Below are 134,324 nucleotides of genomic sequence, written 5' to 3' on the forward strand. Positions count from 1 at the left end.
AAAAAAAAAAGATGAAGATAACGAACAGTAATGGATTTCAAAAAATCCACAAACAATACAATTCTGTGAACAGGATACAAAAACGGACCCCCAAAAATACCTGAGGTGGGATCAGGTGCCTAGGAGGTGTAGGCATCCCCTGTTGACCGATCACAACAGAGCCCTATGTATTGATCAAGTTAGACGGAAGATTAATAAGTCAAATTTAGTATTAAACAAAGGCCTAACAATTGGTATGAAACAAGTCAGCCAAAATACTACCCAGTGATAGGTTATATTTGCTGACAAGGTTAATATAATGACAACAGGATTTACGAAATGCTGACTTTGAACGAGGTTGTTGAAATCCTTGTTACATCAACTTATATGTGAGTAGTCTGCCTCGCTTAAAAAATTGATGGTTCTCAGCGCATGCTCTTGAATATCGAATAAGTTAACTTTGGGAGACATAAGATTCGCATTCATTTTGGCAAGATCTGTAATATTTCCCTATTATTCTAGAAACAAATCTGCTGTTAGGTAGAACATTTAATTGATCTTATTCCATCATTGAATAAAATCATCTTAGATCTTGTCCTTGTAAACCATACCTTTTTATGAATTTGATATTATTATATCTCCTTAGGTGTTCTCTTAGTTCTTAATTGTTTTGTTTCCTTGTTCTTTTATCATTTATTGTGTCTAAATCCTTTTTGACACACTGAATGACCTATATCCAAACAAGAGGCCAATGGGCAACAACACTCAGCTAAGTCACTATGGCTCTTCTGTTCTGCATCAGTAGATTTTCCCCCTATAAGTTCCTATGTAAAATTGCCATCACATATTATGGCCTCATCCTATCCCTTTCCCTCCCCAAGGGGTCATCAAGATTTGAACAAATTTAAATCTACATTACTTGGGTATGCGTCCATATTAATAGGACTAATCATGCCTCTGCTGTTCTTAAGAAGAAGATTTTTAAAGATATTCCTATGTAAAATTTGATCGCCCATGTGGTCCTACCTAACACCATCTGGGTAGATTTGAAGAAAATTCTATCTTTACTACCTGAGGATGCTTCCAAAAACATGACTAATCATGACTTTGCTTTTCGTGAAAAGAATTTGAATTTTTCTTTTTAAAAAAATATTCCTTTATATCCTTATGTAAACTTTGATCGCTTATTTTGAAATAAAAATTTGATCGCCCATAGTGGCCTTACCCAATTAACCATTTTGAATCTAAACTACCGGAGGATGCTTCCATATAAATATGACTGATAATGACTTTGCTGCTCTTAGGAAGAACTATTATATAAATTTTTTCCCTATATATTCCCATCTAAAACTTTGATTGGCCAAGGTGACCCCACCCTACCCTGGGAGTCATGATTTAAACAAACTGAAATCTACACCACAAGAGGATGCTTCCAAATCAATATGGCTAATCATGACTTTGCTGTTCTTAAGAAGAATTTTTAAGAATTTTCCTTTGTATTCCCATGTCAAAATGTGATCATCATAGTGGCCCCGCCCTTTAATCAGAGGTCATGATTTGAACAAACTAGAATATACCCTTTATCAGGAAGTTTATCTTCACATGAAAATTTTACTCCCTATTGAACTTCAATCCTATCAGTATGGGTCAATTTTTTTTAAATTTATTTTACAAATTTAAACCCGAATCACTTGAGGATGTTTGCATGTGAAGATGACTAAATATACCATTTATGTACTTGAAATTTTTGATTATTATTTTTTATTTATTTATATGTACATATGAATACCTGATCCCTTACTGTGACACTACGTTCCTGAAGACACTGATTAAAACAAACTTAAATTTGCAGTGAGGATTTTAAAAATGAATGCTATTGACCATTGCCCTGCTGGTCTGAAAGGATTTAAAATAAATGCCAAATTTTGATCCCCTTTATTGGCACCATCCTAACTAGCTGGCGGTAACAGTTTGAACAGACTTGAATCTGCTATACTTCGAGGATGCTTGCAAACAAATAAGTCTAAACATGGTCCAACTGCTTGATACAAATATAAAAAACTTTCGATTTAAACTATAATCGCATGTTTTGCCCGGGAGCCAATGATTTGCACACGTTTGAGTCTACACTCATTAAGGAGGCTTGCAAATATCATTTTCTTGCCCTGGAATTCTTGAAAAGGCTATTTTAATAGCATCTTCCTATTTTTTGCCTGTGTTTATATCCTCCATTGAATCTGTTTATCTAAGGATGTTCTATGTCAAGTGGGTGCAGTATTAATTGCACTAGTAGATTTGAAGAGGAAAATGAAAATGTGAAAAAAAAAATGTGACAACGACTTACTTGTTTTTTTGTTTGTATGTTGTTTAACGTCCCTCTCGAGAATTTTTCACTCATATGGAGACGCCACCACTTACCGGTGGAGAGCTGCAAATTTTGTCCTATACTCGGCACTTACGGCCATTGAGCATTGAGGGATCTTTTTCGTGCCAGCACCTACTGTGACACGGGACCTCGGTTTATACGGTCTAATCCGAAGGACCGGTCTCCACGTCCCACAGGGGGATTCGAACACGCGATGTAAGGATCAACTCCTTTCATCGCGACTCTAGAGCAGAAGCTCTAACCGCTGCGCCACGCGGGCGAAAACGACTTACATGCCAACAGATAAGGGGACACAATCAGAGAAAAGATCACTTTAGCATTTGGCTCAGGTGAGTTAATGATAAACACTTCCTGATACTAAATTTCCGTGCCTTGAACGTCATGCAATTTTAAAACCACCCGATCAGGTTTAATATCGTGTCATAGCTTTGCTGTTGCATTATCAGAATATCACATTTACAGTTATTGGAGCATGCACACATGAAAAATCCCGGGAAGATTGTTCTATTAGTTAGATGGTTTATGCAATAAACCAAAAATGAAAGTTCTCTATTACTATTTGAAATGTTTTTGCATTGTTGGATATGTTAATGCTGTTTGCCAGACTAATAGAATTGAGATAGATGGAAATGGTTATAAGGGAATTACTGTAGCAGTGTCCAGTAAGCTGGACTCATCTGAAATCCAAATACAAAGATTAAAGGTGAGATATTATATTCATGTTAATTGCTCCAAATATAAGTCAGTGACAAGAGGGCCCAGAAATAATCTCCCTCGAAAAAAAAAATATAGAGATAATGATACACGAAGAGCTAATTTGTTTCAAACTTTGTTTCCTTTATATTTATTGTGAACCATGCAACATTTTGTGGAATCAATGTAAGCTTTCCTGTAAACCGAGCCGCGTTATCATAATCCTCGAAAACTGTTTCGTGGAGAACGTAAATAGAGTTCAATATAAAATAAAATATTATGAAACTAAAAAAAGTAATATAACATATATCTACGAGGGTTGTTCGTAAAGTTCGTGGACTACCCTCATAACTTTTTTACTGAACGTCATATTATATCCAAATTTGGAAGAATTATTTCAAGAGTAAATTCAAATGACGTGTATCAAAAGTTTTTAAAATATCGTGGTTTATTTCAAACTTATTTAGACTTTAAAAAATGCATAAATCGGATCGCGGAACAGGTCAAAATTTTGTAATTTACAATCAAGACACTAAATAATGTTTGAAGTCATACCTTCTGTAAAATTTCACAAAAACGGAAAAAATTCTATACGCTCAAATTAAGAACTGTTTCGTCGTTTCTGTTTCCAAATTATGACTTAATATTTTGCTTCGTTGAAAGGAAATCTGTTTCAGAAGATAGGTAATCTCATTGAAAAAGCCAAAAAGATGAACGACACGGAGCAGCAGTTAATCATACAATTTTGTGTTGTACTCTGGAAAACTCCAGAAAAAAACTCTGAAAATGCCGGAGAAAATAGTAAACATGTTAAAATCGAGCCATGCATTTGTGTGTACATAGTACACGCGGTATTTGAATGATAGACTACTCTGCTTAGACGATGGTGATCTGTGAAAAAACAGATTATCTGTAAAAATATTATCAAAAACATTGAAAAGTTAGTAACGTCATGATAAGACTTTGGCGCTTCACAGATGCTGATCTTGTGAAAGCAAACTTATGCAGTGAATAAAATATAGCATTGACATACAAAATAATGCTAATGGATCAATTGTTAGCAAATGGATTTCAAGTGATAATGAAACTTTTTTAATGAGTGCACTGGTATTGGCAATACTGTGTGAAATGCATAGTGATAGTATTTTTGAGAACCTCATGTTGGTATGTTTTTGACGTTACAGTGTAGTTGAGTTTGCTCCTTGGTTACAAAACGTATTGATTTTAAAATTAAATAACATGAATTCTGTTAAATCAGATGGATGAAAGTTCACACTTAAACAAAATAAATATTTTTACATATGATAATGTGCTCATTTTAAATTCCTTGAAGATAGTATAACGAAGATTGGCATATTCCACAAACTTTCCGAACAACCCTCGTAACTAGCTGTCTTCTTCGTATTACGCAAGCGCATGTTTTAAAAAAGCATTTTCCCCAATTTCAATGCTTCTATAAACATACTAAATATGCTGAGGGACTCTATACATTCAACTACATGTTGATGTAAGAAGATTGGATCTTTGAGAGTTTTTATACACTGGGACTGCCCGATTGATATTTTATATATTCTATCATCCAATAAAATGAATACATGTACTATGCTGAACATAATGGAAAAAACCCTAGAAGCTTTGAAATGGCAGGTTTAAAATTGTTTCCTTGTCTGAAATACCACACTCAACAGATAGTATTCCATGTTTTTGACAAAACAGGCTATCGCATTTCTTGACCTTAAATAACCACCCATAAAGAATTTTAAAGAGAAGATTGAATGCGGTCAATGTAATCCTTTAGCTATTGATCGCCCAAAGCGTTACTATGTTTTCTATTTCATATGGTAAAAAGATACTGGCAGCAAGTATTTTTTGTCAGTTAGCATTCTTTCCGCATTACATTCAAATCCTTGTAATAACTTTTTTGTTTCTCATTGCATTTTCGAAGGCTTTGGCGTAATGAAGGTCACAATATTATTATCATCAGTTATTTTAAGTTCAGGTCATTTCTCAAAATCTTTAGATAGATTTTTTTTAAAGTACTTGCAATTATTTCCATATTTTAAATCATCTGAAATCCAAATGTTAAAAGTTTAAAGATTCATATTTGGAAATAGTTCAGTGAATAAAAAATATATTTGTTTCTTCCAGGACCTGTTTACGGCCGCTTCTGCTCGACTGTATAGAGCAACAAAACATCATGTATTCTTTAAAGATATCACAATAGTAGTACCAAAGTCATTGCCGATAGACACCGATGGTTATATAAACGGACCCCAAATCGATTCTGCCCACGTAATTGTTGATAAAGCCAACCCACTCGCGAATAATAAGCCCTATGTCTCTGGCATGACCGGATGTGGAAAGCCTGGGAGACACATACATTTAGAACCGTATACGCTGGAATATCTCCCCGCTGTTGGAAATGCAGGTATATGAATGTTGTAAAGCATACAATATATATGTATCTTTAAGCAACATAAACATTGAATACATGTGAGATTCTTGCAAAAGGTTGGAAATTAAAGCTTCCACTTTTGATGACTTTAACGGTTTCCTTAATTAACTACCTTTCCACATTATAGACAGGTTATTCGTTCACCATTGGGGCCATTTTAGATGGGGTTTATTCGACGAACATGGTGATACAGAGTCTCCAGTCCAGGGATCAAATACAAATACCTGGTTTTATTCATCTGGAGGAACCTACAAACCAAATATGTAGAAATATACTTCCAATAGTCACTTGATGGTTCTGTACAAAAAAATAATGAACTCACATTCGTATTTATACTTCAAAACGATAAATCCTATCATAATGTACGTCATTTTAATTCAGGTGCCTTTGTTTTCTTTTGGATTCCTCTGTTTTATTATCTTATTCTAAGATTTTGCAATGAAAATATATGTACTCGATTTTATGTCTCAAGTACTTAAATTTCCCTTACAGCTGCGTTAAAAATACAAAAGGTAAAAGTGAACTGAATTATTGTGGGAGTAATATGAAGTGCTCTGTGGATGAAAATGGTCTACCTGAAAAGAACTGTAAATTTTGTGGAGACGAGACTGGAAACACTGTTAATGGATCAATAATGGGGAACATAGAAATATCCAGTGTAAGTGTTTATAATTTTGACAAAAAAGAGAACGATGCAAAACAAATCTCTTTAGTATATTACATCTGGTCACATTTAAAACGTATGTAGATTTTTTTTTATATGATATAGGTCTAGTGGTGTCGAACATATCTATAGAAAGCTTTATACCCAAACGAAATCTTTCGTACTTTCATATAATGGACATACAAACGTTAAATATGACATTTTTGCTGATTTTGCATATATTAAGAGGAATTTAAAAGATTGTGCTATACATATTTTGCATAATTTGGATCTGAGATTGATGAATTTCTAGTGCTACATCTTGGTAATCACGAGGTACTGACGTTCTATGCTAAACAAATTGGAAAACTCTCTAAAAACATTTCAGAATGAAAGATAAAACGATTTTTATTATTTTTAAAACTAATAATCGCAGATTCATTGCAATATTTCAAAAGGTGGAGGAGTTTTGTGATGAAGAAAATAGCACTGTTCCACACAACGAAGAAGCTGAAACACCGCAGAACAAAATATGTCAAGGAAAAAGTGCCTGGGAAATAATGAGACTTCATTCTGATTTTAAAGGTTTCTACTTCTGTACATATTTATAATTTATACTTACTTTCTAACCATAGGAAAATGAATGAACAGAAGCTCTTTTTTTCTTTTAAATTATCATCAAGTCCATCTTAAAAAAAATGTTTGGTTGCCTTCTCCCAACCGACTGGCTGAAAATGGCCCGACTCAAAACTTTTTTTAACCTCCAGGAAACAATTATTTTTTCATGCATTAAAGAATTTTTATTTGAAAATTGAGCATTAATATCGATATTTTTCTGGGGAAAAAAAATTCCTCCTATCTACGACCTAATTTTTTCATCCTGAGTCGGGAGAGGGCAAAGAACATTATTTTAAAGTTGGCCCAAACTACTAAGGAGGTACGAACATATTTTACTTATGTAAACTGGATAAGAGGGGCTCGTGAACCTCCTTGTCCTTTTCTAAAATTGGATGAAGAGGTTAACGTTTAAGCTAATAATCAGATAATGCGTGTGCTTGCAACTGGCATTGTTCTAGAATGTTGTCTATTTATTAACATTTACTTTATAATCTGGAAGTTTTATAATTAATAACAATATTTTTTTTAAAGAGCTTATAATGTAAGAAACAATTCATATTATATTTAATACATGTTTTCATGTTTCCTGGTAATACGTACATGTAACTGATATCTCAGATACGAAATACATGCAAACTTTATTTAATAACATATCTGAAATGAAACTTTGGAATAACGATAATATTCAACTTCAATAATATCACAATTATGTCTCTAAAACTTTTAAAACTGTATATACGTGTAGAACACATTTTGGAAAAGTTCATTAATTTTGTTTGTGTTTGTAGATACAACACCAGGTGCTCCATCACAAAACACAACACCAACATTTCGAATTGTGAAACAGAGGTCGGGTCAAAATTTTGTCTTGGTCTTAGACAAGTCCGGAAGTATGACCGGTGCAGTAAGTTTAAATTCAGTCCATTTCTCAAATTTTCCTGCATTGAAAATGTTTTTGGATTGTTTGATCGGCAATAGAAAAATACTGTAATATTAGGTATTATGTTAAATGAAAAGGGTAAAGATAAGGAACAGTGATCGATTTAAAAAAAATTTAAACAATGCAAATTTGTAAACAGGTATTAAAAACGGACCCCTGGGAAATCTAGAGGTGGGATAAGGTGCCTAGGAGTAGTAAACATCCCCTGTTGACCGGTCACACCCGCCGTGAGCCATATGTATCGATCAGGTAAATGGAATATTCTGTAGTTAAATTTAGTGTAAAATCAAAGGCTTAACATTAAGTATTAGATATGTCAGTCAAAACACGAACCAACGATAGGTAATATTTCCTAACAAGGTCATTGTAACAACCGCAGAGTTTACGAAATCCTGACTTTAAACCAGGTTGTTGAATTAACTGTAACATCAAATTGTATGTCAGTAGCCTGTCTCCTTTTAAAAATTAACCGCACTGGGAGCATGCTCTTGGGTATCGAATAAGTTGGGAGACATTAACACCATAGGCGGGATATTACTACAAAAATAAGGAAAATTGACGATGGAAAAGCTGAGGTCAAATTGTTTGTCATATAGTTTAGTTGTTAGTTAATTAGCCCTTATAGTCCATAGTCATCAAAATGACATCCTATATACTCCCTAAGTCAATAAAGAATGTGAGAAATAATCGGAAGATGATCTTTTATATAAAGATATGTTTCGAAGAGTATTGAGTGATTATACCTACAGGCTTTCTGACTGAATTTTATTGAATTCAGTTCTATAGGGTAGAAAAACAAATACCAATCAACCTAAGTGCCTTAACGGATAATTCAACAATAAACTTTAACTACTTATTTATTACATTAGATTTATAAAAGGCATAAATATATATTTCTGCTTAGCGTGGTACAACAATCTAAAGACAATCCGTATCAGTTGCTTTTGTTGGTATTGGCTTGAAAAACACCCAATATCTAAAGAGGTGTGTAAAATAAACAAAGATATATCCCAATTAACACTGGATCTTTGGAAGGGAGATCAATCTTTCATCAAACTTGGCCTTGATGAAGTTTTCTTCACCTGATCAACTGAAGCCGGTTCTTTACACTTTTTTGTTCGCACTACAATGATGTATGAAAGACTACTGATATCAGCGTTGAAAGATTCATCTACCAATCCTGCGGCAGACAAAAAATATACATTTACAAGCATGGCCTTTAAGAAAATGAATTTCTCTATAGTCTGAAAGCTGCTGTGGCATCTAGGCAGGTCTAGTCCTCGGCTGTACCCATGGCCAATGCGTTTATTCCACTATAGTCAGAGTTCTTCCATTTTCAATGCAGACACATGAAAATATCAACTAATAATACTCAAAATAAATGTTCTAGAATTTGTAAAAGTTTGAAAAATTTGCTAAATGTTAAAATTTTGTAATTTATGATATTCCCTTTCCGTTCCTGCTACCCAAAGCTTTATTTGCAAAAATGAATGTCTGAAAAATGAGCGATTGTGCTACCCGGTACATTTTGCAAAACTTAAAGAGGCATCTTAATTTTTACATGTATTAAATCAAGGATGTATCAAATCTGAATTATATAATTAAATAGCTGATTTTGGAAAACTTTAAGAGTAAGCAGAGGACAATTACAGTGATCTAGGTAGTCCATCTTAATTAAGCTTCCACTAGAATTTAAAAAAGATTTTAAATACTGTAAAGATTTAAAAATCATATCTGGCTATTGTATACTTTGTGCTTCTGAAGTTTGAAGTTTTGATTTGAAGTACGAATGCTTTTATATTTAATTTGTAAAAGATAGAAAAAAAAAACACAAAAAAATTTACGACACGTAATGATATTTCATGAAATACCAGTACATTTGTGTACTTAAATGTACGCTTAGGAAACGCAATATTGCTTTGTACGTTTTGCAAAATATTTCAAATGCAAAAAAAAAAAAGTCAAAGAGAAGTGAAAAAAACTTTGACTTTGCAGAAAATGAAGGAGTTGAAAGAGGTATCATCCATTTTTATCACAAATTGGTTAACGAATGGTAGTTCAGTAGGAGTGGTGGCTTTTGATACTACTGCACGTATTGTCTCCTCGCTCAAGCTTGTGACGTCAGATGAGGTGCGAAAAAGTTTGGTAAAATTGTTAGATCGTATTGGAGCAGGTGGAAGCACATCTATTGGGACTGGTCTAAGGAAAGGAATAGAGGTATAAAAGCCATAAGTTTTGCCAAAGAATTAATATTTTATCTTTGAAATAAACGCCATCAATACATATATTCTGAAATGTTCCTATTAGTTTCTGTTTAAAGTTTATCAAATTTTGACAACTCTCTGACTGAATGACAATGACACTGAATAAAATTTGTTATGCATAAGTGTTAACTATTTAAGAATGTACAAGGAAGTGATAACAAGGCCTCTTATCAGACTATGAGTCTGTTTACATCCGAAGAAGAATGGTTTGTATGATATAATAAACTTTAAAAAAAAACTGATTGTCTTGAATGATTTTTTGAATTAATCCATACTATTAATTCAATAACCGGAAAAGCTTTTATGTTATTACAGTACTAAGAAGTTAAGATATACTTTGGTGTATTTTGAGTAGCTTCCGTTTTTTTTTTTTAAATCAGGTTCTTAAAACAAGCGGTGAAAGTATAGAAGGAAACGAGATAATTCTAGTGTCGGATGGAGAAAATACTAATACACCAGGAATCAAAGATGTCAAAAATGAAATTTTAGCCGAGCACGTTTCTGTCACGACGGTTGCCATAGGTAAAGAGGCAGACAAAGATATGGAAAATCTAGCCAAGGAGAGTGGAGGCTCAAGTCATTTTTATTCCGGAAAAAATAATTCCACAGCTCTTATTGATAGTTTCATTAAGATTGCTGAATGTGCTTCTGATGACGATAATAAAATGTACCAGGTAAGTATAAACATAATTTTACAGGGCCCACCTCCCGCACAAGATGTGAGTTTCCCTTAGTTATCACCATCTTTATATCGCTCCGTCCGTCATTAGCTTTGTGTGAGACAATAACTTGAGTACCTTTTAACATGAAGTCTTCTTCTTCACTACATTGGTACGAGAGAAAACCTCTTTTATACTTACAACATACATTGGTTGTATGTGGAAGCTGGTAAGACGATTACAACTACTGGGTTTTTTATTCGGGGGGGGGGGGGGATCCATGCAGGTCTAAGGTATAGATTACTGACATGACCATTGTGATGCTTACAGATTTTATGTGTAATGAAAATGTGGAGAATAGTTAAAGAGAGATATAGAGGAATTTTCTGTTTATTACATTTTTTCTTCCCTTCGCATGTTAGTTAAAGCTAGGTATAGGCGTTTTTAAGCAAATGAGCTAATACAAACGCATAAGAGGTATATTTATTATTCAGAGAAAGTTTTGATTTATATTCTTATGCATACTTAGTACCTACGATATGTTATAGCCAGTACACATTATGACGTCATATTATGACGTCCTTGTTCTTACCTACTGGAGGTAATAAAACACAACAACAAAACAGCTTCGGCGCAAGGGATTACCCTATTTAATTTCACATAAAAATTGTATAATGCTAAGAAGAATATTCTATAGATTAATAAAACTACTGCAAAAATCCTAGGCATTTTCTCATTTGATCGGAAATTGAGGAAGCTTTTACCGGACTGTACATTTTTACCCTGATTCAACTTAAAACTTTACAAATAGAAAGTATACAAATGAGCTGTTGATATTTGTGCAGCAACACCAGCAATCTTTGGAATATTTTGCTTCTAAATATACCTTGTTTCAGTTAAATAAAATAGAGCATGCCCTTGCGCCGAAGCATTTTTGTTGATGACTATTATAATCTTGTGTAGTAAAAAAACAATGACGTCATAAAATGACGTCATAATGTGTACTGGCTACCTCATGTCGTGGGTACCAAGTATGAATTAGACAATACGTTTTAACTTTCTCTGTATAATAGATATAGTCCTTAGGCATTTTAATTAGTTTATTTGCATAGAACTGCCCTTACCTAGCCTTAACTCGCCTGCGTTTGCCTCTGTCTTTCTAATAACAGTGTCATAGGATGTGACGTCATAGCTAAGCAATTGTGAGATTGATAACTGTTACATTAGTTTTAGCAACGTATTTTGGAAGAAATTGGCTTTTCTTAGACTCTATCAAGATGGTTTAGTTACTATCTCTATCTTGTGACAGACCAGAAATTATATTTACTTACTTTGATATCAATTCACACTCTCACTGAATATCACTCTGGTATCCTTTCACACTGTGACAGAATACCACTTTTACTACATAAATAAATCACAGTATTTCACTGATTTCACTGTTGAAAATATAATAAATGTACCTATATATATATATATATATATATATATATATATATATATATATATATATATATATATATATATATATATATATATATATATATATATATATATATATATATATATATAGAGACAATTGTGATGTAATGAAGTTAGCAAGTTTAAGTAGCTTTGTTTTGGATGCTGGTTGAATTTAAGACCTCTCTTGAATAAACATCAAGGCTAAAATGTCAAGACTTGAATTTTGGTGATGCATAACAGTAACCCCGATACTCTGCAACGTAGAAAAGTCCTAAATACATGTAAATCAAAAGCATAAGCATATTGCAAGACTCCGTGTAACGTTTTCTGTTTACTAGTTAACCACTGTCTTCTGGTTATGGATTAAGATTAAAGTGTTAAATACTGACTTCGATATTTTCTCTTACAGATAGAGAGCAAAAGCTTAAGTGTTCTAAAAGGTCAGAACTACAGTACCGTTGTTTATGTTGACTCCACATTAGGACTCGATACAGTTTTATTGTTGCAAGGCCCTGATGTGAGCTATATTTCAGCTTCACTCATAGGACCCGGAAATAGGACTTGGACATCTGATACATGTACAGATTCATGCCGTATACAAATTAGTGGTCTAGCAGAGGTACATTTCTGATAATATTCATTGCATTCCATCTCAACTTTTTACAGTTTAGTTTACTAAAACATTGGTTAGATGCATGTCGCCTCCACTTGTCTTTTTGTCTGTAAGAGGGCTATTCTGAAATTATTGACGCATTGTGGTTATTCTTCTTTCTAATGAACCCTTTTGTTGAAAATTGGAATATGAACGTTTGACAAACACTAAGAATCAATAAAAGCAAATCATTGGTATCAATGGTATCAATGGTAATGGATACCCGGCGCAATCACTAAATCAGATATTTTAAAATAGGTAACACCTACGTTATAACTCCCGTGGATCCATAGTAAGACCGAAAATAAATCAAATTATTTATATATTTTTTTCGTTTTTATTTTGACTTTATTGTGTGTAAGTTTGTTAGATTTTCAAACAGAAATAAGGAGATCATAAAAAATTTAAGCATGGTATAGAAATTTGATTACGAAAACAAAATGGATTTTGACGTCAAGGCCTCGCAGCGAGCATACATAAAATTTAGTGTAGCGCTGTGGAGAACCCTTGTCCAGACTAAGCAGTAACAATGCGACAAGACATGTCTAAGGGTTTGTTTTTTCATTGGTATATTTTTTCTTACAAATCATTCATTTCGGTAGAAATTTTGCACGAGCGTTGCAAACCGATATGGTTGTTTTCTGTTTTTTTCTTCTTATCTGAAAATTATCAATTTTTCCAATTTCGGGTTTGTTGACTTAAAGTGAAAGTGCTGATATCCTTGTTTCATCATCTTGTTTGTCAATAGCTTACCTCATTCTATAAATTATTTAACATATATGCTTCTGCGTATCAAATCATGTTAGAAATATACTCCATATTCAGGTGTTGAGTATATTATAAAGAATGCATATGTCATTGACTATTAACAATTTTCATGAAAATTCATTCCAGTAGATTAAAGTTATGTATGTTAATAATAAGTAGAAACATTTATAACTACAAGCGCATGCTTATCTGTTTAACTTCTTTTCAACTTAATTTATACCATTTAGTGAGTAACACCTGATAAACATATGCTGACCACGTATTAAGTCAGTAACACTCAATAAATCTTAATAAACCCCTTCCGATGAAAATGGATTCTCACTTTGCAAACTTTTAACTTATCTCATTTCGTAAAATTATCCCTCTCAACTAAAGAAAAATATTCGTTTGAAAGTTTACTTTTTGCACATTTCGAATTTTGATAAGTGCAGTCAACCTCTCGCCAGAAAAGCAAGCTGTACACTATTTCAGCTTATTATTCATACAATATACAAATCTAAAGTAAGAATAATTTGATACTGATTATATGTATATGGAAATAAACTTTCAGGAAGCATGTAAGATTAAAACTGGAATGAGAATATAATACATTCTGTTGAGAACAATGTAAATGTTTAGAAATTTGACTAGTATTGGATGAGATTCGTATGATATACAATGAGTTGTTTTATGTAGTAATAAGCAACAACAACAATAAATAAATAAACAAATAAAAAAGATATCATATTATTCATACATCCGATATATCTATTCGGGAATATAAATTTCTCAAACTTGTCCTTTTTCATGAATATTGAAGGTGGGTACTTACACCGTGCAGATTTCTTCAATCGCCGATATGGACATGATTTTAACATTAATAGTGCACTCATTTCCAAGAGATCCCTCGGAGGAAGTATTCACTGCGACTGCGTGGATATCTACAGAATCGTTTGATTTTTCGCCCTCTACCCCTATTGTCCTCTATGCTTTAGTTATGAAAGGATCGTCTCCAGTGCTGGATGCTCACGTTTCAATGAACATCGAAGATTCTGAAGGCGAAATAATACCAGTGAATCTTTTAGATAATGGTCTAGGTAAGTATTTGTGTTCTTCAATAAGAACCCCATTGACGCATTCAAAACGAGAGAAAAACCCTGATATGGCAATGGCATTGATAAACATTATTCTAGAAGCATAATAGATGTTTAAAATGCATTATATATCTCTTGAAATGCTTTTTTCCCCCTCGCTTTTACATAATTTACTTTACAATAATTTTAATTATGGCTCATCTCTGTCAATCTCTTAGTGTCTGTTTTGCAGAAATCAATAGCGTGAAATTTACTATCATTCACATCCACTAAGTTTTTCAAAATAAAAGTAAAAATTAAAAAAAAACAAAAAAACACCAGAATATTAATCATTATTCACATTGTAGCAATAACAATATGAAAAATGATTAAGTTTTGGTAAATTCTGTTATCACACATCGAAAGAACTACCATATAGGAATTATTACTACTTATGGACAGAATTCACGTCTTTGTTGTATAAGACAAGCATGTTGCTACGGGTCATTTGATGTGAACGTCTAGAGGAGAGGGGACAGGGTTTTGTTCTGTTTCTGTATTTAAGCGCTCTTAATTTTTCATTTAAGTAATGCTGCAATGGCCTAAGTATACAAAAGTAAGGAGCTATACAGGTGAAGGAAAGGGATCCTTTTTCATACAAGAGCTTATATTTTCTCATCGTTTTCTTTAAACATAGATGCAAATAAAATAAAAATGACAAATATCTGTTTATAAAATTAAATCTAAAATCTGATATTTGCTGAAATATAATTTCCTTTAGGTGAAGATATAATTAAAGGAGATGGACTCTACACAGGCGTGATGTTACCATCTCAAATAAAAGTAGGCGGCAGACACAGTCTTAAGCTCATAGTAACAGGAAAAAGTGGCGAAACAAAAATTCTTGTACCAAAAGTTAAAAGACGAAAAAGAGAAACACAGACTGAAGACAGTAAGGGGAATACTAATTTTGTTCTGTACATCTTATATTCATATATTTTATTCAAATTTTCTTTGCGGTGCTGGGATTTTTGGTAAATCTTTGAAGTTTGATAAATGGTTGTTCATAATCATGTAGGTATAACCACTTTAAAGGTTGTATTCAATAGAAGAAATCAGACAGTTCAGTACTTACCAATAGAAATATCAATTTGATGTAACTTACATGTACGTTTTCAGCAGCCATAAATTTGGAAACAAAAACAGTAGATGAATTTCAACGTGTAGAATCCAGTGGCTCATTCACTGTATATAATTATAGCCAAGTGAATATTACTAATGACATCATATCACCGGCGCGCATAACAACACTCCAAGTGATGAACAGAAATGACATCTCTTTTAATGTAAGCTGGAATGCTGTCGGAGATGACGTCATCTATGGCAAAGGTACAGAAACTTTAGTGTTTCATGTCTAACAAGTACATCATTTTTCTTTCAAATTTTGTAATATTTGTTACAATACATATATTGGAGGGGGAAATTAAATCACCTCCAAAACATCTAATCAGTATGTTTGTAATGTATTTTTATTTATTTTTTTGTAACAGCTTTGCTTTATAACATTTTATTGTCAAAGAACCTTTCAACTTTACGGAACTCTCCAGAAACGGTTGATCCATTAACCGAAAACATACCCACACCCTCTGATCCAGGGAGCTTGGAAGTATTTTCTTTGGAGATACCGGAAGTTAATGCAAACTACTATTTAGCAGTCCGTGCCGTCGATGAAGCAGGAAACAAAGGCGCTATTTCGAACATTCTTTCTTTGTCCGTGATTACTGACAGCACTTGGGAAAGCGAGATACATGTACATGTACTACAATCATCATCTTCATCCAGCAATATTCTGATAATCGCTATATGCGCGGCAGCATTACTTTTGATAATCATACTTGTGGTTGGATGCATTATTTATAACAAAAGAAAGTTGCCTGGAAAAGGCGCAGGCGTCGTCTAGTAGCCGAGAAAATGCATTTTCTGATAGGGCGTAATTGTAGATGGAACTCTTGTTGATAATTGACAACACCAAATTAGCTCAAGTGAACCTAATAACCTGATGTAATACATATACATTTAAACAATATGTGCTCATTGATACAAAAATTGCAATGACAATGTTTTGAAAAATGTTAGTACAAAAACAGATGGTAGTGAATAAGTCCAATTTAAGTGACAGTATAAATAGTTGTATAATAATCATGTTTAATTATGTACAAAAAACCTCTTGTTAATGAAAAGAAAAGACTAACAAATGAGATTTGTGGTCTCTGTAAAGAGTAAGTATATGTATTCCCTAAAACAATAAGAGGCGACATAGATAAAACTAATTAACAGTCATCTTTATAAAATAGTGCATTATTCATGGGAGCACATGTTTTATTGATTGTGAATAGCATTTTTATATTCTGTGCATATTTTCACTCGTTATAAACACCGATTAATTAACATTACTTTCAATTGTAGGAAAAGCAATGTTGACTGAATACATTCCTGCTGGCTAATATCCGAGTTTCAATTATTTTTCATTCTGACAATTTCGAATTTTAATTTTTTTTTTATTTGGAAACCAAAGAGAAGACACCCGAGCTATTTTACCCAGTATCTTTGTTTGACATTTAATTTTCTTCTTTTCTGTCGGTTATTTCTTCAAATTTTCCAGTATGTTGGCTATAGAGCAAAAAAAAAAAAAAAAAAAAAAAAAAAAAACTCTCTGTGGTTAACATTGCTGACAAATTTCTTCTATTCTAAATTCTTTTTTAGCTCTTTTTATCTGGTAACGAGGTAAGCGAGACAGATCGTCTTGCCAAGTTACCAGAGCAAAATTACTTCATGACTTTTGGAACTTTCGATCACCCAAAAAACTCCCATTCCTATATAGGAATGGAATTTACGTTTTCCGTCAAAAAAAAAAAAAACAACTGTAAATTGTAATTATTACACCCATTTAGAGACATTTGAAAGCTCCGTTGTCTTCTCTTTTCAAAATTATGTAAGCATTTTGTGGAAACGTTGAATCTTTAAATCACTAAATTGCATTGCAAAAATTGAGCATTTGTTATTATTTATTTTTTACTTTCGCAAACTCGGAAGTTTTTAATGGGTCCGTGATGAGGAGAAGAGAGAGTCATCAGGTGTTATGGTAGATTCACGTTGTCTGTTGTCTGATTGTAGACATTACTTGACTGGATGTTAGATCGAAATCTATTCAATAAATTCAGAGTCCTATTAATTCTAACGGGATAGGCAACTCTTGAAAGTCTCTTGATATCTCGCAAGAGTCTGAATTTCATGTATGTCAATTTTAATTAAATAAATCATATATTAAATATAATTTAATGTTATTAAATATTATAAACAAAACCTTTATCAATAAAAGAAAATTCAATATATATATGTCATTTTCAAAAACAACACATGCCCCTCCGTATTTCCGAGATTTTGCCTAATTTTGGTTGCGTTTTACATATAGCGAGCGGCTCGAAACTTAAAACAGCATTTTGGAGAAGAGAAAGTATTGATCCAAGATAAATTTTATACCCTGTCCGTCCGTTTGTCTGTCTAGCTATCTGTTTGTTTGCAAAAACTTTAACATTGTCCATACCTTTTGATTGGTTGGAGTTATGGCTCTTTTATTCCACCTGTGTGATCCTTGTGACAAGGCTTGAATACAAACATATTTGACCTCTTGACCTTGGAATTTGACCCAATTTTGCAAGAATTTACCCAACTTTAACCTTAGCAATAACTTTTAAACAGTTGGTGCTACATGTAGGACTTTCATACTTTACAAATGTATTCAATGTGATAAGACCTGTCCATGGCTATAATATTTTTTATACCTTTAAACCTTGGCCTTTGAGTTTGACCCACTTTTAAAAACTTTAACAGTGGACATAACTTTTGAGCAGTTAGCACTAGGGCCTTCATATTTCACAAGTGTATTTGTGACAGGGGTCTTGTATAGATCTGGTAGTTGTAGATAGAAATAATAATCAAGACAGCTGCGGGTTCGTAGTTTGTAATTAATTGGTATACGAGGGGTGATCAAAAAGTTCTCAAACTATCTCTATATTTACAAAACCACTATTCAGATCAGAATGAAATTTGGCACACAAATAGTAATAAACATGTTCTATAAATAGCAGATGTTTACATAATGTTTGCCACATGTTTGTGACGTCACAATGTGAAAATGACGTCAATATGTTGGTGACTTGTAATAAAAATGGCTGACTCAATCGCACTCGAGGAACGAAAGGCTATAAAGTTTAACGTATATCTTGAAAATTCTTTTGTAGTAGCATATAATAAATTGTACAAGGTTTATGAAGACAAAAGACTTGCAGAAGTTCAATCATTAATTAGATTGATTGTTTTAGTGAAGGAAGGAAGATGGTTAAAAATGATGTTTGGTCTGGTGCCCAGTGAAGGTAAGCTGGGGAAGAGATGTGTCCTTAGTTGTGCATTTTGTTACGAAAGATCGGCAAGTTACAGTTTGAAATATAGTTGAGTATTTTAAGAATATTACAGTCATTAAATTCCACAAGTACCGTTTAATTTAGACTTTAAACATATCAGAAGTGATAAAAAGAAGGCACCCATACTTTATCCACAATGGAAAAACGACGAATCCAAGACAGAGATGTCGGGTTGTGATGGTCACCATGCTCATTCTGGGAAAAGATATCCTTACCATTCCATTCTATTGCCCAGATTTGGCCATTTATGATAAATGGACAATTCATGTTTTAAAAAATTACATGCATGGTAAGAAATATAAGACTCGGAAAAATCATTTAGCTTCTGTGAACAGAGCGCTAAGGAGCATGTTACGTGACCGCCTGGATCACGTGATTCGTGCATGGGCAGAACGGTGGCAGATGTGCATTAAAATTGGAGAGGACTACTTTAAAAAATAATAAACACCTAAATCTAATTTTATTTCTTTTATGGAAGTTATTCAATTAGTTCGCGAACTTTTTTATAACCCCTCGTATAATATAAATATCTGAAATTTAATCACTCTGTAAATATACATATAAATGGTACAATTTAATAAAAAAAAAAAGGATGACAATTCTTTAAACATACAATACAATATACTACAAAATCACAATACATTGATTTCTTACTATGCATAATTTGGAAGAGTTATTCCCTTTTTCGCAACGGAAAGAAAAATTTGATGTCAAATTTTTCACTAAGCAGACTGAGGTACATATATAACTCAAACATAGGAAGCAGTATTCTTTATTTAATACATGTAGTTTATATATATATTAAAGTTATTGAACAAATTCATGAAACTTGCAATCGTCAATAAAATACACACGAATTAGATTCGCATCCTAATTATCTATCATAATGCCTCCATCCAAATCTAAAGGGGAGTTTTGATAAGGCCGCTTAGCGGCCCACTTTTTTCCTAAAAATAAATTTCAATTAATTTTTTCATAATTAGTTTAGAATTCAAGATAAATGTGTTATCTTTTGTTACTTATATTTCAAAAGATAATATGAGATAAATTCACACCCTAGCTGATGCATACTAAGATGTTACCCTCACATGAGTTAACATTAGGCCTATAGGAAAATATAAGAGGGTGGCATTTATAAATCAATCTTTAAAATATGAAGTGTATGAAGGACACTCACCTAATGCTCAGTAATTAGATAAACCTGTCCACTAATATCTTGAAATGTGATGAGTGTCGCGTGTGCACTTCATATCCAAAAATTGAGAATTGCATAAAATTTGCATACCTAAAATTAGACATTCCTGGTTTCTTGATATGACTCTGTGTTAAAATACTAAGCCAAAAGTAGCATTAATTTGTAACTTAGAGATGATTCTCAAAAAGAAATTTCTATTTCTATTTCAAAATAGAAATCATTATCGTTTCCTATCTTCATTTCGATACTTTTTTCCGATTTAACGTTAACGTCACATTTTTAGCTCACCTCCGCGAAGTTTGGAGAGCTTTTGTAAATACCGTCGACATCGGTGTTCCAAGTAAAAGTTTTTTTAATTATAGCAGATTTTTTTTCAAGTATTTCTATGCCCTATATTAATCAGAGTCACGTGATCTAGTGCGTTTCCTTGTCACCAGACAGGTTTCAGATGCTGCATATTCAGCCAAAGAATGTCCAGGTAAATGTTTTAAAAGCAGGTTTATGTTTTTGGAGCAGAGCAGCTACAAACACTTGTCGATCAGACTTGCTTCCTGATGAATCTTCGGATGCACACTACCAGACTTACATCAGATGCTGGATCTGACCTACATTTTCTTAATAAGTGAGCGGGTATAAGATCTTGAAGCTGGCCTCTTTCTTATGTAACTATAAGCCCTATTGTGACCAAACTTGCACTGATGATGCATCTACGATTGCACACTAACGATTAACGTTATTTATCATGCATAGTTATTTTAGACTTTCTTGTAAATATAAATCCACGCTCCAACATGCTAGAGAAGCGCCCATATACATGTATCTCCGTGTGGTTGATGTAGGAAACGTGGATATGTTGAGGCGCAAATTTGTGTAGGATTAAGAATTAAACGTAGCTTTGGTGTTTACACATGTATTTTGAACTGCTGCTCTTGTTTAGCAAATCAATTAAAATGAATTCTGAAAGTCTCTAAATGAGAAGTGACTATGACTAGAGTTGGAGAAGCAACTAAAGTATCTATGGAGAGGTGGGAAGCGAGAGGAATAAGTCCTGGAAGGGATTCTCTCAGTTATGCTGAAAACAAAACGCAGATCTATGTGGAAAAACACTTTTCTTTCACAATGAAAAGGAAACACTCAATGTATTTTAGGTTTTCCATCATTTGGCTATTTACATAATTACGTATAATGAAAAAAAAAATATTTTGAGTGCAATTAATATCATTGATATTATCGAATACATTGCAATATACGGAAGCCGGTAGGTGCTAGTTAAAAAGAAATTATTATCTAGCGGCCAACAGATAAGTTTCTAGCGCCTGCCATTTAAATATCTGGCGGCCGCCAGATAAAATTGTAGTGATTTTTCTTTACAGTGTAACGACATCTACAACTTCTGTTTGTAGTTAGATCTGGGAGTTTCATGCCTTATTAGCAATGATCAAATCTACACTTTATACAAAAAATTCTCTTTTAAGATTATGTCCCTTTAAATTCATGTTTTATTAGATTACATGTCTATACTGCCAGAATCTTATTTGGCGGCTTCTAGTTATTTATGTCGCGACCGCCAGAAAATTATATATGGCAGCCGCCGCCAGTTATTTATGTGGTGGTCGTAGGAAAAGTATTTGGCAGCCGCCAGGTATATATTATTTTTCTAGCAGCCGCAGAATAATTATGTGGCGGTCGCCAAATAAAATATTTGTCTTACCTACCGCCTTCCGTAGCAAAATAATGCTTTTTAAAATAAATCGTATCGATTTTTATTCTTTTTATTTCAAAACATTTTTAAATTCAATTTGATGATATTAAGGTATATTTTTTTTTATAAGAAATGTAGTTGTATAACCTCATTGATGAAAATATATTGCATATACCTGTATAGGAACGTTTTGACGTACATATTTTTAGAAAGATAAGGAGTTTTCCTACAAAATATCAAAATTTCATAATATTTCGTGAGGGATTGAAAAACGGCCTTATCGAATGTCCCCCTTTACGAAAATTATTATGCAAGTGAAATCTAAATATGGTTTACGGACATCATCTCATACCTAATTTAATATTAGAGGAGCATGTATGAACTCTGGAGCAGGCCTTTCGGAGTTTATTTGCAAAATTTATTAATTTATAAGTATATAGAAAATTACCGTTTTGAGTGTGTATTATATCTATACATACACAAGTAAGCTACAAGTAACACATGATAATTTCTGAAAAATATGAATTATTTAAAAAAAAAAACAGTTATGTAAACAATGAAATTACAAAATTACCATCAAGTGTGTACTTAATTTCATCTACACATCTACATGTACACATATACGTGTAACAATTTCTGAAGTATAGATAAATTTGTTCAAAGTAGGGATGTCATGATATTTATTTTCCGTAGTCGATTACTTTATTGCATTATTCGAACGACAGTCTAAAAACATTTTTTTTATTTTTTTTTTCAAACTTCACTGGTATATGACGTATTTATAAGTCAAAAACCCTTTTACTTAAAGCTATTTAAAAAGTAACATCAAAACTACCCGGTAATGCAACGTAACATGTGGATAGCATGATATACATGTATGAAAAAAAATTTTGAAACCTAATTCTCCAAAATGTATGATTTCTCCGTCAATTCGAATTCATCAATCGGTCTGTACATGCAGTCATTTTTTATTTAGTAAGCATTAAAAAATGACAGCCGGTATTTTTAAAAGCTTTTTATGAAATAACTGTGGAAGGGGGGGGGGTGAGTGGGTGGGTTGGTAATGGCAATCTATCCACACGTCAGGTGCCTATGAAATTGTTTAAACAGTTAAAGATACTGCTTATTCAAATATTGATTGCTCTTGCTATCAAAATATCCTTAAACAGTTTAAAATGTAAGGGAATTGTTTTAATAATTATCGAAGTGTCAAAACAAGTCACGGCTATAGTGTGTTCCTTGCATCCTTGCATCTGAGCAATCTTAAAATAACAAAATATAATTGGTACATGGTATAGGATGTAAATCATATACGGTACCAATTTTGATGCACCAGATGCGCATTTCGACAAATTATGTCTCTTCAGTGATGCTCAAGCCGAAACGTTGGAAATCCAAAATATTTCAATAATAAAAAAAGATTTGAAAGAGCAGAAAAAGATGCCAAAAAATGGAGCCAAATACCTCGAAGGATCAGAGCTATGCATGAGGGAGATAATCCTTATTTTTGAAATAAATTTCTAAATATTACCACAGGATTTAAATATATATCCGTATTTTTAAGCTAGTACCGAAGTACTAGGTTACTGGGCTGTAGAGACCCTCGGGGACTAACAGTCCACCAGCAGAGGCCTCGACCCAGGGGTCATAATGTAAATCATATACGGTACCAATTTTGATGCACCAGATGCGCATTTCGACAAATTAAACTAGGGATGACTATTCAACTATCAGTCGAATGGACCGAAGATCGAATGATGAAACGATATTCGAATATTATACATATAATTAATAAATGCAATAAAAGAGTGATAACGAGATGGAATTCTCATCACAAAATTAAGAAACCGCATTTCCTCAAAGACGGTCGATAATTTAATTATCCTCAACAAAAAAAACAAAAAAAAACAAAAACAAAAAACAAAAACAAAAAAAACAAAAACAAAAACACAAAGAAGAAAACGGCTGACTTTCCATGTACGTATAAAAATTACAGAAATTTCAAGTGCTTCACTACTGCGAGAATTATCTGTCAGTAACTGCCTATGTTGTTTTTGTAATATATTACCCACCAATATACTGGGCTTTGTTTACAAGTAAAATTATTAATTATTTTATCCTTATAAAGATGGTATTTATATACCTATTTTTCCATGTGTTTTACCATGTAACAGACCATGCACTTGTACGTACAAGGTCGTAAATTAAAGTTTAAGGTGATATTTGTTCTAGTACATATTTCGTAATTCAAACATTTTAATGTATCTCTGTTAAGTTTTTAGAGAAAACTGAATGAACTCTGTAGATCAACTATACTTTGTCTCAGCCATTTTACCAACAAAATAAAACACTCTACACCAGAGCAAATATTCCTTTAAGATGTATTTATCAACAGAATATAATGAAACTCTTTTGACATGATCAGATTTGATATTTAGTTTCTGCTTTCCAGTGAAATAAACAGGGAAGCATTAATACAAATATGCATTGTTTTCCCCACAAAGCGCAGTTAAGGTAAAGATGATGCACTTTAAAACTTATACAGATTATCAATTATGTTGGGTGAAATATTGTTTTGGATCCGCCTATGTCTGTCCGCTGGAGTACTTGCAGATGACCTCCTCAAGCTAAATAAAACTTTATATTAATGATACTCACAAAGTGTAGTGATGTTAGTATCATTGAAAGTTTTCGAAATGGCTTCCTTTGGCATGGAAACAAAATAGGCTTTTCCATAGGAACCTAAAACACTATATAATTATAATTTCATAAAGAACCATTCCGTTTTACGAAATGTTGAAATCCTGTTTTGGAAGTTTTAAACCCCAGGGACCCTTTTTACGTAAGAAATTATGACTATTGTAAACAATTTTAGCTATTTCTAACACCCTGCATACCCAATATTTTAGATAAATATACATGTTTCAATGGCGACAGTGAAAAGGTTTGTCTAACTGATTCCATCCTTACTGCAGATATCACTTTGAATTGATGTAAGAAATAATCCTTTAATGCTTCAAAATAATTGCCTGAGCAGTTGCTTAGAAGAAAAGATATTAAAAGTTTTCATCTAATCCTTTTTAGACTGGAAATGTTTTAATGCTGCATACACAATTTAACTTTATTAATATTGAGAAGTTAAATTAAGATTGTCAAAAAAAAGGCGATAACGCTTGCTATAATTTGCAATTAGGGGAGATACTCAATGTTTTGTAACCTCTGCAATTCTGAATTGTCCCCTGGCGTTGAAATTAAATTATACATGTGTTATATGAAGTATTATGAACTCAGCCTTCAGCTTTTTTTTTTTTTTTTTTTTTTTTTTTTTTTTTTTGGTTACATTTTTATATACACATATAATTATATTACAAGATTTCTATAATTTGTTAGTATAGCTTTGCAAGTATTGTTGAAACTAATACCTACGAAAAAGATGAAACAGTTTTCTGTTCCGAGGCAACAAACATATACTGTGCAAAAATTATAAATATGTTAAGCTAAAGTTACAAAACATGTAGGGAAAAAAGATAGATAATGTATAAAGTGCACCTGTGTCAAATGTCCGTGTAATTTAATACTAAATCATCCAAGTTTTGCATCTTAAATTGCGCTAATAGGAGCATAAATTTTCCGACTTTTCATTCACACCAGTCGCGTTGATTGTATGAGTATTATGTGTTGTAACCTTGCAGCGACGTTGAAATACAAGATCTAGCTATATAGACAGTCAACAGTTGCACTTCTGAATATAAAATATTTTGGGCTTTATTCTGCACGACAACTTGATGCTTTTATTTTTTATTCCATAGGGTATGTTGTGTTACCTTACAGATTCAAGTATCATTCTTGCCATTGTATATGAAGAATTAATACGAAGCGGAGAAATGCGAACTATTCACAGGTATGTCTCACAAACTAGTATTCTAATGACAATAATGACAAAATTACAGCAGAATTACCAAACATCTAGGTACATAACTTAGAATCACTGTTTGCTTATTTGGTGTCCATATCTCTGGTGAGATTGCTGGAGTCTTTCTAAATTCCGCATCAAACAGTATCGGGACATTATTGAGAAAAGCAGTAATGTAACTTTGATTCACATTAAAGACCTTTCGATTATTGGTTGCCTTTTTGTTTGTAATTTATCTTCGATAACTTAATTTTTATTAACAATAAATAATGTTCTTCTCAAAGAAGTACAACAAAGAAAACAAACATGATATTGATTTTACACATGCAACAGAAGCATGTGATTGATTAATTGTTCAAAACTATTAGAATATAATGAAGCTCCCCTCCCCGCAATTAAAAGAAATATTTCGAATATATTAACACTGGTTAAAAAATAGGACATGTCCAAAAGTGAAAGAACATGGAGCTTTTTCTGCTAGAAAAATACTGATTTATATGTAAGGTACAAACCTTTAAGACTATTAAGGATTAATTGCTTTATACACGTATAATGAACATGACTCAGAGATAACAATTTACACAGATTTTAAAGACCGGATGAGGAAGTCAATTTATTGATATTATTGTTTGTTAAAACATACAATTGCATATTAAGTAAGCATTCTCTTTATAAGGAATACATAAATACATTAATAATACTGTTAATTAATAATTATATCTTATTTGAATTCCTTTTTTTTTGTTAATACTGACCTTGTGAATTCAAGTTTTTTTTTTATGGGGATGAGAGATCAGTTTTGTAATTTAATGGTATTGAAAAGATGTAATACGATATTTTCATTTTTAAATAGCTTTAAAAATGTATTTGCTCAAGGTAAATGTCAATATTTGTTTCGACATTAATGTCAACTAATGCTAGTATTTACGTTAAAAGCGAAAAATGGTTTCTCAAATATACTCATCGGTCATTCACAACTATTTGCTGATATATTTTCAAAGGTCCTAAATCTGTATTGCTTACCTGGAAATTAAAATTTATTATGAAATGAAAACGTTTCAAAAGGTACCTTTTCCCTGGACTTCTTTGGAGAGATCTACATCTAGAAAATCTCGGTTTTCTGATACAATTTTCATTTGCACGTATAAATTGCCTGCTGGAGTTTGAAAGAAATTTTTCTGTTTAATAGACAAAAAGAAAACCAAAAAAGAATTCCATGAATTTAGTGATAGTGATAAAAAAAAATCCCACTTTTGATTATAATGTCGATATTTACAATTCTTAGCAAAGTCTTTCAAAATACATTTAATTCTATACATATATAACTAAGTATCATTTTTCGAAGCCTCGCGATATAAATCTTAACTGACGAATCAAATTTACTATAAAAATATATCATTATTTATACAATGACGAGAATTTCAAATCAAAGATCAGAAAAGCACGTAGTATGGGAGGGGGGGGGGGGGGCTGTTCCCCCACTTTTACCACAAACAAAACCTTTTATTATTGAAAATGTTCATTGAAAGGCTGGTCCCCACTCCTTTTTCAGCGGCAACTTATTTTTCCGAGATAGGTTTTTGGTATTTATAAGCGATACATTTTTTTTGTGAATACTAGTTATTGTAAATAATCTAAACTAATAAAAAATACGCGAGAATGAAATAGAGGGAAACTTACCACAACCATCACATTGTTATTTTCTTTGTCTGATAGTGTAAGTTTACTATCTTTAAGTCATTCTAAATATAATTGTTTTTAAGATAAGGTTAATCATTTATTCCTATATAGAATAGCTCTGTATTAGAGTATCCTTACAATTCATCTATTGTTTAATAAATCTTAAATATATAGATTTGATCTTTTATTGATGAAGAAAAATAACATTTAATCAGATTTCTTTTTATTTTATCATAAGAAAAATCCCATCTCAAGATCAAACTTCAAATACAGATAGACCTTTGTTCATTTTAGAGATTTCCGAAAAGGTTTGCAATTTTTGTAAGAATTTTTTTTCAAATCAAGACAAAACACTATTGCGTACGAAGAAGAAAAAGAAACACTCCACAACGATTTTTGAGTGCATATGCAGCAGCAGAAACTGGAACAGTGAGCATGACGTAAAAGCAATTATTAAGGACCTTCATGATCTGGATATGTTAACCGGAAAAGAAAGACTTAGTGAAATAAGCAAGGAATATTTGTCAAAATTTAGTTCATTCAATTTACTGTTTAGCAACATACATGTATTTAGTGATTGCAACATTCATTTTAGGACAATAGATTGTTGCCTGAGATCATTGCAGATTCTAAAATGTGGCGGGAACGTCTTCTGCCAAATGCTGCTAAACCACCTAGACATCAGTACAATCACTCAATCCTTTATATATTTATTCACTTAAAAAAAATAGCAAAGTTTCCTGTTGTCCTACTGCAACCTTCATGAACTGCATCCTCAGAATTAGTCAAAATGTAAACCAAAAATGCCTACTGCACTAAAATTTCGTTTTATCTTCACTATGCTAAGCGGTTTTTAAAGCACCTGTTTCGCAGTGAAAATCATAGGGGAATAAAAAATAGATTGGCTAAAAAGTTTCTTATTCATTTTGGTAGATTTGTAATATTTCCCTCATATTCCAGAAGCATATCCTCTGCTGTCAGCTATAGGCTGAACATTTAATTTGATGGATCACTAAGCTTATTTCATTATTGAATAAAATCACCTTTGATCGTTGTCTAGATATTATTGTCTCTGTAAACACATATCTTTTATGAATTTGTTATCGTTAAATCTGTTTCGGTGCTCTTTTCGTTCTTGTTTTGATTCCTCGTTGTTTTATTATTTATTGTGTCTAAATCCTATTTAACACATTGTAAGGCCTACATCCAAACAATAGGCCCATTTGCCACAACACTCACATGAATCACTATGGCCCTTCTGTTCTTCATTAGCAGAAATTTTCCCTATGTATTCCAATGTAAAATTACCATCACATATTGCGGCCCCATCCTACCCTTCTCCCCCAGAGGTCATCAAGATCTGACCAAATGTAAATCTACATTACCTGGGGATGCCTCCATATTAATATGACTAATCATGGCTTTGCGGTCCTTGAGAAGATGATTGTTAAAGATATTTCCTATTTATTCCTGTATAAAACTGATCGCCCATGTGGCCCCAGCCTACCTCGGGGGTCACTATTTGAAGAAACTTTAATCTAAACTAACTGAGGATACTTCCATATAAATATGGCTAATCATGCCTTTACTTTTCTTGAAAAGATTTAAAAAAAAAAAACTTCCTATATATTCTTATGTAAAAGTTTGATCGACCATTGTGGTCTCACCCTACCCTTGGGGGGGGGGGGGGTCATGATTTTAACAAACTTGATTTTATAATACCTGAGGATGGTTCCATATAAATTTGACTAATCATTGTTATGCCATTCTTGAAAAAAAAATTAAGATCTTGTCTATACTTTTCTATGTAAAACTCTGATCGCTCATGTTTGCCCCAACTTATCCCAGGGGTCATGATTTGAACAAATTTGAATCTACTCTAACTGATGGTGCTTCCATATTTTATGACCAATGGCTTTGTTGTTCTTAAGATTTTCGAAAGATTTACCCTATATATTCCCAAATAAAAATTTGATCGTTCATACTGACCTCGCCCAACCCCACGGGGTCATTTGAACAATATTGAATCTAGACTACCCGAGGATGCTTCCATATAAATATGACTGATCATTGATTTGCTGTTCTTGGAAAGAACTATTTTAAAAAAAATTCCCTATATATATATATATATTCCCATGTAAAAGTTGATCGTTCATAGTTACCACACCCTACCCCGGGGGTCATGATTTAAACAAATTTGAATCTACAGAGGATGCTTCCACAAGAATATGACTAAGAATATGACTAAATATAGCTTGCTATTCGTAAAAAAAAAGCATTTTAAAGAATTTTCCTATGTATTCCCACGTTAAACTTTGATCACTCATAGTGGCCCCGCCCTATAACTAGGGGTCATGATTTTAGCAAATTCGAATCACAGGATGAAAAGCCAGGTTTCCCAAATTTGGAAACCCGATGGAAACATATGGGAATCGTGACATCAGTAGTTTCCATATAGTTTCCATTTTATGGAAACCACATAGTGGTTTCCACGTAGATTCCCAATATGGAAACAATCAACCTGTGGTTTCCCGTAAGTTTCCCAATATGGGAAACCGTGGAAACATGCAGTAGTGGTTTCCACGTAGATTCCCGATATAGAAACAATCAACCTGTGGTTTCCCGTAAGTTTCCCAATATGGGAAACCGCGGAAACATGCAGTAGTGGTTTCCACGTATATTCTCGATATGGAAGCAAACAACCTGTAGTTTCCTGCATGTTTTCCAGATATGGAAAACACGTATGCTGTGGTTTACACCTATTTTCCCGATAATAGACATTTTGGAAACGTGTATCAAAAGAATAATAAAAAAAAACTGTTTGTGTAATTCTGTGTAATAAAATTGAACATTCTGTGACAAATAAAAATTTTTTTTAACATTTTAGTCTCGGTAAAACTCATAAAGACACGTGAATTGGAATTAGTAGTAAGAGAAGATTTAATACAACTTTTAACTTTAGAAAAGTCAGTGTAAACTATTCAGATAAAATTCAATCATTGCGCTAACCCTTGTAATCGCGGGCATCTGTTCTCACGTGCCACAGGTGGAGACACGTGTCGCGAAGACACCTGTGTATTTTTTGTATATTCTATGTGATTTGAGAGGGTTTTCTACCTAAAGGGAACAATGGGCTGTGGTCAAGCATGTACATACACATAGTCTCCACAAACTCAGTTTAAATTTAGGTGATAATAGCCGGCCATTGATTTGATTTAAAAAAAAATAATTTAAATTATCAATAAGACCACAGAATATTGATAAGATAAGCTACATTAATTTTAAGATGTTCAATGAGAGAAGAAAAAAAAAGAATTGATTTTAATTTTTCATTACTGATTAAAAAACAAAATTTCCTAACCGTTTAAAAATTATATATACTTTTCTATCGGTCTAGAATAAATCTAAATTCTCTTTATGTGTTAAATCATAATTCTTTTTCAAACAAATTTGTAAGTGCATAGATAAATGAAATAAAATTTCTTAATCGGTAAATAACGAATCGTCCTTGTTTGACATCAATGTAAACTTTGAATATTGAAAACATAGAAAGAATTATTAATTATCAACTTTGTTGCCTGCTTAATTCGCAAATTGTTTATGAGAAAGAATGCAGATGGATCTATTATACAACATAAGAACTAAATTACTAATGTTTTGTGTGAAATTCGTATATAGTCCTCTACAAAGACATTGATAAAATTAAATACAGCAGAATAATATTCATATACAAAATTAATGAATGTTAACTAAATAACATTTTTTTTTATTTATATCTGTACACAGACCCTGATGTAGTAAATGTCTTCATTTTTCGCAGGGACTTACAATAATGTTGGTCTTAAATGCATACATGCACGTATAGTTAATTTAGCCATTTTGTACACAAAGACCAATGCTGGCTCTAAATAAAGAAAAGTCTATGATATTTATATAACATGATTTTCTTTTCCTTAAGAACAACATCTTCTGAAGAACTGCGTGCTAAGGCAATTCATTGAAGAAAAAAAAACAATAATTTATTAATTGTTTTACACGTAGATGCTTAGCGAAAACTTAATATTTTTAAATCGTGTATTATGTTAAACAGAAGGTTACCCCTTTCAAATTTAAGCCCCCTCCCCTCCTTCAAAAAATGGAGAGAAATGGAAAAGTTTCTTTCGATATTTATGTATAATATACTGATGTGGTGATTGTCAATACTTCTACATGTACAAACATTTCTTTATATATATGCCGTCCATTTCTTGATTTTTATACCCCTACATGCACCATTACTTATTTGAAAAAAAAAAAAAAACTGCACTTAAAACTGTCTACTCAAACCACAGGCCTGTATAATTTCAGTTTGGGGCACAAACTTTACCAGAAAGTTCTTAACTAGCAAACCTTATCAGAAATTACCAGAAAAAAGTTATATATGAAAGATACAGGGCGGTACTGGCTGATTGGTTATAGCCACGTATATATATACAGCCCTACACATCAACGAGTATACACCGGGCATTATTTTCCAACAAATCAGATGATCAAATATTGACAAATTGTTACCAGTCACGACTAAAATTCTGAACGCAATGGACATGATTGTAGGTTACCTACAATAATTCTGAGCTTATTTTAATTATGTGTTTCAGGTCAGTAGCAACAGTTTCAAAAGTGGGGGGGGGAGGGCTTCCACATAAAAATCTGACAAGCCAAAAAAAAAAAAAAAAAAAAAAAAAAAAAGAGAAGAGCATAACCATTTACTTTCACCCCCTACCCCCCCCCCCCCCCCCCCGCATTCTACGGGCCGGTGTTTTCCAAATTAAAATACTGTTTTCCCTACCTTTGCTCAGTCTGACTAAAGCCAGCCTCTACTATTTCACTTCGTTCGTACGAAGTGAAATAGTAGGGGCTGGCTTTAGTCAGACTGTACCTTTGCTTAGATATTGGTTCGTTTTTTTCACTTTGTGTTTACTCTCCTTTTTTTATAAATCAATTTTCAGATTTAATGTGAAAAATTCTGATACATTATAACAGTGAGAATTATCTTAACTAAAGGCAAAGATGTTTGAAGTAAAATATAACAAATAGAAAAAAGTCCAGCAAATTTCGTCCACTGATTATTATTGATATCATGCTAAAATCGAAACCAAAAAAGGAGGGGGTTCAAAAAAGTATCTAAAGCCGAACAAGAGAAAAAAATCATCAAATCTTTATTATTTTTGAACCGTCCTTGCTGGTAATTAAATTATTTTGTCTTGATTTTCACAAGTGTATACTAGTCTAACATACCCTGATTCCTTCTACTAACTAGCAATTTTTGACACCGAACTTTTCCATCATCACTAAAAATAAAATACTGTTCTGTATACATGTCATGTAGTTCATTTGCATGCCAAATGCAGATCGAAATTTACGGCAGACTTCAAAGGACAACAGTCTTATCACAAAATAATAAACAGCTGATAAAGAGTCATCAAACGTTTATTTTGAGGGGCGCAACAGGAAAATAAACTTTGTTTTCTATACTGCAAAAAATATGTTTAGGGACGTATGGCATGTCCACTATGCCCCCCCCCCCTCCCTATTTCCTACGGTCCTCAACTAATATTCATTTTCTGACGCTTCAAATTTTAATACATGTATACATGCATAAAGGTTTAACATCTTTCGTTGTGACATTATACATTAATCAGAATAATGAATAATTTAATGAAAAAGTAGTGGGGGGGATAACCGGACATTTTCTGTTTGGATCGGCACTACGTACCAAGCCCCCCACCCCCACCCCCCACCCCCCAAGTCAAATAATTTGAGGGGTCATGAAATGTCTCTGGTCACCCTCAGAAAACCGCTTTGTTTTCTATAGTATACTAATTATCAGCAAATTTATTGAGGAACACCCCCTTTCTATGACTAGTGAAGAACTTCACTAAGGATATGAACTCATAATCACCGTAATAAGGAAATTATATTATATATAAAAACTTTTATTACCCTCTAACATAATTAACGTAAACAGGTTCCGTTTCCCATAATGCATCGCTCTGCAGAGGCTTTAATTTCATTGGTCAATTTTCACGAGGCGCCATATTTTTGGAGTTGAGCAAGACGGAGATGGACTCGGGTGTAAGGTGCAAATGTGAAAAGTTAACGATGTTTTCGCTACCCAGTGTCTTTAAAACTAAGACAAATGCAATGATCAACAACCAAGGATTAGTGTACGTATATTTTATACACTTTTTACGGTAAATTATACTAATATTGGGCAGAACAAATCTTTCCCATCGATGACCACATTCGTTTTGACGCCATTTTGAAAAGTTTGATATCAAAGTTTTAAATATGTTAGTTTACACATTGAAAAAACGGAAAGAGAAACTTGAATTATACTATATTTAGTGTTTTACGTTCAATCATTGATGTATAGATAGTAGACTTTGTATAGTTAGGCCCTATGGCACCACATTTGTCTTTTTCCATGCTGTATGTTGTATGTTAACGTTTCGCCTTTGTAGATTTTTTTTTAATGAAAATGAATGCTTAATTACTATAATAGTTCTCTCTCTCTATAAATAAGTGAAAAGTGTATAAAATTTTTTTTCGTTGTTAAATCGGATAATAGTGTTTGTACCGAATATGGTTTCTTTGTTAATACAGAGAAACTTATATCCGGTTTGAATATGTTCTCGGAATGCAACTTGTTGTACTTTTGGACTTCTGGAACTTTTTATGACGTAACGACAAGGTAAAAAAGAATTATTTCTCCTACTTAATTACGATTAAGTCATCAATATTTAAACAAAAAGTGTCCGCAATCTCAACTTATCAGATTATTCACGAAGGACATCATCGATGGAAACTACCGGTATATCTGTATATTTAATTTTAAAAAATATAAATGTATATGAAATTCTTTTAAAACGTTCCTACAGTTTTGGTCGAATTTTGGTACATTTGGTACTTTTGTAAAGTAAGATACATAATTCTTTTTATTGTTTTATTTTATTTCTTTCATTTTTATTTTCTTTTTTTTTGGGGGGGGGGATTTCAATTTTTTTGTTTTGCAATGATAGTTTTGTGAAATCAATTATTGATTAATGAAGCTTAGAGAGCCTAATAAGTGTTCATGTTTTCAATCACATTTCGCTTTTGCGCAGCTTCCTCCATGGTTAAATTTTCAAATGTGGAGAACCCTGTAATGATGTAATCCTCCTGTTATTTCGATATTCATCCTAAACTCCCCAGTAAGGGAGGAACCCCAGTTCCCCTTCTACATTTTAAATGTCCCCTTCTATTTCAATTCTTAGGGACAACCCTGTGTACTTCGACCCAAATTTTGTAAAATGGGTAAGTAGGTAGGTAGATTTTTTTTTTGGCAGTGTCTAACAAATTGATTTTTTGTCATACAAAAACACACAATTAGAAATTTATTGATGTTTCATTACACACTGGACAGCTAGACAGGTTTAATATTTATTGCTCTCGTTAAAACAAGTGTCTTGGAGAAATTATAAACCTCAACTTTATAATGAAACAAACTTTATTTCCCTGAAACCAAAAAAAAAAAGTAAAATTAAAATACTTAAAAAAATGAATGATTGGGTAGGGGTGATTTTGATGGATCTTTTGGAGTACATCAAACAAATCATTCATAGCTCACCTGAGCCAATGGCCCAAAAGAGCTTTTCTGATCAAAATTTGTCTGTCGCTGTCATTGTCTTTAACTTTTCACATTTGAATCTTCTTCTCAAGAACCACAGGGCCAATTTCAATCAAACTTGCTACAAAGTATCCTTGGGTAAAGGGGATTCAACTTTATTTAAATGAAGGACCATATCTTCTTCTAAGGGGAGATAATTACAAATAAATGAAAAATTAATGGCATCATTTAAAATGTTCTTTTCTGGAACCACTGGGCCAGGAAAAATTAAACTTATTTGGAAGCATCCTCAGGAAGTGTAGATTCAAATTTGTTTAAATCATGACCCCCGGGTGTAGGGTGGGGCCACAATTGATGATCAAGTTTTACGTAGGAATACATAGGATAAAATCTTTGAAAATCTTCTTCACTAGAACCACTGTATCAGGAAAGATGAAACTTATGTTGAAACATCCTCGGCTAGTGTAAATTCAAGTTTGTTCAAATCATGACCCCTGGGGTAGGACGGGTCTACAATGAAGGATCAAAGTACATAGGAAAAATCTTAGAAATTTCTTCTATACAAGAACAGCAAAGCCATGATTTGTCATAATTATATGGAAGCATCTTCAGGTAGTGTAGATGCAAATTTGTTCAAATCATGACCCCCAGGGTTAGGATGGGGCCACAATGGGCGATCAACATTTTACTAACAATACTGATACATAGGAAAGATCTTTAAAATTCTTCTCAAGACCAATATAGTCAAAATTGGACATAATAATATAAAAGCCTCCTGAAGTAATGTAGATTCAATTTATTCAAATCAGGACACTTCCCCCTCCCTCCCCAGGAGAATAAAGGGGCCATAACAGGGGATCATAGTTATACAGTAAAACTCGTTTAGTACGAACACGGTCGGATATTGTGAATTCATGGATATAGCGAAGTTTTCTTGGATCCCCAGCTAAATAAATTTTACTAATTCCTTATATGGATATAACAAATTAAGGATATAGCGAAGTAATTTCACAGGTCCCAGTGACTTTGTTATAACCGAGTTTTACTGTAAAAAGGAAGAAAAGGAATATATCAATAAAAATTTTCTTCTTAAGAACAGCAATGCTAGTATGTATCATATTAATTCAAAAGCATCCTTCGAAGGTGTAGAATTCATACCCTCCCCCCCTTCCCTCTGAACCACTTTTATATATAAACTTTTAAATACTGAACTGATTTACGCTTTTTCCTACCCAAAGTGCTCAGGTGAGCAATGTGGCCCCTAGGACTCTTGTTTATTGTTGGTCTTATAAGTGAAATCAGAATGCAATACAGTGTAGTAACTGTACATAATATATTCTTTGATAGTTTCAGAGAGAAGAAAATTGACATTAAAGGAGAACCAGTAACTAAAGATGTATGATGAATCAAGATGTGATCATGTGGTAAGTAGTAATTAGTTCAATCATAAATAGGCATGTATGACAATTGCATTAAAAGAAAAGAACTTGATTCCAATTTTAATCGGAATGTTGAACTACCAGCTGCAAACTACAACAGGTTAGGCATAATAAAAAAAAAATGTTTGTTTACGCCCCCCCCCCCCCCCCCCAACCCAATATCTAATAGCCAACCCAAATTTTTTTTCATTGTAAAAATCCATAAGTCACTCATTCGTCAGTTTAACTTTTACATGCATCTTAATCGGTCAAACGTTTGAATCGAAAGTACTAGAAATAGTTAGTGCAACATGGAGTTATTAAGCCCAAACAGAAGTAAAGCACCACACAATGGTAAAACTGTTTTGTATTTCAACCAATTCATGTGAATTTGTGTATAAAAAAATTCAATAAAATAAAAAAAAATCCTACCTACCAACCCTATTTTATTTCAGCATGTAACAGTAAACAAACATATTTTTTTGTCTGGCCTTATGATATTGTATGGCTTGGGGTCTTTTTCACTTCTCTTAAAAATTTTGTCTGGATGATATCTAGCATAATATACACCATGCAGTGAGGATTTTAGTTCACCCGAGCTAAAAACTCGAGTGAACTTTTCTGATCACCTTTTGTTTTGTCTTTTGTCCATCAAACTGTCGATCCATCAGTGAACTTTTCACATTTTCAACTTCTTCTCAAGAACCACTAATTTTAACCAAGGTTGACACAAAGTAAGGATATTTTAAATTGTACAGAGGAAGCCCCCTCCTCTCCCCCCCCCCCCTTTCACCCCAAGAGGAAATGATCAACTCTTTCAGATATTATTGATATGATCATTGTTGAGCAACTTATAATTTTGTATCCTGTAGACTTTATTTTAAGAATAATGAATATTTGTTTAAGAGTCCTTTTGTCAAGGTTCAAAGTTCAATTAAAATTATTTTGTGATACATGTATTTGAGGATTCGAGATATCAGGAGTAAAATATTTAAAGAATACATCCAAATTACTTCGACATATCTATGGTATTAGAGATGCCAAAGTTCAACTGTATGGCTATGCTAAAGTAGTAAATATTATAACTTACTAAAACTTTCTAACATTGAAATATGTTAAATGAAACAAGACAAAAATGAAAAATAAAAATTTACTGGTTTCTGGCTGGTCAGTATTTTGATGACTGTAATTTCTAAAATATTCAATGAAACACTTTGAAGCTTTAACTGTAGATATATGTTAACTAAATATACTATAAGATAATATTTATAAATGAGAAGTTTTGAACAAACATTACAACATGCATGTATGTAAATTGGGGGTAAAAATTTGTTACCGGTAATGGCTATCACCTTAATTTTCAATGACATAAAACAAGATTTAGAATGTAGGTAAATAATACTAATATGTGTCTGTACATATGATATAGCATATACATGTAGAACTTGTACTGAATGTTGATTAGCTAAATCTTGAATGGCTGATATGTTGGTCGTTTTTGATGAAATTTAGATTATTTGTATGTAAACTGAGTGTACATGCAACATGAAATTATTCATAAGGTATTAAACATGATTTAAACATGTGTATGCAATGCAACATATGATGAATTCATATTGACTTGTATAGATATAGCTTAACATGTATGTGCATTGTTTTTTAGGGTCCTGTTCTGCAGATGCCATGAGATGATCTGTCTGTCCATCTGATATCACTTGTCCTGAGTATATTTTTTCTCCTCTTAGCCCAATCTCACTCAAATTTAACTCAGAGAGTGCCTGTGGATGGAGGGTAAAAAGTGACCTTAGACCAATTATCAAGGTAAAAGGTCAGTATCAAAACACACTATATATCTTTATTTAAAGTCCTTGTCCAGAGCATAATTTTTCTCCCTTGGTATGATCTGGCTTGTGTGCCATGGGATGAAGGGTTTTTAGTGATCTTTAACAAAATTTCTAGGTCAAATGTCAATAAGAAAAAAAAAAGATTTGTAATATCCTTGTCCAGAGCACATTTCTCCAATTCACTCAACTAAAAGCAGTGTTCTACATGTACGAGATGGTCACATTCTCAATCATACCTGCTTTAATATTAATCTGGCTTAAAACCTTACTATGTAATGTTCATTATTCGGATTTCATGTCATTAAATTTAAAGACTGAAACTAATTTTAATAATCACTGATATTGGTACATGAAAGGACATTGAGTGATCTTGTAAGATTTCTAAATAATATTCAAGCATACAATTCTTACATCAAATAATAATTTTATATGAAAATATATTGCAGATCGCAGATGATGTGAAGAAAATACAAAGGAACCTGATGTTGAAAGAAGTATAGAGTATTTAATGAAGTTTTTATGAATGGACTTAGATGTGAAAGACTACTTTATTGTGTACCAAGATATATGATTTTATTTGTTTTGATATCATTTTCAAATAATGTTTTTGCACATCAAATGAATTATTAAACATATGATTTGATAATGCTTTTTCCTTTTTATACATTTTCTTGATAGATTTTGAAAAGAAAACACAGTTTACCAAGGAAATTAATAATATATATTTTGATTTAAACCTGCTGTTCTCTTTTCACATTCTAGACAAGAAAGATTTACCATGGAAAATACAGGGATCCTTGAGCTTCCAGTTGCTTGTCAATCATTTTTCGAAATTGAAATGCTCAACCTACCCTGTAGTTTCCATGGTATGGAAACTATTACACCACAATTACACATTGCTTCCCGTCTCAGAAAAATAAGGGAATCTTGAAGTTTCCCAGTAATTTCCTTTTATGAGACACCAGATAATTCCACCAAGTTTCCATCACACGGAAACCACTACGCTCCAATTCCATATAGTTTCCTGAGACATGGAAACTTGAGGAATCACGAGGTTTCCTCTAGTTTCCGTTCATGGGAAATCTGAGGATTCCATCGAGTTTCCATTCCATGGAAACCACTACGCTCCGATTCCACATAGTTTCCTAATTATGGAAACCAGTGGAATCTTCAGGTTTCCCATTATGGGAAACTACATGGAGACTCAGGAAACTTCACGTTTCCTGAGGTTTCCGTGGTTCGGGACACCTTATGGAATCGGAGCGTAGTAGTTTCCGTGGTACGGAAACTTGACGGAATAACCTGGCATCCGCTGCGGAAACCACTAGGAAACATGTTGTAAACATGAGGTTTCCATGTGGTTTCCATACAGTTTCCCATGACGGGAAACTGCTTATTTCACCCAGTGAATATACAATATATCAGGAAGCTTTCACAGTTTCATCTTTTATAGTCAGTGGTTCTGGAGAAGATTTTTGAATGACCCCACCTTATTTTTTACTTTTTCTTAATATTCTCCCCTTGCAAGAGGTTATGGCCCTTCATTTGTATAAATTTTAATCCCCTTTACCCAAGGATACTATGTGCCAAGTTTGGTTAAAATTGGCCTCATATGGTGTTGCCATTATTTGTTCACTGAATTATCTACGAATTTTTCTGTTTACCCGATGATGACGAGGACCACACGTTTGGTAAGACAGCATAACAGGGAATGCTTACTCCTCCCAGGCATCTGATCCCTTTCTATTTTCAGATGTCCGTGTCAGATCTGCTCACAATTTGTATTGTTTTGGACTTTTGATCATGATCATATGGGAAGTCTACATCATAGAGTCAAACAGAGGCTAATGCACCTTGGAACGGCTTTTCTTAAAATAACATCTTTAAAGATTGTTTTCTCTTTTTGTTCCCACAAGACCCATATTGAGCCTCTACCATAGCCTTCACACATTTTGACTAAACCTATAACCGACAATAAATACTGAATTTTAATATGATTACAATATGTAATGTTACCTTACTCTTCTGGGAAAGCTTTTCCCCCCTATATACGTGTATTATGTAAAACTTGCCCACCGATAATACTCCCTTCTAAACTCCAACATCCATTGCACACTTTTTATTGCAGCCTTGCTGTTTTTAAGAAAAGAATGATTTTTAAATATTTAAATTAATATTCCATGTACTAGTATATATATTAAAGCTATCTTTTAAAGTAGTCCCAACCTATCGCCATGATTTAAATCTTTTTTATGTACTATCAATGGACGTTTGCCCAATAACTTAAATTGTGCCCCTGTTGTTCTTGACATGAGGATTTTTAAAGTTTTATCTCATTTTTTAAATCTGTATCACCTGAGGATGTTTGCATATTAATATGACTAAATATGCCATTGTTGTACTTGCGATTTTTGATTTTTTTCTTATTTTATATTTCCATATGAATATTTGATCCCTTGTAGTCGCCCTGCCCTACGTTCCTGAGGACAATGATTGAAACAAAGTTGAATTTGCAATGAGGCTTTTTCAAAATGAATGCTACTGACCATTACCCTGCTGTTCTGAAAGAATTTTAAAAAAAAATACCAAATTTTGATCCCCTATATTATCCCCATTTTGACTATCTGGCGGTAGCGATTGGAACAGGCTTCAATCTGCTCTACTCCGAGGATACTTACAAATACGCAAAACTAAACACGGTTCAACTGTTTTTAAAAGAATATTAAAAAAATCCTATACTTCCGATGTTAACTTTGATCCCATATTGTTCCTTCTTCCTACCCGGACGGCGAATGATTTACACAAGTTTGAGTATACACTCATTAAGGAGGCTTGCAAAAATCATTTTCTTGCCCTGGGATTCTTGAAAGAATATCTTTGCCCAGTCCTATTTTTGCCTTTCTTTGTTATCTCCCATTGAATCCTATTTATCTAAGGATGTTCTATGACAAGTGCTCTATAACTTGCACCAGTAGATTTTGAGTGGAAAATGAAAATGTGAAAAGTTTACGACGACAACGACTACCATGCCAACAGTTAAGGGACACAATCAAAGAAGAGACGCTTACTTGAGCATTTTGCTCAGGTGAGCTAAAACACCTCCAAATACTCAGGTCCAGTGCAATGAACTTCATGCAATTATAAAATCATCCGATCAGGTTAAATGTCGTGTCATAGCAACAACGATTTAGTTTGCTGTTGCATAATCAGAATACCACACATACAGTAATTGGAGCACGTATGCACAGAAGAAAAATCCCGGGAAAATAGTTGGATGTAGTTAGAAGGTTTATGTTATGAATCAAAAATGAAGGTTCTCTATTATTATTTGAAATTTTTCTGCATAGTTGGATATGTTAATGCTGTTTGCCAGACTAATCGAATTGAGATAGATGGAAATGGCTATAAGGGAATTACTGTAGCAGTGTCCAGTAAGCTGGAACCATCTGAAATCCAAATACAAAGATTAAAGGTGAGATATTATATTCATGATTATTGCTCCAAATATAAGTCATTGACAAGAGGACCAACAAATACTCCCCCCCCCCTCTTCATATAGAGATAATGATACACGAAGAGCTTATTTGTATTCTAACGCTTTGTCCTTTATATTTCCTGTGAACTATGCAACATTTTGTGGAAACAATGTAGAGTTTCCTGCAAACCAAGCCGCGTTAACATAAGCCCAGAAACATTAAGTTTAAGCCAAAAACTGTTTCGCAGAGAATGTAAATAGAGTTCAATATAAAACAAAATATCATGAAACTATTAAAAAAAAAAAAAAAAAAAAAAAAAAAAAAAAAAAAAAAAGGAGGATACTATAATACATGTAATGAGCTCTCTTCTTTAAAAAACATTAACTTCTAATTCAATGCTTTAACAAACATACTAAATCTGCTAAGGACACTATACATTCAACTATATGCTGATGTAAGAAGACTGGATCTTTGAAATTATACATTGAGATTGAGCGATTGATATTTTATATATTCTAAAATAAATACATGCACATATGTTGTACATAATGGAGAAAAAAACCCCAGACGCTACTGAGTTGACAGGTTTAAAATTATTTGCTTTGTCTGAAATACCGCACTCCACGAATAGTATTCTATTTTTTGTCAAAACAAGCTATAGCATTTTCTGACCTAAAATCACAAACCATAAAGGATTTTTAAAGAGAAGATTGAATGCGGTTCTTGTAGGCCACTAACCATTGATCCTCAGAAGCGTTTCTTTGGTTCTCTTCTTCACATAGTAAAAAGATACTGCTTAAAGTTTTTTGTCAGCATTTTTTCCTTTTTCAATTCAAATTCCTTGTATCAATTTCCTTGGTTTGCATTGTTTTGGCGTTATGAAGGTCACAATATTATTATTTTATCTTCAGGTCATTTCTCAAAATCTGTACATAGTGTTCTTTTAAGTATTTTCAATTACTTCCTTATTTAAAATCGTTTTAAATGCAGCTGTTTAAAGTGTAACGTGAACCAGTGTATTCTAGGGGTAAAAATAAGGCAAACCTTTCCTAAAGTACAGGTTCTAACCCTTCTTGTATTTATTTAATTCACTATAGATATTAAGTACTTGGGATTGGAAAGTCTTATTAAACTATTGAAGATATAAACCACACTGGTTGAAATGTATACCCAGGTTCTTTAGTGATTCCTAGATTATGATCAACACCTTGTTTAGAAATGACAAGATTTGTAAAGTTTTATAATTTATTGTAACAAAGGTGAATATGAATTTAGACTAGTTGATAACAAAAAGTAATTATATGTTTCCAAAATATAACAGCTGAATTTAACCAAATAAATAAATAATAAGATATATGAAAAATATCGGGGGAGAACGTGACAAACTTAAAAAAAATGTATTTATTGCACTAAAGAGCTTCCATAAACCCAAGAATGTAGGCTAATATTAACAACAGGGATGGCCTATATATATATATATATATATATATATATATATATATATATATATATATATATATATATATATATATATATATATATATAAATGAAATAAGGTAAGGGATATCTAAATCTACCCTGAACCACGGTATGACTCTACTATGGGTAACTACATTCCTAACAGTTTGCTACCGAACTTGAAGTTCTTAAGGCACGAACCTAGCCGTTCTTGACCCCTAGCAGAGTGAAGTTAACGCGTTGAGTAGCTCTATTTATAAGTAAAGGAAGCCAATGAAATACTAAAAATAAATGCCTTATATGATTGGCCAGAACTAAGTCTTTTAGCCAATGAAAATACAGAATATATATTACGTTTGGGATGACTAACAATATGGCGGGTACAATGAATTACCTACATGATTGAAAGGTAAACATCTGTAATATCAAAATACTGGCTTTGCAGGATTTTAAAATGACTTCTGAAGTAAATAAATGTATAGTAGACATAATATTTAAACTTTACAGTTGGAAATCTGATATCATAAAGTCTGTAAACATCAAAATTGTCACAAAAGTATAATGGATCATATTTGGAAATATTTCAGTAAGTAAGAATATTTGTCAAGTACAGTATTTATTTATCCATCTTTCACTGCATTTGAATCTAGAACTTGAAAATGCATGTAAATATCAGATCAAATACGAAATGGAAACTATCTTTAAAGAATTTCAAAACACTTGACAATTAAAGTCGCCTCATACCTTTTAACAAATATAATCTCAAAGGAATTTGACCTGAAACCTGAAACCATTCGAGTTTATTTTAATGTAAAGGTTGATCAATCTCACAAATTCAGTAAAGAATTTCAATCGTGAATAGGGCAAAACACGGATCTCTGGAAATACCAGGCTGGGATCAGGTGCCTAGGAGGAGTAAGCATCACCCTTTGACACCCTATGTTGCAATCAGGTAGACGGAATTGTCCGTAGCCAAATCTAGTATAAAAACAAAGGCCAAACAATTGGTATGGAATATGTCAGATAAAATACTTCCCGACGATAGTGGTATATGCAAAGTCATTATAACGACCTTAAATTTTGCGAAAAGCTGACTCTAAACGAGATTTGTAAAATTACTGTTGCATCAACTTACTTGTCCGAAACCTGCCTCAGTTTATTAAAATTGACTCAGAACATGCTTTTGCGAATCGGATCATTTGGGAAACATAAACACCATATATATATATAACTACATAAAATAAGGGAAGGTAACGATGGAAGAGCTGAAGCAATCCCATTTGTCATACACTTATTTATTAGTTTGCCATTATCGTTTGTGGTCAGAAAAAACATCCAAATATGAAACGGATGTAGCAGATTCTGTAGGGTTTTTCATATCAAGTTGACTGGGATATATCAACTTATAATTTGAATGAAAGTAACTATTGTTTGTTGATAGAACGTCGATACATTTAAATATTGAGTCGAAAGCCACAGCTACTTTTTTCTTCTTCTCGTGTAAACTTTTTGAATAAATTATGCTTCAAAAGAATATAAAGACGCCGTCTTATAAAGGAGCACAATTTTAGCCCATCAGTATTCCAACAGATAAGTGGAAGACCTGGTCTCGAAAGACTACATAATGTTGTCAACGAAGAATTTCAGCATGTTTTAATATTAACTTCAGAATACCTGTGTGTAGAATAAGAATGATTTTATCAGTAACTTTGTAGTTGACCTATCAGAAGATATGAGAATTTACGACTTCAGTCTCCCTTGATACCAAATGAGTATATCACGTTTTTGAACACTTTTTGTTCTACAACTATGTAGATAGCTTTTTTTCATTTTCGAAATATACAGAAATTGTCTTTGAGGGTAAATTAAAAAAAAAACGGAGACATATTTATCAATCTTCTTTAAAAATACAGGCAATGGGAATGAATTTCTATGGCTCAGCATATGTCTTGATCTATGACATAAATAATGTTTTATATTCGCAGCTCTGTTAAGGCTGCATAAAGGGGGCGGGGCCTAATTTATACGGGAAAAGTTTACTGTGACATTACACAAATATAGCAATTCCTCACAATAACAGAAAATGAAATAATTTGCGAATCTAAACTGCATAAGAGTAATGAACTACATCAAAACTTACCACTGCATTCATTTTTGTCGCTAGTTAAATCCCACGACAGCAAGATATAAACAAGTCACTGATCGCAATGCACTTGTCGACATGACGTCATCATGGTAAAGTTTGACGCATTTTATGTGCAGTGAGAGGCGGATCAAGTAATTTTTTCACAGTGAAAAATGCATTTTATTATTAAACAGAATATTATTTGCAAATCTTAGGTAGACCATTAATACAAATCTGAAACGTTTGTTTAGTGCCATTATTTAAAAAATATCGAGAAAATGTATTGAATTAATTCTACCGTGGTTTTGTCTACAGGGTGTGCATGTTTCACGCCGAGGTGCCTCATTAAATCGCCTTTTCGCAAGGGCATACACTTAATAGATCTTGACCATTTTTTGAATACACATAACGGACGTATTCCTTAACTTGAAAAGTGCTGCTGCTTTCCTGAAATCGATAGCATGATTTGATAAATACATAAAATACTTGGTAAAGGTCATACATATTTCAACATTAGCCAGATAACTTGAAATTTAAACTAATAAAATGCGAATTCTATTTAAAGCAGCAGCACTTTCCATAAACTACAAGTTATGTAGAAAACAATCTATTACTTTAATTTTTAATTTTAACTAGGGTATGCCTTTGCGATATTGAAATTTGTTTGTGACCTACATACAGTACACATTACATGCATTTATCACGTGACTATCAAATAACGTGACCAAACCAAATTTAGTACAGAGCGGGGTATACAATGTTATTCAAAGAATGTTAAAGTCATAAGATAATATAGTACCTTTACAAAAATAAATTCAGTTTAAAAAGGTATGTATTTATGCACGTTTATATTCTGTTGATTTCTTTAAAGTACGCCTTAACAGTGCTGCGTTGGAAATAAAGATTTTTCTGATCAAATTCAATATATTGAGCTTTAAATCTAAACTATAGTAATTTTGTTTGTCCATGTTACGGTCATGGCTGATGCTGAAAAATATGTTATACCATGTCAGGAGTGCAACAGAAAAAATACAAAGTTGCCAAAGGTCTATGATTTTAAAAATCTGTTTGACAATTATGTCAAAAATAAAAAATTCTCAAAGTGTAAAAAATATAACTGATTTACTATTAAAACTTAAAAAAGTTATCTGAATCACAAGTACCATTAATGAGTATCAAGTATCTGTGCATACCCATTTATGTCAAGAGTGCAACATTCGACTTTATGCTCCCTAGCATGGATAAACTTTTATCAGTAAATGATTCTTTGCTTTCTATTTTGGAAAATGAAGATAAAAAAAACATTTTTACAGAAAAATCTATCAATTATAGGATCTCTCTGTGTTTCAGATCCATATTTCTAGGGAGTGCAAAACATTTCTTCAAAGATCCACGTTCAATGATGAAAAGACTTCTATTAATATACATGTATACTAATAAGTATTAATACTAATAAGTATTATTTGATCAATAAGAATCTATTTGAATAATTAAGTATTAAATCATCCATTTGACAGTTTCATTACTGAAATCTGTCTGTTTTTTTTTTTCAATTTCATCAATGCATATGTATTTTTTCTTGTTTTCATTTTTTGATAGAAATTTAAAAAATCTCACTGAAAAATTGTTATAAAATTCAAATAATTCCACTATAACTATAAAAAAAAAAAAAAAAAAAAAAAAAAAAAAAACACATTCTGGTGTAATTTATGCTGCACACGTCTACTTTGGTCAGGAGTGCAACAAAAATGTTAAAATTATCAATGATCAAATTTGAATACATGAAACGCACTTATTGATGAGTTGGATGTTTCTGGTTGACCTCAGTTGCTAAAAGTATTTGTCACATAAAGTAAAATGTCCTTTAAATATAACTTTTATCTTCTAAACATATTTAAGCTAGTTTTGACATTAAAAGATAATAATTCCAGGTATTAAGCGAAGTTTAAACAATGATATATATTTTAACCTTGAAGCAATGAAACTATAAATATTGCACAATTTTACTACAACTTGATGTTGCCATAATTTTATGAATTTTTGTGTTTTATTGTTTTAATTTCAAATTTTACTGCAGTTAGGAGTGCAACAAAACTAGTTTATAATTATAAATGAACTTAATCTATCTTTACTAAAAACAAATTGCAGAATATGTTTGATATTAATTGTAGTTGAAATCATTATGTCTATCAACAAATTTCAGACATTTTTGGACATTTTACAGTCAATTCAGAGAATAATTTTCATCACTAAACATACATTTTTAAATATATAAGCATTAACAATTAAATATATAATCTTTATTAAATACATATTAAGCAAATAATCTTTCTTATAAGTCAAGAAAATATGAAAAACTTGCCTTAAATGATAAAAAATATCAAAACAACAAACTGCCTTACAAAATTTGAATGAATTATTGTGTGTTATAATTTTTAAAACAATGTTTAAAAAAATATCAGATGTCAGGAGTGCAACAAAATAAGGTAAATTAAGATAACTTCAAAATCTAGTCTTTTTTGTAAGAAAACCTATTTATCAAAATGCTTATTTGGCAAAGATTTAAAATAAAAAATGACTAAATGGCCAAAACGATATTTTTTGTAGAATTAATTGTATTATATGCCTTTCATATTAAAACATTCAAACCAGAACAGAGACAAATAATGTAAAATAACGTATAATATTATATTAATACTTGGCTAAAGAATAAAACCTTTGTAAAAAGGATAAAATCTTTCTTTAAATACATTCATTATACAACGAAATTTTGAGACACTAAATATTGGTACATATTTATATATTTCTTTTCATAAGTTGAAGCAAAATCACATAGTTTTATATTATATTGCGTTACAATCCCTAAAATTAATTGATCATATACATGTAAATACTATCAGGAAAGCATTCTGATAATAAAAGTAACTGTTTATATCATATTTGATAAATTACATTTGTACAACAATTGATAATGCATTTTTGTTTTTTCCAGGACCTGTTTACTGCCGCTTCTGCTCGACTGTATAAGGCAACAAAACATCATGTATTCTTCAAAGATATCACAATAGTAATACCAAAGTCATGGCCGAGCGATATCACTGATAGTTATATAACCGGACCCCAAATAGATTCTGCCCATGTGATTGTTGATAAACCCAACCGACTCGCAAAAAATAAGCCCTACGTCTCTGGCATGACCGGATGTGGAAATCCTGGGAAACACATACATTTAGAACCGTATACGGTGCAATTTCTCCCCGCTGATGGAGATGCAGGTATATAAATGTTGAAAAGCTTACAAAATATGTATCTTTATGCAACATAAACATTGACTACATGAAATATATGGAGATGGCGAACAGTATTCAAGCTCGAAAGTCCATTTAAACAATACAAATCAGGAACAAAGCAAACACGGACCTCTAAAACATCAGAGGTGGGATCAGGTACCATGGAGGAGTGAGCATCCCCTGCCGACCGGTCACACCCGCCGTGTGCTCATTGTCATGAACGGGAAATAACGGAAAAATCCTTAGACAATTCAGCGTGTAAATAATGGCCTAACAATTAGTATGAAAAACGTTAATCAGCATTTGACTTAATGATAGATTGTTCTTGCTGACAAGGTCATTGTATGGACCATAGAACTTACGAAATGCTGATTTTAAACGAGGCTGTTGATATTCTTGTTTCATCAACTTGTTTGTCAATAACTTACCTCGTTTTAGAAATTGTTCATACGTAGAGCATGCTCTTGCGTATCGAATCTACTGAGAAATTTTAACCCCGTATGCAAGAGTTAATGGTATATTGCTGCATAAAGTAAGGGAAGTTGACGATTGAAAAGTTAAAGTCATCACGTTTATCATAAAGATTAGTTTTAGGTTACAATTAATGTCTTTTTCTAGTAAAATATCCAGATATGAAACAGAAGTGTCAGACTCTGTGATATATTTTATTTCAAGCTCACTGAGATATATGTATATCGAGTCGACATATGAATGGACATTGCTATTGTTAATTGATAATGCGTCGTCGAAATATCTAAACGTCGAGTTAAAGGCCACAGCAAGTGTTTTCTTCTTCTCTTGTATAAAATTTTGAATAAATTCTGCTTCATATGAATACAAAAATAGGTCTGCTAAGAAGGGATCGCAATTGATACCCACTGGAATTCCAACAGATTGTTGGAAGACTTGGTCTCCAAAAACTACACATACAGATATTGTCAATCAAAAAGTCAAGCATCTTTTTAATATCAACTTCAGAGTACTTGTGTGTACAATCAGAATGTTTTTAACAAAATAATTTTGCAAATGACCAATGACAAGGTAAATAAATTTACGAGTTCCATTTTTATTGAAAAAATAGCTGTCAATGATGTCAAAAAACATGGACTTTAATTTATCAATTGGAATGGTTGTGTATAGAGTTGGGAAGTCGTAAGTTTTTTTGCTATTGATTTTGGTAAAATTTTGTGATTTCAAATTTTCCAAAAGTTCCAAGGATTTTTTAGGAATCCACATCTGATTTACACCACTTCTCGAATATATAATTGCACAGTACTCTTGAAGTTTCTCCTTCACTGCTGTTAATATTTTAGTGAGGAGTAAAGAAAGAGGCTTGGTAGAACATTTACTGGAACCCGCTAAGTATCTTTGTTTGTTCGGATTTTAAAATTTTATGATTGGTTGTTGGGAATATTTAAATCTGACACATGAATTTGAAGAATTTTCTCCTTAGAAAGGGAGCTATGGGTATAAGTTGGATTACCAGTTGTAGAATTAAATCCCAGTTCCTTCTAAAATACAATTCAAATACATATGATATTCTTAATAATGTTATGAAATCAAAACTTCCAATTTTGATAACTTTAACGCTTTGTGTAAATAATTTCCTTTTTCACATTATAGACAGATTATTCGTTCACCATTGGGGCCATTTTAGATGGGGATTATTCGACGAACATGGAGATACCGAGTCCCCAGTCCAGGAGCCAAATACAAATACGTGGTTTTATTCATCTGGAGGAACCTACAAACCAAATATGTAGAAACATACTTTAAATAGTCACTTGATGATTCTTTACAAAAAATAATGAAATTACATTCGTAATTATCCTTCAAAACGATAAATCCTAACATAATATACACTATTATAATTCATGTGCTTTTATTTTATTTTGGTTTCCCTTTTTTATCTTCTTCCATGTTTATTGCAATGAAAATACTTGATTTTACCTTTGCAGTTGCGTTAAAAATACATTAGGTAAAAGTGAACTGAATTATTGTGGGAGTAATATGAAGTGCTCTGTGGATGAAAATGGTTTACCTGAAAAGGATTGTAAATTTTGTGCAGACGAAACTGGAAACACTGTTAATGGATCAATAATGGGGAACATAGAAATATCCAGTGTAAGTGTTTATAAAGTTGAAATAAAAGAGTTACTATGCAAAACAATCCTCATTTGTATATTTCATCCGTTTATATATAAAACGTTATACGTAGAATTTTTTATATGATAGCTAGAGTTGTCGAACATGTCGTGGAAAGCTTTATACACAAAAAGAATTCTTTCGTACTTTCGTAAAATTGACATACAAAACGTTTAATTTGAAATAAACATAGGAATTTTTTTGTTGATTTTGCATATATGTTGAATGTATAGGACTGTGCTGTACATATTGTGTATATTTTGATCTGAGATTGATAAAAATCTAGTGCTATATCTTGGTAATCACGTGGTACACTGACGTCCTTTACTCGACGAATTGGAAAATGAAAGATGAAACGATTTTTATTACTTTTAAAACGAATAATTCCAGTTTCATTGCGATATTTGAAAAGGTGGAAGAGTTTTGTGATGAAGAAGATAGCACTGTTCCACACAACGAAGAAGCAGAAACACCGCAGAACAAAATATGTCAAGGAAAAAGTGCCTGGGAAATAATGAGACTTCATTCTGATTTTAAAGGTTTCTATTTCTGTACATATTTATAATTTATGCTTTCTTTCCAACCATGAGAAAATGAATGAACAAAAGCTCTTGTTTATCATCAAACTACTCACGACGTACACGTTTCTAATTACATAAACTGGATAACGAGGGCTCATGAACCCTTCTTTTCGTCTTCTAAAATTGTATCAAGAGGTTAATTTTTAAGCTAATAATCAGATAATAGGAACAGGCAATGTTCTATAACGTTGTCTCTTTTTATTAACATTTACTTGTAATCTGCAAGTTCGATTAATAATATTTTTTTTTTTTCAAAGAGCTGATAATATAAACAAGAGGCCCATGGGCCATATCGATCACCTGAATAACTTTTGCCATGCTGTTCTTTACCAGATTTCCCCCCTTGTAACACCTATTGTGGCCACGTCCTACCCCCGGGGGTCCTGATTTGAACAATTTAGAATCTACACTACCCCAGGATGCTTAGACATAAGTTTCAGCTTTTCTGGCCCGGTGGTTCTTGAGAAGAAGACTTTTTTAATGACCCCTCCTATTTTTTTTCTTTTCTTGATTATCTCCCCTTGTAAGTGGACTTGGCCCTTTAATTCCCCTTTACCCGAGGGATGCTTTGTACCAAGTTTGGCTAAAATTGGCCCAGTGGTTCTTGAGAAGAAGTTGAAAATGTGAAAAGTTTAAAGACGATCGGACGGACAGACGGACGGACAGACGGACGGACGACGGACAACGGGTGATCAGAAAAGCTCACTTGAGCTTTCAGCTCAGGTGAGCTAAAAACAATTCATATTGTATACGAGGGTTGTCACAAAATTCCGTAGACAAGCGCCGTTTTGTAGTAACCAGGGCCGGGTTTCACTAAACTATCGTAAGATTTGTCCTAAGATAGACCTTACGATCATCTTAAGATCTGACTTATGACAATCATAAGATTTGTCACTGTTGTTTTACAAAACTATCTTAAGTATAAGAAATCTTAAGACAAGTCTTAAGACAAATTCCATTCTTCAAAATTACAGGGAATTTTTTTTATAATATGTTTGCACGAAGTTTAGCGTCTTTCTTTAATTTTCTTTGAAATATTGAAATAATAGTGTGTCTCATTTAGTTTCTTACATGTATGCAGATATACCCTCAAAAAAAAAAAAAAATTGTTGCATCAACTTTAATGTACTTTGTGTGTGTGTGTTGTTGGGGGGGGGGGGTCATAAAAAAACCAAATTTGAATTAATTTCATCACAAAAATTATTGAAAAAAAATTTGCTTAAACGTCTTTTTGCTCAGTATGTGATGCTACTTTTAATTAAATCTACTAGTGTATCTGAACCTTTGCAAATAATGAATGATTTTAGCAATTAATCTTTTTGAAACACCAATTCGTGTTCAAAGTTCGTTCATAAAATTCGATGAAGGTGTCTCTGGAACGCTTCAACTACTGCAACAAAATAACAATGCTAACAGACGAAGAAGAGAAACGAAAGAACAATTTCTAATTAAAATTTTACAGTTTCAACAGGTATCAAGAAAGCATGTACATGCAGCATAAAATGTTACAGCAGTTATTATATTAAATTTCCATACACATTCCGGGGAATTAAAGAGGGATACCCTAAGAATTAAAACTATTTGATTTTCATCTAATTTTGTAAGACTGAAAAAAAATGTTTACTTTCAAATTTCTAAAAAAAAAAGAAAAAAGAAAGAAAGAAAGAATTCACCACAATGTAACAAAATAAAGTATAAACGTGTTAAAAATGCAGGGTAGCAACACAGAAGTTCGAATTTTTTTTTTTTACTTTCATGGGCGGGACTTATCCAATCCGTAAAAATGCATATATTTCGTATTTTTATTTATTCAAAATATATTTACTTTACATATCAATAAATAAACTACATGTATCTCGAATTACGTTAGCCATTTTAAAAATTGCGTAAGTTAGCAATGCTTGGTCATAGAAATTGTGATGTTCTTGAGGGGTATTGAATTCAAAATTAAACAATTAAGAAATAAATAACAAGTTTAAAAACTTCAATGGGAATTGAAGTGGGTCGGTCACGTGATCAAATCCTGTGAAGGCCGAAGGCCTTCTCAGAAGATTTGATCACGTACCGACCCACTTCAATTCCCATTGAAGTTTTTAAACTTGTTATTTATTACTTATATATACATTTGAGACGGACAATCGAATGTAATCGAATATAAATATTGCACTAACTGTACGTCGTAGATTTTGACAAATTACGCTAGGTGTAAATCGGCTTGAGAAGCGGTTACGCTTCAAATTCATCTGGCAAAGGATTCTGTTTTGAAGGGAATATTCTGTGAAAGGCTACTTGTGATCAATTATAGTGAGCATATAGGTGTCTTGGAATTTTTGTATTCATGAGATCCCATATTCGATGTTAAAAAAACACAAGAAACACGTCCGATGTTTGATAATAAAAAGTTGGAGGAATTTCGGTCGGAAAGGGATGGATGGAGACACTTGTCCGGACCAGATAACTTGAAATCAAGTACAAAATTTGATCAAAAACATAAAATCTACGATTTCAGTAAGGCATATTCATTAATTTATGATGTTGACATGGAGACACTGGCGACAGCTTACATTGTTAAGACAACGTCACAACAATCTCGATGATGGAGGTGTGCCTACCGAACTTCCAAAGTGCAGTGTTTGTCAGCTGTTTGTGGCGTGATTGCATTGATATTTTTCAACAGATTTTCAAATTTATTGTGAGTAAAGTTTAATGAAAAAAAATTATTGCATTCAGAGGTCTGCGAGAAAAGTAAGGGTAAACGTCGCATTGAGACTATGCAGCTCAGACATGAAACTTATAACACGTAGTTGTCTATTCTCTATGTAAAATCGATCAAGAACTGTATTAAATACTCGTTTACATTGTAAATAAAATGATTATTATTTTACTTGCGTATTTTGTACATTTTTATGCATGAAAAACATGCTATATTGCTAAGTGGAGTAAGTCTTTTTATGTAGATATTACTGCGCTTTGTGATTAGGTCGCGTAATGACCTATGACCTTCAAAAAACTTCATACAGGTATGAAGATATTTGCTCTCTGCATGTTTATATAATAGAGAGATACCACAAATGTATATATTTTTGAATAAAGTTATATATGATACATACATGTACATATATACATTGTACATGGCCTTAAGAAGCAATTTTTGGGGGGGGGGGTTGCAATTTCAGTTAGGAGGGGGTACAACCAAAGAAACATGCCTTGAAATGAATAAAGTGGCACAAACATAAAGTAGGTACATTTTATGTTTTCTGTTGTATACTTATTGGCAAATTATTTGTGTGTGTGTGTGTAGGGGGAGGGGGGGTGTCATTGTTCCGACTGGCCTGATATAGTCCAAAGGATTGTATCTCTAAAAACCTTTTTCTTTAAATATCCTTCGGTTTTTAGCCAAAAGATATGCTATCGCCAGTTTCACTTTAGACTTAAGACATGTATCTAGTTGTCTTAAGATTAAGATAGATCTTAAGATTATCATTAGATATTAGAGTTTTGTGAAACGGCTATGGTGCAATCTTAAGACAATTTTCGGTCTTAAGACAGATCTTGGTCATAAGATAGTTTTGTGAAACGAGCCCCTGGTGTCATAAATTAATGAAACTTTCAAAATAACTAAAACTACTAACAACTAATATTTTTAGTGTAAAACATTGCGTAATTACACAGATTTATCCTATTTAAATGAAATAATTCAATGTCTGATGTAAAGAGGCGGCGCAATCTCAAAATTTGCTATTAAAAATCGGTATATAAAATGTAAAATCTCGCAAAAAAGGAAATTCTTGTCAAAATTTCGTGGGATAAAAATGATAGTTTCTCAAATTACATAAAAAAAACTATCTTTATTCCAATTTTAACTCATATGCCTTCAGTTATAAGAATGTTATAACGTTTATTTGCACTGGTTAGACGCTTGACTGTTTCAAAAAAATACGTCGCACTGACACAGGCGGCGTAATGGAAATGATAAAATGTAGATCGGAACTTTAATAGAGGTGTATTAGAAGAGACAAATGTTTGGAACACATAGATATATTCAAGTATGTATTATTTGAATGACATAAGAAGTTTTTCAAGGTATATATGGAAAACGAAGCAAATAATTTAAAAGAGACCAGCCGAAATAAACAGACAAAGAAATCGTCGTCAAAGCTACACAGTGCAACTCCATTCGGAAAGACGAACAAAATTAAAGTCCCTCGGAGATAAGGAGATTTTTATGAATTATTAATAGATGCATGCAATTTAAACTTTTTTGGCGTATATTTTAATGTTAAGTAAATCATAACAATTATTTCTGCAATAGATATGAGCTCAGTTTACGGGATATTGGGATAACCCTCGTATAATACGTGTTTTCACGTTTCTTAGTAATGCTTAACAGATATCTCAGGTACGAAATGCAAGCATAATTATTTATTTAATAACATTTCTGAAATAAAATTTATGTAATAGAGATTACATTTAATTTGAATACATCTCACTAACTTTCAATCGTTTAAAATTGTATTTAGCACACACTTTGATTCATTATATTTGTGTTTGTAGATACAACGCCTGGGTCTCCATCACAAAACACAACACCAACATTTCGAATTGTAAAACAGAGGACGGGTCAAAATTTTGTCTTAGTCTTAGACAAGTCCGGAAGTATGCGTGGTGCGGTAAGTTTAAGTCCAGGCCAGTTTTCCAAATTTTCTGGAAAGAAAGTGTTTTGGATTTTTGACAGTGATTAGGAAAAAAATACTGCAATATAAGTTAAGATAATATTATTTTCATACATTATAATGTGTATTAACGTTGGTTTATTTGATATCACGTGTCAAAGTAGATGTACATAGAAATGCGGATAGATCGGGTCTTTCTAAATATAAACATAAAAAAATCGGATAGACCTGTACTTTCTCATAATAAATTAGGGAAGTTTCTTACGTGTAAAGATGAACGTGATTCGCTGGAATATGTCGTTAAAACTAATAAAAATTCTTTTCCAGTTCATGTTTTTAACCAGCGAATACTCGGATTGACTGGTGTTGTATAGTAGGATTTCCCCCATAGGCAGCTTTCCCCCGGAATCTGTACTCTAAATTAGGACTCCCCCCCCCCCCCCCAGAAAGGGAAATCTCACAATATAGTCAAATTTCTGCTCCTTCTTTCTGAGAGTAGGATTTCCCCTCTTTTATTACTACTTAAATCATATCAAAAATATTTTTGCAAAAAGTTTATATGAAAGTCAACTGATTTTTTTTTTAATGGAAATATGAGTGTTTCTACTCAAGAATTGTCAAATTTAGTATAAAATCTTAAATCATTGAGTCTCAACTAAGAATTTTCTCGTAGGAATATTAAATGATAAAATTAGTCGCTCAAATATCGTAAGACTCGATGTCGATCTTAACAACCTCCCTCGGCGCTTTTTGTTCACGAATGAGGCCACCTTTAGTGATTTGTAAATATTTTTGTCCTCTAAAAGGTCCATTATTTTATCAATGGTTCGATCCTTTTTACAAAGAGTGTGTGTGAAAATTCTAAAATTTATGTTATTGAAGGTTCCACATACTATTTTGTGAGTATTTTAATATAATCGAGTTCTTCAAAGGGAAAAAAGAAAAAAAGCCAAAACTAAAAACTACCAATACAAGAAACATTGCTTTTTCAAGTCGAAGCATTATAGTATGTCTCCTGGATCCCAGCGGTTTTATACTGGATTTGAAAGCAGATAGCAAATGCTGTCTTAAAGCTTGGCAAAATTTCAAATTTTTAGAAATAAACGACTCATTATTAGTTCCATGGCAGCTGCAGTTATTTTGGATACTTAAACACCAGAAACTTAGAGAGACACGTACATCTCAATAATATGTAACTGTTAAATCAATTTACAGTAAAATTCCTTTTTGTTCCATGGATACAGAAAAAAAGTTGTTTATCCAATTTCATTGTACCATTTTTTACAGAATCAGTCTGACCAGATGAAAAGAATAACATTTTAATGCTTCAAAAGAATTGGTTGGACAGTTACTGAGAAAAATGAGATGAATTTTAATTTTTTATACAGTAATACTTCGTATGTTTCAATGAAACTGGTCGCCATTTGAAGAAGAGATACTTGAAACAATGTGTCGACCCCTCCCCCCCCCCCCTCATACATCAGTACAGCCATGATATTTTATTGGGAAGGGGGGCTAGCTCTGGGGAAAATCGCACTCTATAAGTATAACGCAGAGTAGGATTACCGCCCCCCCCCCACGAAAAATTGAATTTGATGTGGGGTTTTTCGTTGGGGAAATCCTACTCTAGAGTCATTTTTCCACGGGGGAAATCCTACGTTAGTGCCAGTTTTCCGGGAGGAAATCCTACCCTAGAGTCAGTTTTCCGGGGGAAAGATTTTCGGGGAAAGTCTACTTCCTAATAAAAGATTTTTTCTTCTTTATATTTTGACAATCTTCCTTTTAAATCATATGCATTGTAAGGAATTTAGCTTTGTAGAAAATAATATAACAAATGTAGGCCTTTCATGTGGTCAATTCATAGATATATCGACTGGACAGAAAAGATATCGATCGAGCACGAAGTGCAAGTTCTGTTTGCTTTTCTGGTAAGGCGTATTGTAGTGATTTTCTATATTCTCATTCTGACCAGTACCCCTAAAAATGGATGGAAATATGTAGTCGCAGTGTAAGATTATCATTCCAGGTTGCACAGGCTGTACTACATTTAATAACAAGGAAACATACCACATATTTTTAACTGATTGATAAGCGAGTGCTAATATATCATTTTGAAAAGTTTGAAAATCTTGTGACAAAGACTTTTCCGACATAGGTTCAAAAAGGACAGAGTGTTTAAACCTACAGTAGTTCTGATTAATATTGAATGTACATGTAATAAAATATACTTAACGGAAATTACAACCTACAAAATTATGGAAACCATAGTAGCTACTTATTTATCATATCATAACTATTATAGTAAGTAGATTTAAATTAAAGTACTGGAGTATTTATTTACTGTTTGTTGGAATGGGCAGGAAATTTGCTAATAAAAGTATACCCCGATTATAAACGGATATTTGGCAGAGAGATCCATCTTTGACACAGTCTTCTTACTCAGACAAATATTATGATAGAAAGGCGAGAGACCATAAAATGTTTTTTTTTTACTTGACCCTGATCAGCTTTTTTTTCCCATGTAATCCTCGGTTGCGTACAGTACTGTTATTCCAATAAAACGAGAGTCCATCCATTGTAAGAGCATAGGAACCTAAACAATAATACTGAAAATTAACATTCTATAACTTGCTGAAATTCAAATCAATTGCCAAAATATACCCCTTTATGATATTACCTAACTCTCCCCCACTTTCCAAGGCTTTATTTCTATATTAACGTCGGAAAAATCACAGGCACTTGGGGTATGGACCCCCCCTTCCATTTTTTTTTCTTTTTAAATCTGGGTCGAGTCACCTTTTTCCTATTTTTGTATTCTAATATACACTGTATGTTTTCAATAATGTAACTCTTTTGTCTCTATAAGCTGTTTTTAAATATATCGTTTTCCACTGATACATAAAAAGAGAGAAGGCTTGCAACTCTTTTCTCATCGTCGGCCTCACCTCGCTTAAACTTCGCCTGATTATTTATCGAAAGAATAAGAAAACATGGAATATGCGTACATCAATAAATTCGTTATACATTCTTCTTTCTTCTCATATTTCACCTGATCTAGGGGAAATTTTGTTGATGTGCACCAGCTGGGACGGAAGTGCCCGGTATTTTCGGGTATCATCATTACGTGTAATGTCATTCGGAACATTAAATGAGAAGGAAAAAATCCCGAATTTTCTCTTCATATTACATGTAACGGTAAGTTCTGTGAATAACAAGATAACTTTAACTTGCAAATTTTAATGGATGAAGATTATACTTTAAATAGACGACCTAGACAACCAAATTTCACAATATTGTCATTACAAAGCCTGGAATTTTTTTTAATGCAGAACATTTATAAAGTTAGAGTTAATGTTACCGTTATTGCACTTCCGTCCCAGCTGGTGCACATCAACAAAAACTCATAGTATTAAATATCTTCTAAATATTTTTTTCTCGAATATCCCGTAATAGTTTGCGATTTTGCTCGATGTCCTATATAATATATATCGCTTTTTTTTTCAGAGTTAAATTTCAATCTTACGCAGCTATGTTAAGGCTTCCCGAGGCTTTAAATTGAACTCAAAACATAATATTACATTGCGAGGTCAATTTTGGTTTTAATTTATAAGTATTTTACTTTAGTACTTCCAATTTATATAGAAGGTTCCCTCGGCTATATATTACCATATTTGTTATGATATCACATGACTTTGTTGATCACGTGACGGTCATTTATAATTTTTTGAAGTGTTTCACATAAGTCGCTTCGGCGCAGCTGATTAATACAATAATTATTAACATTTTGTTATATAAATAAACTCACCCGAAATGTGCTTGGGAAAAGTCAGAGTATTCCTTGGGTATAAAATATTTTGTGAGAAATTCAACTTACCTACAAATTTGAGGGTATTTTCCACACAATATCGTAATCTGTATTATAACAAAGCCATCACACATTTTTCCCAAGCAAGATTCAGTCAGAGAACAACCTCTTCTTACAGATTTCCACAAAAAATCTCAGATTAATCCTCATTAATCACCTGCGCCAGACTCTTTTATACATAAAAATAAATTCTTCCTCCAACCACGGGAATAACATAGAGCACATTTCAAAAGTATAGTTTTCGTAAGTATTTTGAACATGCTAAATTTAAATCAAGGGTAAGTAAGCAATGTATTTTTAAAATATTCGGACATATAAGACTTAAAAAACCTTTAACGACCCGTGAATTTTGCAATAGCCATCTAGCATGTTACATGCAGTTTCAAAGAAAGTGTAATGTTCATGACACTCTCCCCGTCATGACACCTCAAGTTGGCAGTGACTTGACGTCATTTTCCATTATGGCGTCATATTTTGGAAGTTCAGAGAAGTGAAAGCACAGAGTGCACTGTGATATATTCTATGGGAAGCCTTAACCTACCTGCGTATGTGGTTTAGCATATTTGTTCTCCCACCCGTATATGTTAATTCCATTTCAAATATTTTACACCTTAAAAATAAAGCCTTTTTTTTTTTTAAATATTTTGATGCATATGGCAGCGCCCTCTTTAATCTTGTACTACGAACTAGCACAGATTTGTGTGAAGTCATTATATAATTAACTGAAGCCTTCAAAACCTTCAAAACTTGTATACCTCTTGACAGTGAAAGCCACCAATTAGATAAACTGTGAAATACTTATTAAAACAAATATCGTACTTGTAAAACGCTATGTCAAGTCTATCGTTCAAAAAAAGGTAAATAAAGTAAGTACTTGTATATCCAAGTAACCAAGTAGCAGTTTTACAAACTGATAATCGCGTCGTTCGGCGGTTAACCGGTTAATCGGATACTCGTTGACAACACTAAAAAATGCAAAAAGAGAAAGTAAATCGAAATAAAAACCGTAACATTTTAATTTGTAGAAAATAAAGGAGTTAAAAGAGATATCATCTATTTTTATCACAAACTGGGTATCGAATGGTAGTTCAGTGGGAGTGGTGACTTTTGATGGCACTGCAAAAATTGTCTCTTCGCTAAAGCTTGTGACGTCAGATGAGGTGCGAAAAAGTTTGGTGACTTTAATAAACGGTATTGGTGCAATTGGAGGAACATCCATTGGGGCAGGCTTACTTAAAGGGATAGAGGTATTAAATCTATAAATCTTGATGAAGAGAACATTTTGTATTCTTTTTTTTAATTGTATGATGTAATGAAATTATCAAACTGTCATCAATCCATTTTTGAAGATACGTGCAATGTACTCATATATATAGTTTTGATATGCATGGGTTAATTTTTAATAGCTTTTGAAAATTTTTTTTCAACTTAAGGTTCTTAACACAAGTGGTGATAGCATTAAAGGAAGCGAGATAATTCTAGTCTCAGATGGACAAAATACAAATAAACCAGGAATCGAAGATGTCATAAATCAAATCTTAGCCAAAAATGTTATTGTTACGACGATTGCCATTAGTCAAGCGGCAGATAAAGATATGGAAAACCTTGCGAAAGAGAGTGGAGGCTCAAGCCATTTTTATTCTGGAATTGATAATTCTACAGCTCTTATTGATAGTTTCGCTAAAATTGCCGAATGTGCCTCTGATGACGATAATAAAATGTACCAGGTTAGTATGAATACACTTTTGGGGCTCCGTACAAAGGTGATATTTATGTTTTATAGTAATGGATTGCTTCGTGAGCCCAGCTGTCTGTCTGTCCTTCAACACATTTATGTGACGCAATAACTTGAGTATCTTTTAACTTACAGACTTAAAATTAATGACATCGGCTGAAAAAAATTATAGGAAAAAAAGTAGTTTTCTGTCTCAATTAGTCAAAGGTCAAAATAGCTTTCATTGTGTGAACTGATAATATCTAGTTTCCATCTTACAGATTTCCTACATATTAGATACATTTTAGGTAGAAGTTCTAAGAGAAAGTCATACATGTAATTGAAAGTCAAAGTTAAAGGTTAAGATTACAAACGAGACCTTTGTCATTCAATATCTTAGTCGTTTTGTTACCCTCACAAATTGTTTTATGCAGTGAATAGGTAGAGAATGGCAAAAGGAATATTTCTTCGATTTAAGGGTTTATTTTGTTTACTTGTAAGGATTTATTTTATTAAAGGTATAGACAACTTATTTGACTATTGTGATGTAACAACGTGGGCATTCTTAACATACGAACTCATATGTATTATTTAAGTGGGAAATGTTTTTTGAAAACACACACACACACACATACACCCTCACACACACCCTTACACACACACACACACACCCTCACACACACACACACACACACACATATATATATATATATAGATAGATAGATAGATAGATAGATAGATAGATAGATAGATAGATAGATAGATAGATAGATAGATAGATAGATAGATACATGTATTTGGTTAACTAGGTCAAAATTATTGTAAAATGTAAAGAATGTTTAAATGACTATTGTGCTGATGTAATTTAGATACCAAAGATGTACCTTTCTCCACCTGATACTTATTAACGATCACAAATGTTTATGCGGAAATTTCTCCTTGCATATATGAAGTATATCTAAAGCATGTAGTGGTTATCTAAAAAATCCACGTTATTTCATACACGCAGATTAAACAGAAATTGTGATTCCGCGGAATAAAACTACATGTACAAATGATAAAAAAAACTTGATTTCTTCATGAAGCTATTGGTTCCTTACGGAAGCGTATTGCTACCAATTGAAAATATTTTTTTCTAAGTCGTATGTACGAGATAATAATATGTCGTACGTATGAAATAATATGTCGTACGTACAATATAATATCTCGTACGTACGAGATACTAAGTCGTACGTACGAGATAATAATATGTCTTACGAACGAGATATTATGTCGTATGTACGAGATATTATGTCGTACGTAAGAGATACTATGTCGTACGTACGAGATACTTAAGTCGTACGTACGAGATAATATGTCGTACGTACAACATAATATCTTGTATGTACGAAATACTAAGTCGTACGTACGAGACAATAATAAGTCGTACGTACGAGATAATTTGTCGTACATACGAGATATAAAGTCGTACGTATGAGATGCTATGTCGTACGTACGAGATACCAAGTCGAATCTTCAAATTTTTCCACATTCAAATTCCAATCTAGCTAAAACTGAAATCCTAAACGTATCCACTATGCAATACAATTCATCTGGAATTTTAAACAACTCCCGGTTTGTAAACTGTAAAATTACTATCAGTATGAATGCGTGCAAGGAATACTCTTCCGCGACAGAAAAAAGGTCGGACTTGTTTGTTTGAAACCAAACCAAGACAAAGAAAAAATATCTGTTTCTTTTAATGCCATTGTTTTTATTTTCAATAGATTTTCAAATTTGTGTTTTATGAACCAGAACTTAAATATGTGTCAACTGACGTAGGTACTAGAGAGAGAGAGAGAGAGAGAGAGAGAGAGAGAGAGAGAGAGAGAAGTAGGCTGGTCGTAGAACACGTGAATATACGGAATCAGGTAGAGAAGATAATGTAGATATAAGGAATAACTGTCTTTTTTTTTTTCTTTTTTTTTTTTTTTTTTTTTTTTTTGGCTTCATGATGATGATCAAGCTATTGGCTTGCCTGATAATTTTATGCATAAATATCTTCGGTGTTTATGCGAATTATGACGCAAGCCAATCGCTTGATCTCATCGTGAAACAAAAAACAAAAACAAAAGAAAACCAAAAAAAAAAAAAAAAAAAAAAAAAGTTATTCCTTAATTATACCTAATGGATGGAGTCTGATTTATAGAATCTATTGAGTATAGGAAAAAGAAAAGTGTAGACTTTTCATATTGTCATTACTTATTTAAGCAATGCAGAATAGTAAATCTGGTAATTTTTTTATTTTTTAAAAAAGATCCCAGCATAGGAGCTGGTAAGAGTAAGCATATATTTAGCTTGGGATTATACCTTCAAAGGTGAAGGTCAAATAGATTAATTTTTCACACGAGTGCACTTTTAGGGACATCAGGCATATTTATCACCAGGGTGGGACCGATTGAAAAAAAACAACAACAAACAAACAAACCCATTAAAAAAGTAAAATTAAAAAAAGTCTTGGTCCCATACCTTTAAGGATGCAAAAAGTATATATTCCATCATCATTTTGTGTGAAGAGATCCAATATAAGAAAACCTTAATTAGTGCATGTCGGCCATGTAGAGGATTTGCGTAGATGACTTCCACTTGAAGGGTACAAAATCCATTCACTTTAAGAAATATTGTTTTTTTTCTATATAGAACTATATGTTTTGGACTTTTAAATGTGATTTTGGATTAGATGCAACCTGTAAATAATGTATTAAAATTGATTTAAATGAACACTATGAGTCATAATTTGTTTTAATTTGCAGGAATATCAAAGCACTTTGAGCACTTTGGTACAAACCTTGAAAATTTAATCCAATTTATTACATATATTTACATATAGAAATAAGAGTTTTTAACATATTGATTTAGAAAAAAGAGAGTTTCTGATATAATAAGACATGAATTTTCATAGAAAGCATCAATCATCATGTTAGGGTCATCGATAATGATGTGTTCTCTTAATTGAACATTCTTATTTTTACATTTCAATAAAGAGTGGCATTTTTTTTTTAAATCTAAAATGAAATACTGTAAAAAGGATTGAATTTTTCACAGAAAGGGTACATCGTAATGTTAAGGCCAGTCAGTCGATATCGATGTGTTCTCTTATCATTGAAATTACTTTTTTTTTTCAATGAAATGTGGTTAATTTGGTATTGTTTTTCTTGTAATAGCATGTTTATAATTATACTTTCAAACTCTAAAATGTATTATTCTCCAGACAATTTGGAAAAACTTAATTGAGACAAGACAGTTTTGCACTCTATGTATATCATTATGACTAAAAAGTGTTCTCCCACTTGTAAAGGAAAAGTGCTTGTCCCAGCTAATGAATGCCCCCAAAAGTACCTGTCCCATCATACTTTGCACCGGTCACACCTTGGTAATAAATATTTCATCGTCCCTTATCGTCCCTTATGGTCTACCGAAGCTATCAAGCGTAAATTACCTGCCTGATGAAAAAGACACCTCTATCGAGGTAAAGGTCAAAATACCTGAATAAGGCCGAAGGAACTGAAGAAGGCACGGGGGGCACGCCCCCCCCCCCCCCCCAATAATTTTGCCGATATATAGAATACTATATAAAACATAGCTACTACTAGTATATGCGTATGTCCCTCAATAATAACGTCTTTTTTTTTGCTTGTCAAGTTTTCAAGGAATTTTTGGTACGTAGTTGATAGTGCCCCCCTCCCCCCAACTGAAATTGCTTCCTACGATCCTGCGTAAGACTTTGTTTTCTAGCTTACATGTACCAACCGCACTCTCTTCTGTGTTATACAGTAAGATTACAATGTGAAATGATGACTTGGATATTTTCTCCCCCAGATAGAGAGTAAAAGCTTAAGTGTGATGAAAGGTCAGAACTACACCACTGTTGTTTATGTTGACTCCACACTGGGACTCGACACAATTTTATTGCTGCAAGGCCCTGATGTAAGCGATATTTCAGCTTCACTCATAGGACCTGGAAATAAGACTTGGACGTCTGATCCATGTACAGATTCATGTCGAATAAAGATAAGTGGATTAGCAGAGGTATGTATGCTTAATATATTTATTGGATTCCATTTTAACTTTTACATTTTTTTTTATTTTTAATATCTATCAGAACGCAGAAAATCTTGCATCTATGCATTGGTAAGCCTATATATTTATCTGACCTCTCCCATCTGACATCTGTCTGTTTGTATGTCAGAAGTTTTGCTCAAAATTGCGTTCCTCCAACAGGATTGAAATAAGGAGAGCACACCAATACATAGACGAGTCTTTATTTTGGTTTGATTTCCACAAACTACATTGCAATTTATCCTAATATTGTAATTTTTGTGAAACTCGATCTTAAAACTATTGCATAAGTACTTCTTTCCGCATGGTATTAATTTAAGCCATGTGCACGGTCACAAATTTTACACAGAAATTTGTCCCAGTGAACTTAAAGTAAAGTTAAGGTATATTGAGGCAATCTAAGAAATCAGCGTAAGATTGAACAGAAATTGTGATCCCGCGGAATTATGACCCCATGGAAAGAGTACGTTTCCAGTATTCTTCTTGATCAATTTTTCTGCAATAACTGTTTGAAAAATGTTGAATAAAATGTTTGAAAAAAAAAACAACAACAACAAAGAAACAGCTACGCTAAACAAATTCAATGTATTCAAACATATGTATTTCGTAACAATATATTCATAGAGAGAAAATACGCAGTAATATGTTTCCGCTTTTCTTTCAGTAAGAAAATAAACGTTACAGTTGTTAAATTACGAGTAATCGTAAGCGTACTAAACTGTAAAACAAGTAATACATGTAGTTGACAGGGGATTAATAAGTTAAAAAATGTTAAGAACGTTTTCTTGACTTAAGTCATATCTAGTCCGTAGCGTAGTTAAAACATTTAGAAAAAAATCTATCGACCCTGGAACGACTGCGCTAATGAATGAGTAATAGTATGAATAATTTATATGGAATATATAGTGAAATTTAAAAGAAAATAATACCCATTTTCACACTGTGGATATAAAGATGGGGGTTTTACTATCCGTTTTATAACGTTACGGTGGTCCTCTAGAAAATCACCTTGGCTATATGAACTTCACATCCGTTTTATTATACTGTAAAACGAGAAAATTTGGTGCCTATGTATTTATTCTGAAATTAATAACAAATTGTAATCGTGTCCTTTTTAATAAACATTTTAAGGTTGGAACTTACTACGTACAGATTTCATCAATCGCCGACATGGACATAATTTTAACCTTGACAGTGCATTCACATCCCAGAGATCCTTCTGAGGACGTATTCACTGCGACTGCTTGGATATCTTCAGACTCGTTTGCGTTTTCCCCCTCCACTCCTCTTGTCATCTATGCTTTAGTTATGAAAGGATCGTCACCAGTCCTGGATGCTTTTGTTTCAATGAACATCGAGGATTCTAAAGGAGAAGTGTTAACAGTTGTTCTAACAGATAATGGTCAAGGTAAATGTAACGAATTTGAATAGACAATGAGCCACTTTGACCAATAACAAAGAAATTAGTCCTGAAAAGTTTTCTGATACTTTTTTCTTATAAGAAAACTAATGACACATTTAGAACAAGAAGAGAAAAAACGCGTATTCAACTAGAATATTCTACATTTAGTAGCGTAGCGGCTACCGATAAATCATGATTATTTAAAATGCATAGATTTACCCACAACATATCTTGAAATGAATTCTTTTTCATCGCTTTTTATGACCCATCTCAAGCTCATGAATATCACCATCAGATCCATTCGCTCAGTATTTCAGTATAACACTGAAATTCACAAACACAAAGAAATTAATTGCAGGGTAGCCATGGCCATAAGTAACATTTTAACAATAACAATATTATCAGCTACATGTATAGAACTGGCTATGGCTTATGATCAGATTTCCCATATTGTATACGACAAGCACGTAGCTAGAGATCTTTCGATGTGAACTTGTAGTTCAAGTGATTCCGGATTTTGCTCTGTTTCTCCAGAGGCTACCTTATATTTTCTCATCATTGTCGTTCCTCTACGGAAGCCCGTTGAGGCCAGTTCAGAGAAAGAAATATTTTTCATTGCGTTTAAATGCAATAATTATTGCGTTTAAACCAAAACATTGCGATTAATCGCAATAATTATTGCGTTTAAACACAAAAGATTGCGATTAATCGCAATGTATATTGCGTTTAAACGCAAAGTGTTTTGCGTTTAAACGCAAAAGATTGCGATTAAACGCAATCTTTTGCGTTTAAACGCAATGATTATTGCGATTAAACGCAATGTTTTGCGATTAAACGCAATATTTATTGCGTTTAAACGCAATAAAAATATTTCTTTCTCTGAATTGGCCTCAACGGGCTTCCGTATTCCTCACATATGCAAATAAAATTAAAATGACAATTTTTGTAATGAAATTGACTTTACGTCAATATTTGTAGTATTTGCAGAAACATTTGTAATTTCTTCAGGTGAAGATATAATTAAGGGAGATGGACTCTACACAGGAGTGTTGTTACCTTCTCAAATAAAAGAAGGTGGCAGACATAGCCTCAAGCTCATAGTAACAGGAAAAAGTGGTGAAACTAAAATTCTTGTTCCAAAGGTTAGAAGACGGAAAAGAGAAACACAGAATGAAGACAGTAAGGGGAATACTAATAATTATGTTCTATCTATTGACTGTATATATTTTATGCAAATTTGCTTTGCGTAGCTGGGGTTTTCGGTAAATCATTAAAGTTTGATAAGCTGTTGTTCATTTAGGTAAAATCATCTTAAAGTGTCTATATCATAGAAGAAATGACTGTTCAGTATTTAGCAATAATATTAATGTTTGTGTTTGCAGCAGCCATAAATTTGGAAACAAAGACTGTAGATGGTTTTAAACGAGTAGCATCCAGTGGCTCATTCACTGTATATAATTATAGCCAAGTGAATATTACTAATGACATCATATCACCGGCGCGCATAATAACACTCCAAGTGATCAACAGAAAAGACAACTCTTTTAATGTAAGCTGGAATGCTGTTGGAGATGACGTCACATATGGCAAAGGTACAGAAAGTTTTTTTTTTTGTTTCATGTCTTACAAGTGAAAAATTTTTTTCTTTAAATTTTTGTTATAGTTGTTACAATACATATATTTGGAAAGGAAACTAAATCACCTCCAAAGCTTCAAATCAATATGTACCTTAAATATCTTTATTATTATTATTTTTTTTTTGTAACAGCTTTGCTTTATAACATTTTATTGTCAAAGAACCTTTCAACTTTACGGAACTCTCCAGAAACGGTTGAACCATTGACCAGAAACATACCCACCCCCTCTGATCCAGGGAGCTTGGAACTATTTTCTTTGGCGTTACCGGAAGTTAATGCGAACTACTATTTAGCAGTCCGTGCTGTCGATGAAGCAGGAAACAAAGGCGATGTTTCGAACATTCTTTCTTTGTCCGTGATTACTGACAGCACTTGGGAACGCGAGAAATTACAATCACCATCTTCATCCAACGAGGTTCTGATAATCGCTGTATGCGCGGCAGCATTAGTTTTGATAGCCATAGTTGTGTTTGGATGCATTATTTATAACAAAAGAAAGTCGCCTGGAAAAGGCGCAGGCGTCGTCTAATAGCCCAGAAATTGCATTTACTGTTAGTGCGTAATTGTGGATGAATTGACAACACCAAAACTAACCTCAGTGTACATAATAGCCAGATCTAATGCATATACATTTTAACAATAAGTGATCATTGATTCAAAATTTGAATATGAATATAAATGAATGATGTCATTGTTTATGGTTTAACAACGCAATGATAAATATTTCTTTAATTTTACTTAAGTGATGATTGATTATGTACATTCATTCGTTAACTTTGTCGTTTTATAACAAATTTGCAATGACCATGTTTTGTAAAATGTTAGAAATAAAAACAGCTGGTTGTGAATAAGTCCAATTTAAGTGTTTAAGTGGTTGTATAATAATCATGTTTAATAACTGTAAAATTAATGTACTACATTTAGCGTGTACGATATTTGCCGGAAATTGAGTTTTAAACAAGTTGGCATAGATTTGATTTTGCGCATTGTTTAATGGTCTTATTTATGTATATATTTGCAGGACATTTAGAACTTGAATTAGCGAAACTGTCTTTCCACCAAAAGCACTAAAATGAATACAAAGCCAAATATAATACGTATAAAATGTACCCCCAAAGAAATTTTGGTAATGAAAAGAAAAAAGCTAACAAATGAGATATTGTGGTCTCTGTAAAGAGTAGGTATATGTATTTCCTCGAAACAATTAGAGGCGACACAGATCAAGCAAGTTAACAGTAATCTTTATAAAAATGTGTATTATTCATTATACATGGTAGCACATGTTTTATCGATTGTGAATAGCATTTTTACATTCTTTGCATATTTTTACTCGTTATATATACCGATTAAAAATTGAAATAACACGACACACTAGTGGATTTATTAATTCTGTTTTGTACAGATAGTTTTTGTGTTTCAATTTTTTTTTCTTGATAGATCGCAAACATTGTCTCAGCCAAGACATACGACCGAAAGTTCCAAAGCACGGTCTTGTTAATGAAATGGGTGAAAATAACAATCCATAGGAAAAAAAAACATGGATATCCTCTAGATTTGATCAATGCTTAAGATTATCAGAATAAAAATGCTTTTTTTATCGTGGTATTCAAACAAAATATGATTTTTGTTCATTATTTTAATTGTATTTCAGAGAAGCTGGGATTTAATTCTGCAAGTGGTAATCCAACTTATATCCATCGCTCCCTTTTCTATGGAGGAAAATCTTCAAAATCATATGTCAGTTTTAAATATTTTTAATATTCCCAACATTCAAAATGGATTTGAATAACCAGACTTATACTGGATTCCTAAACTACATAAAAATCCTTACAAACAAAGATACAAAGTGGGTTTCAGTAAATGTTCTACCAAGCCTCGTTCCTTACTCCTCACTGAAATATTAACAGCAGGGAAGGGGAAACTTGAGGAGTACTGCACAACACTATATTCAAGAAGTGGCGTAAATCAGATGTGGATACTTTACAACTCAAAAGGAACTTTTAGAGAATTTGAAATCACAAAATTTTACCAAAATCAATAACTTCAAAACGTACGACTTTTCAACACTTTATACAGCCATTCCCCACGATAAATTAAAGTCTAGGCTTTTTGACATCAAGTCCCTGCTTTTTCAATAAAATGGAACTCGTAAATTTACTTAATTTGGCATTGATCATTTGCAAAATTATTTTGTTAAAAGATTTTTAAAAGATTCTGATCGTACACACAGTACTCCGAATCTGATATTAAAAAGATGCCTGAGTTTCTGAATGACAATATCTATGTAATTTTTGGAGATCAAGTCTTCCAATAATCTATCGGAATTCCCTTGGGTACCAATTGCGCCCCTTTATTAGCAGACCTATTTTTTGTATTGAGAAAACACTTGGTGTGGCGTTCGACACTTAGATATATCGACGACGTATTTTCAATTAACAATAGTTACTTCTATTCATATGTCGAATCGATATATCGCTTTGAACTGGAAATAAAAGATACCAGAGATTCTGACACATCTTTTTCATATTTGGATATTTTACTAGAAAAAAAATGTTAATTATAACGTAACAACGAAACTTTATGAAAAACAAAATGACTTCAACTTTCTATCGTCAACTTTCCTTATTTTGGCATTGTGCCCTTGTCTCATGCTTGTGGAGTTTTTATCTCTCAGTTGATTCAATGAGCAATAGTATGCTCTACGTACGAACAATTTCTAAGGCAGAGCAGGCTATTGACAGACAGGCTAGTGAAACAAGGATATCAACAGTCTAGTTTAAAATCAGCATTTCGCAAGTTCTATGGTCGATGCAGTGACCTTGTCAGCAAATGCAGTCTCTCATTAAGTTGAATGCTGACTGACGTTTTTCATACTAATTGTTAGGCCATTATTTACACACTGAATTGTCGACGGATTTTTCCGTTATTTCCCGATCATGACAAGGGGCACACGGCGGATGTATTGTTTATTCTGAAATATCTACGAATTTTTCCGTTTGCCCGGTCGTGGCAGCAGGCTAGCGGCGGGTGTGGCTAGTCGGCGGGGTGTACTTGCTCCTCCATGGCATCTGATCCCGCCTTTCAGGTTTTTAGAGGTTTGTGTTTGCTCTGCTTCCGACTTCCTTCTGTACTCGATTACTGTTCGTTATCTCCATATTTCATTTATAAGGCCTTTCGGAAGAATTGAAATTTGTACTAATCGGGACTTCTCCTCTAAATAAAGAAGTGTCGTATGCGTGGCGTAGTGGTTAGAAGGCGTTTGTTCTAAAGTCGCGAAGTAAGTAATTGATACTTACGTCGCGGGTTCGAATCCCACTTCGGGACGTGGAGATCGGTCCTTCGGATGAAACCGTATAAACCGAGGTCCCGTGTCGCAGTAGGTGCTGGCACGAAAAAGGTCCCTCACTGCTCAAAGGCCCTGAGTGCCCTGTCCCGGTCTAAATTTGCAGCCCTCCACCGGTAAGAGGTGGCGTCTCAATATGAGTGAGAAAGTTCTCGAATGAACGTTAAATAAACAAAGAAACACATAAACAAAATAAAGAACTACTGTAAATCATTTCAGAACAAATGTATGAACATCACATCAAGACTCAATCATAGATACAACTGACGCAAAGAGGGGTGCGTTAATAGGACTATTATAAGTCATGTGTCTTGATTTCAAGACTAGTAAAGAAACAACTTTGTGTGCGATAATGCAATTAATGTACCAGAAAATGAAAGTTTTAAATTTGTTTGATGTTTTTGATATTTTCATGCCTTTAACTAGCATTATAATAGATTTTGTCAAACAAATGGGATTTAGGTCAAAGGAAATGGTGATACTAAGGTTACTGTCATTATTTCAAGTAAGTGAGGGGACATACAAATCAAAATACAAAAATCAATGTTAAGATTTTTCAAAGCGAAGTATAATTCCAGCATATGCAGTCTCCCGAAAAAAGGACTCTTGAATAAAAGATATGTTCCTATGATGTGACATTAAAAATATCTGTAGACTTTACACTGAAAATATACAATATTAAGTTTAAAAAGGTCCGGCTTAAAATAACTAAATATTTCAATGCAAATTAATTTTTCAATCTAATCTTACATCATCTGATTAAATATAAATTTTAAAAAAATCTTCATCTATAGATAGTCTTTCTCTAAAAAAAAACTCACAACTCAAATCACATCATTCAGTTGATATAACATTGCATCTGGAGGCATAGATTGTACCTTGTGGTTTGTTAACGACGTTGTATTTCTACCAAATGATAGAAAGTAGGAAAAACAACTGTTACAGAGCACTTGCTTAAAAATGATGAAGTAATGAAAGTGCAAATTTTCTTTTTAAAAAAATCCAATAATTTTATTTCTCAATATTGTCTATATATTCTATAATAAATAAGAGTTGATAACGAAAAATGCCATTTTTGTAGTTTGAGATTATTCTTAAATCCCAGTAAAAAAAGAGTACATGATACTAAATGAAGATGTCAAGAATAAAAGTTGAATGTAATAAATTCAATTTTGATTCTTGTAATAATGTTAAGTAAAATTTTGAACGAGTCAAATTTCAGAATATAATGAAATCGTATGTCCAGATAAAAAAAAATATATCATTCGCTTTGTATAAGTTGTATTATATTAGTATTGCAAACACCATTCATGTACAGGTTATTTTGTATTTAATATATATACCTATACATCACATCAAAATACAAGCATTACGTATACTTTATAACATAGATTTAGACAGAATTCTTATAACATTTGTTTTGTTTTTTTTTTTTTTAAAGAAGGAATATTTTTAGTATTTTTTGCCAACTGTGCAAGTCTACATGAACGAAACACCACCTTTTCTTTGAGAAAATCCCATTAATTATACCAAAGTCAAGGGCAAGAATATGAATAAAAATTTTATATGAGGGGCACAATTCGACTCGGCACATAAGATTGTAGAAATACCTAACCCCTCCATAGGTAAAAGACCCTATGTGTCTGGCCGGACAGGATGCTGAAAGCCTAAATATAACACACTCTTGGAACGGTTTACGATAAAGTCTTTTCTTCAGCAGAACATGCGGGAAGGTATTATGTTGGGTCGCATTTGGTCTGATATCTTTCATATCAATTGTTAAATCATTATTCTTAAACTAAGCTTTACTACGGATTGCTCCGTCTTCCTGATCAGTACATAGAGCTGAAAGCGGGTGTGACCGGTCGACAGGGGATGCTTACTCCTCCTAGGCACCAGATCTCTCCTCAAGTTTTGCCCTTTCAGTAATTCATATCCTTTACTTGATTTATGGCATTGATTACCGTTCGTTATCTTCATTTTTTTTTAAATTTATAATGAAATAACTATTTAAGTTAAAATACATTATTCATTTGTCATTTAGTCAGGTGCACTCACGAACATGTAAAGAAACATGTATTTATATAAATTGAATTTTCTAAAAACAAAAGGCCTTAGCTTTATCGCAAATAAATAAGTATTTCAGCTTTGTTATTTTCATTGTTAAAGCAATATAGTTCGTCTGCAATATTTTAGATTGCAATTGAAGTTTTAGTGTGAGTTTATTATCTTTCATATATTTACAGTTGTAGATAAATTTTGCAGCTATGTTAATGATAAAAAAAGCGAAGATCAGCTGAAATAATGTGGAAGTGTTATGGAGTGTTCCTTAGTCACAAATGAGCTTCCGGGAAGAAATATAAATTTTGCGTGGGCGACAAAGAAAATGATGTGTAGGGGTCAATTATGGGGAAACCAGAAATTCCCTTTCATATAAGGAAGCTTATTCATGTGTATGTTCAAAGACGCATGAAACAATATAAGGAAGCATTCAAGCAAAGTTTAAAATTGCCTAATACTAAATAATAATAATAATAAATACCCTTTTGAAGAATGCTATGTATTCCTTGGCACATCACAAAGTTTCTTCTTGTTTTGGTTTTGGAATTGAGCAATGCATAAAAATTGACTGACAAACTTGTTTTCTTTCAATATATATAAATTTTACTAAGATTAAAAAAAATTAAGGTAAATTCTGACAAATATTTGTTTGTCTGTTCAGACAAAAATGCTTCTCATACGCAAGTCGAGAGTTCTGGGAGAAAGGGGGTAATTTCCTCCTAGTATGCCCCTAGGGTGGCTGCGGGGATAAGTTGACTGTATATTGCTTATATATTGATAAATTAATGCATTACATATTCAAAGTCTTTTTCTGTATTGCTGGATAGCTGAAAGACTGTTTGCATGATTATGAACACCTAGCCCTCTAACATAACATTAATCCATGTCATATGAGTCCAGAATTGAAGCCAATAGAGACTGAGTTATATTTTAGAATATTGTTTTACAGTGTATCTTTTCTTTATTTCTGTACATTAAGCAAGCAAACTTTACGAATAATGGCAATTATTTTTACAAAAGAATATGAAATGTGTGTCCCTTAAGCTCTGACTGGAGAGTGGGCTAAGTTGAACAAATATTAAAAATATTATATTAGTGTGGTTTATTTGAAAAACTCTCAATCATCTAGGAGCAAACTTTACAAAAGTTTATGTTAACACAGACCTCAACAAATTGTTTTTGTTTTTGGGAACAGAGACAAAATTATTTATTGTGCATTGAGAGAGAGAGAGAGAGAGAGAGAGAGAGAGAGATTCACATGACTTAGTTCTATTAAGCATACAATCATTTATACAATTTTTCTCAAAAGAATCAGATGCCAACATAACGTTAAAAAGTAAAAGAAAGATGGATACATCATAAATGGATAAGATCAACTTTTAAGTCCAGGGACACATACTTTGGAGAGAAGGCAACAGTGACAACAGAACAGCTAAGAATGGAAGCCACAAGAAAAACTTGCACCTGTAGGACATAAGGACATTTGGAGATGATTGAAAAAGACAGAAATACAACCAGATGATCAAGTTGGAATGCCACCAAAGAAAAGATAAAGGACAGGAAAAAGTTTAAGGACAGCGTAACAGCTTCATACTTATTCGACTCTGGCGCGGAAAAAATTAAGTTCATGGAGATTAGAATTGCAGTGAATTGCATCCGTATTTCAGAAAGAAACAATGAACATTAACAGATGATCAATGGCTTTCAAAATAACATAACATTGCTATTATAGTCTGGGGAAAAAAAACTTCCATTCGTTTTTCATGCATGGAACATATATCAATGAAGTTAACTGAAGTATTATAAATAGATACATATACACGTAATATGAAAATGACCGATGATAATTCTAAGCAGAAACCACGTATTTCGTACAAATGCACTATCGCTTCTTAAGGACAGATGATACAAACAAAAAATGGATGTCTGGATAGGTATATATATATTTTTTTACTTATTTTGGTTGTAAATGATTAGAATAATAAATTTCTAAAATATTAAAAAATTGTAAACTTTCTACGATAATGCTTAAAATTCCACCTTTCTGCAACCACCCTTATTAATCTATATAACTTTTTGTCACTTATAATCCCATCATTGAATGAAAAATAAAAATCTAGGCGGTTAAACTTATTTATTTTACTTTTATAAACATGATTTAATTTGTTAGTTTCAAGATTTTTGATAAAAGTTTGTTTGTATCATCTGTCCTTAAATAAATACTTAAATAAGTAAAGTTCATACGAATGCAGCATGGAAAAATGGTGTTTGAATAAAATTCTTGCAAAAATAAGCAGTAAGGATGTACTTCAGATTTAGTCGTCATTGTAAAGGTTTACATGTTGATAAATTATTTTCGTGCATGTCATACGTGAATTTCCAAAGAATGAAAGTTTCCACGTTTAAATATGACCCTTGATAAGACAATATTTATTTATGAATGAAAATGAATAGTATAACCTTGTATACCCACTGAAGTCCAACTTATTATTTATAGGGTCAGAATTTCTTCAACGCTTATCAATGAAGACAATATCATTCTTTTAATAAAAAAGGAAATCTTTACATCACCTCTTTTGTCTCTTATCTTGTGTCGCAGCAGTGGATAGCACGATTAAAAAAGAGGCGAAAATAGTGGCACAGATACAGCCATTTCAATGACCTATTAACCTCTAATTTTTGCGACACATTGTATTTAAATTCAAGTTAAGGTATGACACGAAAGACTCTAAATTTTACAAAAATAAGAAAAAAAGAATCAATGTCATGAGAGGGCGGGGAAGAATTTTTCAGTTCATGAAAACATTTTCATCTTCATCTAAAAGATTTTAGTATCGATAATTAGCTTACGCACAAAGGTATTGGTGTTTGTGCATCAAAGCGTATACAAGGTGAATGAACCGCTGTTTTAAATACAACATGGAATATTTGATACAGGCCATTTATTTTCGTTTAATAGACAAGCCCAAATCTTGAAGGTAAATTATGTTTTGAAGACGTAAGTTGTATATTGTCTACATGTACGTCGACTGATTTTGTTACACAAGGGCATGTTCTGTACATATAATCATTTTTAAACCAAAACAGGCTACTGAATAATTTGTCGATGTCACAAGCTAATGTTAGAACAGTCTTTTTTAGAGCCAGCTTTTTGAAAATTCTATGGTCATTATACATGTAATTCATAATGTTTGCAAATACAACCGACTAGTTGTAAGTGCATTTTTACTTTTTCTTTTTTTACTGATACAATACAAGAGGCTCATGACTGGTGCTATCTGTGGACAGAGATGCTTACTCCACCTAAACAGATAAACCTACCTCTGAAGTTTTCATAATTTTTCCTTCCTTATATTCTTGTACGATAGACAAACACAACGTTTTGTTTATCTTAATATTTTAAAAAGTATTTTATTTAATCGAATGAAATTTTAAGGCCAAAAAATTAGAATAGATAGGGACATTAGTATGTCAAATTTTGCTGATAACGTTTGATTATTAAAGATTTTATATCAGTTGTGACATAGTCTTTGGATCAACCCACGCATGTTAGCATATTTTGTCTAAATCATAATTCTTTTTGGATCACAAGTACAAAAATTCAAAAGGTTCAAACAAAGGAAAGCCCAATATTGCTTTGAATAGCGGGTACCGGTTCTAGTTTCTTAATGAGCAACTGTCTTCCCTCGCTGTTCGAAATTTTCACCCTTTCCATTGCTTAATCATGGTTTGTTTGTCTTGAATGCAAGATTATTGGAGATTTATAGCACTTGCTAAATATTCTCTAAATTTGTGTTGTGAACTGGAATATCTTTGCTCATTTGGAATTTCAAAAATCATTTCTTAAACAATGAAAATTTCTAATTTCTATACATTTTGGAAATTTACTGACTGAGCTGATTTAAAAGAAAAGCTGTCAAATTGATATCTTTTTTCTGTGCGTCAATCGCTTTAACAAAATACCCTAAATATTGCCTGCCACATTTGAGAGATCAATAGATTTATCTAGCTGATAGGATAAAATTATTATTTGTAGGAAAATTTTGACGGGAATTGACACTGTCGTTAATTACTTTAATACAAGACAAGAATTGTAGTCATGAACTTTGAATAAGAAAATAATAATACTTGAAAACTATAAATTGAAATACATGTACAATGTATGTACCGGTAACATTTTGTATCGCTATTTGAATTTTTAGCCAGATCCATATTTATAAAAATTCAAAATGGCGAATGAATATTCCTGACACATGTTGATAAATAATAATAATACTTTAGAAAGGGAAAATCCATAAGAATTACAAAATGAAAGAAAGGAATATTCGTTGACAAGAGTTATATAGTGTGACTGTACCTATCCCAATTATTCATGCATTGTAAAGTGTTATCAGATGAAAGACCTGTGAATTCATGGTAACATGCATCATTCATGCGTGTTTCAAATTTCACAGCGTCACGAGTGTACTAAAAGTGAAATTCATTGTTGTCCTCTTAATGTTTATTTTTATTTATTTTTCATGGTAGATTGCATTTTTCTTTCATTTAAAATTATCAGTTTATGTTTTTTAAACACCAAATGTCAATCAGCATAGCAAATTATGTATGAAAATCATTTCTTTTTGAGTGTGTGCAGATTTACTAATCAGCTTTAGTTGACAAATGCTTTTGAGATGTATGAAAATTTTGTCAAAGACACAAGACCTTTCTGAAGTTTTTATTCATATCAATTTCTTAGGACTTTATCGAGTATCTTGAGGAGTGACTTGAACGTATCAAACGTGTGCAGTATCCACATAAAAAAAGAAATAATCCTCACGTTTCAAATGATTAAATAACAATTTTATTTGATTTATTGGACATTAACATTTGATGATTAAGTTTAGCTGAATGTAAGTAGTATCAAAATTGATATCATATTCAATGGCTTGTGTCGTTTGAAAGACTTTGATATTCTATGACCTAGACATCGAAATTACAAGTTTAAAAGTTATTTGGAAAAAAGTCATTCAAATATTTTAATTTTTCTTTTGACCTTGTTTCATTTTATGCGTAGATTTTTCACCGACAACCAGTTTGCACAATTGTAAAACGACCCTATTTAGCTGCTATTCATTCCAACATGATTGGCCTTCTCTAAAATACCCGGTTTTCAACGCATGCGGTAATTGATAGATTCCGTGACTTATATAACAAGGAGTGGTTATGCGCCAAAAATATGAGGTTTTTGGCCTTTTACTCTCTTTCTTTTTGTTTTATCTATAGTGTCACAGCAGTTTGTCAATCCAATAGGATTCGGATAGATGGAAACGGTTATACCGGAGTTACTGTTGCAATGTCCACTAAACTTCAGCCTAATCAAATACAGATACAAAGAATTAAGGTGAGATGTTCCTTTTTATGTAGAATGGACATGTTTTATAACGTCGAAATGAAATTCGAAGAAACGTCACTGTATGTTCTTTACTTTAATTACTAATAAAATGCATGTATAATGATCTACCATTTGGATTTTTTAAACATACACTTGGTTATAAAGTTGCTCTGTTAATTAAACCCGGAATTAAGAAATACAAAATTTTATGAAAATTCAAATTCATATTTTGTTTACCTATAGATGTGCGTGATATCACAATGTAATGATCTGAAGATATGCTGCAAAACTTTATAAATACAGTAACTAAATACCTTAGACGAAACACCCGAATTCCCTACCGAAGAAAATGCAGTGATTGTAACATAAGATGAAAGGTTTAGAGAACAAAGAGTAACATTGAGAAATGAACGCTACTTTGAATAACTTGGGTTTTTTCATCCGTTCTATTTACCTTTTATTTAAAAAAAAATATCTGAAAAGTACAAGTTTTTTAAGCAGAATGGCTGCGATGAAGAGCAAGATAATATATCTATTGAGTTAAATTAAGAACACTGCAAATAAATTAAAGCTAAAACTTATAAAACAGGTAACTAATGTGACCAAAACGCACGAAATATACATGTTTATCTAAATTTAATTTCCAAAACAAAATGTCATTGTATATCTAAAGCATACAATTTTCATCATTCACCAAAGTGTATTTAAATGAGAAATGTAAAAAAAGGTCTGATAATTATTATATTTTAAAGACAGAATCATTTGCATGATTTAATCCTTTTGTTTTACATGTGTTTGCAATTACTCGTACTTCGAATTAATCGTATCTACTGTTTTATGCAGGGTCAGTTCTTAGTATAATAAATGTACATATTGTAAATGCGCATATGGTCTGCTTCTGTGATGTAGATTTTTTTTAATAAGACAGTATTTATTTAAGCATTTTATTTAAAAAAAAAAACAAAAAAAAAAACAGATTTCTTCCTTTGCTGAAAAGCCAGCACAGCGAGTCGCGCGAAGCAAAGAGAAAATTCGAACTATATATATTGCTCCTTATGATTTTGTCGTCCTTAGTAGCCTCAAGACCCACAATGCAAGGCAAATAATCTGTTTTAACAAAACTTGTGTACTGTTCTTTGTTTGGTTTTAAGGGGAGTATCTATTAGTGAATTGGCATGCTGTAATGAATTATACGCAACTGCGCTCTCCCCAATGGTCGCACTGTCAACGATTGCCATTAAGTTCATAGATGCTCAATAATTTAGATTCATCGTATCCCCTTCTATATTTCGTTTCTTATAGGACTTATTTACGGCGGCTTCCGCCCAGTTGTACAGGTCAACAAAATACCACCTCTACTTTAAGGATATTACAATAGTAATACCAAAATCATGGCCAAACGATATTACCAACAATTTTGTAAGAGGGCCACAACTCGATTCTGCACATGTAATTGTTGATAATCCAAACCCACTTGTGGATAACAGACCCTATGTCTCTGGCATGACGGGATGCGGAAAACCAGGAAAACACATACATTTAGAGCCGTATACGGTACAAGTTCTTCCAGCTCAGAAAAATGGAGGTATATCAGTTATGGAAAAAATTAAAAATTCCATCTGTTATTGTGTGCATAAGACTTATTTATGAGACATACTTTTCTTCCTGTAGATAAAATATTGGTGCACCTTTGGGGCCATTTCAGATGGGGTATATTCGACGAACATGGTGATAAGGAGTCACCAATACAGGACTTAAACACAAATACATGGTTTTATTCATCTGAGGGAACATTCAAACCAAACATGTAGGTGTTTTACGAAAGAGAATCATATTCAGAAAGTCAGTTTTCAGTTCTCTGTTTGATTACAGACATTTCATTTCGACTTTGCTAATTTTTCCAGCTGTGCTAGGGATATCATAGGGAAAAGAGAACTGTCTTATTGTGAGAGTAAATTGCATTGCTCTTTAGACGAGAATGGTTTACCTGAAAAGGACTGTAAATTTTGTGCAGACGAAACAGGAAATACCGTGAAGGGGTCAATTATGGGGAAGCCAGGAATCTCAAGTGTAAGTAGATCACTCTGTAAAAACAGTTTCATTTGTGGTAAAAAAACGTTTTCCTGTTTTGATTTTTTAAAAGAAATATTTGGAAAACTTCCTGAATTGTTTGGATAATTTTACTGCATACATGATTTGTTTTTAATATAAAACTACGTATTTAATATAAAACTCGTATTTCTCCGCCAATCGAAAAAAAAAATCCTTGAATACTTACACATTCAACAACTTACTTTATGTGAAATTCTCAGAACCGGGGCACTGCCTTGATAATAGAACGCATGATACACACACACTGTCATTCAATAATCATATTTCCTGTGGATCCTGATTACCCTTCTTGAAGACATCTTCATTCTGCAATTATTGGCTTACGGTAAATTAGTGAACATTTGAAATATCATTTTTAGATGTAAATAGTTATCTTTAAAAATATAATCTTTATTCCACAGACCATACGGAATCTATTAATATGCGTTTTCAATATTCCCAAAAATTCTTTGAGAATTAAAGGAAAAAGCAGATGTAATTTGTAAATTTTATTGAATGAATTTAATTTCACATTTTCCTTTTTTGAACTTTCACTCTTGTTTATTGCAAAATGTAGAAATATGTTAATTCATAATGTTAAATACAACTGTAGGGTATACTTTTATCTATTCCATACCTTGTCTGAGCAGGGTATTTGGCATCAGGCTGTACAGTAAAAAGTATGCAGTATTTAGCAAATATTCTGACACCCAACTTCAAATACTTTGTGTGATTGCAATATATATATATATATATATATATATATATATATATATATATATATATATATATATATATATATATATATATATATATATATATATATATATATATATATATTAAAATTTGAAACCATAATATTTTTGGAGACTTTTAACTCTTGCATTTCACCTGCAATATAGGTGGACGAGTTTTGTGGTGACGATGGTAGCACTGTTCCACACAACAAAGAGGCTCAGACTCCACAGAACAGATTCTGCCAAGGGAGAAGTTCTTGGGAAATAATGAGACTTCATTCTGATTTTAAAGGTATTTTTCGCCTTTGTGTCTGTTTTGCCTTTTCGCTTGTCTTATTTCATGCACCAGAGACAAAATCTCTTTAAATTTGAAGTATAATCTTAAGAAGAGTCATGGAAGTAAAAGTATTACTTCCCATGTGTGAGATATTTGTAATAAACTGAAATGGACATTGGGGTATATAGAAGCTTGTTTTGTATATATTTCTTTTAAGGATTGATTCTTCTCATTGCTTACTCCTGCATGGTTTGTGATCCCGCCTCTGATGTTTTTGGAGGTCCATGTTTGCTCTGCTCTCGATTTGTATTGTTTAAATGGACTATGAGCTTGAATACTTAAAATGTTATATACTCGTGACTTTCTAAACTGAAAGGCAGAAAAGAAAAAATAATGTTATATCACTGATATATGAAAACCAATTATCATGCAATGCTAACGTAATTTTTAATTATATATAAATGTAGATACAACACCAGGTTCACCGACACAAGACACCACACCGATATTTAGAGTTGTACAACAGAAAACTGGTCAAAATTTCGTGATGGTCTTGGACAAGTCTGGAAGTATGAGATTTTATGTAAGTAACATAGTCCATAAGCATGAGATTCTATGTAAGTAACAGAGTCTGTAAGCATGAGATTTTATGTAAATTACAGAATTAGGAAGTATTAGAATTATTATTGTATTAATTTTTCATGTATATAAGTAAGGTCTTTAATAAAACTATTTTCAGATTAAGATTCAATTGTAGTCATAAATAAGAAATATTTCATGTTAACTTTGACATTCTTTTTACAAAATTGTTTTTCTTAATTTTTATGTTATAATGAATATCAGAAATTGCTGCAAAAGAAACTTTCAATTCATTTTTAGGATGGCCCCACTAATGAAACAAGTGTTCTGAGAAAGGTAAAAATTGCAGTACCAAGCATTTGAGAGAGGAACATGTTCATTGATCATAGTGCCTATGTTTATAAATTTAAACTTCTTTTCATTTCTTATAAGAAATCATACATGTAGTCTTCTTCATCTCATAATTCTGACTTTAAACCATGACGTGTTTAAAAAAATCGTCGAACAAGACGAGGTACCAGGGAATTATTGTGCTAATTATTTTTGCTGACGAGTATATTTTGAAATCAAAACGACCAAAAATAGGTGTCAAACTTTCTTTTTTTTTCAAAGCAAAGAATGACAAAATTGAAAGAAATAACATCCATTTTCATACTGGTTTGGTTACAAGCTGGCAGTTCTCTTGGACTTGTGACATTCAACATAACAGCACAGACTGTAGCTCCATTAACCTCTATAACGACGGACAGCGTAAGGCAAGAGTTAGTGGCATTAATCAAGAATATTGATGCTGCTGGTGGTACATCTATTGGAGCAGGACTTCGAAAAGGAATAGAGGTATGGAAATAATAAGTCATTAGATATCAACGATATCATAATTACTTAAGTTACATGTATAATAAAGTATCATCATGTATAACTCAACCAATCACATTTGCTATATTCTCATATTTAAAATAAAGTTATTGAATTAGTTTCTAGACTGCATCGTCGATAACTTTTTAGGACAAAAAAATTATTAAGTAATTTCTCAAAATGTTCATTTCTGATCGGATTTATGTGTCAAGAAAATTGTTCGATGTTTCCATATGACTATTAGACAGTGCGCATTATCTGCGTCTTGAAATTCGCCTTGCTTCTTTGCAATTTATTGTCAATAAATGATCATTCATAGGTATGCTCTTTTCTATGCATACAATGAATTTTCAGACATATGTTATTGCACATTATAATTAGATAACAGATTATAGAGCTAAAAAATTCAACTCTGGTCTATAATCAGCATCTGGTTGTTGTATATGCCTCTTAAAAAAATAAAAATCTCCATATTTTCAATAGTCGGACGATATCCTTATTTGAACAATGCAATTTCTAGTTCTATAAAAAAAATGATATATTTAGAAAATAAACCCTTTTAATCAGACAAAATGTATACAGTTCGTTTTTATGTTCAATATAATATAGATCCTTTTTATTTTGTTGCTAACTCTATTTTGCTATTTACCTGGATATGTCAAGGTATTAAAGACACAGGGAACAAACATCAATGGCAGCGAAATCATTTTGGTAACTGATGGTGAAAATACACATTCTCCAGGAATAAAAGAAGTTGCAAATGAAATCCTAGCTGAAAACGTAATTGTTACAACAATTGCAATTGGTAGAAACGCAGACAAAAATATGGAAACCCTGGCTAAGGATAGTGGAGGTTCAAGCCATTTTTATTCCGGATATGATCAATCGACGGCTCTTATTGATAGTTTTGTAAATATTGCTGAATGCGCTTCTGATGACGAGAATAAACTTTATCAGGTCAGTATAAAAATTTCATACCTCGATTATCAGTAAGAAATTGTAGTCATAATTTGTTTTCCTTTACACTTCTATTTTGGTTGGGGTTTTTTTCGGTTCACAAAGGACAAACAAATAAAATTAACAGTGAATTCAAAGTACGATTAACAAAAGATACGAAGGGAAAACCTCTTATTCAATTGGACCAAAAACAGAATGTGTTTAGAAAATGATGTACCTTAAAATATTTCAATGCAGATCAAAGTTTGCTGGTGTCATTTGTTGGTTTATCTGTAGATACTTACAAAATATTCCGTGTGGGATCAATAAAAACTCTGATAAATGTTAAATAATTATAAAACTACCTATACCATGTCCTACACATGTGTTAAAGGGACTGAAATAAATGTTCATAACGTTATTGGCTTATACCTCTATGCAACCTAATCCAACCTCTGATGTCACCAGGTGATAATATTTCAATCAATTATCTTACTGTTATTTCTTTTTCCCATTTCATTAGTTTTAAAAGTATTCATATATAGGAAGCTCAGTGTAAGTTTTAATCAATTATTTCATTTTCTCCCCAGATAGAGAGTAAAAGTCTGAATGTCACAAAAGATCGGAATTACACCAGTATTATTTCTATTGACGACACAATAGGACGCGACACGACGATATTGCTTCAGGGTCCAGGAGTGAACTATACTTCATTATTTTTGTCAGGACCTGGTAATAGAATGTGGACATCCGGTGTATGCAATGATTCCTGTCGCATAAAAATTGATGCACTAGCCGAGGTACGTTTAGCTACTTATTTTAAGGCCTTAAATTCATATCTGAGTTTTAGAATACAATTACCTTTGTATAGAAACTTAAAACATATTTTCAAGGTTGGCGATTATGTGGTAAATGTTACGTCGTCTTTTGACATTGGACTAGTTCTTACATTGACGGCGAATTCATATCCCAGAAATCCAGCAGAGGAAGTCATAACTACGACTGCATGGTCATCGACAGATTCATTTGATTTCTCGCCTTATACTCCTGTTATTCTTTTTGCACTTGTAAAAAAAGGATCATCACCAGTTTTAGAAGCTAGCGTGGAAATGTTACTTGAGGATTCGGAAGATCACATGACAACAATTAATCTTTCTGATAATGGGTTTGGTAGGCAAACAATTGATATTTGTATACAACATGTTCCAGACTGTCTATCTTTGGTGAATGTTACATGGAGGTATTCAAATAACATAAATTTTGTGCTAACATAGAGACATATCTAAAAATAAAGGATGTGCCATGCTGAAGTACATTTTAATATGAAACATTGATTTTTATTTGTTAATTAAAAAATCGATATCGATTGCTAGCATAGCTTGGTAATGTTTTATAGGTGAAGATATAATTCAAGGTGATGGTCTGTATACGGGTGTGATATTACCTTCTCAAATAAAGTCTGATGGCAGACATAGTCTTAAAGTCTCTGTGACGGGAAAAAGTGGCGAAGCAAAAATTCTTGTTCCAAAAGTGAAACGACGGAAACGAGCTGCTCAGGACAATGTCCGTAAGGATGATATATTTATAATGTAGTGTTAACACCCATTATTCTTAATATAGATAAAACTATTTATACAGCTTCCAATATCATAAACACTTTTTTTAAATCGTGTCTATAATTTATGATAAATATATTTATTTAGAAGTATTCTTATCTACTAATTACCTTGTTATGACCTCCTTTTAAATTGAATATGTTTGTTAATGTTAACATGATTTACACGACTTTTAAAATTATCTTGATGGAAACAATTTTAGCCCCAACAGATCTGGTGGCTAGAACAGTTGCTGGATTCAAACGAGTTACTTCCGGTGGTTCCATCACTGTGCAGAATTATTCAACATTGGATATAGGAGATGACAAAATTTCACCGGCCAGAATAACAACGCTAAAGTTAGTGTCCTCAAACGGAAACCTTTACAATGTAAGCTGGGACGCTGTGGGGGATGACGTCACGTATGGATCAGGTATCCATGAAACTGTGTAATTTCATTTTATCAGAAATATATAGAAACGTATTGATGGAATGAAATTTAGTGGCTATATTTTTTGTGATTATCTCATTAAAAAAATGCTTTCATGTATCTTTTGTGTTCCGACTGTCTGACATGTCTGATATTTAAAATGTATGATGCAAAGCAGGTTATAATACATTATAGGGTTGCATGTAATTTTTCGATTGCGGACTTTTTGGAATTTATCAGGCAACTTTAGGACATCTAAATATCAGTGTTTTAAGAATTACATATTACTCATGAATTATATAGGGAAACAATATCACACTTCCTCTAAATTTTCCCTAATTAGTCTCAAAGAGTCTGACAAGTTTTTGGCATATAAGAATTATATGGATTTTTAATTTTCATTTTGTCTTGCTTCTATCAAAATAAAAATAGTCGCAATAATCGAAAAAAATCCTTAGTTCTCTAAATATACAAACTTTAAGTTTCTTTTTTATAGCTACTTCTTACCAGATTTTGTTATCAAAAGCCTACTCTGATTTGCTGAACTCTCCAGAAAGAGTCAGTGCTTTGACCGAACAAGTTCCAACGCCGTCAAAACCTGGGAATACCGAATTCTTTTCTCTAACTATACCGGAAGTTGGTGTAAATTACTATTTGGCAGTCCGTGCTGTTGATGAGTCCGGGAACAAAGGAGATGTCTCAAATATTCTGTCTCTATCTGTGGTTACCGATAACTCATGGAAACGTGTCCAAACACAACCACCAGCAATGTCTTATGAAGGCATCATTGCATCTGCTTGTGTAGCAGCATTACTTGTCTTTATAATTGTTTTATGTGGAGTATGTTTTTACAAAAGAAGTAATGCATCTAGAAGGAAATCAGGCGACAGGGATCAATATGGAGAATTTTCCAAGGATATTTTATACGGACCTTATCATGAGCAAAACCAAAATTACATTATGCGCATGTACATGTATCAATTGCGCAACCAACAAATGATCAGGCAATATTATGGCCACAATCCAAGAATTCCAAACCACGATACATATCCTTACCATATTTCTTGAAAAATGGACAATATTAAGCTGGAAATGAAGAATGAGGACTCTTCTTGAATTTGTCTTGACGGAAACTAGTTTTCATATATACAAATTTAAACCTGTCCATTTAAATTTTAGCAGTTTTTGTTTTCTAAAAATTGAAATGTGTAATGTAATAAAAAGTTTATCTTAGTTTTAATTATAGACACTTTTAAAAAATACCAGTATGTACAATATTTTTATATTCATTATCATTTTATAGTTTGATCAAAGAATTGGTGGTGGATCATTCAGTCTATAAGCCTGTGTTTGATCAAGTCAGCTAAGCATGGGCCATCAGAAAGCAATCGATAATAATGTTTATATTGATACTTCCGGCAAAACCTAGCACAAATTGCACAAATATTGCAACCACTATGGAAATAACGCCCACTAATAAAATAAATATTTCAATACATTATGAAAATGCATTTCAAAACCAACTCACGTTTGCAACCATTATTGAAATAACGCCATATGCTGAAATTATTTCAATAGTGGTTGAGAAATGGATTTCAAAAACAACACGATGTTTCAACCACTATTGAAATCACGCCTTCTATTGAATTATTTCAATTGTGGGCTTTATATCCATAGTGGTTGCAACATTGCAACCACTTTTAATATAACACCTAATACTGAAAAATATAATGTTCTCTTTCTTTTTCTACATGAATAACTTGATATAAGAATCTCATGAAGATAATGAAAATCGGGGAGCATGAAATTTTATTCTTCAATATAGATTAATGTGTACCACGTAGATAATTGACACATTGGATCACATTTCTTACCCTTATCCTTGTTGATAACATAATGTACTTTCATTTATTTCAAGAGTGGGTATTATATCAATAGTGGTTAATGGTGTTGGGTTTGAAATGAGTTCTCAACCACTATAAAAAGAATTATTTCAATAATGGTCGTTATTTCAATTGTGGTCGTTATTTCAATAGTGGTTATATCACACGGACCCAATAGAAAGTCATTGCAATGATCATTAGAAGTTTTGGACGTGAGTTTTATAACTTGACTAAAATTATTTTAAGGAACCAAGATTTGATAAGATTGAATAGTTAACGGCACGTTATATGATACAGAAAGTTAATATCCTGATGACTATATCCTTACATTTTTGTGCAAAATACAACAAACAAGCTGCAATATGCGGCCTAAACTTGAAGTTTGCATTAATGTTTCTACAATGTACATGTAGTTATATTTGTTGGTGTATTTTGTGTGATGAAAATGCTTGAATTTAATTTTAGGGAATCTGAAACTTTGACTAACGGTACTTGTATAATTTTTCGTTGCTTATATTGCAATTTATCAAATGGTCAATGGCATTCTAACTCAAAAAAAAAAAACAAACAAAAAAAAAAAAAACACCGAACATAGCAATAGCTAGAGACTAGCAAAAAATGTTTGGAAAGTCTTTTTGTTCACTATGTTAGGAAAGCCTTTTGCTAAGCTACGAGGTGTGTTGTGAGCAGATTTCAACATTAAAACTACCTGGAGAGGTAAAGCAGTCTGGCGGGACTATGGGAATAGTAATTATGTAGCTAATATGATTGTCTCTTAGCCCCCTCCAATTCCTACCCGCCCCACCCTAGGCTACCCATTATTTTTTTAGTTACCGGGATAGGTATGAATAGTAAACAAATGTGTACATGTAGAAAATTTTAAAATGATAATGAAAAAAAAAAAAAAAGACTTAAGTGATTAAATGGTTTTTTTTATATAAATTTCTACATTTTGGTACCATTAAAAGATTTTTAAAAACTCTCCAACGTTCAACTTCCGGTCATGTCCCTATTAGCCATTTGTCGTTATGTCATAAACTTAAATTGTTAACGATGAAAATTGTAGCTGTTCATAACAATGAACAAAAACCATTCATTCAGTATTATAATTATGTATTTTAGCGTGGTGTGTCGAAGCTTCTCAACTTACATTCTATGTAATTAAATACCACAGAGTTCCTATGTGTAGATGAATTATATAATTACTGACCATTAAATGAGTCAGTAGGGTCTGCTGTTTAGAAATTTGAAAATTTTACCATTGATTACATAATTATGTCATACATTTACCTCCGCTTGGTTAGAGCTATTTAGTTATGTCTAGATCTGATCAGAAAAACACCGACATATGCCTATTTAGTTTGTTATTCTCGTTGTCAGACACATGTGTACATGTTGTCACAAAATGAATATTTCATTTAATTTTTACATAATTTTTTCTGCAAAATGTATTTGGCAAAAATAACTTATTTTGATCTTAAAAAGAAATTGAACATAAAGGAAGTAGGCTCCTAAGCACATGGACTCCAAAGTGAGAAGATTAATATCTTTAAAATGTGTGTTAAATATTAATTAAAGCCGTCACGTTTGCTCAGTCGGTAGAGCGCTTCCTTCATGATCAGAAGATCGTGTGTTCGAATCACGACCGCAACTGACCTAAGTCGATAAAAAATAGGTAGCAACTGTTCCTTCGCCAAGCGCTCGACACTTTGAAGTGAAAGTTGCGGGTCCTTCGGATGTGACCTTAAAAACCGAGGCCCCGTGTCACGGTAGGCGTTGGCACGATAAGGAACGCTCACTGCTCAATGGCCCTAAGTGCCGAGTAAAGGTCTAAATTTGAAGGCTTTCACCGGTAAATGGTGACGTCTCTATATGACTAAAAAATTCTCGAACTGGACGTAAAACAACATACATACATATATCATACCCATTAAATATTATATATATGTAATCAAGAATAATGTACGATCGTAATTAAGGTATTCATTCTTCAGCTTTTGAAAAAAAAAAGTTTGGTCAGAACCTCTAACTTCAAAATTATTTAATAAAATTCAATTTTATGACATATTTGAATTAACAATACAAATTATACAATATTCAACTTAAAAACTACTCACTAAATTGATAAGAAATAATATTTATGGCGGACTATTTCTTGTGGCAGAAGGATATTTAGAAAGGAATTCTTTAAATTGACATATTTGTTTATTTTAATAGCGATTCTCTGTAACCACTTAAACTTCTTTGCCACGCATGGTCACCGATTTTGATGAAACTTTGCCCATTATTACAACTTGACACCAGAAAGATATATTAAATAAAATTTCGTTGCTATGTGTTTTGGTTGCCATGGTAACAGCCAGAAAAGTTGAAAAAATTGAGATTTTCAGCTACTTTAAATCTTTATTAAGCCTTAATAAAGACTAAGAAAAACAAACACACTATTCCCCCAAAAACATGACACCTTGTTGCCACTTATGCTATAAAGAAACTATTTAGAATTTATCTCTAAGTAAGTGGTAACCATGGGCACATTTGGAATACATTTTAGATGCTGAAAAATGCTGAAAAACGCTCAATATTCACAAATGATAGATGTTACATGATCAAACTCAATCAAAAACCTAAGAAAAGCAATGAAAAATATTTACCTTATGTAATTAGGTATTGCCAGTTTTATTCTAAAAATAACTTTCATGGTTGCCATGGTAACACAGTGTCCCCATGCAAAATCTGTTGCTATGATTGGATTAATGCTACTATCTTGAGGAAAAACAATAAAATTCATGACTGGCACATATACATCCTTAGGACCTTGTAACACCGACAACATAAGAAAAATTGAGATTAATTGTTACTTTGCAGTGTAACCATGGAAACAACGTACTAGTTGTTTAAAGTGATTTTTTTGCTGCCTTAGGAATTTACTAACCTTTTAATCAAGAAACATCTCATTTGAATCACCTTGAATAGTACTTATCTCATAGAACTAAAGTTGAATATCATATATTGATACAGGTTGTTGAAAAATACAACACTGTTGCTATGGTTACCAAGAAGAGAAAATGTTCGATTTTGTTAATTTTATGTCAATATTAGACCCTATGTGCCAGCTTTTTGCATCCAGTTAGAGATTGGGTGGTAGTCAAAATTGAAAGTCAGGTTAGTTGTTCATATATATCAATCATAAAAGTTTTGGGAATCTACATACAAGGGTACGTATCCAAGGAAACGGAGTATTTTTCAGATTTTTATGCATGTTTTTTCGCCTTATTTCCATAGCAACGCACTATTTAAGGAATTGAAATTGAATTTTTTGAAATGTGAAAATTAGGGTCACACCAAGGCCTTTAAAAATTGATCATCAGTTATATAGAAATATGCTTTTTAAAAAGATAGGATAAGATTAAAACAATAAGAGAGTAAATTTAAAATCCCTTAATGCTATTAAAACCATGGCAACCATTGCCAACCTATAAGAAATATCATATTTTGTCCTTGGTATATGTTACAAGGATCTCTTGTCTATTATTTGCTTGCATTTCAACCTATAATTGTTTTTATTCTTAAGTGTATGACTTTATAAAATTAAATGAACAAAATTATTACTTTTGAATACTTTGTTTCCATAGTAACGTATGTTATAGTTCATTTACCAAACATGTTTATCATGCATTTAAGACATCAGACCTTCAACTTTCAGAAACAGTCATTGCCACTTGTTTGCTTTGCTGCAAACGTTAACTGTGGGACTCTGAACATGTTGAAAAATGCCATTTTTCAAACTTTACAACATGTTGCTATGGTAACCATGACACGTAGCAACCAATTTTTGCCTGATTTGAATTTACGGTATCAAAGACTTTTATCATAGAGAGTTTGGAGAAATTCCGAGACTATGCGTGCCACGGCTCCTATATAAAAGTTCAAGTCATTACAGAGAATGGCTCTTAATATCTTGCAATTTTAGTCCTACATATTTTTACTCTGAGACGTTTTTTCGTTATTATGGTAAGGGATATTTAATATATGTTTCAATTAATATTTTTAAAACAAAGTTTACTCATTTACTCAACGGACTTTGCCAAAAAGTGAAAATATATTTAAGAAGTCAAGTTAAAATTTACACTGTTTTTTTTTCGCCTGTAAATTGCATATTTTGAACAATATTTTAAGATTTTCATCACTGAGCCCAACTTTTTTCTTTCATAATTTAAAATTACACGATACATTCAACCGATTAGCACTTAAGTCATAAAAAGCTTGATACAAGAAAATATTTTATTGGGTGTCTAGATTTTTAATACCCCAAATTTGATATTTTTTAGTGCAAAAAGTTCATACAATACTTTATGCTCATAAATTTGCAGGATTATTACAATAATAGTTATTATTCAAGCTATTTTACTTAAAATAAGATAATATTTATTGCCATGATTACATTTGGTAAAATGTGATAAAGGTCAAAGTGATTAACCTTAAAGTTAAAAATTAAGTACAAAAAGGTCAAGTTAATTGTACCGTTGCTTAGTAAGTTGCACACTGACCCCCAATTTTCTTTGCGTTTTTGATTCATGCTATATGAGCTATAATTTTAATACTTCTCAAAACTTATTACTCATGTCCCCAGTGACTTACCTTAAATGACAGAAAGTCAAATGCCCTTTCAAAAAGTTTTCTTGGGGACTTTTTCGAGCGGGTGGGGGGGGGGGGGGTTAAAACAAGAAATACAGAAAAAAATGTTAATTTGAAATATAAAGTGACTTTTTAAAAAATCTCCTAGCATTACGTAATCATAATGTACAATTACTTTTTTTTATAAATCAAAACAACAGTATTGACTTCATTAACATAATTTGTCAAATTTTAAAAAATAAACCATTTGATGTTTTATTTTAATACCAATGTTTCCCCTCTAAAATCTAGCGATGTTCTCTATAAGATGTGACTCTATGTTTTTATCCTAGATATACAAAATAGAAGACATAGCAATAATATTCATGCAACTTACTAGTCAATACTCTAGATCTCTCAATGCATTTTAAAAACTTACTTTTGTAGTGCAAAAAAGCCAAAATTCATATTCTAGACGTCAAGGATATTTTTTTCTGACCAAAACTATTGATTCTATCATTGAGCATTTATATATTGAAAATATATTGACATTTGTAAAATATTTGTTAACAGCAGTTATTTAATTCAATATTTGAAAAAAAAAATTCAAGTACGAAAAGATCACCTTTTGATTCTTTAAGAAACAATGCATGTGTCACCGTTCTTTCTCTATTATATTTAAAATTTATTCTTTATTAAAGTACATATTAAAGATATACTTCATGAAATATTAACATTATTTTGATTAAAATGTATTTATTTTTCATACAATGTGTGCATTATACATTCTCCCGAGCTTAAAAGTCATAAAAATATATTTTTGGTAGATGCTCGTTCCTCACTCCTCGCACAGAAAGCCATATCAAGACCAGTGTCACACAGTTGTTTACCAAGTAGCTGACCACGAGGCGAAATTTATCAATACAAATAAACCAATCTGTCTGATATGTTATGCAGTTGTTTATTTAAGTAACTTAAATCAATCTTAAACGTTGCTGATTAAAAGGCGTATACATAAATGCTTGATAACCTTGTAATAATCATAATCTAGGTCAAAAAACTCTATCAATATTATATCAATGAATATTTATTTCTATCGTGTGAAAACCAGCTTCGCAACCATGCTTCACTAGGGACACTCTATGCAATGGAAATTTCCAACAGAATATTTATTTTTCTGATGGTACTGTCACAGGTAGGTATACATGTGCTAGTCACTAAATGATTTTGGGTTCTAACTAATGAAAGTGTTTGTTCAGAGCAGTTGTTTAAATAAGCATACAAAAACTTTCCTATCCCGAGACTTTGTTTACATTTATTCCCATAATATTTTCATGAAACAGTAAAATTCAATTTAACTAATAAAAGAATTTCTAAAGTAGTTTTAACACAAAATAATAGAGTATTTCTCCATCATCAGCTTATTATATATAGATATATTTATTTCATAAGTATGAAAATTTAAAAAAAGTATTCAAACAAAATTTATATAATCTAAAATAACTACGAGTTACTTGAAAATATCGTTACGAATTTGATGTGCGCAATAATTCAATTAAATATTTCTCCAAATGGTTTTAGATATTTTCCATACTGAATTATTTCAAGCATTCATTCAATTAAAGTACTGTAGCTTATTTCGCACTGTGTAAAGTTGTTTCTTTCACACAAAAACCTTCTGCCAACGTTGCAAGTTGTATTTAAGCCGATTTACTACAAAACGAAGCACACATTAAATTTTTCGTAAACATTGTACATATTTTCAATAAAATTCTTAATGTTTGTGTATGCGTTTTTATTTATTTACTTATTTATTTCAAATGTATTTCTGTTTTAATTACAAGAATTATTGTAAAATCATTTAATACGTCAACAGTCTATCAAAGAGTGCAAGGAACAAATCTGGATAGAGGATGCTTTTTTCATCAACTTTTTTATGTTTTATTCCTTCATTTTACAATTTATGATATTAATTCATATCCAGGCAGCAGGAAAAATCACGGTTGTCTTCCATATTGATGAAATAGGAAACTCTGGAAACCGAGTTAGAGGAGGAGCGTGTTGTCAGGGCCTTACAGCGGCCTGTTCCAAGCTGTGTAAACCAGTTATATCTGTGTGCATCTACAGGTGCGTAGAGGTCAGAGTCTTTTTAAATTGAAGACCTTCTGTCAAGTGAACTTTCCTTATTTGCCATACCTGCCAACGTCCTGCAATATCAAAATAGATAAATTTGATAGTCTATATATCTTGCAAAAAGAATTATTACTTATTGCAACCAAATGACGAAAAATAATATGAATGTTAAGCTAATAATCCTACTATTTTCATTATGCAACTAGTTTTAAGCATTCATAAAAACTGCTCGACGCTTTTGTACAAATGTTGATTAAAAATTCAGTCCATGTTGACAGAGACGATCCTAACAACTGTGATGCCTCAGCCATAACAACAGTCAACCTGAAAACCAACGACCAAAAATTTGGCTCACACCTGGGAAATATGTCTAATCCTCTTTATTTTGAAATAGATAATTGGGTGAGTAACAAATAACATCGAAAACTCTATGTTTATTTAAAAAATCGATTGATATTTTTTGTGTGTTTGACAGATATGACTGAAAGCAAATCAACATATGCCTTTGTATCATAGTTTGAAATGAATTAACATTATACATGTACATGCATGTATACAGGAGTACTTATATTTGTCTTCTTTGGATAATAATTTGTTGTGGCTTTTAAAATGAGATGTATCATCCCCTCTTCCTTCCACCCTCCCAAATCGCCAAAAAAGATAATAAAAAATATTCTGGCCATCAATTTTGGATTGGTCAAGGTAGCCTAATGGTAGTGTGCTACATGTAGCTCCAAGATCAGGAGGTCTGCATTTGATGCTCGTTTTTGGCCCTGCGTTATACCTAAGAATTTTAACGTAGGAAGTGAATTTTCATTTGCCAAGCGGCTAGCATTAGAGCTTGTGAAGGTTACAGTATTTCAAATGAAACCTTAAAAAAAGTAAATTCTATGCATAACTAAAGATTTGTGGCACTTCACTTTAAGCAAGTGGCATGTCTACACAAGCAAAAATTTTCGAATGGGACGTTAACAACATTTATAATCAATCAATCAGAAATATTGGTGGTATCAATATGAAACCACAAAAAACATAAAGCGTCAAAATTTGGACGCAAATCTTAGTTTCAATAAATGCCATGTTGGTGATCAAAGCATATATAAACACTTAAATGCTTTCTTTGATAATACGAGAATGAACGGTTGCAACCAATGACCTATAAAACCAGAAAAAAAGACTTTATACTCATTATTTTATTCCCTACCATTCACAATCTACCAGATCATGAAACCATATCTTGACTTCTGTTACTCTGTCAAAAATAATTTTCTTCATTTCGTTATTCAGGAAAAGTATAAATCGAAGTTCCAAATAACAGTCCACGACATGGGACCGAAAGACACGCCCCTTATTTACCAGGCCCAGTTCTCTGATTTTTCGGTGATTGTTGGAACTGATGAACTCAGTAAAGTTTGGAGAGCAAAGACGTTAAAGGCAAGTTGGATCTCCTCCAACAATGCATTCAGGTAATGGCTGCTTATTCACTCAGAATAATTCTAATGTAAAAACAGTTATTTCACAATTTCATTACAATCAGATCTGAGAGCCGCTCCGGCAATACGTCGACTCTTTGCACGTGGACAGCAGTATAACGACACTGTATAAATCGTGACAAGGTGACTGGTTGAGTTACTCCTTTTACATTTAGTGTATAATACCAGTTTAATATTTCGTGGTATATGTCCAATTATTCGAAAAATACTATCCTATAAATTAATTTTTGAAAATTTCAAAACTTTGTTATGAAATGCTGATCATTAATAATGTTTATTAATATGAAAGCATACATTCGACAGCGCATTGAAAATTCTAAGGGAAGTGACGCATTCAGGAGAAACGGCCCTCTGATAAAAGAAATGAATCTAAAATGATAAAAAAATCTTCATCTTAATAAAAAATTTCTCTGTATGGCAAACTTTTTCCCGCCCCTATCTCTTTTTTTTATATATATAAAAAGTTGTTATCACTGTAGAGCATCCCATTTGCGTGAGTTGAATAATCCTAAAGTCCCCTTTTCTCAAAAAGGGAAATAATTTTGGTTTATACCGACCTAAAGTACGTCAACTTGATCAAAATTACATAATTATGCTTTATATGCAGGCTACACGTATCATATAAGCTGTACTGTTCCTCTGGGTTTTATGGACCAAACTGTGATATTTCATGTCCAGGGAATCCCAACAAATGTATACATGATGGCAAAACTTACTGTAAAACGGGTACGTGTTTTAATTTTTTATCAATAGCTGTTCTTTGGAGAAATATGCAGATATAATGTGGTCATTTCTTTGGTTTCGAATTCACTTCAATCGTTAAATGGAGTTTTGCAACGTTACGCTCACTCAAATATCTTTTTGTATTTGCCGTCTATGTTGTATCGCTTGACACTGATATTTGCAGTGTGTATAGAATCATACACGTACATGTGCCAAATGTAACTCAAAAATTCTTAATGAAAGCCTTTTAGGAGAAGGACTAGCAGAACAATAGATGTGTGGTTGTTTAGCACTGCACATGTAAAACTTTTTTTCTCTTTTCCTTACAGGATGGAACGGAACAAACTGTGACCAGGATATAGTGGAATGTAATGATCCAAGCTTTTGTCACTACGGACGTTGTGTAAACACAATCGGTGGATATTACTGCGAATGTCCTGATGGACTGACGGGTACCCAGTGCAGGTTAGATGACGATGAATGCTTCTTTGAACCTTGTAATGGCGGATCCTGCTTAAACACCCTAGGCTCCTTTTCCTGTTCATGTCCAGGTGGAACAACAGGCAAGAGATGTGACCGACTGATGACCAGTCAGTGTTCAGATTCAGCTTGTCATGGTCACGGAACATGTAAAATGATATCCAATGGTAATGGTACACAAGCGCAGTGCGACTGCAATTTTGGTTTCATGGGAGCAGACTGTAGATTTCGAGACTATTGCAGTATTCAAGGTTGTATAAATGGTGGTACTTGTGTTAATACTGCTAACTCTTCTTTCTGTGTTTGTCAGAGTGGTTTCTCGGGTAAAGATTGTGAACTACATGACTACTGTTCGAGTTATCCTTGTAGCCATTCAGGAAAGTGTACCAACATCTACAACGGATTTCGCTGTGACTGCGCAGAGGGGTATTCTGGTGTCACATGTGATGTTCGTGATTTTTGTCAAAATAAAAACTGCAGTAATCACGGCGAATGCTTTAATGGTCATTCAGGTTTTCATTGTGTATGTGAAGATGGTTTCTCAGGGAAAGAATGCGAGCAAACCGACTTTTGCTTTAACGCCACCTGTCCGACGGCTCAGAAATGTGTTAATGGCAAAAGTGGGTATTCGTGTGTTTGTGCGGGTGGATTAACAGGAGATAAATGTGACAAATTAGACAGGTGTTACTTTGACCCCTGTCATGGACATGGAATATGTTCAAATACAGATTCTGGTTATACCTGCAATTGTGATGGAGGGTGGAATCTGGCAGACTGTAGCAAAATCGACTATTGCTATGTAGATCCATGTATTCATGGTAACTGCACCGACCTAGCCAAGGACTTTCAATGTACGTGTGAGGTAGGATGGGTTGGAAAACACTGCAACAACACAGATTTTTGCTTAAGTGATCCTTGTTACCGCAAAGGTATGTGTTCAAATAAGATACATACCTTCGACTGTCTTTGTCCAACAGGATGGACAGGAAAAAGATGTGAATTGATTGATGACTGTTTGAGTATTCCCTGTCATAATAACGGAAGTTGTTCAGTTGATAACAAAGGATATCACTGCGCATGCTCTTCTGGCTGGACAGGTCCAACATGCCTCGAAATAGATTACTGCACCGGAGATCCGTGTCAAAATGATGGGACTTGTGTAAATGGACTAACTGGATATTTCTGTCAATGTCCTGATCGCTTTACAGGGGGAAATTGTGAGACAAATGCTTGTGTCAATGAGACCTGCAGTGGGCAAGGTTCGTGTAAGGCATTTGGTGAGGGATATATTTGCAAATGTGATGATGGGTACGTGGGATATGACTGTGAATATACAGACCCATGCAAGACATTGAAGTGTGTAAATGGCGGCAATTGTACGGTATTACAGCATAATTATACAGTTTCCACTTCTTCATATTTCAACTACACAGCAGTGTGTATCTGTCCTGTCACATGGAAAGGGGAAAGATGCGAGGAAGACGTTGATGAGTGTTTCCTCAAGTCAACATGTGGAAGGCATGGTCATTGTTCAAACAGTAAAGGGGATTTTACTTGCTTCTGTGATCCTGGCTATGAAGGCAAACATTGCGAGAAAGATATTGATGAATGTGCCTCCAAGCCCTGTAAAAATAACGGTACATGTGAGAACAAAGATGGTAATTTCCTTTGTCGATGCGATCAATTTTGGACTGGAACAACTTGTGATCAAGACATTGATGAATGCAGGTACCATCCGTGTGAAAACCAAGGAACATGTCACAACTCTCCGGGAAATTACTCATGCACTTGTGGGAAATTTTGGATGGGTAGACATTGTGAAAAACATATTGATGCATGTCATGCCCAACCGTGCAAAAACGGTGCTACATGTATTGACTTAGACACAACCTTTTATTGCAAATGTGATTCAAGGTTCACAGGTCGTCATTGTGATGTTGATGTTAACGAATGCTTAACACAATATCCATGCCAGAATGGAGGTACATGTGTCAATACCATAGGGGGATTCAACTGTAATTGTACATCCTACTGGGAGGGAGTACATTGCGAACAGGATTTAGATGAATGTTCCTCAAGTGTTTGTCCTAATGGTACCGCATGCGTGAACAAGCGCGAAGGATATGAATGTCAGGACTGTTCCCAATTTTCATGTTATCATCATGGTACATGTATAGATTCACCGGTGTCTGGTCCGAAATGTCAATGTTCACGAGACTGGACTGGCGATCATTGTGAACAGCGAGATTTTTGTCGTTTTGACCCATGTGGTTCCCTTCAGGTGTGTAAAAATACTGAACACGCTTACATCTGTGACTATCATCCATGTCTGAGTTCACCTTGTCATAACAATGGTACCTGTGTCGAAGTCCGAAGTGACATTCGCTGCGATTGCACGAAAGGTTGGATGGGTGATCTTTGTCAGGTGAAGGACTATTGTGCCAGTAACCCTTGCGCCCACAATGGTACTTGTCAAAATCTTGCAGATGGCTTCTTATGCACTTGCCCACCTGACTGGCTGGGGGACACGTGTTCTGTGTACGACTATTGTTATTCTAAACCCTGCTTGAATGACGGAGTCTGCGCAAACAGACCGAACACATTCCAGTGCTTGTGTCATCAACAATGGATGGGGAAAACTTGTAATGTTCGAAATTACTGCTATGAAATGCCCTGCGAGAACCAGGGTATATGCACAAATACAAACTCTTCATTCCATTGTTTGTGCTCAAAAGAATGGATTAGTCATAATTGCAGCGTCTATAATTACTGTTTCAATCATCCATGCATGAATGGTGCCACATGTAATAACATGCCGTCAAATTTTTCTTGTGCATGCCAACTCGGGTATACAGGTCGACATTGTGAAATTGCTATCGACTATTGTGCCTCATCTCCGTGTCAAAATAACGGCACTTGTGTGAATTCTCCATATGGTTACTTTTGCACATGCGCAGCAGGTTTTGTCGGACATAATTGCCAGACCGATCTTGATGAATGCAAAATCAACATGTGTCCCGCTAAGTCGTCGTGCTTCAATTATCATGGAGGATACACTTGTATATGGGCTTCTCAAATGGCTAGAATAAAACGAGATTCATTAGGTAAAGGTAATTTAATCAAAATTCACCTAATAAGATAAAACATGTATACATAAATGAATGGCAAGTTTGACAAAAAAAAAAAAAGGAGAAAATATCAAGAAATATCGATACGTAAACTCCTTGTTTGGTTGCAGTCATTATTTGTTTGCAGAAATGGCTTCCTTGAAGGTGACTGTGCCGATAGAATGGGAAAACAGAAGTTACGAAGCCTTGGTGACACGTATACAGAGTACATTTAATTCTTGTGTCTGCTCAGAGAAAACAGAAATAGAACCTGAAAAATATAAAATAAACCACATGTGAGTTGTTTTTTTAATTACATGTATATAGAGAAAACAATCTTGTCGTGTCTTTACATCACTTACATGTAACCTACATGAACATTGATAATTATCTTATAAAGTAACGGGTCTTTTAACAGAACTGGACGATTTTTAAGTTAAAGAAAATCAAAAAAAAAAAAAAAAAAAAAAAAAAAAAAAAAGAAAAAAAAAAAAAAAAAAAGCATCTTCACACACCAACAAACAGATGTAAAATGAACAAGAAAACCTGTGAATATGCATTTATCTAATTGTCCAAACCTGTTTGAATCAATATAATTTACAAAGGAAAATCGTTTAAAAAATTAATGCACTTTTCAACATTCATTTTACGATAAAATGCAAAACATTGTATAATTTACAATTTATATTTACACTACAGTAATTCATTTACAAATTACGTGCACTTATTGAAGCTGAAATATATTTACTCCCGATTCGTATTTAACACGGATAAAATTCTGTTTAGTTGTACAATGTAATTAACAACCATAGACTGCAAGACATGATCGATTGATGAAGGGATGAAAATAAAAAAAATCGCGAAATAGATTATACGGGAAAAAATTTATGAGATGACATATAATATCAGAAAATAAAATTTACCCTCATTCATATTACACTAACAAAAAAATTGTCATCAATGGCAAGCTCAAGGTTAAAGAGGATTGTCTCCCTTCCGTACATATTCGGAATGATCTTTATCACTTTAATGTTTTACGATATTAGTTTTGTTTATCGTATTTAAGCAAAACTATTTTTATTGAAATCTTTTGAATATGAATTTCCAAATTTAAAAAAGTGTGCATTACCTTTCTAAAATATTTTTTTTATGTTTTGCAGATCAAGACAGGTTGGCTTTTCATTTAAAGCAAATTGTCGCGGTGAAAATATTGACATCTCCAAAGCAGAAAAAGCAATAAGTAATCTGATATCTTCATAGAAAGACATCTGTTACAACTTAAAATTAATGAAGACTTCTGGCAAAGTAGAATTGCAATACGTGAAAAGAAATTGATTGTAGTTTGTGAGACTGCGGCTACTTCTTATTACCACTCGCCTATGTGTATGGAAAATTGGCGCTTTATAGAGACATTTTATTCAAACGGACAAAAAATGGTTATTGTGTTCAGTGAGAAACTACAAGGAAAAATTATTCTTATCGGGAAAGCATTTTTAAAGACAAAACTTTGTGTAACCGTCATATGAAATTAGATGTTACATTTCAACCTCAAACTGAATTAATAATTAATCAGTCTTGGTTCCTTATAGATTTACATTGTACATACTTTGGTTGCGCTTAACATCTGATTTGAAGCTATGTTGTACTGTTAATATATTACTTGTAAAGAGACAAGGTAATGTATGTTACGTAACTTGCTTTTATTTTCATTAATTTCATTCTTTATTTAATCATAAAAGAGAATTAATCATCAAAATGAAATGCCTTTTCATTCATTTATTTTAATTAAATTACAGTCAAACCTCGTTATTTGATATTCGATGGGACCAAGTTTAAAGGGGCCTGGACACAGATGTGACAATAATATTTTCTCAAATTTTCTGTATAATATCATGACTTATATGTTGCTATAACATTTCACACGAAAATATGTGTTGCGTTTAATTTCGATAACAGAAAACAGTTATTAGGGAAACCACTATCCATAATGCTTTTTATTTAAAACTAGAGCAAAGTCAGAAATGACATCAGATATGTTGCGTTTGCATGCGTCTCAAGTGATAGTAACGCCGAGATTTGCTCAAACGTTTAAAATTAAGTAGAACAAATTATTAAAATTATTAAAATTGCTTGCCTTTTTAGTCCTCCCCCCTTAAGCTTTTTCATTTGATAAACGTTGCTAAAGACCTCTCTTGTGCACATGTCTCTCACACTTTGATCCTCGTTTCAGAAAATAAATCATTTGCATGAAATTCTTGATCATATGCTCAAATATTTCAGCAAACATTATATTATTTATTAAGTTAATTAAGGTTTTTATTACTTACCTGTGAAGTTTTACAGAACTGGATTATGTCAATTAAAAATTATCTCCCCGATGCATAACTCTGATCCTTCGACGTATTTGGCTCCAGTCTTTGGCACCCTTTTTTCAACTCTTCAAAGTCTTTCTTATTTAAATATTTCGGATTTCCAACGTTTCGGCAACTGAAGAGAATAATTTGTCGAAATTAGCATTTGATGCATCAAAATTGGTACCGTATATGATTTACATTATGACCCCTGGGTCGAGGCCTCTGCTTGTGGACTGGTAGTCCCCGAGGGTCTCTACAGCCCAGTAGCTAAGTACTTCGGTACTAGCTTGAAAATACTGATATATATTTAATTGCTGTGGTAAAACTTAAGAAATCATTTCAAAATTAAGGATCATCTCCCGCATATATAGCTCTGATCCTTCGACGTATTAGGCTCCAGTCTTTGGGCACCCCTTTTCAGCTCTTCAAAGTCTTTCTTATTTAAATATTTCGGATTTCCAACGTTTCGGCATGAGCATCACTGAAGAAACATACATGTAACTTGTCGAAATGCGAATCTGGTGCATCAAAATTGGTACCATATATGATTTACAATATGACCATTACATGATAGTAACACTGTATAGCTTAAAGAACATATTTCTCTGTGAACTGCATCCAAAATATTTTACAAACCATTTACATGATATGCACTTTGCAAACCGTTAATTTCTCTTCAAAATTTTATATTTTTATTTTGGAAATTCATATTATGGTTTGTGTTGGGGTAATATTTAAAAAACAAACAAACAAAACAAAAAACGAAGAAATTTACATGCGAGCAGTAGTGAAGTGTCGAATAAGGAAGAACTCACGGACATCATGTGAAAAACAATAACAACTAACTATTCATCGGAAGTTAAAAATTCGTCAATTCGTCATGTTTTCGAGGTCATACGCAACCAAGCGATAGCAACAAAACGTGAATTTTAAACTTTTTTCTTCATATTTAGATCATGCAAATAACGTCACCGCTATTGACAGGCTTGCCTTTGTTCGATCGTGACTGCACTTTTCTTCCCTTAAAAACCGTTGGGTTATCGAAGTCATTCTTTTTTCCATCTCGTACTGTGAGTCTACATGAAATCACTATTTAGCAGACGATAACAAAACGACCAAGGATTAGGCAAAGGAGAAAGAGAAGGGGGAGAGATAGAAAGGATAAGTGGATTTTTATCTACCTTCGGCAGGTAAGTTACAGGTAGATGGCAACACAGGTGTTTCGGATGCCCTGTTATCTCGTAGGGGTATATTCTGTGTTGACATCCATCAGAAGCCATTTTGGTTCCGCTTGAGATGGGGGGATAGATTTTCACCTTTTTTTGTGTGTTTCCGTTTGTTTGAAGAGTAGATGAGGAATGGATCATGTGTTTACCCCTGCCACTTTAAATTGGCCAGGTAACATTTTAAAATAAAAAAAAAAAATCCGTAAGTTAGAGATGTTCTTAAAAACTTGGCCATGTACATTTTGTAGTAGTTTATAGCAGTAGTAAAGTTGAAGGGCATTTTAGTGTGCTGTTTTAATTATATAATTATTTAAATTTATGTTAAACTCCGTATCTGAAAGTTATCTACAGAAAATTTTAAAGCAGTCAAATGGCAATATATATATTTTGAAAGTTTTGTTTTCTTTTGATCTTAAATGTAGCATCTTTAAGACGAATATTACACATTCTAAAATAGAGGAAGTATTTCAGAATTCTAGGTCAAATTCCGTCTTATTTCTCATCTGATGTGCTTGATTGACGCACCTTTGACTTTCTCTATACTAATGTAAAAGACGGATGACTTTCGATGCATTATCATAAACGATCATATCACACCTTTTTAAACCACAGTGTGAATGTCAAATAAAGGTAAATGTCTTATTATGATAATTACATAATGAGAAATTATGGAATGAAATACATAATTATACAAGAGACATGTCTGGGGTTTTTTTATGTCCGTATGCACTGTGCAACCCTCCAAGGGATTGGGTTAATCGGATGACACCTTCAAGATGATTACAATCATGCATTTGATAAACACTCGGTAGAAATTGTTAAAGAGCATTGTGTTTCAGCATTAATGAAAATAAAAGTGTCTTATAATATATCGGCAGGGAGGAAATACACCTGAATTTTGAAACAAACCAGGCACCAGGGCCTTAAAAAAACTGAATATCGTATATTAAAAAACCCTAAACATAAATAATGTGCCTCTCTCTCTCTCTCTCGTTCGGAATTTCATGGTCATGCAAATCACAGAAAGGTTAATTTTACAGAGGACTTTAACACATTAAATTTGAGAGTATGAAATCTTTTACATCTCTGGGCGGTGCAATTGTATTTTAACGTATTTGTTTGTACATTCCGTTCAATTTCTTCATAGCACCTGATAGCGAAATCTGCATATGGTGATACATAATGAAAATATTTGTGATACACTGTATTTCATAAAAAAGCTCGTATCTATGCTAGTTTCGTGTATAATTTGCACAGCCTCGAGTGTACTGTTTGCAGGAAAATCAATTTAACCTCTAGACATAAATCCTGAAGTCTATATCATTTCAAGTTTCTTGTTTTTCTAACATACCATTCATAAGTACCTAGATTAACTTAGATATTTCTCTTTAAGAATCAAATCTATGTAATGCTTCATTGAAAGAAATATTAAATGTATCCCAGGAAACATTGATGAAGCTGATGATAGATGGAACATTTAGAGCGTAGATTAAAAAAAAAAATCCCTGCTTTTTTCCTCATGATATTGAATGGAAAGGTATCCTTTAAAATTGTAATTAATTTCACTGCGTTTTAAAAAGTTGGGGTTTTTTTTCTTCCCTTAGGAGGTGCACATTCATATTAAATGTAAATTGTTGTACTAAGTTTAGTGCTGACAATACATTTTTTGTGAATTTTAGAAAAAGGAAGTTCATTCTTATTCCGGATTTAAAACCTAGGACTTTTATCGTGGGCGAAATCATTCTTTCGCAAGAATTTTTAAAATCGCACAAACAAGTCGTACTGTACACTGTAGATGTAACTGGTACAGCATCGTGCAATCATGTATTATCCCCATGAAGAAAAACGCCGAATCTTTTGTACATGCACAAGTGGTTTGAGCAAACGATTTTTTATTTAATTTTGAACCAGGAAAAATGGCGTATTTGATCGTTTATAGTCAGAGTAAAATTGTAAAATATAAAAAGGAACATTAGAAATATCCTTTGAAACTTAGGTCACAATTGTTGCGTTTTAAAGAAATTTTCTTCTCCAAGAGATAGAAAAACATGTAGGTTCTAAATAATGGTCTAACACAACATGGACAAGTGCAATGTACTTGGCATATCCCATCTAGCATCTCGTTACTAGACAAGCCGCCATTACTGCGTGTATAGGGTCAACAAAAGGGGAGATAAATAGGGGTATTATTCAGAAAGATTCTTTTCTGCCCAATTTACAATACCACGTGTCGAAAACATTCATGAGATGTTGCATGATACGGCAGACTTTTTTGATAAAAAAGTATGTCCTTCCATAGCAACGCAAAATTCGTGTTCCAAAACTGTCAGTGCTTAGGATCTTTTCGTCGAAAGGATAATTCTTTGTTTAGTTGTATTTTCTCATTATTTAGAAATCTGAATTCTTTCTTTGTAAATCTAGGGTTTATCTGAATATCGAGAGGATTTTACAAAGTCTTATTAAATGCAAATTATATCTGTTTTTGGCAGAAAAAAGTAGATGCGAAAAACCGGTAATGTATGGTAATAAGTATTATATTTACATGAAATTTGATCTAACAGACGAAGAAATCACACCGAATTATGTACATATCAACTACCAATTAAACCTGAAAGTCGTTATTTTGGATCCGGTTCCTTTATTCTCTTTGCATAGGGGTTAACTACATGTTAGTCTGTGATGGAGGAAATAGCTCTAACGATCTTGAACAGCATCAATCACACACCGAATGTCATACTTTTTTAATGTCTCGTTGTACCTCACGAAAGCGACTTGTAAGGTTTTGCAGCACCATTTTAGACAAAGTTTGGAAATTCAGTTTACAGTCATATCGAATTAATGCTGGTATCCTAAAAATAAAATAATTTATGAACATAAAACGTTTCTTATTTAAAAAAAGAAAGGTCATCACGATATGAGTTTTGGCTTGTTTGAAAATGATCGTTCGTTTGATACCAAGTGCAGTTTACATGAACTGCACCTTTATCTGTCCAAATAAAATAAAAATATTAATTATATGTTTTTTATTCATACGCTTGTAAGACCGTGAGTGTTACTAATTGTTTAAAAAATTCAGTTTGAATAAACTTCCTTGAGGCAATTTTATTTTTAACAAATTTTCCTAAATACACTTTTGAATCTATTATTTTTAACAAACTGCGATGTTTTCATTGTACATATCAATTTTATAATTTTCATGACGAAAGTTACAGCGTTTTGATTCGAGTTTAGAATACAAAATGCAGTTTTCATCAAATAGTGCCGAAATATGCGATGAAGTGAAAATATATACATGACTATGAATGTGACCCTCAATAAACTATACAACATCAACAAAGAAGACGTTGTCAATTTACTAGAAGCTTCACGAGTTTCCAAGTATTCTATGTTTTTTTTTCTACTATGCAATTAAAAGTTGCATTGAAAAATTGATACCCTCCTAATTATAAATAAATTGTCTTATTTCTAAACATATCCCACTTCCTTCATTCGGATCAAATGCTGTTCTGAAATACATGTAGGATGTGCGAGTCATCCTCTCTGAAATTCGTGTTTGAAAATAGATGTACATGTACATGGTTTTGAACAACTTGAATAAAAACAGGAAGTTGACAAGACTAGTATGAAAAAAAATACTGTAATAGATTTATGGCAGTAAGGTTTTTTTTTTTCGAAATACAGAATCATGTGAGAAAAATTGAAAGGGCTTAATATGATCTTCTTTCAAAAATACTGTTAAATATATTTGCTTTTCATTTGTTACAAAGGAGAGAGAGAGAGAGAGAGAGAGAGAGAGAGAGAGAGAGAGAGAGAGAGAATTCTTAAAACCTAAACCTGCCTGGGAAAAAAATTTGATCTCTTTTTTGTAAGCCTTTCTGTATTGTACCAATCTGCTTAAGAACTGCTCTAACAAAAAGTTAATAAAGTTAACAATAGTTTACTGTATTGGTGTAAATTTTCGAAAATATATTTGAAGATATGAGTAATATTTCCTTTAAATATAGAAAAAAATCCAATTTAAGGTTTGACGAAAATGAAATATAGCAACTTAGTTGAAATTCATAGTAAATATACTTTGATTTACTAAAATAAATTAAAACTTTGATTTGCTATTATATAATAGTAAAGTCTTTTGATTCTAAAGTGAACTACATGTATAATTAGCTATAGTAGGCTATAGGTTACTAAAAGTATATTTTTGCAAGGGTGAATTTGTTTAGTTTGAACATATTTTATTGTTTAGATGTTAAAACAAAGAGCTGAATCATTTCAGTCATAGATCAAGGGGTTTCCAAGATGTTTTGTCCTTTATGCAATTTCAAACAGAAAAAAAGTACTTTAGCTCCCATTCTTTGTTTTTTTCTCTACATCACATCATGCAATTTAAATTCCAAAGTAAAAAGCCGCATGTTATTTGAAGACAAATATCTAACGGACAAACAGGAACCCTTCACCCAATCAAAAGTGCGTTACAAATACCAGACTGAATGAAGGTTGAAAGTTTGCTAAAAATTTTACAACTTGTTGGAAAACTTTCGATAGAGATGAAAAACCCAATCAGCAATGTTTTGCCTACGCTATGACGTCATTTCCGGCAGAGGGCATTATTATGGCTCGACAAATAAAAGAGATCAAGAATAACATTTTTAACGATATATATCCGATGAATTTTTCGGTAAATAAGTATGTACATGCATACGATGAAAAGGCAGGCTCCAGTTTCCTAAGTGATTTAGTTTACGGTGAAAAATGAATGTAAAGCTTCAGAATTTATTTAAATAATAGAGATTACAATTACGCGACAACACTTGAATCGTAATGGGGAACGTTGTAGAATAAACAGATAAATTCATTGCTAAGTGGGTACATTCTTTTCTCTACTAGACAGTGTAATATTCAGTGGATTATGAACAAATAGAAGAGGTGCTCTTTATCATTTTGATATGGAGAATTTGACAGGGAAAGCACGCAGAGGGTACACTGTTGACGAAAGACAGTTTAATGGCCAGATGATTGGGGGTCATTTATAATCCATCTTAATCTCCAAGGTCACAGTGGAGGTCGGATGGGTTTTTTTAAGGGTCGGGATGGGGTTCGGATATGTCAATACAGAGTTTATCCAAAGAGTAATATTCTTTACTTTATAAAATAATTCTAAATTTGATTTCTTTTTTTTATTCTTTAAAATCAGAATATCTTTTAAATTTCTAAGATTTCTAAGACTGGGATGATGTTCTTTGGATATCAAAAGTGAGAAATATCTAATGTATTTTCATTTCAAGTATTGTCAGTTGGGCTTCATGTCCATGAAGAAATGTTAAATACGTGTACGTATGCTGCAATCTGTTAAATAGATGCATTTCTTCGTAAACAAGTGCAACTGTGAAAATATTGCACATCATTAAAACATTAGTTTTCTATCTCCCCGTCTTAACACGGGAACACAGTAAGGATGTGTATAGGATAATTGTGCATATCTTTGTCGCTGGTCAGTCGAGAAGGAGACGAAAAATGCAACGTCAAAAGTTTTCTTCGTCGGCTGATCTGCTCGGCTTACTGATGATATTAATAATTTGAAATGTAAACAGATAAGGCTGAACGAAATGTTTTTTGGGGAACACGCCCTTCATTTAGGTCTCACTAACGGTATTTTTGTTTTTCGACAGGAGGGTCCGTAAAACAGTAGACATAGAGATGTCCAATCCGGACTTGTACATTACAGGTATGCATATTGTGTATATGAAGTTAACTTATAATTATTGCTTGAATGTTTTGTCTCTACTCATTTTTTTTAATATGCATGCACTTGGTTTTGGGTAAATAACTAAGACATGTATTTACATGAAAGAAATATACCAAAAGGTTGGATGTGTTATCCATTATGATAAAAATTACATTTCACAATAATATCTGTCCCATTTTTCATATGTCAAATCTTGCACTAGTTATGAAATTTTCTTATTTGAATACGAACTTTTATTAGATGAATGAAATCCAGCTTTCTTTCGACGGTTTTAAAACGTTTCTTTTTTTTCTCCCGGTTATAATTCTTTTTTTTTTTTTTTTTTTTTTTTTTGTAAATTATTTTATTTTATTTTTTTTATTTAAAACAATAAAATATTGAAATAATTATAGAGAAAGAAGAGTTTGCATTTTTCTGGTCCTTTTTTCCTACAGCAACTATTTTGCTGATCAGAAATGTTTCACTCATTTTAAAAGAAAACTTTCTAATTACAGAATCTTGTGTTCCGGTCCTATGGAACTGCTCTGCAGGGACGCAACTCATTGATCCATGCTCCTGCTTCCAGTACTATGAATGTAGAGGTCACGGAAATGGCGTCGTTGAGCGGAAGTGCGCGCCCGGAACTGCGTACAATCATGACAGCAAGAACTGTGTGAAGGAATTAGATGTCTTGAGAACGCAATGTCCGAGAAACGAACCCTGGGATAGATGTGGACTAAACGGTATTTGATCGTATTCTGCAAATTTGACGTACACGTATTTTTTAAAAGAATTTTAACAGACTCGAATTTTGTTCAAAATATAATAAATTTGAGAATATTTTTATTTTTTCATTTAATATTATCTTTTAAGCCCACGTATTGCAGATTCGGGGATATATAGTTTTTGCCCTATCCGTCCGTCTGTCTGTTCGTCCGCAAAAAAACTTGAAGCTACCTATAACTTTTGATTGGTTGGAGCTATGGCTTTAAAGTTTTACATGTATATCCCTTGTGACAAGACCTTTCTTAGGAGAACAACATATTTGACCTCTTGACGCTTACCTTGGAGTTTGACCAACTTTTGCAAAAAATAACCCAACTTTAACCTTGGCCATAACTTTTGAACAGTTAGTACTAGGACTTTCAAATTTCAAAGAACTATTTCCTATGACGAGTCCTTCCTTTGGATACCAACAATTTTGACTTTACTTTGACCTTGGAGTTTGGCCTACTTTTGAAATCTTCAACTTTGGCCATAACTTTGGAACAGTTACATGTAGTGCTAGGGCTTTTATATTTTGCATGTGTATACATTGTGATTAGCCTTTTCTACGGCTATAAATAATTTTGACCTTTTGACCTTGATCTTGAATTTGACCTACTTAATAAAAAAACTTTGTTCTTGGCCATAGCTTTTGAACAGTTAGTTCTAGGGCTTTCAAATTTCACAGATATATTCCTTGTGACAAGACCTTCCTTTGGATACCAACAATTTTGACCTTTTGACCTTGGAGTTTGACCTACTTTTGCAAAACTTTAACCTTGGCCATAACTTTTGAAAAGTTGGTGCAGGGGCTTTTATATTTTGCATGTGTATTTCTTATGACAAGGTCTTCCCCTCTAGATATGTACCATTAATTTTGACCCTTTGACTTTGACCTTGGAGTTTGAACCACTTTTAGAAAATATTTACCTTGACAATAGCTTTTGGATGGTTGGTGCTTGGCTTTCATATTTACAAGGTACATGCATATCCATTGACCCATGTACTTTCTTTGGGTGACAACAATTTTGATCTCTTAACCTTGGAGTTTGAGTTGCATTTGAGAAACTTTAACCTTCGCCATAAGCTGCTATACGGGGACATCAGGGTTTTACAAACACATCTTTTTTGTAATCATTTTATTCTGGACGATGATTTTGGTTTGAATTTTATTTTCAGATTTTGACGTCATAGTCGTTCAGTCATAGATATATAAATATAAAATACATGGTTACTGTCTTGAAATATAAGCAATATTTGGGCGAGGGTAAGAAAACGTGATAGAGGGCGAGGCTTGCCGAGCCCTCTATCACGTTTTTGACCCGAGCCCAAATATCGCTTATATTTCAAGACAGATATCATGTATTTTGTTTATCCTGCAAAATATTTTTCATCAGACCTCCAAAACGAACTATTTTCAACCGATTTAGATGTACATCTCTGAAGTTGAAATAAAGACGCCACGGCGTAAACATTGCAATGTGTATGACGTCACAATGCTTTTAGAACGTCGGAATACATGCTCGAGGCTTTATTAGGGCATTGACCGAATAAAGCTTTGCTTTATTAGGTTACCTTTATTAGGTCAATGCAAGGGGTAGTTGCAGGATAAAAAAATATACAATTCTTTTTAATAAATTGCATTGTATTTTTTAACGTTATTTCTTGTGGCTCATTTGATTTTTATACCTAATCTTGGCATCAACACATTGTTCCCTTAGCATGGGTCACAGGAATGTTGTCTTAATACATTTTTTCTACTATGATGTTTATATTTTTAGTATTTTTCATATCAGTTAAGCGCAATGCATTATATTAGTTATTATGTTCTAAGTGAGAATTCTTTGTAACCCACCAGGTACTCAGACAGATATTCTTAAGCAAAGATGTAAAAATGATACGAGCATCATAACCACAACGACATCAAATCCAGTGACGAAGCCTGGGACTTCCGGGTCAGATGGAAACGAGGTCGGGATCATTTTGGGCGGACTATTTGGCGGACTGTTCGTTGTAGTTGTAGCCATTTTAATTGCTTTATTGTTTCATCGCCACCGAGCAAAAACGAAGTAAGATTTTACATGTATTTTTTTTTTTATTGTAGAAAAACGATGCTTTGCCATTTTTTGTGATCATACGAATATTTCACATACATGTCGCTTGAAGACTGACAAAAACTACATATAGCGTATAAATCTTGTAATTTCAGATCAAAATTGACAAAAAAGCGATCCGTTCAGAATCCAGAATATAATTTCCAGCCTGAACCATCTTTTGAACCACCCCAGGAGGAGGAAGAAACATACCACGTGATCGATGATAATATGGTATGTGATGTACTTTGAGTTTGAAAAAGACGAACTGTTTTTTTATTCTTGGAAAGGTTTTCCAGTTTCCCCATCATTTACTTTTTTTCTCCCATAAATGGTTTTGAAACATATGTATTCAAATAGTTGGTCATCTCCCTTCTTTTAATTTTCTTTTGTAATTGTTCTTTTGTAATTGTTAGATCAATTAAACTAATTTATAAAAAATGCAACTTTTACAGGAACTACAGATATAGTGCGTTTAGTTAAATTAGATTTATGAAAGTTTAAAAAATCAATTTCAAACAAGTTTATTACGTACATATAGCTTTTTGATTGGTCTAAAAGTGTCTAAGCGGAAACACAAGCAAGAGGAAGGGTAATACACAACATGTATTGATGGCATGCTTGAATATCACTTTCCATTGCAAATCAGACACCTAAGTTTCAAAGGCACGATAAACATATACAAAATATGGGCATTTAAAGTATTCATACATGTTTGAATACATTCATATATAGTGTATTTCAGCTACAGATACATTCTGTAGCTAGAATGTATGGGCGTGTACTTAGAAAAAGGGCATGTGCCAGGTACATGTACTTAGAATGTATGGGCATGTACCAGAAATTCTGTAAGGGCATGTAAAAGAATGTGCATGTCTGGACATGTACTTACAGTGTATCTATTATTAGGCATGTACTTAAACAAAAGTCGGATTCTTAATGACTGACATAATTTTGAATCTCATTCAAACCTTTCTGGAAATTACAATAAGCTGTCTTTTATAAGCATTTTATGAAATAGTTGTAATAGATGTCTTAATATCAAAATATATTTTCTTTTATGGAAAGCAGTTTAGCTGTTCATACTTGGAGAATACTTTGATTGTTCGATAGTACTCCACACTCAAATGTGTTTTTTCTACATTCAATAAGCAACTATGTTACATTGTAATTAAAAACACATCGGGCATGTCCCTCCGGAGCCAGTACGTGGAATAAGGCTTAAACTTCAATTCTTTTTTACAAAAGAACTTACGACTAAGACCAAAAACTTAAATTGATTGTAAACTTTGCAAAATTAATAAATCTGTTCAAAATCGCTAGCGTAAATATATCTTTCTACATTCCTTTTAAAAAGATTAAAACCATTTTTTATTACATGTGAATTAGAAAGTTATAAGCAAGATTAAATTTTGGTCATAGTTGTAAGATCTTTTGTAAAACAGCCCCCTGTATTCTTGATGAAGTGTTAAGCTAGAAGTTGGCGGTCTCTAGTTTTGTAACTAGCGAAAATTCAAATGGCAGATTTTGAACATACTAAGATTGATCTTTATTTTATTACTGACAACCATCCAAGTTATTTTTAGTTAATTAAAAGACCAAAATTTTCCTTTAAATGAACATAGATACGTGCTTGTGGATATCATGCAGCCACTACGTTTTGCAACAACATACACATATAACTATTAAATTTATATGTACACATAATATATTTAAATTGAAAAAAAAAATATATTAAGCTTCTGATTCAACAACTATAATCACAGTTCCTTAGAAGTGAAAATTACATGTACCTCTTTTTCAGTTCAACTAAAAAAGATATATAACACTGGCTTTTAATTACCTTTTTTTCATTTATGTCTTGTTTAATTTAAAATTGTTTTCCTCTCCTCAGAACGATCCGACGTATAATAGTGACTCAGTTACTGTAAAGCCACCGTCCTTACCAAATCGAGGCTCTACTGGAGACACCATTGGCGGATCAGACAAAATGGGGAATGTGAACAATAATTTTCAGTTGCATAATAGTGACACGTTAACCTCACAGCGTGAACCAATCAACTTTCATTCTGGAACTGGTAACATGTTTAGAAATGGCAAAGCTGCCGCTGTGTCTGACGAACCTGAAACTTCGAATTATATAACAATCTTTCCACATGAAAAACCGGATGAAAACGAGACTACATCGGAAGTGTTCGAAGAAGAAACGCCATACGATAATACACTTGTAAGCAGATCGGACACGACTGGGAAAGATACCAAGTTTTAGTGATAATTTTGTGATCTATGCAATTATTTTTCATTTAGACTGATATTATATGTGTTTGATATTATCTTTCCTAGGAATGTGTACTGCAGAGAGAGAGAGAGAGAGAGAGAGAGAGAGAAGGTACAAATTGACAATATCCTTTTTTGGTGCAAATACATGCGTCTTGTCATGCAATTATCATAATAAAAAATGTTTTATTTTTACTATGATAACATCATGCGTCTTGTCATGCAATTATCATAATAAAAAATGTTTTATTTTTACTATGATAACATCATTCAATATTTTCTTTTGGATTAATAATAGCTTTTAATCGGGACTGTTTATCAGGGTTTTTAAACAGCACATTTTATATCTGTTTCATTTTTAGAAGTAAAATGCATATCTATCAATGCAATCCATACTACAGAAGGATACGAAACATACAGTATGTGCTATTACTTTGAGGAAATGCATTTTGTTTACATTTTTAAAGTGACAGTACGGCGCATCTCATCAAAAAACTGTCTAGATAAAATTTTCCGACAAGATTTGGAATTTTTTTACTACTCATAAATGTATAAACTTTCAGAAAATTACAACTTTTACAATTAAATAATTTGGATTATTTCATTAAAAATTAATAGTTATTTATGGGACGTAAATATATACATCGCAACGTGTTCGGGGTTCCACATTCCATGCTATGCACGCATGCGTAGTTTTCATAAACAAAACAGCATGGTTAGAGAGGGAATCCCGGTAGGCCTGCTACATTGACAAAGTCGACCAAAAAGAAAAAGAAACTGAAAATAGAACTTGAACAAGCAACTTTCATGACTAAAATTTAGTTTGGGGATTAATAAAATCGCTGGATAAGGAAGAAACGGGAACTCGGCGACACTCACGCAGGGCTCTCGAAGGTTCTATTCGACAGGTTTGTTATACTTGTTATCATTTCTCATTTTCCCGTCGCTTTCAAAGAAAAAAAATTGTGTAAACTCAACATAAAAAATACATCTTTGACTTATAAACATTGTTGCCATTTGAAATGCTAATTTTTTTTTAACTGTGCAGAAAAATATTTTGTTTGACATTTGCCGCGATAACGTATGATTAGTTGGTTTTCCCTTTCTCGGACCCCAATACACAAAACGTAAACATTTGTACTTTTAATTCTGTTAAATTCGCCTGAATGCAGACTAAAATCTTTACGTTTATATAATTTTAGATTATTTTATCAGAAAGTTATGATAATTTGTGTTTCTGAAAATTGCTTTCAACTAATATTCATTATAACTGTAAACTCTACAGTGTAGGCACGTGCCGTTTTAGAATTCACGTGGTACAAATAAACAGATCTAAGATTGCTCCAGTTCGTACGACCCTGGATTTTCCGGCAGATTCTAATTACGTTAATTTTGTTTGAGTAGAGAATATTTCTGTTTCTCAAACTGCTTACATCAACTTTATACCTTATTTCTTAATGACATATTGGGTAAATTTGGATGAAATAGCACACATTTTGCAGCCGTACAGTCGCTTTAAGCCAAAATACTGTACCAAAAAGTTCAAAATTACAAAACAATAATTCTTACAGAGACGGGAAAATATTTTATCTTTTGAATTAGTTTCTAAAGCCTTTATTGTTTCTAAAACACATACATCACTTTCTCTTTAAAGCCACAAGCCTATTAGTTTTTCGTTTTTTTTTTTTTTTGTTGTTTTTTTTTTTTTTTTTTTTTTGTTTTTTTGTTTTTTTTTTTTTTTTCAATGAAGAAGTTTATATTTACTGCCCTTGTACACTTAAAGCTCGCGATTCTGCAGTAACAGAGATATAATTTGAATGTACATGTTTAATGTTCATACAGCAAGTCCAGGTAGCGGATACTCTGTCAGAGCTGTTTAAGTGGATTGAAGTCGAAGTATTGATTGCATGTATGTTTATATGTTGTTTAACGTCCCATTCGAAAATTCGTCACCCATATAGAGAGGACACCTGGTTTTGAATAAATGTCAAAAATTTTAACAATACACTGTACATGACGGTACAAGTGAATGGTCTTTATCGTGCCAACGCCTACCTAACACGGGATTCTGGCTTTTTAAGGTTTCATCCGAAAGACCCGTGACTTTCATTTCTTGTGCCGGGCACTTGGCGAAGGAACGGTCACTACCTATATTAAACGTCTTAGGTTCGACGCAGAGAAGGGAACGGGAATCGAACCGGGACCTCCCAATGACGAGACGAACGCCCGACTACATATATTAAGCTACTCGACTGATTAGAGGCCAAAGTACATTTAGTACATGAGTGATCGTCGACTACAGAAGCAGGTTAACCAATTTCCTTCCCCCTCTTTGAAACAATAATCAAATACATATTCGAAGGATTGTCGGAATTGAGTAGGGAATATTGGAACTTGCACTACGAACTGTCTATAGAGAATGGAGTCACCCGAGCTCCTGAACATATTATTGCATGTGGGACAATTGGGAGTAGAAAAACAAAACAAAAAGCTCTGAAACGGACTCATGACATAATTTTTGACCAGTACAACAATGTTCTGTTTGTTTGACTACATGTATTACAGTCGATATTTGTGAAGTGTTTATACTAACAAATACTCATAGATCCACCATCATCTCCAAATGCAAATAAATCCTCGCAAGACATTGCATTTTTAAATATTTATTCAGACAATAGTGAACAATATTCAAGCTATATTACTTTGCTAGATTTTGTATAGAGTGGAACTTTCAGCATTTCACTTCAAGACCAAAATACCTCAGATCTAATGTCCTCGGTGAAAGGACTGCACAAACCAACCATATGACCATTTTTGTTAAGTCTAAGACTGACAGACAAGAAACCTTTTGAAATACAGGGCTACTTCACTGAACATAGGGATATTCCCATAAAAAGCACCAATGTTCAGAAGACTTAGGTCAAACACCCCCATTGCTCGGGAAAGCTTCAAACCCTTTTATTAAAACCCAGACAAAATCAGCGCAAAGCTAGAATTCAGCTATGACAGATCAGTCTGTCCAGCTCATGTTCTTAAACATCTAAACTCTTATGATTTAGTTATGACTCGGATAAATTAAAAAAGTAGTCTCCAGTTATTATAATACAACTGTAGTTGTGCTGTGCAACCACTTGAGAAAAGATTGTTATCTGTGGAAACTCCTGTGGAATTTATGTATAGACAAAACAGGATACGTATCCATAAATCATTGAGGCTCAAAAGCTGGAAGCGTTCGTTCTTCTCAAATATGAGGTCTTCAAACACACAGTTTTACCTAATAACATCCCAATTTTGAATTCTATGCTTTCTACTCAAGTAGAGCATTCCTTTAACGGTGGGGGGGGGGGGGTTCGGGGGGATATAAGATTCGTTGTCTACGTCAAATGAAATTTGAAGTTCACCTTCTATTCATTCATACAAAAAAAGCTTTTACGCTAATGGTTTTCCAAAAGAAATCTAATTTATACTTATAAGGGACACAGTTTCAGAATACTTTGCAGGTTAAAATTTGTCAGAAATGACCTTTTAATTTGGCAATAATACATGTAGTCATTTGTCCTAGAAAGAGTTATCTCTCTTGTCAGAGAAAACCTTAAGGACTAAAATATATATACTTGTAAATGAAACGTACAACTGAAGAAACATTTTTATTTTCTTTGTAAACAGATTATTCCTATAATGGAGGACGGAATGATGGTTTGACTAACTAGCGGTGACTTTTAAAATAACATTGTGTAAATCCTGCGACGGTTTTTTTTACTATAACAATCATACACGTTCACAATACTTCATTTCTTAAAGAAATCATTTATGGGACACTGAAAAATCTAAGGTGAACATTAATTTTTATATGTTAATAAAATATAAAAACAATTAATTAACTATCAAACCATCTATTAATTTTTCCAACTTCCTCTCCATCGAACTCAACAATCAACCAACTCTGCGGAGCACGTATCAACTATCAACACCTAAAGTGAGGCAGGCCTAGCTACAGAGTAGATATTTTAGGTATCTATAGTAGTATAAATTAGTGTGAATTAATGTGAACTCTAAGCCTGGCGTAGGTTTTGTTTATTGTCTGAATACTACATACGATCGAATATTTGAGGTCTAAAAACAATCTTACACGTTCACAATACTTCATTTCTTAAAGAAATCATTTATGGGACACTGACAAAAGTAAATAAAAAATGCTTCTGAGAAAATTATCGGCATCATAATCGAGCTATGAAAAACAATATGAAAAATATGCAAGGATTCAGCTGAAAAATTAAGGATGTTAAGAACCTAAAAAAAGAATAAAAATAAAGTGGCACACAAAAAAATGTTAAAATTAACAAAGATTTTGAAATGACCATTAAAATCTGATTGAATACTTGATAACAATTATGCTTGTTTTGAAACAAAAGCGGCTCATGCGCCGCGCACCCCCCTCCTCTCCCCGATTGAATTTTCTCTCTGTGTCCATTATACTAAGATCAAGGAAAAAAACACTTCTTATATATTTGAAAGAATTCGTCAGCTTCCGGGGGCTTTGCCCTGGACCCACTTGGGGCTTCAATGCAGCCCCCTAAACCCCCTGCCTTCTACTGCCCCCTTTCGTTATGAAATTCCTGGATCCCCCACTGTGAAAAATTATTGTAAACGTACCTAATGTTAGAATTGTTAATAATTATTATTTATTTTGAGAATTTTAAAAGAAATCAAAATGACAAATTCATGTACATGATGATGTATAAGCATATTGATAGAAACATGAGAAATTAACATACTTATTTTCAATTTAAAATTTTTTTAGTCTTAGCAGACATATTAATTTGAGTGTTGAAAGTAGTAAATGGCATTGTTTTCAAATAATGTTTGAAATGGACAAATAATCTATATTTCAAAACAATAAGTACACATACTTTCGTAAATACTAGTATAATGTACAATGTACAAGAGAAGTTTTAAATTAGTTCCATGCCTACATGTAAGATCAGGTTTGAATTTTGAAAGTCTATTTTTTAAAGAATACTATAGAATTATAATAAAATAAGTAATGATTGTCCTCATAAATAAAATATTATACAAAATTGTTTGGAATACTAGATAATTTTTAATTTTCACTTATAGTTGAAGAAATATTTCATTATTTAGAGATAAAACATGGCAGTTTTTAAAACACGTTTTTCCTGGCATCAATAGTACTGCAAAAAATAAATAAATACGAGGGCTCGTAAATAAATAAAAAATAAATAAAGGTGCCAAATAAAATTTTTCCCTGTATAGTAGTATAGAGAGTAAGAATCTGAGTTTATGATTGTCATATTCTCCTATTTCCTCATTTGTACATGTACACTTGTTTGTTTGGTCAAGTCATAAATCTCTCTTGTTTATTTGTCCGTATTCCAGTTAGGGTAGTAGCATTATTGTGAACGGAAGTACATGTACTCATTACCTCGAAAATGCGGAATTCCTACTTTCAACTTGAACATTTTTAAAAGGTTTATTAGTTTTCTGTGTCTTCATAAGTTAAGCCTAAGATAACTGATTCAAAAAAAAAAAAAAAATGTACAAATCGTTTTCGCCAGTATCCGATCTTAGTTTTATACGTCTATATCTTCATGGAAATTTCTAGAGATGGCATCGAACCCGATGTTAAAAGAAAAACGAGGCGATTAATAGAGCTTAACACTACATGAATATAAAAATGTTTTGATGTGAACGGACATGGACATAATGATAAAGCAATTGATAACACTATAAATTGTGAATATATTTATATATCGAAAGACCGTTAGTAAGTTGTGCTAATAAAACCAGTAAAACACTAAAATGTGTATATTCGCCACTGAGAGAATCGTGACAACGAACCCGAAGTACAAATAGTAATAATAAATTTGTAAAAACGAAAATGACAATTAATGAACATGGTGAATATGGTGTTTTTGATTAATAAGCTTTTAAAAAAAAATATGCTTTAATCATTTTTATCGCAAATAGTTTTTCGTACTAAATATTAGGTCTACATGTATGCATAATATTATTATGTCCTTAAATACTAAACATTTATTGACTGGGTTCGAGGGCAACATGCGTTTTGTCGGACCCAAGAACCAAACTGTTTGCCTTAGGCTGTTAGGCGTTTGGTTCGAAGGGTTCGACAAAGCGCATTTTGCCCGAGAACACAGTTTATAAATGTTTTGTTATACCTTTTATTTATTTATTCTTTTTTTTTTTTTTTGACGTACATGTACGTATTGGAGCCATTTAAGGCAAACTCGTTGCTTTTTATCAGTATATAGTTAAATGTACAAGGTCGATTAACTTTCGGTTTGTGTAAATTTCAGGATTTTTTTTTTCACTTACATACACAAGATAGTATTATACTGAAATATTTAATGTATAAGATAAACGTATTATTACTATCAAATTAGACTCATTTTCTGTACATAAGTGAGACAATGAACAAAGTAAATAAAAAATGTTGAATTCTGCTGATACATGTACAAATATTGCAGACGATGTTTTATGAATGTCATATCAATTGTAATAGTGAACTTCGGAAATAATGTACTCTCAGCATATTTAAGAACTTATTACCAAAAACAAAAGTACATCAAGTTCATAATTAAAAAAAAATAGAATAATCATTGGACAAGATATTACACAATGATATTGTAAATACGGATATAGTATTTATTTTTGCAATCTACCATTTTATTGTGCAATCTACTATTTATGTCACAAAAGAAACTGTATAATAAAAGAAATAATATTATGAAAATTGTTTGAAGCTCACTAACAAATGCTTTGAACATTTTGAACACTGGCCTATATGTATAATGTATATTTTCAGACTAAACAAATAATTAATAACTTTAATATTCTAATAATGTGTCTTTGATTCCATTGACCGATGTCTATATTTGCAGGCTCGTAGAACGGGCGATGGGGGGGGGGGGGGGGGGAGGGCCCAGCCCCCACTCTTTCTAAGTGTGGTATTCTGCTATAACAGTAAATTTTTCTTAAGGCGCTGGTTGGCCCCCAATTTTTGTTGCTGTAAGATCAAGCACTGGCTAATTCCAGGTTTTGGACACATAATAGGGTTATTTATTTATCTATTTTGCTTGTCAGATTTTTTGGGAAGTTGCCTCCCTCCCTCCCCCCCCCCCACCCCCGGCACACACACATACTTTTGAAAAAGGAATAAATGAATGCAGTGCGAAATATGAAATAAGTTAAAATACAGTTCTAAAGGAAAATGCGTCGATTTGATGCATATTCACCAATCATATCCGAGGTTTATATGGAGCGTAGCTGAGGTCAACCGAATATTGCTGATTGTGTGTGCTTAACTATTTCACAAACATTATTTTTCATTTTAGAGAACTATCGAAATATACATGATCATTTTTATTATCAAAATATGACCTCCTCACTGGTTGAAATCCATACTTATCCCTTGATACGGGAAAAGTGCAATGTTGCTAAGAGCTATGTCATCTGAAAGTGAAACTTAATGTTGATTTAAAAAAAAAGCAACAAATGCTTAATAATATGCATGCATTTTTGAACACATCTATAAATGTATAGATTACATAAGTTAGAATAAATTCGAATTTTAAAAATGATGAAATTTAAAACCAAAATTTTTCTCCCACGTGGCGCAGTGGTTAGCGCGTTCGCTCTAGAAGTTGCGGAGTTAGTTGATCCTTACGTCGCGGGTTCGAATCCCACTGTGGGACGTGGAAACCGTATAAACTGAGGTCCCGTGTCGCAGTAGGTACTTGCACAAAAAAGATCCTTCACTGCTCAATGGTCCTACGTGCCGAGTATAGGTCAAAATTTGCAGCTCTCCACCGGTCAGTGGTGGCGTCTCCATATGAGTGAAAAATTCTCGAGAGGGACGTAAAACAATAAACAAACAAACAATCAAACAAAAAACAAAAACAAAAACAACAAAACAAAATTAACTACACTCATTATATGCATAGATTAGTTATCAAATTGTTTGCCTGTGACCAATTTGACAAAAAATTAGATGTCAAAATTCGAAATTTTTTCCCATTAGTTATAATTGGAGACTTTTAATTTCTGGAAAAAACTTAGTCCCCCGTCTGTCTACATGATCTTAGAATTTATTTGCTTTTGAGTTTTTCTTTCAGATTTAGTTTTGATGATATGTCACTTAATGCATTGTAAGCTTACCAGCAAACTTTTTAAATATTATGATTAGATCTGGATGTTTATCCTGCCTCTCAACTTTTAAAAACATTTCCTTTTTTTTTTTTTAAATTAATCTCATTTTAATATCTTTCCATTTACCATTTAAGACCGTAGAATGGCCATTTTTGTATGGTATTATTTGCAATCCTGTTCTGCCTTTTACACAATTTTCGATATTTTCATGAAAAATTTAGTTTATGACTTATTTTTATTATTTACAAAATAATTGGATTCAGTTTCAACTAAACTAGAACAAGAAAGTGTGAATAACCGTAAATTAACCATTATTACTGTAAAATTGCATAAGTAAAGATACATTAGCATAAAATGAAAATTATAGATATACATGAATTAGTTGTATTACCTTCAGTGTTATTCGGTTATGAGTTATGAAACAATTTGAAAACAAAAGACTGAAACATTTTGACAACATTTTATTGTAAAAGACATACAGAATTTCAAAAAACCCAACAAGATCAGCCATTTGTGAAAGTATGCTCGGATTACACCCAGGACAAGCTGAAATTGATAAAAGAAAACTATATTTCTTTGGAAAGCTTTGCTGCATGGATAATAATCTCCTTCCGAAGCAAGTTTTTACGATACGAATGTTCGAGTATCTCAATCACGACCAAACATCAAAATTCGGTTTGTTAGAGATCTTGTTTTTATTATCCAGAAATACTCTTTAGAAAGATTCCTTCAGACATACATAAGCAATACCAGTTTTCCACCCAAAATTATTTGGAAGAACATTGTAAAAGAGGCCATTAATTCTTACTACTATTCTTCATGGAAAGATTTAATTCACTCCGATCCAGATTTCGACGACTTCGAGTTTCTTCATACAACTGTACATTTGGCTTCACTTTGGACATATTCACTTTCAACAAAAGAAATGCAAGTTGTTAAGTGCACTGCAAATCTGTGGACTTGTACCAAAGAAGAATTATACATATCAGTGCACTATCAGCTCGAAACCCTTTACAGTTTTCAGCATGCCATAGCAACTTGTTCTATAATATCTAATGAAAGATCTGAATTTATGTTTGAATTATCATATGACTACAATAATGTTTATATAGATTTTGTCACATAAAACGAGTACAATTTTTACCTATTTGTTCTTAGGGGTACCTATTCCCAAGTTTTAGACAAAAAGAAATTTATGTTAAAATGGTTTTCATTTATAGTATCTAGTGCTAATGTGCTATACTAGATACTATATATGAAAAACATTTTAACATAAATTTCCTTTTGTCTAACACGATAATGTGTATGATACACACACATGAGATGTTTTTATGTTTTCATATAGAGTATATAAGCAAATTGTACATGCCTCATTTTTCCTTAATTGTTTTCTTTTTATATATTTTCAATGATGTAGATACATGTATGTCGTAATAGTTGATTTGTTTATCAAATCTCCAAATGGAGGAAATAAAGATTGAATTGAATGAAAGAGAATTATTTTGAATGAAATACCATTTAAAAAAAATAACTTGCATAATTTACAATTAGTTTAGGTTAATTTACATAAATAGCATATAATTTTGTAAAATAACCATAAATTTAATTTTTTTGCATAAATAACAATAAATTTAAAGTAATATGAATCAAATTAACGTATAAGCCGCAAAGATAAGAATAAATTTCCAAAATAACCATAAATTGGCATAGATTAGCATTAAATTGCATAAAAATGCATAAATGAGCAAAGAATTTTATGAAAATGGCATAGACTCAATTTATTTATATAATTTAGCAATAAATTTGCATACGTTTCCTCAATTCAATGCATAAATTTACATAATATTGCCATGAAATTTCATGAATAAATAATCTTTTTGATAAATTTACATAAATTAACATGAATATTCAAATAAAAGCATAAAAATTCTAAAATTTGCGGAAATTTTCCTTAGTTTTCTTAAATTAGGATGCACTTGCCTAAATTTACATAAAAATGCATAAAGTTCCTTCATTTGTTTAAATTAGCATATATTTGCATATATTCGCATAGAATGACCTTAATTTGCATAATTTAGCATATAATTACATGAATTCTAAATAAATTTGCATAAAATGACCTTAATTTGCATAAATTAGCATACATTTGCATAAATTTCAATAAATTTGCATAAAATGTCCTTAATTTGAATACATTTACATAAATTTGCATTAAATGTCCTTAATTTGCATAAAATTTACATTAATCAATGCTTAATTTATGTAAATTTTATGCAAATTAAGGACATTTTATGTAAATGTATGCAAATTAAGGACATTTTATGTAAATGTATGCAAATTAAGGTCATTTTATGCAAATTTATGTAAATGTATGTAAATTTATTGAAATGTATGTAAATATATGCTAATTTATGCAAATTAAGGTCATTGTATGCAAATTTATATAGAATTCATGTAATTATATGCTTAATTATGCAAATGAATGTCATTTTATGCAAATGTATGCTAATTTATGCAAAATAAGGAATTTTTTGTTAATTGATGTAAATTTATGCAAATGTTTGCTAATTTATGCAAAATAAGGAAAATTTTAATTTATGCCAATGTTTGCAATGTATACAATTAGGAAATGTGATGCAAATAAAAAAAAATTACGCTGTTTTTTTTTGGGGGGGGATATTTATAGTAAATTTATGTTAATTCATCTTTGATACTTATTATGTAAATTAAAAGAAATTCATGCTAATTCTATTTAAATTTATCAAATTTAGGTGAATTAATTATAGTATATACTTATTTATAAATTATAATGTTATATGTCAGTCACTCATAAAATACAATGCATATCAATTTTTGTGTAATTTATGTTAATTGTTACATGTATTTTTTTTTCTGTTACCAGTTTGTTATGTTTTTATGTTTATGTTTTTTTGAATTTTTATAAATTGATTGAATTTAAGTTAAGGTTAATTAGAAACATTTGAATCTCATTCAAACTTTATTCATAAAATTTTTAATCCTGGAAATGTTCTATTTAATATAATGATGTTTATCTTAAATAAATTACGAGTATTTTTTTTTCTATTTATGCAAATACATTATGAATGTAACACTTCATAATTTAAATATTGAAAATGATTTAAAACTCTCAGAAGTTAATATCTTTGTATAAAATTCTAAATTTAATAACAAATATTGATTTTGTGTTCTTTAAAATTTGATATATATATGTATGTAAAATGTAAATACTTAAAACCAATTTTGTATTTAATTTTTGACTTTTTAGGCTCTTTTTAGTATTTAACTTCAAATTTCGAAAATTATTTAGCATTGCAGAATTCTAACACTTATTTTAAAAAAAATAAATTAAAAACCAAAAACTGGTGTTGAACTGTTTAAAAATTTGAAAACTAAAAGTTTAAGGAGTCCAGATCTTCGAATTTTTAAAAGTGTTTTACATGTACTTTTTTTTAATTATTAGCTTTTTACCTAAATTATATATACATGTATCAAACATCCAAAAACCGAATTTTGTATTTCTAATTTGTGATATTAATTTATAAAATACCTATTGCTTAGAAAATTTAAATTATGTACCTATTTTATCAGTTGATATTTTAAAATTTACTTTATACTTGGAGTTCATTAATTTTAACTTGAAAAGGGTTTTATATTTTTTGGAAACCTAGTGTTTTGACTCAAACGCTTATACCAAAAAAAGAATCACGATTCATTCTTTCAGTTTATAGAATTTAATTTCAAATGTTCAAAACATCAATCTTAATACCAGATTGGTATTTGAAACTCAGCAGGTATGAATTCAAGGTTACAATTTAAATTCAAAATTGAGGGTACGTATCATTTTCGCTACATTTTCAAAATTGTCATTACCGTTACATACTCATTATTGCTACAAAAATGTATGGACATACGCAACGTACCTTACCTAGTGAAAATTTTTTTTCAAGATATTCTTAATTTAAGATTATAATGTCATCGGATGTTCATAGAAAAAAAAAATCAAAATGCAATACCAGGGGATTTGAAAAGATAACAATTGATGAAAATCCTTGTATAATTCAAAGAAAGATATACAAAAATTACTAAACATATATTCTAGATGTTTTGTTTATCCAAACTTGTTTTAGAAGAAGTGTAGAATAGCATATATAGACATTAAAATGTAGCACACAGTTCCTTTAAGTACATGTATGGGAACTCTTCAACTCCAGGGAAAAAGACAATAAAGTTCAAACTACGTTGCGCAGATTGATTTAAAGCACATGTACAACATATACATGCATAAAACCTGTTTCCTCTTCCTACCACGGAGAGGTGAAAGTAAGAGTTTGAGCAGGATTTTTTTCACTTTAAAACAAAATTCTATTTTGTTTCATAAAATATTTTAGAAAAGTTTGAAAATGAGAATTGTTCATATGTTATTTATTTATTCGAATTTTATATCTATCAATGACTAATCTTACATTGCCACGATTTTTCACTAACTTATCAATACATGTAGTTGCTATGACGTTCAACTGACGCTTAATAACTGTATTTCGACTACAGACTGAATGAATCGAATAGGTAGCGGTAATGAGTGGTGATCGCCAATAATCTTATTGATTAAATGTTCACTGTTACGTTTCTGAGATGTAAAATAGCAAATATTATACATTGTAAAACCAACTGCAAAGATAGGGAAATATATATGTATAACACTAATCTGCCTCGAAATATAATTAGTATCTTAAGACCCACATTTTTCTGATAACAATTTGTTCAACATATTGTCATTTTAAGCTTCTTTGTCTGTTTTAGGACCGACGAACTTTGTTAAAAACGACTTTAAGGATGATATAATGCAAGACAATTTAAAATGAAATAGAATAGGGTATTTAGAAATAAAAATGTTTACCCTCGAACTATTAAAAAGTAAATTTTAGTTCTACAGTATACATGTACATGTACATAGCTCGCCTGCAAGCACAATCACAGGCAATAGCAATAAGGTGGACAGTTTAGAAACGGGAAATCAATAACGAGCTTGTTTCATTTATTCGGCAAATGGAAATGAACAGTGTTCTTAACGTTTTAATTCTTCAGATATATTTTAATGAATAGGTTTTGTTTTTTGCTTGTTTTCTTTTTTTTTTTTTGGATTTAAATTATTTTATTTAAAAAAAAAAACAAACAAACAAAAAACAAAAACAAAAACAAAAACAAAACAAAACAAAACCAGGAAAAAAAAAACAACAACAAAACAAAAACAAAAACAAGAAACAAAAACAAACAAACAAATGACTGCACTTAACACCTGGTTCGGTTTCATAGTTTATCTGCTTTTATTTTTTACCATCATTCCAATAACAGCGTGTCACCTTGCTAAATCAAGCGTGCTACTTTGATTACCAAAAACTCATCGATTGGCTGTTTGTTTCAACTCATTGAATCCTAATTTGCATATCAAAGACAGAACCCACAATACCCAAGACAGTACTGACCAATCGCATTGAATGTACAAGTATTCCCACGGCATTTGTAGTAAAAATTAACACGTGATCAGTCAAAGCCCTGTTTTGATTGCAATACCATAAGTGTCACATTTTGCCATAACCAATTAGAGGTTAAAAAAAATCAACATATAAATTAGTTCAGTTATATGTAATCACCCCCCCCCCCCCAAAAAAAAAAACAAGCTTCTCAAAACTTTTATAATTACAATGTATCATATACATTAATCAGGATGATCTGCCGAAAACCAATACACAAGTAAGAATATATTTATTGCCAAATAATAGAATACGTATACACGCCTTTCTTCAACGGAAGATGGGTAACATCAGCTGAAAAAGTATTTTTGAAAATGCATTTTTGAAATCTGAATTTTTATGTTTAATTCGCTAATGGATAGAAATGGGGGTCAGAAAAAATAGAAAATACGACGTCAAACGCCATCTGCATATTTTTTATATTAATTATAGAAATGTACTAGACTGGTACATACCCGTACAAAATGTATATGCAGAAAAAAAATGTAAGAGGCAGAACCTGGGATCGGTCACACTATACTAAATAATTATTTTTTTATTATACTCTTCATTCCAGGGATTGGATCAATTACATAGGATAGTAATTAATTAAATTACAATTATTTGCCCAGTCCTGCAATTACTATAGTAAATTACCATTGCCATTACAATGACTTTGAATTGTAATTAATCAAATAACAATTACTTTGCAAAATTAATGTAATTAATAAAATTACAAATTAGATTTTAGAAAACATGTATTCTAAATAAATAGTCATGTATAAACATTCCTTTAGATTTATATCAGATTCAGCAACGTTTCTTTTACATTATTTAATGTTTATGATTTTTTTTTGAATACTGTGTCCTATATCGTAGCGTAGTGGTTAACGCTTTCAGTCTTACGCCTAACCGCGAGCTTTGGAGAGAGTTCGAATCATGCGTGAAGCTTTTTTTCTTTTTGACATACCTTAAAACATTAGTGAGAAATAAATTATTTGTCAATAATTTATTAAACAAAATATAGTAAACAAGTGTGTAAATATAATTTTTGAAAAATATTAACTTTTCATGAACTTTTAGAATTGAAAAATGTATTCTCTCATAGCGGGGGATCGTCTGCGCCTTCACTCTTTACAGTACACTCAACTATTTCTACAACATGTCAATAATAAAGATTCATTTACACTCAAATTAAATTTATGGATAAAATGGGATTCGTTTTTTTTTTAATGGAGAAAGAGTATATGGCCACTCATAAAAGGGAACCCTCTGTGTTGTTATTTCAAAATTTAAAAGTACTTCAACGAGGTGATGCCATATAACGGATAATGCACCCACTCTTCATAATAGGTCTGAGGTGGTTCTTAGGAACTGGCTACAAACTATTGGTGTTCAAAACATATATTTCTCCCAAACTATTGGTGTTCAAAACATATATTTCTCCCTACATATTCACCCGACTTAAATCCAGCCGAATTGTGCTTCATGAAAGTAAAAATATTATTGAAATCAGAAAAATATGCCTCACTTTTATCACAAAATATCGAAGTTGCTTTATGCACCTTTAACGAAATCACTGTTCACGACACATTGTCATTTTTCCGGGCAACGGAGTATATAGATGTTTAGTTCTTATTTATCAAATGCCGAATAAACACTAATTTCTAGACTTGGTATTCCATTTAATATTTCCCTGTTTACCTTCCATTTTCACATGCAATCATATAGTAATACCAGATTGTAGAAAGAAAAAAATCAAAAACAAACAAACAAGCCAAAAAAAAAAAAAAAAAAAAAAAAAAACCACGTGTTACTTTTTACTACAATTAGTTTTTACTACAAATGCCGTTGGAGTATTTGTACACATTCATTCAATGCGATTGGTTAGTACTGTCGAGAGTATTGTTGGTCCTGTCTTTAATATGCAAATTAGGATTCAATGAATTGAACCAAACAGCCAATCCATAAGTTTTATGGTAATCAAAGTAGCACGTTTGATTTAGCACGGCGACACGCTGTTATTGGAATGATAGTATTAATTTGTCAAAGAATTTAGTCATATTGAAGTCGAATTTGATAGTCAAAATGGCTGTTAAAATAAAAGACTGACAAAGACTGATAAAATTAAAAAAAAAAATTATAAGTTTTATTTTGTCCTTACTGATTTACGAATTTTGATAATTGACATTTACATGTACATGTCTTTGATTGAAGATTTAAATAGGTTGATAAATATGCGTGAAAATACTGTAAGAATGGATGTAAAATTGACTTCAGCATAACAATGTATTGCATACATAGAAAAATATGTGATATACCTCTCTTTCTCTCCTTTCCATAATGCACCAGTAATTACAGGGATGACGTTTGGGTACCACATTCCTTTTTACTAATTGAAAATTTTCATTAAAAGGCTGCCCCCTTCTTTTTGTTGCAACATTATAGTAAAATCAGGTAATGTCGTAATGTATGTATAATTTCGTTATGAAAAAAAGTTGAAACATACCCCCCCTCCCCTTGAATAGGATCTTGGGGTTCGGACAATTAACCTTTTTTTGTTTGTCGAAGTTTTTGCAGATGATTTTTTCCTCCGGCTGCATCCCCCCCCCCCTTCAAAAAAGATACCACGTACCTGATTTACAAAACGTTCTATTCAAAATTGTTGCATTATTATACTGATTATAATGATATATATATCACAGACTCTGCGCTGGATAAAACTTAAATTATACCCGGGTTAGAGCTTTCCAGTGTTAGAGAAGTCACCAACCAATCATATATTATTAACAGTAATTGGTATTTCTTTAAGGCGTGCCATTTCGCTTACATAAGATCCTCTCCAGAGTTAGAGAAGTCACCAACCAATCATATAACAGTAATTGGTATTTCTTTAAGGCGTGCCGTTTCGCTTACATAAGATCCTGAGATGTCCTTTGCCCTATTCTTACGCTTTTGTTCATTGGCTGTCTTCCTGACTGCTGATTAATTGAAAACAAATAACGATACATGACAAATACGCATTTTAACAAATCGCCGTCCAATTAAATCGTAGTAGGCGGAGCCAATATTATTGATTCGGTTAGCATTTACAATGAAGCGCATTGAAGTGGTAAAATTTTCCGTTTGAATGGAACGTTTTGACCTTTCTTTAGAACGTTGATTGTCATAGATTGACACACCCATTTCTTTAGAAAGGAAAAAGTGGTCAAACGGGTCATTCGAATACTTGTAGAACAGGTATTCTATAAATACAATGAAATACATATGACAGTCTACATAACCACCGAGTCAATTTGTTGATGTTTTCGAGTGAAAATCTCCAGAAATTCCGTTAGCAAATAAATATTTTTGATTTTTCAGAAGATTTAATCTAAATTTGATATGTTTTGGTGCATAAATAAATAAAATATGAGATCATACTTCTCTATGTTAATTAAAATTTTGGCTGTTGAATTTTGTAGGGTATGTACTCTGAGACAGGTTGTAAGAAAATAAGCATGCACAGGCATGTGTTTTATGGGCTTTTTAGTTAGTTTATGAGACATATAAGGTATTCAAAAAAAAAAAAAAATAATAATAGTTTGACAGAAATTTTTGAAAGCCCGGTGCAACCTTAAAATTCATTTTCTTTAGGTTGCTTTTTTTTTTTTTGGCAAAAGTTATTGGGGCGGCGAGCGCCTTTCCCGACGCCCTGGTCAGTGAATACAATTTTCACGTGTATTCCATCGTCCAAAACGATCTACTGTAAGGTGTACTCACGTAATGTCATGTATAAATGACCTCCGATGGCCATTTACAGTTTGAAATGGTTTAGAGATACTTTGTTTACTAAGTATACTACTCTGATAAATAAGCTACTATGACCAAGGTACTTTTTACATGCATGCAGCAATAAAATAAACTTATGTTTTTGAATGCTTTAACTTTTAATTTCTACTCAACAAATTACAATGTTACGACAAATAACACCAATAGCATGGCAAATGTAAGAATATCAAGTTGTAAAAACTGGATATTTATTACTTGTAAAGACTTTGTGAGCGGTATTTCAATGTACATGTACTATTTAACACGGAAAATTGACTTTGTTTGTTAATGTGCGCATGGGAAATCTTAATTAGTACCTAATCTTCCTATTTTTAACAAAAACGTAGAAAATAGTCATAGTTGACTTTCCCGCTGTCATTTGAAATCGTGTAATAAATTTGACTGAACCACGTGTTTGTAGTACGAATGTAAAATGTAAACATGTAGTAAACCAGCACGCTTTTCTGTTCATTCATTGAATTGGACCAGTGTTTGCAGTAAACACCGTCTTGCACAACAACAACAATATCCAAATGAGGTAGATTCCTCGACCTGTTAAATAGGGACCTAGATTTTTTTATTGGTTAAGAAATTAATAACATTAGCAACTTTGGATTTGTTTCTTGACAGCGATGAGATGGCATAAGCCACACCTCTTTACTTTAAGAAACGCTGTCATTGGTTCCTTTCTGCACTCGTTGACGTCTGGCCGATTGTTATCCAATGTACA

At 32.4% G+C, this 134,324-nt stretch overlaps 4 protein-coding genes across 6 annotated transcripts; all 4 read left to right on the forward strand.

The window, feature by feature from the left end:
- The first annotated feature begins 2,879 nt into the window (after window positions 1-2,879).
- LOC133195717 (calcium-activated chloride channel regulator 1-like) lies at window positions 2,880-69,570 on the forward strand. 2 transcript variants are annotated; one of them, XM_061331645.1, is made up of 13 exons: window positions 2,880-3,068; window positions 5,207-5,486; window positions 5,641-5,776; window positions 6,006-6,171; window positions 6,615-6,741; window positions 7,563-7,678; window positions 9,710-9,931; window positions 10,359-10,652; window positions 12,511-12,720; window positions 14,321-14,597; window positions 15,355-15,525; window positions 68,664-68,873; window positions 69,050-69,570. In XM_061331645.1, exons 1-13 carry the CDS (start codon window positions 2,904-2,906, stop codon window positions 69,445-69,447), a joined length of 2,772 nt encoding a protein of 923 aa, XP_061187629.1. In that variant the 5' UTR covers window positions 2,880-2,903; the 3' UTR covers window positions 69,448-69,570. The 2 variants fall into 2 exon arrangements, with proteins under 2 accessions (XP_061187629.1, XP_061187630.1); XM_061331646.1 differs by lacking the exon at window positions 68,664-68,873 and adding an exon at window positions 15,753-15,962 and having other exon boundaries at window positions 69,050-69,569.
- Window positions 41,736-88,276, forward strand: LOC133195715 (calcium-activated chloride channel regulator 1-like). Its single transcript, XM_061331642.1, has 14 exons — window positions 41,736-41,926; window positions 48,506-48,788; window positions 50,427-50,562; window positions 50,762-50,927; window positions 82,690-82,816; window positions 83,269-83,384; window positions 83,681-83,716; window positions 83,993-84,217; window positions 84,899-85,192; window positions 85,762-85,971; window positions 86,065-86,341; window positions 86,568-86,738; window positions 86,990-87,199; window positions 87,693-88,276. The coding sequence occupies exons 1-14, from the start codon at window positions 41,762-41,764 to the stop codon at window positions 88,262-88,264; spliced, it is 2,988 nt and encodes a 995-aa protein (XP_061187626.1). The 5' UTR covers window positions 41,736-41,761; the 3' UTR covers window positions 88,265-88,276.
- A 6,564-nt stretch (window positions 88,277-94,840) lies between these two features.
- LOC133195122 (neurogenic locus notch homolog protein 2-like) lies at window positions 94,841-101,929 on the forward strand. Its single transcript, XM_061330992.1, has 7 exons — window positions 94,841-94,888; window positions 95,678-95,820; window positions 96,105-96,228; window positions 97,114-97,292; window positions 97,927-98,045; window positions 98,372-101,632; window positions 101,778-101,929. Exons 1-7 carry the CDS (start codon window positions 94,841-94,843, stop codon window positions 101,927-101,929), a joined length of 4,026 nt encoding a protein of 1,341 aa, XP_061186976.1.
- Window positions 101,930-104,992: 3,063 nt separating this feature from the next.
- LOC133194649 (uncharacterized) lies at window positions 104,993-116,270 on the forward strand. 2 transcript variants are annotated; one of them, XM_061330563.1, is made up of 6 exons: window positions 104,993-105,173; window positions 110,876-110,931; window positions 111,447-111,674; window positions 113,555-113,765; window positions 113,906-114,023; window positions 115,684-116,270. In XM_061330563.1, the coding sequence occupies exons 2-6, from the start codon at window positions 110,904-110,906 to the stop codon at window positions 116,056-116,058; spliced, it is 960 nt and encodes a 319-aa protein (XP_061186547.1). In that variant the 5' UTR covers window positions 104,993-105,173; window positions 110,876-110,903; the 3' UTR covers window positions 116,059-116,270. The 2 variants fall into 2 exon arrangements, with proteins under 2 accessions (XP_061186547.1, XP_061186546.1); XM_061330562.1 differs by lacking the exon at window positions 104,993-105,173 and adding an exon at window positions 105,228-105,381.
- Window positions 116,271-134,324: the final 18,054 nt, after the last annotated feature.

Source organism: Saccostrea echinata, unplaced genomic scaffold (genome assembly GCF_033153115.1).
Source record: "Saccostrea echinata isolate AGI-Se365-2 ecotype Australia unplaced genomic scaffold, CSIRO_AGI_Sech_v1 ptg000029l, whole genome shotgun sequence".
Taxonomy (NCBI): Eukaryota; Metazoa; Mollusca; class Bivalvia; order Ostreida; family Ostreidae; genus Saccostrea; species Saccostrea echinata.

Coding starts and splice junctions, on each gene's coding strand:
- LOC133195717 (XM_061331645.1), top strand. CDS start 2,904: ATGAAAGTTCTCTATTACTATTTGAAATGTTTTTGCATTGTTGGATAT. Junction 5,487..5,640: donor CCCCGCTGTTGGAAATGCAG/GTATATGAATGT, acceptor TCCACATTATAG/ACAGGTTATTCGTTCACCAT. Junction 15,526..68,663: donor AGAAACACAGACTGAAGACA/GTAAGGGGAATA, acceptor TTGTGTTTGCAG/CAGCCATAAATTTGGAAACA.
- LOC133195715 (XM_061331642.1), top strand. CDS start 41,762: ATGAAGGTTCTCTATTATTATTTGAAATTTTTCTGCATAGTTGGATAT. Junction 50,928..82,689: donor GGAACATAGAAATATCCAGT/GTAAGTGTTTAT, acceptor CCTGCAATATAG/GTGGACGAGTTTTGTGGTGA. Junction 85,193..85,761: donor ACGAGAATAAACTTTATCAG/GTCAGTATAAAA, acceptor TTTTCTCCCCAG/ATAGAGAGTAAAAGTCTGAA.
- LOC133195122 (XM_061330992.1), top strand. CDS start 94,841: ATGGAAATTTCCAACAGAATATTTATTTTTCTGATGGTACTGTCACAG. Junction 95,821..96,104: donor ATATCTGTGTGCATCTACAG/GTGCGTAGAGGT, acceptor CCATGTTGACAG/AGACGATCCTAACAACTGTG. Junction 101,633..101,777: donor ACGAGATTCATTAGGTAAAG/GTAATTTAATCA, acceptor ATTTGTTTGCAG/AAATGGCTTCCTTGAAGGTG.
- LOC133194649 (XM_061330562.1), top strand. CDS start 105,335: ATGAGGAATGGATCATGTGTTTACCCCTGCCACTTTAAATTGGCCAG. Junction 111,675..113,554: donor GGATAGATGTGGACTAAACG/GTATTTGATCGT, acceptor GTAACCCACCAG/GTACTCAGACAGATATTCTT. Junction 113,766..113,905: donor CGCCACCGAGCAAAAACGAA/GTAAGATTTTAC, acceptor TTGTAATTTCAG/ATCAAAATTGACAAAAAAGC.